Below are 144179 nucleotides of genomic sequence, written 5' to 3'. Positions count from 1 at the left end.
TAGAAAACCAATGTAACTTTCAAAAGTCAATGTAACTTTTAAAAATAATCGCTCAAACTGATAAAACCCTCAAAAGAATTATCCATAAAGAAATAAGAGAAAAAGTACAAATTATAAATTTTGAGAATGAAAGAGGGAATATCACACATATCCCAAATACTTTAAAAACATAATTAAGGAATATTATGGTTAACTCTATTTCAATAAATTTGACATTTTTTGAAAAATACAACTTGCCTGACAAAAGCAGAAATGATATATTTAAATAGATATATTTCTTAAGACATATATAAGCTATATTCATGCACATGGACATATGTAGACAGATATGACATATTTATATACAGACATATAACATTTATTAAAATATAAATAGACATATATATTAGGAAATTAAATTCATAATCAAAATGTCCAGGCCCAGATTATTTCTTCGGTGATCGAACATTTAAGGAAGAAAGAATAGATATTTTGCACAGACACTTTCAGAAAGCAAAGGAGGAAGGAGCACTTCCCAGATCTCTGAGGGCAGCAGAAACCCGCGGCACCTGACACAGGTTACACCACCAGCAGCAGGGATAAAAAATGATGACCAATGACCTTCATATAGGTGAACAGAAAAATCTTTAATAAAATACTAGCAAAGAAAATCCAACAATACACAAGAAGGATAGTGCGATATGATTAATTTAGGGTTATTCTGGAAGGGAAGGTTGATTTAACATTCTAAAATTAATCAATGCTTTTCCTTACATTAACAGAATAAACAAAAATACATAATTATTTTAATAAATGGAAAAAATTATTTGATAAAATTCAACAGTTTTTCATGATAAAATCTATCAGCAAAGTAAAAATGGAAGGGAACTTTCTTAATCTGATAAAGGACATCAATGCAAAACCTACAGCCAACATTACACTTGATGGTAAAACACCAAATAATGTCTCTAGACATTCAGGAACAAGAATATCTATTCTCATCCCTTCTATTCAACATCGTACTGGCGGTCCTACCTGGTGAAATACGACAAAATAAATAAATGAGGGCATTCTTATTAAAAAGAAGTGAAACTTTCCTTATTAACAGACAAGATGGTTATGTTTATAAAAGCCCAAAGAATAAACAAAAACTGAGAATTCAAATAAGTCAATTTACAAAGTCACAGGATAAAGGATCAACATAAAAACCTAAATAGTATTTCTACCTACTAGCAGCAAACGATATGTGTTGGCTTTGTAATATGTCAAATTAGCTAAGCTGATTAGAGTGACCATAAGAGAATTTTATACGATATTTTGAAGATGGAATGAAAGAGTATTACTTTTCACCCGGAACGATAACGTCAGGCAGGGGCTGTTACAGCTCACACACATTGCTGCTTACCTACTGGCCTACCTCCTCGGAGGGAGCAGCAGGTAGACCTACAACTTCCCCAGCTGTTGCCCAATATCTTCATTAAGCTTCTACAAATCCTGGGCCCATTGGATGAGCAATTGCATGACGAAGGACATCAGTTTATCCTGCAAGCCACTTGCATCGTAAAGATTGGAGGATGTCCTGGTCTGCTTGGGATCCCATAAGAGAATACCAAAGACTGGTGATTTACCTAACAGAAATTTATTTTTCACAGTTCCAGAGGCTAGAAAGCCCAGGATTTGGGTGCCAGCATGGTCTGTTCTTGAGGAGAAGCTCTCTTCCTGGTTTGCAGGTGGACACCTTCTCATTGCATCCTCACGTGGCAGAAAGAGAGATCTCTCTGTCTTCCGCTTTTTATAAGGCCACTATCCTGTCAGATTAGGAGCCCACATTTATGACCTCATTATCCTTAATTATCCTGAAAAGCGCTATCTACAAATATAGTCACATTGAAGGTTAAGGTTTCAACTTAGGCATTTTGAGGAGACACAATTCAGTCCATAGCAGACGTGGTGAGACACAGATGGTTCCATTTTGTTATTACAGGTTCGGGTTTGTCCTCAGTCTCTCCAACTCCATGCGCATCTTCCTTTCTCAACCACCAGCCCCGTGTACCCAATGCCCTGCACCAGACACAGAGGTAACAGCTCTACAGACGGCTTAACGACTTCCTGTGACTGCAGAAGCGCCAAGAACTGTAATTAACCCCTCATTCCGCATCACTTTCTATATGGTGACTCTGCTCCTCTGACTGAATCCCAGCTGTTACAAACTGTTACGTGATGAAAAGTGAAATTTTAATATATACCATTTATACTTGCATCAAAAACACAAGATATTTAGGAATAAATTTAGTAAAAGAAGTACAAGAGATCTCCCCTGCAAAACACACAATGTTGATGAGGGATATTAAAGAAGACCTAAATAAATGGAGAGGTGTGACATGGCCATGGATTAGAACATTGAAATGTCAATTCCCCACAAATTGATATAGATTTTATGTAATCCCAATTGAAATCCGTATAGGCTATTCCATAGAAATTGAAAAGCTGACTCCAAAATCTATAAGGAAAGCTAAAATGCCTATAAAAGACGAAAGAGTCTTGAAAAAAGGACAAAGTGGGAGAACATACACGACTTGCATTCAAGACTTCCTTTAAAGATGTAATAATATGACAGTGTGGTATTGATACAAGGGTAGCCAATATCATCAATGGAATAGAAGAGAGTACGGGAATAAAACCACACCTATGATTAATCAATTTCCAACAAAGGTTTCAAGATACTAGAACAACTTTATATAAAGAAAATTAATCTTGACCCCTATCTCATGCTATACACAAAAATTTATTCAAGAAGGATCATAGACCTGAATGCAAATGTTAAAAGTCTGGGGGGCCTGGGCCCGTGGCCGAGTGGTTAAGTTCACATGCTCTGCTTCAGCGGCCCAGGGTTTCACTGGTTTGGATCCTAGGTGCAGACATGGCACTGCTCATCAGGCCATGCTGAGGCAGCGTCCCACCTGGCAGAGCCAGAAAGACCTACAACTAGAATATACAACTATGTACTGGGGGGCTTGGGGAGAGGAAGAAGAGAAAGAAGGAAAAAAAAAAGATTAGCAACAGATGTTAACTCAGGTGCCAATCTTTAAAAAAAAAAAGAAATAGTCTGAAGCTTCTGAAAAACATATATAGGAGAACATCTAATGACCTTGGAGTAAACAAGGAATTTTTAGAGGACACAAAAACAAAAGTCATAAAAGAAAAAATTCAGATATATTCAACTTCGTCAAAGCCAAAAATTCTATTATGCAAATGACGTAATAAATAAAATGAAAAGGCAAGTCACAAATTGGGAGAAAGTATAAGTAAAACACATAATTGACAACAGCCTTGTATGTAGAATACGTAAAGACTCTTAACACTCAATAACAGAAAGAGAAACAGCCCTATAAAAACGAGCAAAGATTGAACAGATGCTTAAGAAAATAAGATATCTCAATATCCAATAAGCACATATCATTAGTCATCAAGGAAATGCAAATTAAAAGCACAAGGAGACACCAAGAAAAATAGCAAAAATTAAAGGTTGGCAACACTAAATTCTTATCAATACTTTCAGAAGCTTCAGACTTTTAACAAGATTATTGTAAACATTAAAAGAGAGTGACTTTGTACAGAGCTCCGGGCAGTGACATGCAGTCAGTAAGTGCCCAAGAAATGCACAAGCGCTTCCTCCTGCCGTTCCTTCCTGGAGCGGCTGAGAGCTTCTCCGGCCAACCTGTCACCCCAGGAGGGGGAGGGGCTGGTGAGCTCCCGTTCTATATGAGAGCACAGAGTCCAAGAAGAGCATGACATTAGAAACTGAAAACAAACAAACTGGAGATGTATTAGCTTCCCAAGTCCTCTCAGCCTCTGGAGGAAGAAATCTCCCTTTGGGGTTCATCTCTCATTCCACAAAATAATAAACCAACAACATGGAGATGGACACCTCACTTCCTTCCCTTCCCTGAGACTGTCACTAAGTCAGAGCGTGGTTATTGCAAACAGCTTAGCACAAACTCCTTAACGTGCACACTCGCAGCTAAAGACACCGGTTCCTTGTGAACTCTGTCCCATGAGCGTGCAGTAGCCCAGTCCTGAGACTTTTTCAGCTCCCGAACAACACATTCATAAATCAGAAGAGTCTCCAGATAAAAAAGGCCAAGGACAGTGATTAGTTCTCTGTTAATATAATTCACTTTCAGTCATGCTTTTCACTCTCCCTCTCGCCTCTCCTCCAAGGACCATGCTCTGAAAGTTAAACAACCATTTTCAATGTTTGCCCACATAACTTGAAGAAAACTGCACCTGGAAAACGAGAGGAAAGGGCAATTTTTTAATAGTTGAGGGCAGTTCTCCCACATTAAAACAAAATTGACTCGATCATGCTTCATCACAAGCAAGCCAGTGTGTCTAACAGTTTTTCAACCCTGATTTTGGTCTGCAGTTCCCATGGGAGGCAGGGTGGGGAAGGGGACAGAGGAAGAGTTTGGGGTCAGAGAGGTCCCATCTAGACGTGCTGGGCATGCAAAGTCCCGCCAGTTCTCAGACCCCTTGTCTGTCCAATGGATAACAGAAGCAGCCACCCCCAGGGTGGTGGGACAGATTAAATGGAACAGGTGGCGCTCAGGGAACGTGTGCTCCCTTTCTCTCCTCTGCTTTAGAAACACCTTCTTCTCGCAGACGGTGATCCGGTCTGTCATTCCCGTTGGGATTAAGGGAAGCCTCTCTGTGAATGTTTAACTTCAAAATAATCTTACACAAAGTTTGCAAAGTGGAGGAAAAACTTTACCTGAAACCCAGTTTCCTAAAATGAGTCCCATATCTAGCCTTGTGACATCTTCCAGAGACAAGCAATTGTGTGCTGTTTTACCTTTCAGGAAACCATCCACACAACAGTTCCCAGAATCCCCCTACCCGGGACCCCCCTCCAAATGTGGACCGTCCTTTCCTCTAATTAGCTGCCCAAGAAGAGCAGGGGTGTGAGGTAGAGGGAGGCGTGGGGGTGGAGGGCTGGGCCCCATGCAGGCCCCCAGCCTGAGCCCCGGGAGGTGAGCACTCACTGCTGATGGGCGCTGGGAGGTGCAGGTCCCTAAAAGGGCAATTTCATCCCGTCCAGTGGGGAATGGGCACTTGTGTTCACCAGCCATTAGTCCTGTCTTGTCTTCAAGGACAGACACTGCTCTCACATGGGTCTGACAGGCCTCGCCTGAGGGACTGACTCAACCCTTTTTGCCCCACTGTTTCTAGTTCCTCATCTTCTCATTCAGGAGGAGCCAACGCAAAGCAGTGCGTGTGAACAATTACGCAGATTATTTCTGGAACCGTATTTAAGACATCCTCTTTAGACCAAGTACTTTTTGGTGTGTTCAATGAGTAAGAATAGTCTGCACTTGGGTAAGGAGACATTCTCTCCCCCTTTTCTTGAAACACTTGGCTCTCTGTATGTCTTTCATCTTCACACTTTATATAGAGATGTGCAAATAAGAAATATTTTGCAATTCCAAATTTATTATAAGAACAAGAGCACGGAAATGCCTGGAAACTAACAAGTGCTCAATAATAAGGACTGGGGAGACTGGAGGAACACCTGCCCCGGTCAAGGGGGTGCTGCTCCACCAGCCCGGCACTGCCACAAACTGCACACCTGGGTCCAACAACTCACGAGAAGACAGCATCTGGATTTTTAATGTGAAAGCTGCTGATTATTAAATGAACAAGTAATCAAACATTTTAAGCAGTCTGTGGTCCAAAACTTGCAGGATGCCTGCGAGGTCTGTTTGACTCCTGGGCCACTGGAGCGTGCTGGCAGCTCTGGTCCATCCTTCGTGCGGCTTTCCCACTCCAGAACTCCTTCCTGCAGCCTGCAAGACAGACCCAGGACTCTTCAGCCTGGACATCAGCTGTACCCACGAGCCCACTCTGGACTTACATCCAGGCTTATGTTCATCAGCAACTACATTCAGCATCTGCTGCTGAACAAACCGCTACCAGGGCCAGGCTGTCCCATGAATTTTCTCTCCTAATGCCTTCCATATTGTCTTTGCCCGAACAAGGAATATTCTCTCTCTTCTTGACATTCTGCCTCTAGAGATACTTCTCATGCTCCAAGCTCATTTCCTCCAGTTTAGTCTCTAAAGGATCCTCCTGTCTCTCCTCCAAACCCTCATAGTGCTCACATTCACTGTGCAGACCTCGGAAACTAATTTCAACGTGTCTCATGCTGTTCGTCAACTGCTTCAGGTATGTTTCCTATTGCTTATCAGCTAGACTGCACGCTCGCTGAGGTCCAGTATCAGATGCACTCAGCGGGATTTCTATAGCGTCTTGCACATAGTAAGTGCTCAACTAAGACCTACCTGAAGACTTGCATTTCAGGCACTGTGACAGAGTAGAAGCACTGACCACCCCTCCAAATGGAGAGGGAAAAAGCCAGTAAAATGCTGGACAAGATATCGAATGTTCATTTTTTAATATGTTCGCGATCTGACACAGAAGTAAGAATACTTCAAATGCAAAACGCCAAATAAAATGTGGCACCTAGAGAGTTAAGTCAAACACAGAAGCATCTTTTCTCCTTGAGGACACTGAGCATCCATTTATGACACTGCAGGTCTCAGGGATACGAGGCAAAGCCAGGGGCTGGTAGGGTGAGAAGGCGGACTCCACAGAGCAGGACCCCGCAGCGCTCCAGCTGCAGTGCAGGGTGAACAAGAGGAAGACGGACAAACACATGGGCGAGGAGAACAGCTTAGTGGTTTCCAGAGGGCAAGGGGGATGAGGGATGGGTATAAAGGGTAAAGGGGCACATATGTAAGGTGACTGGCAAATAATAATTACACCGGAAATTTCACAATGTTTTAAATTATTATGACCTCAATAAAATAATTTTTTAAAGAAAGAGTAGACAAGAAATAAACGTACATTCCACACTTACTCCCACTTACACACACCCACACCCACTGGGGGAGAACAATGGAAGACACCTGACGTGAATCGTGACCCTGAGGGAAGGGAAAAAACCCAGGCAGGGAATTGGTAAGAAAATCCTGTCCTCACTCAAGCCGCAGCATGAGGCCACATTCCTGGGAGGTCTGGAAAAACCCAAGCTGAAAGCTCAATTTAAAATATCAGTCTCAGATAACCAGAGGAAGCAAATATTCAACACAGGTTCCACGGAATCTCCACAGATGAACTTCCGAAGATTCTGATTTCACAGTGAAAAATCAAAAAACTACACAAGGAAAACAGGCATCCTGAGTGAGAATTAGCAGTAACACAGGAGGCAATACATTCACACCAACTCCATATTCAGAATTACCAGCCAGAATAGAAAATATGTATATTTAATGGGTTTAAAGAAAAAACAGGGTATTGATAGGATGAACAAATAATGAGAGGCTACTAAAACGTACAAACCCTTTGAAAAAAAAGTGCCAAAAAAAGTAAAACAATTTTTATAAAAAGCCCAATAGATGGTTTTAACAGAAAAATTTTTAAAGCTGAAGAGATATTTGATAAAACAAAAGCTAAATCCAGAGATATTTTCTACAATGAAGTATAGAATCTGTTGATCTAAACAAATAAATCAGCCAGCTGTTTTATCAGCAAAATGCGCTTGTTCAGTAATAGCAGAGGAATTACAATTTGAGACAAGCAATTTATAGCAAAAGCCATAGGCAAGTCCAACAAACAAAGGGGAGGAACATTGTAGAGAAAAAGGAAGAAGTTGGTAGGGGTTGTTTTGAATGAACATCCTTTGGTGGAAGTGAGAGCTCAGAAGGTGATGATTTCTCAAAGGCTGAGTTGCTGGGCAAGAAGAAAATCTTCCTTCCTCCTAATGAGTAGTAATTAATAATTCTTCCTATTTGGGATCTGAACCTGACATGAGTAGTAGTGTGTGAGGGCTCCCTCTTCTGGCCTCCTGATCTCATTTTCAAAGGGATTTCCTTTATTCTGTTGCACAAATCACAAGTCAGGAAATAACAAAGGAAGGTTAGGAAGACATGGAGGAAAGAATAAAGTCTAATATTTGTCTAATTGGAGGCCCAGAAAGAGTGAAGTGAGAGATAATATTTGAAGAAATAATGAATGAAAAACTAGGGAACTGATAAAAGACATTACTACTTATAAAAGCAAGTGAATCTCAAGCAGGATAAAAACAAAATAAAATCCACACTTAGATACATCAATGTGAAAATGAACAATACTGAAGGGAAAAAGACTGAAAAATCTTCAGAGAGAAAAGACAGATAATCAATAAAGGAATGACAAATAGCAAACGAAAGTCAGAAGACAGTGGAATAATATCTTGAATGTGCTCAGAGAAAATAACTGTTTCCCCGGCGAAAATATTTTTCTGAAAGGAGATGAAATAAAAAAAGAGGAAACAAAAAAGAAAAACATACTGACTAACAAAAAGTGAACACTGTACCCAAAAGAGTTTCACTTAATGATGTTGTAAAGGCAAGATCATTATCCTGTAGGCAAATTGAAAGCAGTCAGATGGAGGGTCCGAGATGTAAGAATAAATCACAAGAAAGAAAATGGTAAATATGAAAGTAAATCCATTCAAATATTGACTATATAAGACAATAATAATATTGTTCACAAAGACTTGGGGAGGAAACAAAATAGATCTAAAACACCTACCCACAATATATATCAGAAGGAAGGAGTGAGATTACAGTTATTTATTAAGCAATTCTTGTATTGTTCAGGAGAAAGATAAAGATAGTAAGCATCTTAAATTTTCTAAGGTAACCATTAACAGAACAAAAACTAGAATTAATCAGTTACAAAATAGGAGAGAGGAAAGGTGCAATGAGAAAATATGTGGGATCAAAAAGAAGAGGAAATAGGAGAGAAGGATAGAAAATGTACAATACACAAAAAACACAAATATACAAAAAGAAGATAGAAAGAAATGTAATTATAATAATAATTAGAATAAATGTAAAAGAACTAAATTTAAGAATTAAAAGACAAAAATTGTCAGACTAGACAAATAAACAAAAGCTAACCTTACACTATTTGGAAGAAACATTTCTAAGTCATAAGTATCAGAAACAGTAATAAAATAAGAATGTAGAAAATTATACCCAGCAAGTCCTAATCGAAACAAATATGTAGCTATGTTAATAATGGATAAAACAGACTTCAAGGCTTAAAGCATTAACAGAGAATCACTATTAAACAACTGAAGGTTTAATTCTCGAGGAAGATACAATAATTGTAGTTGTATGCACACAACAACATAGCCTAAAACACAGTAAGCAGAAATTGAAAGGACTAGAAGGAAAAAATCACCATCATGATCATCATCAACAACAGCATAGTGGGAGATTTTAACACAATTTTCACAGTATGTGGTAGGTATATCAGGAAAAATGGTCAATATTCATATACAAAATTTGAGCAATGCAACTTGCAAACTTAAACACATATAGCTAGCACATTAACCCAACCAGTAAAGAATACACATCTTTATTAGGCACATATGTAACATTTGATAAAAACTGATCAACAAGGCCAAAATTTAAACATCAAAATTAATGCAATTAGTTAGATCTCAGTAACAAAAAGATAAATTTAAAAACTCTTGATATTCTTAGAAATTAGAATTTCCCATATATTCTTTTTTTATTTTGTGAGGAAGATTGGCCCTGAGATAACATCTGCTGCCAATCTTCCTCTATTTTATACGTGGGACGCTGCCACAGCATGGCTTGATGAGCAGTGTGTAAGTCCATGCCTGGGATCCAAACCCACGAACCCCAGGCTTCGAAAGCAGAGTGCACGAACTTAACCACTACACCACTGGCTGGCCCCTCTGATATATTCTTATCTTCCTATAAATTCGAAATCAATAACAAAAAGATAAGAATTACTATTAAAATATAGTTTAAATGATTTATGGATCAAATAAGTAATTATGCTAAAAATACTTAGAGTTGAGCACTAATGAAACTGTAGCTTAACAAATTGCAGAATTGAGCTAACGCAGTAGAGAGAAATGTATAACCTAATAATTTATGTTACAAAGCTAAACAGATAGTGTTTAATGAACAAAGAATCCAATTTGAGAGGTCACAACATAAATGGAAGGAAGGAAATAGAGAGCAGAGAGTAATCCAATAAAAACTGACAAATCCTTTGTAAGACTAATGGAAGAAAATAATCAGTATTAGGAATAATAAATGTATATAACTGCAGATGCTGCATAAAGTAAAAACATTTAATGAATAACTTTATACCAATAAATTTGAAAATTTATATCAAATGGACAAATTGCTTAAAACAAGCAATCAACACTAGAAAAAAATAGAAAATGTAAAGAATCCTATAAATATTCAATAAATTAAATCAGAAGTTAGAAATCTTTCTACAAAGAAAATATAATTCTCAGATGGTTTTCCTTATGAGTTCTAGCTATCAAGGGACAAATAAGTCTAATCTTAAACAAATATTACAGCAGATAAAATAGTGGAAATGCTCTACAACTCATTTCATGAGAAAACAAATGTATAGACCCATCCCACTCACGAACTTAAATCCAAAAAATTCACATAAATCTTAGCAAACCTAATCCAAAATGTATGGGAAAGATAATACACCATGTCAATAGGGATAATTTAATATTAGAAGTCAGTTTATATAAGTCCTATATTAACAGTTTAAAAGAGAACAAAGAATTTTTGTTTGATGAAAAGAGAATTCCATTCATATTTTAAAAATTAATTCTTAGTAAACTAAAAGTAGAGACAAATTTTCTTAAACTTCTAAAATGTATCTACAAATACCTTAAAGCAAACATCATACTAAGTAGAAAAATGTTGAGAGCATTTCCTTTCTGGACAGGAGGAGGAAGGGTGCCTGTTATCACCCTTTCTAGTCAACATTTACAATGATTTACTATGCAATAAGACAAGATAAGAAATAAGAAGTGTAACAACAAGAAAGGAAGGGAGGAAGGATGGGAGGGAAGGATGGAAGGAAGGAGAGGAGGAAGGAAAAAATGGAGGGAGGAACGGAGGAAACTCGTATAGATAAAGTGATTACTAAAGTATACAGATAAATTATTGGAATTAAAAAATATATTTAGCAAAGTATTTGATTTAAAAATCATTTATATACAACAGCAGCAAACATTTTAAAGCTATGATTGAAAAAAGATACTATTTAAGTACCTTGAAGTTATAAAGTATCTAGGAATAAATTAGCAGCATAAGATAAACTTTTTTAAAGAAAATTATAAAACTATGCTAAAAGATATAAAGGAAGATCCCAGTAAATGAAGGAATATATCCTTTTCACGGATCAGGGACTAAACGGCTTAGAGATGTCACTTATTTCCAAAATGATATACAGTTCAGTGCAAATCCAACCCGAATCCTCAAAGCTATTTTGTGGCACTTGACAAGCAGTTTCTAAAATGCAAATGGAAGACCTAAGGAGCAAGATTTTCAAAGACCCCCCTGAAGAAGACACCGGGTAGGGAGTCCTACGTCACCTGACTTAGTGAAAAACCATAGTCACTAAGAAAGCGTGCACCAGTGCAGGGATGTGCTAGTCGACCGACTGAGAGGAAAAGAGTCCACACACACAGCTTTGCATATGAGAAGCATGAGGGGTAACAAAGGGAAAGCAGGAGCTGTTCAGTAATCCATCCTGAGATGACCAGTTATCCACCTGAGGAGGAAAAACAGAAAGAAAGAAACGGGAGTGTTACCTCACACCATACATGCAAAGTTCCAGATGCTTTAAAGATTTAAATATGTAACATAAAATATAGACATTTTAGAATACCATATGGAAAAAGATCTTTATGACTGCATGATAGGAATGGATTTCTTGAGATCCAAAAAAGGCAAATCATTAAAAAAATTAATGTAAGTATATTCAAACTAAGAACATCTCTTTGTCATAAGAAACCATTGTAAAAATGAGCATATGCCACAAATTGGGGAAACATATTTGCAACATGCATAACTGACAAAGAATGAAAATACAAAATACTCAAAGAACTACTGTAAGCCAGTTTCGTAATCAGTTTTCCGAAAGATTATGCAAAAGAGAAACGCACAAAAGACTTGAAGGAATGTGCCACGAAGAAATGCCAACGGCTGATCAAAATATGAAAGATGTTCAACTCATTGTTGAAAATTCAAATTAAAACCAAAATTAGATGCCATTTTCCACCCATCAGATTGGCAGAATTTTTGAAGTCTGACAAAATCAAGTTTTGGCAAGAATGTTGAGAAAACCCCGTCTATTGCTGTGAGTAACAACCTGGCATTAGCTGGTAAAAATGAGGTTGTGTGTCCCCAAGGCACAGGCATTCCTTTGCTAGGGCTGCATGGAGACACTTGCACACTGTGCTCCAGGGAATATCTGCAAAATGTTCATAGCAGCACATGCTATAATAGCAAAGCCTCAGAACAAGCCAAACACGCAAAGACAGGGAGGGGAATGCACACTGACTGGGACGTGGGACCATGCAATACTGAACAGTGTGAAAATAAATGAACCGCAGCCGGGAGCATATAGTGACTCATCCTCAGGAGAGGATGCTGAGCAGCATAAAGCAAGTTGCAGAGGAGTACATATGGTACGATTCAGTTTAAACAAAGTTTACAATTTGCAACCGAAGCACTGTACTCTTTTTGGGGCTGCAAGGCAGAGCTGTGCTGGCCCGGTGCTGCCCTACATCAGCAGGTGAGCCTGCAAGTGTACAGCACGTATCGTCTGAAGCTTATATTCTGACCCTGTTCTAGATGCACCCATAGTCATTAAAACTAGGAAGAAACACAAGAAAACGATAAACGCAGATTCAGCATAGTGGTTACCTCTGGGGAAGGGAAGAAAATGGGATTCAGGAGAGGTACCCCCTGGGCTTCAAAGATTGTGGTAATGTTCTGTTTCTGAAACTGTGGGGGGATATTGGCGTTTATTGCATTAATACTTTATACTTCTCATACATATTTCATAAATATTATTTTGTATCTAACATTTAATAAAAGAAAAAGAACCCGCTTGTCTAGGTGTGGCCTTACTTGTAGCCCACGATGTTACCCTTCCAGTCCTACCGTGTTTTCTGCAGGATCTCTGCCGACGTCTCATTCCATCACAAACGAACCATTAACGTCCACAGGTCATGGAAACGGATGGACCAGGAGAGAAGCCATGTGGCACGGACAGTGAAACAAACACAAACTGACCTTGGCCTAATCCCCGTTGGATAATTTAATACCTGTGTGACGTTGGGAAACTTACTTAACCTCTCTGACTCTCGCTCCTCGTCTTTAAAATGGACATAGCAATGTATAATTTGCAATGCTGTGGGGAGCTGAACTCTACGGACAGAGGAAGTGTAAACTAGACACAGCATTTTTGGTGGACAACTTGTCGAAACTATTAAAATTTTAAAGGTTCCTGTCATTTAACCAGCAATTCAATTACTTTGACTCTATTCCAGGAAAATGCTCTCCGAACTTTACATAGATTTATAGGCAAGCTAGTTCCTTGCAGCATCGTTTTGGATGAAAAAAAAAATGAGAAACAACCATCACTATGAGATTGTTAAATAAATTGCAGTACATCAATACTTGGAAATGCGTTACCTAGTCATTAAAATGAATAAGGTGAAGAATGTACTGACGTAGGAAAATCCCTGATACGCGGCTAAGTGAGAAACGTCCTTGGTGGAGCGTGAACCCAGAAACGTTCGAAGACGCCCTGTTTTCCCAGCTGGCAGGAGGCAGAACCCAGACGGCCGCCGGTGCAACCTCATCCTCCGATAAGAATGAGTCCCGCCTCAGCGCACAGCCGTCCTTAAGAAACCTGCTGACCGCTCATTTTCTTTCTCTCTCTCCTGAAAGCTGTTTTTTAAGTTATTCATAGTGACAACGCAGCCATGAGCACCTGAAATCTGAAAAAGCCTCCTGTAGAAGACCAGCATGTGAGACCGGGCACCCGCCGCCTGGGCCTTGAGGACACAGAGCTGCTGTATGCGGGGCATACGGTCTATCCTCGTTCACACGGTCCCTGCCTGTCGGCGGTACTATTTTTTGCCTGAAAAACTGGGTCGGAATGTCACCCAAAGGCATGTGCAAGGTGCTCAAATGAATGTTTTAGTAATTCTCCAGTTATTTCAGTGCTGCTGGGCCTGAAGTGTGATCACAGGAGGGAGCGTAGAGGTTCCACTGACCCCGTGCCACTTTCTGTCACAGCTCCTATCACACTTGTCTGTCCCGTTCTGGACACCATAAAACCCCGGAAGGCATCTTCAAGGAACGATGAGAGTCTGTAAAAAACGGACAGTCACTAACGGGGTTCCTGCACTCGGAAGAGAGCGGGTGAGGGTGAGGAATCGTCCCTCCCGGGCCCCGAAGGCAAAGGTGCCCTCGAAATCAGGAAGGTGATGAGGCTTTTATGTTTGGGCTTGTAGTTTTCTTCTTGTTTCTTGCAGTGGAATGGTCTACCCATTCTCAGCACAGCTGCAATGTTACCTGGACATTCCCCGTCACTCACAAATAGCTTCCACTACATAGCCCAGCAAAACCTGGGGCGTTGGCTTGTGTTTGCACCCTCCTGGACAGCAGGAGCTGGCGGGAAGGAGCTGGAGTCGACACGTGCTCCGGGCTGTCCACACATCTACGAACACAGGCGTCAATGTGGGCAGAGCTGTTCAGAGCCATCGTGAAATAAAGCTCATGTGCAGCATTTTCTGTAAATTCCAGAGAGGTTAAGAGTTCGCGGAATTGCAGACTCCCCTTATATCCCCAAAGCCAGAAAGCCCGATGGGGATTAACTGCACCTGGCCCCACAAGCAGGATGTCACCCCATCAGAAGACAGAAGCTGCTCTTCCGCCTCCGCTGTGCTGAGCGCCCACAGTGACAGTGACATCCTACAGGGCAGCTGCAGGCCATGCTCTTCCCATTAGTCCAGGACAATAAGAACGGCACCAGACTTGCTCTTTCTTGCAAGGAAAACAGAAGCATTGCTTCAGCAACGCAGTCAGGAAACACAGAGTTGGCGCACAATAACTAACAGAATGCCTGCTGCTGTTAACTGGTCACCCTTGCTGCAGAGCTGTGTGGAATAGCACACGAAATGCGGAGCTGCTTTATGCCAAGGACTATTCTAGGGACTGCACACAGTTTAAATTCCTAATGACCCTTCAACGTAAGCATGGTCATCTCCATGTCACCTACGATGAGACCGAAGCTCTAACTCCTGTTCCACCTGATGATGCACAGTCAATCGATCCATCAGTCCATCTGGGGCACTGATGAAAACCTAAACTGCGCTCCTCAAGGCCCGGCAGGCATGCCAAGGAGAGAAGCCACACTTCAAGGCAATGAGCCGTTCATGTCACCCCAGGCTAGAACCCTCTCCTGGTCAGGCAGAACCTCTTCCAGGAAGCCTTCCTTCATTGCCACAGATAACCACTCTTGTGAGCATTTCTGCCTCCTGGTTCTAGGCACATTTTTGTCTTTGAACATGGCTTCTGTTTGAGAGATAATTTGCTTACTTGCCTGTTTCCCCAAGAGACTGAACTCACTGAGAGCAGGCACTGTGACATATGCTTCCTGTGTTCTCCTAAGATCCAGCAAAAAGCTGGTGCCAGAAGACAAAGCGCGTGGTGGCGTGGGACTTGGATCGTGCGAGCGGGTTTCCGATCTGGCTCAGGCTGGGAGTTCCTCGCAGAGGGAGGGGATGGGACCCAGTGAGATGGTTAAACCCTCCTCTTGGAGCCCCGGTCTCTCTCGGTCTCACTCCTGTCACCTAGCCTTGTTTGTTTTTAAATGCTAATTCACAGTGGTGTGTGGATACAATTTTTTTTTTATTAAAAAGTGTTCCAAAATGACAGCAAAAGTGGCACTACACTATGAGCCGAGGGGTCTGAGGGTGAGTTTTGGCTCTGTCACTCACACATTCTGTGGCAGCGAGGAGGCCCCGACACCTCCTGGGACCTCAGCTGCCGCTTCCGTGAGTGAGGGCTGCACCAGCTGAACCTGAGAGCCTTCTGATGTTCCCTATTCTGTTAACCTGAAGAACAGTGTGGACAGGCTGTGGGCCATCCCAAAGCCGGTGAAGGACGGTGTTTAAGCCTGGACAGCAGGGGACAGGAGCTTTGGAATAATGGCTTTGCAGACAGGTATTGGGGAATCATAAACCTCCCTTCCATTCTCCGAGCTATAATTCCACCTCATTGTCACTAACACCCTCGTTTCCACAGTAATTTCATTTAATTTTATGGCCTGGCTCCTCCAGCCTTCCCGGTCAGATAAGCAGGTTTGACAGCTCTGAGGACAAGGCCGGGCAATGATTTGCAAGGTTGGGAGCAGCGTATAAAGCAGCCCGATCAACAGCGTGGGTTGGGGAGGGAATCGATTTACTTCTGGAGACGAGGCTTTCCGAGCAAGACGACCAGGCGCTGTGGTGGGAGCCGTGGGGTGGGGGCCAGCGGCGTGCTCCTGCGGACAGGCATATGGGCAGCTCACAGGTCATCACCGGGCACAGAGAAGGACAGGCGGGATCTGGAAGGGACCACGGACCACTTCCTCCCTGGGAGGGCCTCGTGATGTGCAAGCACGAGAGCAGGAAAGGGTGGGGCCGTGAGATGAGCGTGACATTACTGCCAAGCGTGGAAAGCGGCAGGCACCCCTGGGCCCCACTCCCTCAGGCAACTGACGTAACTTCCTGAGCCTTAGCTTCCCGAGCCTTAGCTTCCCAGGCCAGAGGGAGGGCAGGGACCGTCAGCAGGGTCCTTGTGTAATATTCGTGTAGCAGGTCGCTGGTGAGCAGTGAATGTGAGCTTGCATACTCTTGTCCAGCCAGACCTGCAGCCCCAGAATCTCAGGCCCAGATTCTAGCAGCTTGATCAGCTGAGGTGTCCCCCGTTGTGAGCATTGATCCCTGTCCCGTGTGTCCAGCTTGTCCAAGTTTCCTGCGGGCAAACGTTGAGTATGTCTTATTTTGCCTCATGTCTCCAGGATAAAGCGAATCCCTGAGCAGCAAGGCCTCAGGCCACCTGGAGTCACAGGACACCTGCCTCCATGCAGGCCTGGAGTGGGAAGGAAGACCTGAACGGGAAAGGCCCTTCTCTTTTATCTTCCCCTAAATAACCCAGCCCCACTGAGGCTCTGACGTGGTCAAGGACTGACCTGTGGGCACGCTTCCTGAAAGGGAGCTAGCAAGAGGGTCAAGGTGGAACCCACAGACGGCTAGCTCCGACTGGCTGGGGGATGGCAATGCAAACGTAGCCAGAGGAAATAGGATCCTCGCACTGGAGCAGAGCCCAAGCCAGCGACCAGGGGGCCTGCTGCCTGCGGTGTGGTCAGAGGGCCCGTGGCTCCCTACAGTTCCTACACTCCACCCGGGAACCGTGCTGGGGGTTCAGCGAACAGTAACGGAGCCCCTGCCTACAGGTAGGTTGTAGGCACATTGCACTTATTAACTCATTTCGTCCTCTCGGCAGCTGCACAGCAAATGCTCTCAGGGAACCCATGTTACAGACGAAGACACCAGCCACAGAGAAGGTGAGAAACGTGCTGGCTGCACAGCCAATAAACAGAGAGGAGGGATGTGATCTCAGAGCCTGTCCACTGTGGCACTACTGACACTGGGCCGGACCATCCTTTGCCCTGGGGCTTTCCTGTGCGTTATAGGACGTTTAGCAGCATTCCCAGCCTTTACCTATGGGATGCCAGCAGCACCCCTCTCCCAGCTATGATAACCAAAAATGTCTCCAGACATTGTCACATGGCCGTTGGGGGGCAGGATCACCCCCACTGGAGAACCAGGGTCCTAGAATGAAACAGAGACAGACAAGACTACAGATGATTTCAACGTCCAGTTTATCACCTGCTCAGACGGAACCAGTGAGGTGGAGCCATGAACACTGGCCTGAGGATGAGGAGGAGTCAGCTGGGGTCAGGGGGCGGCAGGAGGTGGCCCAGACAGAGGGCAAAGGACACGAGTGGGAGCTGGCAGCTTAGCGGAACCAACCTTCTGGGAGCTTTTCATAGGTACAGTTGTCTGGAGTGCCCTGTCCGCGTGCCCACTGTCAGAAGCCCCAAGGCAGGGTCCTGTACTCTGCTTCACAGGCCCTGGGGAACGTGTGTGCAGCCAGCCATGCCTGAGCTTTGGGCATCACAGGAATTTGGCATGGCTGATGCTGAAAGTGTGAGCAGAGGCCTTGGGGAGCCTCCAAGTGGACTCACAGACTCAGGAGGCAGAGGCACTGGGGGTGTGGGCGTGACTGTGTCCCACTTCTGTTACCCTCAGGGAACAGGCTGCTCCTGCCGTGAAATCTAATATACCCAGACTTCCTCACTTAACCAGACAGGCTTATCACAGCCTTTGCATCCCAGAGGGAAAAAAGCATAGATTTTGGAGTCAAACAGAAGTAAGTTTGAATCCACTATCTGTAGTTTATCACCATTGGCCTTTCTGAGACTCAGTTCTCTTATCTGTAATATTAGTACAAGAATATCTACTTCCTAGGCATGTTACGGCTGGAATTGCATATTTGAAGCCTGATGATGTAGTTGCCATCAAAAGTGTCTGCTGGCTGAATCCAGCACCAAGTATCTGTTCAATACACCAGCCTCCCAAGCTAATGATGCTTCCCAGATTCACATGGAGCTAGAAGGAGCCCCCATCAGTCTCTGGGGCAGTTTATTATTATTATTATTATTATTATTATTATTATTACTACATGACAGATGCCCACACTAGAGCCAGGCCCCTACTGCATGGAGCTCTTCCTCCCACACAGCTTCTAGTTTTAACATCATCACTGTGATTTCTACCCCTGCCTGGGTGGCAGGTAGTGGATGAGCCCTGACCATACCTCTGCTCAGATGGCCAGAGCCAGAGGCACCCCCTGGCCCTGAACTCATTCTCCAGGCAGGCTGGCCTGGCTTTTCCAAGCCCTGGGAGCCTCCCTCTGAACCACGGTAGCTCTGGCCACACACCATTCATTTCCCAGGCGCCTTCCACTCCGTCCCTCCTGAGCGTGGGTGTTTCCTGCACCACCACTATTCAAACCCACGACCAGTGCCTGCACATAGACATTTATCTTTCACTTTCCCTGCTTCATGGGGGTTGCATTTTAATCGGGAGCTCTGAAATTCTTCTGCACTGGGCTCTTTTTTCCACACCCAGCAATCAGTGACTCCATATGGGCTCAATTTTCTCTGCAATATATCCCAAATCTGCTGGTTGCACCCCAAACCGACGTTTTAAACATACATTTTCTTGTGGGCTACAAAAAAACTTCTACACCTTCCCCCACAAACAAAATGACAGCTATCAAGCATAATACATGTTATTTTTTAGCTGATGCAATTTGGGAATGAGTCCACTGAAAATGTGAAGGGGAATGGAGTGTTTGAGGCAGCTTTGAAAATGATGCCATCAGGTTTGCTTTCCAATTTAAACCCATCTGGGTGACTAAGACGCAGACCTGATCCATCATTTGTTCCAAATCCAGCAAATCTCTCCTCCTACAGACATAAGCACAGAGGATCTCCTCAAAATGAAGGAGGGACGGTAGATGGAAGTGGTCCCGGGGTGAAGGGTGTGGGGTTGGAGAGAGGTAGCAACACTGACACCGTTGAACGTTGACTGCACCAGGCGCTTCGTGAAGGCTCTGAACACGTAAGTTAACGTTCACTACAGTGCTTCTCAGCTGGGGCGATTTTACGTCCCAGGGACATTTGACAAGGACCAGAGACATTGTTGGTGGTCACAGTTTTAGGAGGGAAGGTGCTACTGGCATCTAATGGGTAGAGACCAGGGATGCTGCTAAACATTCTACACTGGATGTGTAGTACGGGGCAGCCCCCCTCCCACAACAAAGAGTTATCCAGTCCAAAATGTCAACACTGTCAAGATTGAGAAAACCCGGCTGATGAAGTATCCTCATTGTCCAGATGGGGAAACCGAGGCTCACAGAGACTAAATCCCTCCCCAGACATCGGTAAGTGAAGGAAGCAGCTTTCAACTTGAGGTCGATCTGACCTCGCAGCTCCATAGCCAACTTTATGTGGTCGCTGTTTTAGCCACGGGGAATTCTCTGCATCCAACATAAAGATGTTTGCATGGCCTGCTCTTAGCACTTTCTCACGCTGTGAAATTAACCACACACCTTAAGGAAAACACAAATGAACCAATACACACATACACATGCAGTATTTAAAGTTCAGAAGCGCTGATTGCACAGCTCTGTTACCAAATTGCCAAGTGGCATTAGTCAAATCACTTAACTTCTCTAAACCTTACTTTTCTCATTTAAAGAAAATGAATCACACTGAGGTTATAATTACTGAGAATTACCTAATATTGCCATGCTTTTCTGCAATTCCTCCAGTGAATTAATCAATGTGAAGAGTTGCTAGTCCAATCAAAATTTTGATTTGCACATTAGGAGGAAGCCATGCCTTGACCCAAACGAATGAAAGGTAAATGGTGGCATTTCAGGAAACACAGCAAAATGGCAAAAGAGAGATCATCTCAGGACCAATACCTTGGTCAGTAGCCAAGCTCTCTGCTGCCTTGAGACATCTCTGCACCTGCTCCTGGGAAAACAATGTCACATAGCGTCTAGCTCTGTGGATTCTCCTCCTTCCAATATGGAGACCACAGATACAAGGCAAAGAGTTTGGGCTAGCTTAAATAGGCAATAGAAGCCTCGAGGTCTTGTGAGTGGTGGACTGACATCATCACTTATCTTAGAGTGAAACTAGTTAGAACCTATTTCATATAAATCACATAAGCCCTCTTCTGCCTGTGGAGTAAAATTCAGAAGAATTGGGGGAGGCCATAAGCAGATAGACTTTGGCTACCTAAAGGGCCGACTTTATTTTCAGAATTTTGTAAGGAAGAAGTTGGCTGTTTTAGTCATTAGTAAGTGTCCCATCACTGGAGAGTTTCAAACAGAAATTCGATGGGTTCTTGGCTCTTGTCTAGGAGAATCTGCTCTCCCTTCTTGTATACTGATTGAGTTGTAGCTGGGCATATGGCCATCTAGCAAGGGACCACTTTTCCCAGGCCTCCTTACAGCTGGGTGTGGGCATATGATTAAGGGTTCACCAATACAAAGTGGATGTTTGCCATTTCGTTGCAAGCACCCTCCCCTGCATTGATTCCCCTTCTTGTGAGCAGGAACCTGGAGGCACCTGAGACAGATTGCCATGAGGATGAGAATGGTGGAATAAAGGGGGGAAATCCATTTGACTGTTTCAATAGATGAAAGAAAAGAATTGATCAAACTCTCTTCCATTGCTGAGAAAACTCAAAAAAACTATGAATAGAAAAGAACTTCTGAACCTAATTAAAGCCCTCTAAAAACCCACAGCTAACATCTTACTCATTAGTGAAAGACTCAAGGCTTTCTGTCTAACATCAGGAACAAAGCAAAGATGTTAGTCCTCATCACATCATTTAACATTTCACTGGAGATCCTAGCCAGTGCACTAAGGCAATAAAAAGAAATAAAAGTCACATAATTAGAAAGGAAAAAGTAAAACTGTCCTTATTCACAGACAAAGTGGTCATTTATGTAGAAATCCCTAATGATATCACAAAATAAAAACCATAGTGAATTCACATACCTAATAAATGAATTTGGCAAGGCTGTGGGATAAAAGGCCATACACAAAAATAATTTGATTTTCCAAAAATAACAATAAAAAATTAGAAATGTTTAAAGTAATACTGGCAGAGAGTTTTCCAAAATTAATGACAGATCCAGGAAGCTCAGAGAACACCAAGCAGAATAGATTCCAAAAACAAACAAACAAAAAAAACCATACCTAGGTCATCATATTACAATTGCAGCAAACCAAGACAAAGAGAAAATCTTGAAAGAAGCCAGAGGTGGGAGAGGTGGGGGCAAACACATTACGTTTACAGAACCAAGAATAAGAATTACATCAGACTTCTTTTCAGAAACCATACAAGCAAGAAGAGAATGAAGCGAAATATTTAAAGTATTGGAGGAAAAGACTTACCAGCCTGGAATTCTGAATCCACTGAAACCATCCCTCAGAAGTGAAGAAGAAATAAACATTCCTTCAAAAAAACAAAAACTGAGAAGATATGTCGCTGGTAGTCCTGCCTTGCAAGAAATGTTAAAAGAAGTTCTTCAGAGAGAAGGAAAATGAAATAGGTCAGAAATGTGGATCTATATATAGAGAAAAGAATGTTAGAAAAGGAATAAAAGAGGTTAGATAAAAATAAAATCTTTTTTTTCTTATTCTTAATTGATCTAATAGATAACTGCTTGTTAAAAATAATATATTGGGCGATTACAGCTTATGGATAAGTGAAATGAATAACAGCACTGTTATAAGGGAAGAGAGGGAGAAATTGAGAATATTCTGTTACATGGTACCTGTACTACCCATGAAGCTAATAATGTTATTTAAAGGTAGCCTTAGATTACTAGTAAATCTAACTACAAACCTTAGGGAAATGACAAAAAAAATTTTAAGTATAATTGCTATACCAAGAAAAGAAAGAAATGGAATCATATAAAATGTTCAATTAAAATCAGGCAGGTGAAAAAATAGTGGAAGACAAAAAAGGAAACAAAAAACAAGGGCAAGAAATGGAAAACAGTTACAAACATGATAGATATTAATCCAACAATATCAATAAATATGAATGGCATAAATACACAAATTAAAAGACATACTTCTAGAGAGAACTTTTTCAAACTCAACTATATGTTGTCTACAAAAACCACATTTTTAATATAAAGACATAGATAGATTAAAAGTGAAGGGATGGAGACTAACATACGAATCTTACACTAATCAAAAGAATACTAGAGTAGTTATATTAATGTCAGACAAAGCAGCCTTTATCTCAGATAAAGAGAAGCATCAGATAATGATAAAAAGGTTAATTCACCAGAATACGTAGCAGTCACTAACAGGTATACACCTGACAACAGAGAATCAAAATATAAGAGACAAAAACTGATAGAACTGTAAAGAGAAAAAGAAAAATCCAATATTATAGTTAAAGACCTCAACATACCTCCATCATTAATTGAAAGATCCAGCAGGCAGAAAATTAGTAAGAACTCAGTCAACTGAACAACACCATCCATCTGCTGAATCTAATCAACATTTATGCAAGAATTTATCCAACAACAGCAGGATATACATTCTTCTAAAGCTCAAATAAAACATTCACCAAGACAGATCACATTTGTGGGTATAAAATACATCTTAAATTTAAAAAAACAGAAATTGTGCAGTGTCTGCTCTCATACCATAATGGAATCCAAATAGAAACAAATAACAGAATAGGTAGCTTGAAAATCTCAAAATACTTACAGATTAAACACACCTCTAAATAACACATGCCTTAAATAAGTCTCAAAAGAAATAAAAATACATTTTGAACTAAATGAAAAGAGAGCTTATCAAAATTTATGGAAAGCAGTGCTTAGATGGAAGTTTATACCATTTAATTCGTATATTAGAAAAGGAGAAATACTTAAAATCAATAATCTAATCTTCCACATTAGGAAACTAGAGGAAAAATAACAATATAAACCTAAAGGAAGCAGAAGAAAATAAATAATAAAATTAGAGTAGAAATCAATGAAATTGAAAACAAGAAATAATAGACAATAACAAAGACATAAAAAATCTGATTTTTCAATAAAATTGATAAACCCCTAACCAGGCTAAAAAAAGGAGAGAAAACAGACAAATTACTAATATGAAAAAGGGTCTATCACTACTCAGCCCATGGACATTAAAGAGTAATAAAGGAATATTATGAACAACTCTATGCCCACAAATTTGATAACTTGAATGAAATTCTTCAAAAGATGCAACCTACCCCTACTCAATTAAGAAAAAATATATAATCTAAATAAGCCTATGTCTATTAAAGAAATTGAATCAATGATTAATAAACTTCCAAAAAAGAAAGTAGTAGACTCAGATGGCTTCACTGGTGAATTCTACCAAACATTTAAGAAAGAAGTGATACAAATTCTCTACAATATCTCCAGAAAATAGAACTATGAGGCCATCTTACCCTAATGCTGAAACCAGATAGCGACTTTATAAGAAAGGAAAACTACAGGCTATATCTCTCATGAACATAGCTGCAAAAAAAATCCTCAACAAAATATTAGTAAATCAAATTTAACAATGTATAAACAAAATTATACACCACAACCAAGCGGGATTTCTTCTATGTATGGAAGGATGGCTTAACATTCAAAAAAATCAATTAGTGTAATCTATCATATCAATAGGTTAAAGAAATATAATATGATCCTATCAAAAGGGACAGAGAAGTCATTTTTGAAAACCCAACACCCTTTCAGGATTAAAAAAAACCTCAGCATACTAAGAATAGAGGGAACTTCTCTGACCTGATAAGGAAATCTACAAATAACCCACTTATACCATCATACTTCATGTAGAAAAACTAGATGCTTTCCTCCTAAGACTGGGAACAAGACAAGGATATCCCCATCACCACTCCTATTAAATATTGTACTGGAAGCTAATGCAATAAGACCAGAAAACAAAATAAAAGGTATACAGATTGAGAAGGAAGAAATAAAACTGTTTTCATTTTCAGGTGGCATGATCATCTATGTAGAAATCAAGCCCAAATTGTTGAAACTAATAAATAAGTATAGCAAGTTTGCAGGATCCATGGTTAATATACAAAACTCAATTGCTTTCCAATATATCAGCATTGAACAACCGGAATTTGAAATTAAAAACACAATACCACTTATATTAGCCCACAAAAATGAAATATTTAGGTATAAACATTTTAAAAATTACATAGTCTATGTGAGGAAACCTATGAAACTTTGACGAAAGAAATCAAATAAAATTTACATAAATGGAGAGATAGTCCACATTCATGGATAAGAAGACTTAGTACTATTAGGATGCTAATTATTCCCAACTTGATCTACAAATTCAATGCATACCCAATAAAAATCCAGCCCGACAAGTGATTCTAAAGTTTATACGGAGAGACAAAAGATCCAAAATAGCAAACAAAATACTGAAAGAGAAGAACAAAGTTGGAGATATGACACCACCCAGCTTCAAGACTTACTATAAAACTATGGTAAGCAAGACAGTGTGGAACGGTAAAAAATTTACAAAAAGATCAACAACAGAATGAGGAGCCCAGTAATAGAGGCACACAAATATAGTCAACTGATTTTTGACAAAGGAACAAAGACAATTCAATAGAGAAAGGATAGTCCATTCAATAAATGGTGCTGGAAAAATCGTACATCCATTTGCAAAAAAAAATAAATCTAGATTCAGACTTTATACCTTTCACAAAAATTAATTCAAAATGGGTCATATGCTTAATTTAAAATGAAAAACCAGAAAACTTGTAGAATTTAATGTAGGAGAAATTCAAAGTGCCCTTGGTTGGGTGAGGAGTTTTTAGACACAGCACCAAAGTCATGACTCATGAAAGAAAACATTGTTCAGTTGGAGCCTATTAAAATTAAAAACTTCTGTTCTGTGAAAGACACTGTTAAAAGAATGAAAAGATAACCCAGAGACTGGGAGAAAATGTTTGCAAAACGTGTCTGATAAAGGACTTCTATGCAAAATACAAAGAACTCTTAAAATTCAAAAATAATAAACAAACAACCCAGTTAAAACTGGGCAATCTGGACAGACATCTCACCAAAGAAGATATACCGATAGTAAATATGAATATGAAAAGATGCCCAACATCATATATCATTAGTGAATTTTAAGTTAAAGCAACAGAGAAATACCGCTATATACCTATTAGGATTGTTAAAGTCCAAAAAACTGACAGTACCAACTACTGGCAAAAATATGGAGCATAGGAGCTCTCATTCATTGCTGCTGGGAATGCAAAATTGTACAGCCAGTTTGGGAGACAGTTTGACAGTTTCTTATGAAACTAAACCTAGTCTTACCATGTAATCCAGCTCTCCTAGGTATTTACCATTTGAGTTGAATAACTCATATCCACACAAAACATGTCCACAAACGTTTATAGCAGCTTTATTCATAATTGCCAAAAACTAGAAGTAACTAAGATATTCTTCAGTAGGTGAATGGATAAACAAACTCTGGTACATCCATACAATGGCATATTATTCAGAAATAAGAAGGAATGAGCTATCAAGCCACAAAAAGGCATTGGAAGCTTAAATGCACATTGTTAAGTGAAAGAAGCCCACCTGAAAAGGCTACATGTATGATTCCAACTATATGATGTTCTGGAAAAGGCAAAACCACAGAGACAAAAAAGATCAGTGGTTGTTACACGTTCAGGGATGATGAATAGGTGGACCACAAGGGGATTTTCAGGACAGTGAAACTATTCTGTATGATAATTAGTGGTGGATACATAACATTATTCATTTGTCAAAACCGGTGGAACTGTACAACACAAAGAGTGAATGTTTATGTAAACTCTGCACTTTAGTTAGTAATAATGTATCAATATCAGTTCATCGCTTGAGACAAATGTACCACGCTAAACCAAGACGTTAATATTAGGGGAAACTGTGTGTAGGGGAAAGTGTATTTAGAACTCTGCACTATCAGCTCAATTTTTCTGTAAATCTATAACTGCTCAAAAAAATAAAGTTTATTAGTTTTTTAAGAATCGCTTTTCTCATCTCGCATCTTATAATATATATGTCCAAGTAAGTCTTTTTTTTTTTCCTTCAAAATAGTTGCCTTTGAAGCTTGACACTTCCCATTTTATTTATGCTCACACAACCAGTCATGTGAGCTCACGTTCTAGCTCGGCTCACAGGAGCCGCTGTGGGACCCACAGGGCGTCCTTTTGCGCCTCCCGGCACTGGCACATCTCCTGGGAGGCGCTGACTTTAGAGAAGAGCTGCCAGTTTTTCTGAACCAAAGCGGACAAACTGCATGGCTGATGAGGTAGATTTGGTTTTGTAAAAAGAGAAAGAGGCGTGCGATGCTTAAGCAGCGTACAAACTAAACCTACAGACAATTCGTAACGTTGAGACGAGATGGAAAATCATTTCAAAGAAGGGCCACTTCACTGGAATATGCGTGTAGCCTCTACATCTGGATCTTTCCCTAAATGGAAATAGCTTTATATCATTTCCCTGCTTATTGTTTAAAATGTATACAGATAAAAAGAAAATCAAGTTTATTCTCACTATGAAAAGAAAGAAAGTCAAATTTGAGTCTAATCGTTGCTTCTTTCTCTAGCCGCCTTTAGGATCCTCTCTGCCTTTTGTTCTTACCAGTTTTCCTGTGATGTGTTTAGATGTAGGTTTATTTCTAGCATTTACTTTGCTTAAGATTTATAGCACTTCTTGAAACTGAGACTTGAGATCTTTTGTCATTTGGGGAAAATTATCAGCCTTGATTTTTTCAAATATATCTTCAACCTCATTTAATTCTCTTCTTCTTCTGGAACTCCAATTATAACTCACATATTTTCACTGTGCTTCATATGTCTCACACTCTTTTTCTGTATTTTGCATCGTTTGTCTTTCATGCTTCAGTCTATTCATTTTATTTCTTCTCTCTCTTTTTTTAAATAATCTTTTGGGATTAGCTTTTTTCACTCCACACGATTCTCTGGAGATTCATCCAGGCTGTTCTGTGTATCAATAGGTCTTTCCTTGTTACTGCTGAGAGGATTCCAGGGTACAGATGTACCATAGATTGTTTAACCATTCACCCACTGAAGGACATCTGGGTTTTGTTTTGTTTTGTTTTCAATTTTTGGCTCTAATGAATAAGGCTATATCATGGATAGGTTTCTGTGTGAAAATAAATGTTCATTTCTCTGGAATAAAAGCCCCAAGAGTACAATTTTCTGGGTCATATAGTAGCATTTTTTTTAAGAAGATGCCAAACTGTTTTCCAGAGTGGCTGTGCCATTTTGCATTCCCATCAGCAGTATATTGAGTGATTGAGTTTCTCCAAATTCTCACCAGTGTTGGATGTTGTCATGATTTTTTATTTTAGCCATTCTGATAGGTGTGTAATAAAATCTCCTGTTGAGCTTAATTTGCATTTCCCTTATGACTAATGATGTTGAGTGTTTTTTTGACAATGCTTCCCATGAAATTCATCACTCAATCCATAATCAAATAATCTAATCAAATAAACCTAATTATTTTGAGCACCTTTATACAAGATGAAAGAACAAATCCTTTGTGATTTTCTAGGAGCCCATAGGAAGATAATGGTGTGTGTAAAAGACATCAATTAAGATTCATTTTGGGGAATCAAAAGTTGTCGGGAGATTTGAACACTTGATTAAGGTAGGATTGTGGGTTACTCAGAAAAAATACTTGAGTATCTATTTAAACCAAAGTGACAATAAAATATTTTTTAAAGTAAATATAGGAAGTAAAAAACCTTAGCTGTTTCTTAAGTGAGAAATCTTTGTTTTGTTAAATAATCAAGGATTTAATAAAGCACAGACCATAAAAGGTTATTCTGCATTCCCCATTACTTTTTCTTAATTCATTTTTTTAATTTTTACCTTTTGACCTCCTTCACTAATTTCTCCCAGCCCTAAACCCCCTGCCTCTGGCAACCACCAAGCTGTTCTCTGTATCCATGGGCTTGTTTTTTGTTTGTTTGTTTTCAGATTCCACATATAAGTGAGATCATATGGTATTTGTCTTTCTCTGTCTGACTTATTTCACCTAGCATAATGCACACAAGGTCCATCCCTGTTGTCGCAAATGGCAAGATTTCATTCTTTTTACGGTTGAATAGTACTCCATTGTACATCTATATGCTGTATCTTCTTTATCCATTCATCCACCAGTGAACACTCAGGTTGTTTCCACATCTTGGCTATTGTAAATAATGCTGCAATGAATATAGGGTGCATATATCTTTTCTAGTTAGTGTTTTGTTTTCTCAGATAAATACCCAGAAGTGGAATTGCTGGGTCATGTGGTAGTTCTATTTTTGATTTTTTGAGGAGCCTCCACACTGTTTTCTGTAGTGGCTGCACCAACTTACATTCCCACCAATAGCACACAAAGGTTCCCATTCTTCCACAGCCTCACTAACACTTGTTATTTCTTGTCTTTTTGAGGACATTCATTCTAACAGGTGTGAGGTGATAGCTCATTGCGGATTGGATTTGTGTTTCCCTGATGATAATGATGTTGAGCATCTTTTCAAGTACCTGTTGGCCATTTGTACGTCTTTAGAAGAAGGCCTATTCAGATCTTCTGCCCACTTTTTAATCAGATTGTTTTTTTGCTATTGAGTTGTACAAGTTCTTTATATATTTTGGATATTAGCCCCTTATCAGACATATGATTTGCAAATATTTTCTCCCATTCAGTAGGTTCCCTTTTCATTTTGTCAATGGTTCCCTTTGCCATGCAGAGCCTTTTTAGTTTAACGTAGTCACTTATTTATTTTTGCTTTTGTTGCTTTTGCTTTTGGAGTCAGATTCAAAAAGTCACCGCCAAGACCTCTGTCAAGGAGTTTACCACCTGTTTTCTTCTAGGAGTTTTGTGGTTTCAGGTCTTCCATACAAGTTTTTAATCCATTTGAAGTTAATTTTTGTGTATGGTGTAAGATAGTGGTCCAGTTTCATTCTTTTGCGTGTGGCTGTCCAGTTTTCCCAACACCATTTATTGAAGAGACTGTCGTTTCCCCATTGTATTTTCTTGGCTTCTTTGTTGTAAATTGATTGACTGTATATCTGTGGGTTTATTTCTGGGCTGTGCATTCTGTTTCATTGATCTATATGTCTGGTCCTTGCCAATACCATACTGTTTTAATTACTATAGCTTTGTAATATAATTTGAAATCAGGGAGCATCATGTGTGGATTTTTTTCTGTTGACCCAATTTCCAGCTTGCTAATTCTGCTGTAAGTTTGTCCAATCTACTGTGAAACTCAGCTATTCAGTTCTCAATATAGGTTATTATATTATTGTTTCTAGAATTTTCATATAATCTTTTTATAGTTTCCTGATAAAACTCTCCATTTTGTTAGCTAATTCCTCAGATAAATTATTATAGAGTACACATATAATAAATCCAATACCTGGATTTTCTCTAGGTCTGTTTCTATTGTCTTTCTATTTAAAAAATGTTTAACCGGATTATAACTTTCAGTAAAGTGCACAAATCTTAATTGTACAACTGTATGTGTGTTTACATATGTATACATTCATATAACTCCCATCAGATCAAGATATAATAGTTATTAACAATACATAAAGTTCTAAAACATCAATAAGAATTGAGGGAATCAATACAAAGGAAAAATGGAGAAAGAATCTAAACAGGCAATTCACAAAGAGAACATCTGATAGATGTTTAGGCTCACTCTTCATAAAGAAAATGAAAATTAAAATAGCAAAATAAGATGCTATTTTTCATACACTGCATTAAAAGTTACAAATGTATACAATGCATCATTGATGTACGGTGGTGAAAGTGGGACTTTCATGTACTATGGACGTAGGAATGGAAACCATTACTTGACGGGTATGTCTTCTGTTTCAAATTTACCTACATTTGATTCAGGGACCCATTGTTAAGACTCTGTCATTCAGAAATTTTCATAAAAGCACACAAAGATATATTAGCTGTTAATAATATCAACATTTGCTTAGAGCTCACTATTTGCCAGATAGTGTTCTTAGTTCTTTATGTGTATTAACTCATATAATTTCCAAAATGACACAGAAGCAATAGATATATCTCAGTCTGAATGATAAGTGAAGTAGGAAACTAAAGCGAAAATAGTATCTGCCTTTGCCTCAAACACTAGGTAGACAAGGCAAAAATCTTTTGTTAAATGGCTGAATGGAGGAGACCAGGCATAGATCAGGAAGTGTTGCCCAGGTGTGTCAAGGGGCTGTGACATGGAACCAAATGGATAAAGTCACAGGGCTGGGCTAGGCAGGTCCCCAAAATCTGATAACCATGGGAGAAGATTTCGCTACCCCAACACCAAGTATTTTCCATTACCTGCTATCCGTGCCTGCTCCACTGTGCCAACCACTATGGGCTTAGGGGAGAACTACAAGACAGTCTCTGTCTCTGAGGGTCTAGACATCACCGTGGGGACACTGTGTGCTCTGCTCCAGCCTCCCAGAGAAGGAGCCCTGCCCAGACATCTAGGCAGCATCTACAGCACTATGCAGGGATTTTCTCTCAAGCGTTTATCTCCACTGCCTGTCTCTGTTCTTTTTGATGGCAACTCTATGTCTGATTAATCTCTGTATCTTCCATACCTAGTCCAGTGTCTAACACGCAATGGACAATTAGTGAATAACTGTTGAATAAATGAACAGTTGGATCCATGGATGGATAGATGAACAGACAAGTAGGTGGGTGGATGGGAGGGCAAGTGAATACCTCACATCTAGTATTAATGCTCTCCTTATTATATGTGGATGAGAGGGTTGCACTAGATGTTGTCTAGGGTTTACCGTTCTGCAAACATTCCTATATTCTGATCTAGCTTATGCCTAACCTTCAAGATTCCAGTTTTGTGGAGTTATTTCCACCCTTGAAGCTTCACCAGTAGAGAGAAAACTATAATTAAAATGGTACTGTGTCCTTTAGCTGCTTTTTCTCTTTCAAAGCAGACAGATCTTTTGTAGTTATTGTTTCATGCTTCTGAGAAAACAGACATTAACAGCTTCAGGGATGAATATCAGAGCATCTGTCCACTGTCATATTAATTCTTATCTGCAAAGGAAATCTATTTCATGTTTATTATCTTTTATTGTTGCCACACACAATGAAATGCTAATATGTTTCAGACTGTCATCACTGCCGGCAATTCTTAACGGTCATACACAGCTGAATCAAGGCATCGTGGTGGAATAATAAGAGCCAGAGGCTTCAAGAAGCATGCTCCGGCTGGAGAAGCAGCGGCTACCCGGGGCAGGCTCTTCCCATGGTGTAGGGCTGGAGGACACCAGGCCAAGCGGCCAAGGCAAACCATGCAAGCACATTCCAAGCCTCTGCTGGGATGTGGCTTAGGTCATGTCCACGAACATTCCATGGCCAGTTCCAATACCATGGAGCAGAGCAGTACACTGGGCTCATGCTGGGGAAGGGAAGAGTAAATATTTGTTGGATAATAATACAAGCTAGCACAAGGGTCACTCAAAAGCAAACTCCCAAGACTCCTGCTGCTTCCTTGCGGTCCCCTGGAGCTCTACCTGCTTCTTATGCTTTGGTGGCTTCTACCACCCAAGGAGTAAAGATATAAGGAAAAGAGTGACCGTTTACTGAGTTTACCTACCTTGCCCCAGCCACTTTATATATATTATTTTTAACTCTCACCACGAATCTATAAGGTAAGAGTTGTCATGCCCACATTACATATGAGAAAGCTACAGATCAAAGAGAAAGTATGTAGTCCAGGGTCACTAAGTCCATGCCACAGACACTTGCCAAGCCCAGTTCTGGCAGCCACCTAATTCCCATGACCTCCCTCCGGTTTCTTGGGTGCTCTGCCTCACTGGTCATCTTATCTGATTGATTGATTGATTGATTGATTGATGCAAATTAAGACACAATGACACACTCCTACACGCCAAACAGAATAACTAAATTTAAAAGACTCAGAAATACCAAGTGTTTGGAAGATGTAGAATATTTCTATATCCTGCTGGTGGCAGTGGAAATTGGCGCTTTGGAAAACAATTTGACATTATCTAACAGAGTCAAATGCATACTCTATTATAACCCAGCAAGTTCACTCCTCCTCAGTATATAGATACGGATGCTGATGTCAATGTCGACGTAGATTATAGATACAGACATAGACACAGATATAGAAAACAAACAACAATTTAAAAAAAGAAACAATCTCTGCTTGAGAGGACCAAAGAGGAAGAAATGTCTTTAGGGAAAACCAGGCTCCGGAAAGAGTGAAAACATGAAGGTAACATTTAACAAAAAGTTACAGAACACAGAGAAATTCACTTGTCGGACTGTGAGTTTCGGAGCCCCAGTGGGAAGGGTTTGGGGAACAGGAAGGAACCGGAGATAGACTCCCATTAAGGATTTAAGAGCTGAGTGAGACGAAGAGACTGCAAAGCTTGAACTTTGGGTGGTGACTCAAGTAACCAGGAATGCACCACGGTATTAACCTGGACGGGAAATTGGGAGACGGCGGGTTATCATTTCCACTTAAGGCCTCAGCTGGGATTGGTTGGGGGTGGGGAGCTCAGGGCCAGTCGTTCAGGGAGATCACAGAGACTGAGATGCCTCCCTCGGCCACACCTTAAGTCACGCTGCGGGCAGAGTTGAGGCTGGGAAACTGAGCCAAGTTATGTCTCCTTGGTACTGTCCATGTACGTTTTTTTGAAACAAGGTCAGAGACTTTAATTAATTGCTGCTGAGTTTCATCTTGCTAAGTCAAGCCCATTTTCTCAGCCAACTGAGGATTTTTTGTTAGTTTAGGTTTTCCCTGTGGTTTACAAGTGTCTTTCAAAAATTAATAAAAAACAATTCACATAGTACAGAGGGCTTTTGTTTTAAGAGCAGCTCTCTCCCACCACATACTCCCCCACCCACAGGCCCGCGCTCCCAAGGCTCTTTTCACCATCTCCAATAGCAGGTCTCCAGGTGGTTGCTTCATTTTTCTACCTAATATGTTCATTATTCTCGTTTTTGACTCGCGAACTTCAGACAATGTGTATTGAGTTCTCCTGCCAGTTGCTCTTCCTTATCCCATCCCAAATCCGTTCTCCCCCTACTGGCACCCAGGGGACAGAGACTGATGTAAGGGCTGCTTCAGCAGAGCATCCAATTAGGTCAGGCCAAAGAAGGCCCAGCCTGAGGCAGGTGGAGAGAGAAGCGGGCCATCATCACTCCACCGCCCGCCCTGCGGCCTCCCTGTCTCCGTGGCTCTGCAGGGCTCTGCTCCTCTGAAGCAACAGCTGCGGGGAGCCCCCCACACAAGGCCTCTGCCCCACCCAGCTCTCATGACACTGTTCCTCCCCTGCCCTTTGAGACCTGGGTCTGGTGCTCATCCTCAGATGTGAGGCCTTTAACCGGGCCCACTCCTCAAAACCCTGTGCCTCATCCCCCTTGAGTGTGTCCTCATTGTCACTCCTGGATGCTGACTGATCCACCCTGCGTGAGAATGATGGTCTGATGGTCGTCACCACTCTGGCACACTCCCTTCTTCCTTTCCTCTCTCTCCAAATGTCAAGTAGTTGTCTTACTAGATTTGGTGCTTCTCTGGGCTGACTGTCTTTGGAGCTTGAACAAGATGCTGAGGGCACACAAGCTGGTTGCCGTCCACATCTCCACGCCCTCTGTGTGAAATGGGAACATCAGCCTTCTCCCCCTTCCCACCACATTTCAGCTCCTTCCCTTCCACCTCTGTCACCAAAGTTACCTGGAATTACAAATGTCAGTGTCATCAAAAACTGCATGCTCTGGTTCTTGTATATGACTTGGTTGTCATATATAGTTGTTTCTCACGTTTAAAAACGAAAGACCAGACTGATTATTCTAAAAGCTGTGAAGGGCTTCCTCTTCCATTGTCCGAATCCATCCGTTTCCTGCCCAGCCCTTCTTCTGGGGGAAAAAGTCTGGCTGGGAGATCTGTTTCCGGATTATATGGTCTGTGCTTTAGGGTGTGTGAAAGAGGAGCTTCCTGACAGGCTGCCGGCCCCCAGGTTCCAGAAAGGGGAGGTATGCTGAAAGAGGCTCCTTCCCACGCTAGCAGCCTTGGTTCACTTATAGTTTCTTGATTTCTCAGAGATATCCGGACATTTTCTCCATAAGGGCAAACTTCTGCAGCCAGCCTGACATTTTGTAGGCAAAGGTGAGGAAGTGAGGAGGAGTTGCCTCACCCCAGGTTGATCTTCAGCCAATCCTCTTGCCTTCGTCCCCACTTCCAACCTCACCCTCCAACCTGCCATCTCTGAGCCCAGACCCCTGTGGCTCTGACCGGCTCAGTCCCCCCCACCCCCACCCCCATCACAGCCACCCTGCAGCTCCTCCGTGGTCTTCTCTGGATGGAAACCTCCATCTCTCCATTTCCTCCCCTCAACATGCTCTACATCCCACCCATCTTCCCGGAATTCTTGAAATCGCACACATGCTGAAGGATCCCCACAGAGCCTCTTCACTTTGTGAGCTTATTTCTTTTATTTTTCTTTTAATATAATTGTAATGGGCTGTCGAAAGGGAGAAAGTACAAAGTATCCTAAGTCTGTTGTCTCGAGCCATACACTTGAAGGAGTATATAAATGAGAGAAATAGATAAATAGTCAGCATGTCCCTGTGGCCTTGGCAAGATCGCTCCCATCTGTAGGTGGACACAGTTATATCCAGCTGTGGTCATGACACACTTATCTCTGTGTGTGTGCGTATTTCACACGATATTTTCAATTTTTTCCACAGCGCTATGTCTTTATCATTTGATGAACGTGCAAGTCCCCAGGGATCCCTGCACCGACCCCTTCAGAGCACCTCGGATGGAGGCAGCAGTAACCCCATGCTGCACAGGAGAAAATTTGGAGGCAAAGTCACTTAGCAAAGTGGTGAGTGGTGAACTAGGAATGAGAAGCCACGTCTGCCACGATCCAAATGCCACTCTTTCCTTGCTCATGAGATTGTTCTGAGGATTAAACGAGACAAAATATGGAAAACACATAGGAAAAGTTTGACAAATGTAAGTACCATTCCTGCTCCTCCTTCTCAGTCATGGGGCCACATACCCCGAATTCCTCCCTCCTCTTGCCCAAGAGAATAAAAGCCACAACAAAGGTCTAAGGGGAGAGCTGCTCCTTCCCTTAGCGGCGTGGCCCGAGGGCTCAGCTGGGGCAGCTGGAGATGCAAGTTTTCAGTTCAGTTTCACACCAACAACTTACGCCCAAAGGAAAGGGCTATGACCCAAACAAGGCTCCCTGAAAGTTAATAATTTTCTCTGTAATTGCTAGGTTTCCATTTCCAAATGTTCTGATAGGAACCATGGGAAACTCCTTCAGCAGCTCCCTGCTTGCTGTCCTTGTGTCTCAGGGCCTCCAGCATGAAAAGCCCCATCAAGCTGAGCAGTAATACCAGGAGGTCCCCCAGGGACACTGGGTGGGCAGGAGGGGTGCCAAGGAGAGTGAGCTGGGAGCACTTCCTCCACAGCAGAGCGTCAGGGTTGGACAGACCTGGTTCAGATTCCAGCTGTCACTGAGGAGCTGTGTGAGCACGAGCAGTTACTTCACCTCTCTAGTCCTCAGTTTCCTTTTCTGTAAAATGAGGAAGAGAGAAAAAGAAAAACAAATAACCACAAGGCACCTCCTCTGTAAAGACGCTGTGATGTGAGCAATAACCGCATGAAGGAGGGCCTGGCATAGCCCCAGGTCCGGCATTCTGGTGCTCAAGACATGGCCACCATCTGTTGAATCCTATGCCTGCTGGGATGTTTCATGGAAGATCACAAACCTGCTGACGTGTGGGACCCACCCAGGCTGACCTGTGCGCTGTGTCCTTTTCACTGACTCCTCTTCTCTGCCCGAGATGCAAGCCAACCCATCCCTAACGTTTCTCTGTGCTCTTTTTTCCCCATTCTGAAGTCTCCTCGTCCCTTTTCTCAACCCCAGTCCACTACAAGTTGGCTTCAGAGCTGTCACCAGTGCATGAGATTTTGCCTATGGTCACTTCAAACCATCCTGGACCACCTGGTGCTCCTGCTGGGTTTCTATGCTGTTCCTCATCTCTTAGAGATATGGTTTGGAAGCTTCCAGAAGCAGGCTGTTCTGGAGGCTTGAAGATCTACCCTCGATGAGGCGCCACTGTCAGCTAGGGGCGCAGGCTGGAGCTCTGGGCACCTCCTCTCTGCCTGGCCTGCCCAGAGCCGGCCTTAGCAAAGTCTAGACCAAGAGGGCCTTGCGACACAGTCAACATGAGGCCTCCTCCCTCTCGGCAGCAAACCTTCTCACCTGGGGACTCTCCTCACAAAGTCCTATGTGCTGCCTGGAAGGGGAGAGGCTCCTGGCCTGGGCTGCAGAGCCGCCACCACTGACCTCTCTGTGCTCTGGGTTCACCCTCCCCACTCCCCACTCCCCCCTCATGCTTCTCATTACTCGCAGCTTGTGACAGCGTTAACGAACCAAACGCCTGTTTCTTCTCTCCACTCCTCTTAAAATATGCATAGCCACAGTCTGGTTTTCTTAAAAGCTGCCAAGTTGCCAATCAAATAAGTCAAATTATCTTTCCGTGCTAATGGGAAAGAACCAGAAAAAGCCCCAAGGAGAAAATATTTTCAATACACATGAAAAGGTGTGATTGTCTTTTCTGTATAAAGAGTTCAAATAAAACAATAAGAAAAGCATTAACCACTTTTCTGAATGAGGAAACAGCATGAACAAAATATTCACGTAAAAGAACATGCAATTTGTAAATGAGCATATAACAATATATTCAACCTCATTAGTAATCAAGAAAATGCAAACTCAGATAACTACGTATGTTTCTCACCTACAGAATTATCAATGATTTAAAATCTAACCCTTAAGTCTGACAGGGGGCTCTGAGACGATAGCTGGTCATCTTGATTTGGGAGAATACAAATTGTTACAGCCACAACTCAGGAATGTATGAAAACTTTAAGCACATTCCTAACCTTCGATCCAGTAGTTCCATTTGTTAGAATACAAACTAAACAAAAAAACGTGAATTGCATGTATTTATGTTCATATGGTTTATCAGAGCACTACTTAACTGCAAGGAAATCAAACAACCTAGTAATTAAAAGGAATTAAAGAGCTTTTATACTTTTATATGGGAAAGTGGCTGTGACATAATGTTTGGTGGTGAAAACTCAGCACTCAAAATCACATATTCAGTAGTATCTCAGTAGTATAAAGCAAATGTCCACAAATGCATAAAAACGACTAGAAATAAATAGATTTTAATGTGCTAGAGATGATGAGCAGTAGTTAGGGTTTCGGGGTTTTTTTCTCTTCATTTAATTTTTTTACACAAAAAGCATCTATTACTTTGATGAAGGGCAAAACTCTTAATTAGAAATTTTAAAGGACGCATGGAGAATCTGCCCATCTCCGCCTGTAAGAACCCACCCCCAGAGGACAGCGACTGCAGCAGGGTCTCCCAGCCCCTTCTGGAAGGGGCCAGCACTGAGTGTGTGTTACTTTGGGGTGGGCATAAGGCGAGCAGAGGTTCCCCTCCCATGAGCAGCTCCTGTCCTGTACAGTGCAAGGACGGAAGAGAAAATTCCCCTCTGGGACACCATCCACCCCCACACCCTTCAGAGGGCTCTGCGGGTTATACTAGCCAAGTCGGACACGCATCACAGAGCTGCGAGGGTCAAGTCCCCTCCTGCCCACTGCCCTGGACAAGCTCTTGTCACTGCTGCCAACCTCGGCTCTCTCACCTTTGAGACGGGCCATGGGCAATCCTGTCTTCGAGAGCATTTATGGGAATTAAATGAAATAAGAACTGCTTTATTGTTACACGACATAACTGAGTTCTTTCTACTCCATTAACAAAGATCCAACACATGAAGACACATTAGTAATGCATTTCTGTGACTTAGCGGCAGACTCTGACCATGCACTCTAATTTTTCGTATAATTATTTACCTTCCTAAAATAGCACTCATTTCTTTAAAATCAGACACGTCCATGCTTAAATTTTCAAAAATATACCCAATGTTTCCCTGCTAGCCAAACTACTACTCAGTATTAAATTCTCTTTACCTTCTTTTCAGAATGCTCCGGGGTCCTTATTATAAAGCAGGAGTGCCCGCGATGGGGAGGGGACCGTTATCTTTAACTCCTATGTGCTAAGTAAGACATTGCAATTATGCCATTAATTCTCTAATGTAGTGCTCACAGCAGCCTAACTTTACAGTTTGCTCCAATTTCACAGACAAAAATTTCAGGCTCCGAGAAGCTAAATAAAATGCTGAAGCTTACCCAGCTAGAAGGCAGTAAGGACTCAAACCCAGATGGAGTCCCAAAGCGTCGGCTCCTGATAGCCCACGGCGGGCCCCCTGCTGCTGACGGCTGGAGCCCAGATGCTCTAGGTGTGTGACGAGTGCTACCTTGTTCTCGTTTCTGACCTCTGCAGTGTGTTGGGCTTTCCACCTTCGTCGTTTAGTTGTTCAGTTAGCTGGTTTTTTGGCTTTCTTTCTGTAAGGAGTTCTTGTCACGTTTTGAAGCTCTTATTCTGTCCTACCCTGAGAAACTAAATAAGCAAGGCTCTTATGATGATGTCTAAGGCCAGTCAGCTGGAAGTGAGCCTCCAGGCAGCCTCCCTGAAGTGAGGCGCAGTGACCTGGGGACCCGTTCTTGGTTACCTGGCAGGTCCCTCGGCTTCCTTCCAGCTCTCCAGCTGCATTTCACATCACGGAAGTTGTTTTATTCACGAACTCTGAACACAGGGGCTATTACCTGCCAACGGTATTGCAACACCAAATGTTACGGTATCATTGCCAGCTTCTAGTAAGGCCTTTTCGGTCCCACTGTTATTTTACAAACATTGCCTCAGTGGAACTCAGGAATGTAAGCGTTCTTGTCTCCATTTTCTAGCTGAGGAAACTGAGACTCGAAAGTCTCCACACCTGGCTAAAGGCCTTCTGTGAACAGTTCATTTCAAGGCAACACGTGCATGTTGGGCACGGAGGTTTGACTAAGGATCTACAGGCAATGTGGACTTCTTCATTACCTAACTAAAGAGAATTATGAACAGCGTCCCACTGTGTCAAACAGGCAGCCCTAACCATCACTCCTGAAGTGGGTCCCTCCCACAGAGAACTGAGCAGGCGCCTGCACCGCACACCTCCAGGGGGCAGCCTCAAGTCTGTTCAGCGCGGGTGGTACTCCTAAGGGCTCACATGTGCAGACAGCTGGAAAATGGTGTCCGGGACTGCAGCAGAGTGACCGGAGCAGGAGAAGGTGGGGAGGGGGCCACAGCAGGCACCGAGGGCTGTCAAGTAAACAACAACGCAGAGCCCCCACAGGAGGAGCAGACATCAGACATGAGAAGAACAGCGTGACTCCTGGGGCCGGGATTTCAAATAAGGGTGACATGGTCTCAAGCTCTCTGCCTTTCTTGGGGGGAGGGGGCCACATCTATAACAACATTCTTTGTGGGTGGTGGGGGTAGGCTCTATTTAACTAACCAGAGTGTCTAAGTCCCTGTCAGTTTTTAATTGTCTAAGTAAAGCGAAGTCGCCACAAACTCCACCATGTCTGGAATCCTCAGACAAAGGGGATCCAAATAAATCACACGTCCAGCAATCCTTTTTTCTGAGAATCTTTCCCAAACTTAGCCCATGGGTTGGGACAGCACCCCTGAAGGGCCATCAAGGCGGGAGCTCTTCCCAGGCCACAAATGCCTCGCGGCTCTGAGAGGCACACAGCTCTGAGCCGCAGAGCCGATCTGCCAGCCAAGATTCAAAGGCAGGTCTGTCCCTATTTGGTCACCGTCTCCGACAGTGCTGGGGCAGGCCACTGTGTCACATCTGGGAGTTTTCAGTCCACAGAGGTGGGGTTTCTCAACCACAACCTCTGTGTCTGGTAGTTGCAGACAGAAACAGAAACAGAGTTAGAAAAATGTGATTCTTGCGCAGGAAAGTTGGAACAGACGAGTTCACAAGTGGGCGGGTGTGTGCTTAAAAAAAAAAAAGAGAAACAGAAAGGGTGGAAACCCCACCAGCCAAGTCTGCAGAAAAAAATACACGCAGCCTGCCTATCTGGGGCCGGGGCCCCTCCCCTCGGGCCGCGCGGGAGCAGTGTGACACAGGTGCCGCTTCCTCCCGCCGCCCAGGCTCGGAGCGGCCGAGCGCGACCCTCGCCACCCTCCGCGCGCCCCTCGGCCGCCCGGGCCGCGCCCAGCACCCCCGGCGATGAACAGCCTCAACGACACGTCGCCGCCCGGCCGCGGTGAGTACCCGCGTGGGGGGTCGGCCGGCGCGGGCCCCGGGGCGCAGGGCCTGGCGGCGACCAGCCGGCCTCGGGTGGCCCCTGGCGCGCGGGCTCTGCGCCCCGGCCGCCCCTGCCCGTCTCTTTGTGTGCTGGTCGGGACGCGTCGGTGGCTAAAACTTTTCCCTCCCGAAGAGAGTAAGAAAAGGACCTGCTGGGAGGGAGAGGCCGAGCTGGAAGCAGGCTGGCGAGCACATCGCCACCAGTTGTTTCCCGGCTGGCCGGCAGGCAGGGAACTTGGAGGCGACGCTGAGCAAACTCGGGGACTCTCCCAGCCCCGCTGGCTGGCCTCGTCCGGGCCGGCCGAGAGACACACAGATGTTGGAGGCATCTGCTCTCCTGACCGTTTGGGGTTTGTAACTGCTCACGGCCCGTTTTTTTTTCTTTTTACAACAGCACGTTTTCTTGCTGACAGGAAATCGTATACCCTGAGATTCTTTGTGAGATTTTCGGAAACATTGCTGGGCCTCCCCCGACTTCCTCTGCCATTGGGCTTTTGCAATGAAAAACTAAAATTTTCTTTTAACAGAAAGGAATGTTTATCCTTCTTAGGCGCACTCTGGCTAGGTCTGATCATTAGAAACTGTCAGAGAGGAGACATTCTGAGCCTATAATGTAATCCTGTTAAGTAATTAATATGATAATGATCTGGGTATTGGAGACACCCAGTGGTTTATACGTCTTTAAAATCCAGGTGGCTGTGGGGCTTTACTCAGCGAACTTGAGCAGGAATAAGTGTGGCGAGGGCTGTATTTGTGCACGATGTGCCTCTGTGTGTACACAGCCACATGTGTGCACGTGAGGGTGCTCACCTCCGTCTGGGTGTGCACAGCCTGGAGTCCTGGGAGTGAGGGACTAGCTGCCTGCATTGGGATCAAGTGTGCCAGTTATTAGCCAAGGACCTGAGGTGAGCCAGCTCCTTTTAGCTCCGGTTTCATCATCCACAAAACGGGAATGATAAGATATTGCTCTTTGGGTTGTGAAATCAAGTGCGTATAAACGGCTCAGCACAGAAACTGACTCATACTAAGCGCTCGATAAATGTCAGGCGTCTTTATTTTCATTTCACGTGAGACTGCGGATCCTTGGGCTTGTGGACATCAGTGTTTATGTGTGTGTGTCTGTAAGTGAGCATGTGTGAATCAGACACTAGTGAGCTCCTGCGTGTGTGTGTGTGTGTATCGTGCCAGAGTCGAGGGGCCGAAGCTGCTGTAATCCTTCCACTTCAGGCACTGAGAAAGTGCAGGCCTGCAGCCATTCCCCTGTTTGGAGAGGATGGACTTGCTGGCCCCCAGCCTTGTCCCTGCCTCCCAACACCCCCACCCAGTGGTTCTCTAGGATTCGAGTTTCAAACCCTGACCAATGACTGTGGGCACTTCCCCTCCGGAACTGATGGGACGCAGCCCGAACGCGCATACCATTCCACATTCCCCCTAGGACTTGATTTATGGCAGGATCTCTGCTGTGGGAGAACCGTGGGGCCCTATTCCTTGCTGCTAACTCAGGCAGGATGTGTCTATATCCTGTCTCAGTTTACATCATTGCTCCTCTGAGCCAGAGGTTAGAATGGAGAGGACTTGCTGCTCCCGCCCGCCCTGCCAGGCCTGCCCTACCCAGCTGGGCTCAGCCAAGTCCCATAGCCCGAATGCCACAGTTATTGCGAATGAGTCATCTGCAGACGTCCATTGCCTCGCCCTTGGATGGAAGGGGTCAACGCTCAGTGAGCTGGCCAGGTCTGGCAGCTTTCTATAGAATTCACCACCTCTAGCAGAAACAGAAGGGATTGCATTAAATGCCAATGAAATTTCATCTCAGCCATTGCTCAACCCCTCCAGATATCAGTGGTGTCAGGAGTCACGTGGCATTGGCACAGTCGGCGGCTGGACCTTTCCAAGGGTGCCCATGGGTGGGCACTTATTTCTGGGGACTTGCAGTGTGCCTTGGGAAACAGAGGAGTGTGGGGCGGGGGGATTCTGCATCTGCGGTGGGAGCACATGAGCCCACTACAGTGAGCAGGAAGAGGACCCTCAGCAGCGGCGGGAGTTGGCAAGTCAAGTCAGTGTGCCTCTTTGGGTGGCAGATAGATATACCAAAGCCCTTCTGAGGCCCCAGCCAAACACCCTCCAGAGATTGAGCCAGCACAACAGGCCCAACATGCCAAGAACCAAGCAAAGGAATCTGAACAATGAACGAAGAGTTAATAATAGTTAATTATACCTTAACACCATGTATAGACTGACTCATGCTTCTTGGGACTGCATAGCATGAACTGTGTTAATATATGAATGAATTGGTTATTTTATTTAATCAATTCCTCCACAAATGGACATTTAGGTTGTGTAGTCTTTATTTGATTTTTTTTTTAACCAGATACAGTGCCGACATGACAACCTTTGTAAGTAGGGTTTTACAAGTGTATATTTGCATACCTTTAGGATAAATTGCCCCCTAGAATTTAATTTCTGGGGCAGAGAGTGAGTACACTTAAAATGTTAGTAGATACTGAAAATTGTCCTCCAAAAAATCACATGAATTTCTAACTTCACCAGTAGCCAATGAAAGTGGCTGTTTCCCCACATCCTCTCTCACACGGCGTAGTTCTTATCTTGGCCAATCTGATGAGTGAAACACGTTGTCACTTTTGGCTGTGAGGCTGCGCAGGGTTTCCTACCTCCGTACGACATTGTATTTCTTTTCCTGGGAACCACCTGTTTTGCCCTTTGTCAGTTTCCTGTCAGGTTCCCCGGCCCCCATGAGGACCCCTGCCCCAGGAGTTCCTGACGGGTCCTCCTTCCCCAGTGGCTGGAGGCAGAGCAGGGACCGCAGCGCCACTGCTGTGCAGTCAGAGCTGAGTTTGATCTCGTCTCCAACACTTATTGGCTACGAGGAGGTACAAAATACCTCAGAGCCTCGGTTTTCTTGTCTGTAAGTGGGAGTAATAACAGCTACTTCACAGGAATCGTTCGATAAATGAGAGAAGAAGGGCTTGGCCCGTGCCCAGCGATGATAGCGGTATCTGTGCTGTTGTTAACAGAAGTTATCAAAGCAAACCTGGCCTGCGGCAGCTGGTAATCTCCTGAGTCTCCTGGCAGACAGCTGCTGTTTTTGCTTTTGATAATGTAACAACAACGATGACGTCGGTACCTATGTGCTGAGCCGTGTCCTGCCCTGCTTGGGTCACCTCTCTGCAGCTTGCTCTCAGAGGCACTTTCTTACCTGTTTCCAAATGAAACACTGGAGGCTCCTGGGGACATTGTCTGAGGACACACTGACTGAGGACACAGCCAGGCTGTGGGCACAGGCTGTCCAACCCCAGAGCCAGCAGAGGCCAACCGAGGGGGCCATTAGGGTGCATGTGGTCTGCTGCCTGGGGCCAGGCGGGGAGTTCCGCCGCCCACCCACCTTGGGAGCTGGGCCTGGGACATCACCGCTCTAACTTTGCACACAGCAGCACTGCGTGCGGCGGACGCTCAGAACCTGCCCACCATCCCACAGCTCTTCAGCCGGCCTGTGGGCCAACCTCAGCGCACCGACGCACATCGTTTCTCCCTTTTCTGTGGTCATGCCTGACTCACGCTGGGCCTGCTGCTGACCTCTGCCCTGCCTTCCCCACCAGCTCAGGCTGTTCCCTGGAGCCCTCTCTCAGGGCCATCCTGCTGCCCGGGCCGCCCTGATTCTGCAGCTTCACTCTCACAAGTGCCCGCTTCAGGCCCCTGGGCTCTCTGGGTGCCCTCCCCCCACCACACACACGCACACGCGCACACACATGCACACACACTGTCGGCCTGGCAGCCACCTGCTTGACAGTTAAGGCCGGGTTTATTCACTCCCGCCTCCCTGGGCCCTCCCTGAACACTAGAAAACCACCCGCCGTGGCCCTGGGGACATTTTGAAGCCCTGACAGATTCCTGAGTCCATCCCTTTCCAGGAGTTCAGACCTCCCAAGGGACTCCACGACCCCAACTGCCCCCACTGGGGGTCTGGCGCAGAGAGGTGCTCAGCAAGTGACTGGGACATGAATCCATGACTGCACAGGTGACCCAAACGTCCGCGCTCCCAGGCCTGTGTCCACTCTGAACGCCCTTTACAAATTATGCGCTCAGTAGCTCCAAGATAAGAACTTGGTGTATGCATGGAGGCAGCAAATAATAACTGAAATGGACAGAAAGTCCAAACAGAACAAATTCTAAGAACACCACTGACGGGCCCCAGCAATCACCACCTAGCTCTCCTTCCCCGTCCAGCGCTGATTCGAGTTTCCTCCCTCTGCCCTCCTCTCTCCCACCCCCTCCCCCCATCTTTGCCGAGAGTTTTCTTAAGATCAGTATGCAATCTGAACTTCTGAGGGAATGCTGGCTCCTGCCCTTAGTTGTTATAAATTTTAATTTTTGTACATTCTTCCATAACGAATGTGAGTGTGCAAAATCTTAGCCAGTGGCACATGTTGGTGAGCACTGGTCTCCTCTCATGCCAGCCAGAGCCCCAGCCCGAGACCCTGGATTCCATCCTAGGCGGGCGGGGCTCAGCAGCAGCCTTGCACGACTCCCCCTCGCCCACCCTCGCAGCCACTGGAGAGCCTGTGTGGTTATCACCATGGCGCAGACGAGCCGCTGGGCTGCGTAGACGGCCTGCCTTGCCCGTGGACGGCAGCAGAGCACGACTTGCTGCCCACCCACCTGGCTCCCAGGCCCTGCCCTTCCTCCTGGCCCGATGACTTCACCTCCTCTTATTAATGACTCTTTACAGTTGACTAATTACTGGAGGCTCAGTGTGGACAACTCTGAAAGTTGAAAACTCCAGGGGGACCCAGCCATAGAGGGGTCACAATATTGTGCGATTTACCTCCCGGAGCTTCCAGCAGGTGTATTTTGAAATACACTACAGCACCTGTCCTTACCAGGTCTGTCGTCAGGGGAAACTAGTTAACCAGAGACCGACCTGCTGGCATACTATCAGAGTCTGAGTGACTGGGAGCCAGCCTTGGTGGCCCAGTGGTTAAGGTTCAGCACTCTCGCCAGAGCCCGGGTTCCTTTCCCAGTCAGGGAATGACACCACCTGTCTGTCGGTTGTCAGACTGTGGTGTCTGCCTGTTGCTGTGATGCTGAAAGCTGTGCTACCTGTATTTCTAATACCAGCAGGGTCAGCCATGGTGAACAGGTTTCAGCAGAACTGACAGACTAGGACAGACTAGGAAGAAGGACCTGACCACTCACTTCTGAAAAAAAATTGGCCACACAAACCCTGTGAACAGCAGCGGAGCCTTGTCTGATAGAGCACCGGAAGGTGAGAGCATGGCGCAGACGACCAGTCAGGGATCTGCTCTGCTGTCCACAGGGCCACTAGGAGTCGGGATCCACTCAGCATCACCACCACCACCAACTGAGCTGACCTGGGGCAAGGGGAACCACTTCAGCCCCCTCTAGCCATCCTGTCCCACTTACTTAGGGAGAGGACAAAAGCTGAGAAACACTGTGAAGTTCCCGCCCAGAGGCGCAGGCTCGCTGAAAGGTAGAGACCTAACCCGGAGACTGTAGGGTGACTCCCCTCCCCAACCCCCTCATCACAGTTGTTCCCTCTACCCAGGACGTCAGTCCATCATGTCTGGCATGATGTGCAAGGCCTAGTAAAAGGCAAAAGAGAAGACCCAGAACAAGCATTGGAACCAGCCACGGCAGGGATGTTGGAATTATCAGACTGGGAATTTGAAACAACGATGACTGATAACTCTGGCGACACTTTATTGTACTCACTCTGTCTCTGCTTCTCTAGCAAACTCCTTCTATACGTTAAAGGCACACCTCCCTTCTCTTGTGGCCTAAACTTTGCGGCCAGCATACTATGGGGGCTCTGTGGACGCGCCCAGGCCCCGTCAGGGTCCCTGAGGGCAGGAGGCTTTCATTTGGGCAGTTGTGAGGCAAGACCCGGGGGAGGCTGCCGGGTCATCTCCCGGCTCCCGTTACACCCTGACGGAGACGTTTTATCTCCATTCAGATGTGATGCTGCCAGCTGGCACATCACACGCAGAGGGCACAGCCAGAAGCCCTTGCTCCCACTTCTCCTGCACACAGTGCACGTTTTTGTGAGGGGTTCGGGTAGGTGGCTGCCAGCTGACCCCGGGCCTCAGCACTACCATTTTCCCCTTGGACCCTGGAAGGGAGAATCCTCACATTTTATCAGTAGCTGTGGGCACGTGTATTCTCAGCAGAGTCTTAACGTGAGGGAAATTATGGTTTTCCAGACCAAAACCAGACAAAGTAATCATGCCTGCCCGCCTCTTGTGTGGGGCCTCCGTCTGTGACGCCCGTATTCCCCGGCGGCAAAGTCCCCTGGCTGTGAAATGCCGCTTTCTCTTGAGAGGCTCACTAAACACCCTTGCTGGAACTTTGCACACAGCCTTGAGCAAGCAGAGCCTTCAAGTTCAGGTTCCCCTTCTGTACTTTTTCAAAACTATTTAGCCCGCACTCACTTTGCACCAATTTGCTAGTGACAAAGTTAGAACACCAGCTTTAGAGTTCAAGGATTTGGGTGTGAATGTGCCCCCCTCTGACCTGGCTTTTACCTTGAACACATTGAGGGCCTCTTGGCAGCTCAGTCCATCATCCAGGGCAGGGCTGGCCCCCTGGGCCTGCACCCTGTGTGGTCAGGCAGGGCCCCGCCCTCAGACGGCCCCACACACGTGTGGTTTAATATTCTGCTATTGCCGTCTTCAAAGTCTTAATTTTTGAACAATGGTCCCCACATTTTCATTTTGCACAGGGCTCCCCCACAAATTCTATAGGTAGTCGTGATTGGGTAGATGGGGATAATAATCTTTTCTGCCTTAGGGGTTTGTCTGAGGATTGGCTGTATTACCACAGATACTATTCCTAGTATCCTGCCTGGTACCTGGTGATCACTGGCACTTGCCAAGTGTTTGAGTGTGTCCTCAGTGCATGCCGGCTCGCTCCTCACTGCCCAGCTCCCTCCTCATTCCAGTCTTGTCTCTGTATGCCCACTTGCCATTGAAAATAGTACCCCAGGACGAGATGGCACAGCTGCCCAGAGCCAGGGCGAGGCCCTCAGACCCGACAGGGAGCCGCCCCTGCAAGAGCTCTGGGAAGCTGCTCCCTGCTGACCTGGGAGGGCTGCCTCCAACAAGGGGGAGGTACAGTGGACAGCAGCCCGGAGCACAGGTGCGGGCCTGGCCCGTGGCCTCACACACTAGCTGTGTGACTAGCCATGTGACCTTGAGCAAACTGTTCACCCTCTGCAGCTCAGTTTCCTTACGTGGCACCCTAAGAGGACCAACCTTGCTCCCCCGACCTCCCCTAAACACCAGCCTCTTAATAATGGGGGTCTCAGCTGTCTTGTTCTCCATAGGGAACAGTAGGCTCTTGACAAACACTCATGAATGAGGGAATGGGTGAATGGATGGATGGATGGATGGATGTGTAGGTCCAACCAGTGCACACAAAGCCTGATCTGCACAGAGGGTGCTGAGTGTCCTGATAGTCACTCGCATGCTCTGCCAGTCCTGTGTGAGGCCGCATGCCTCGGTGGCCCGAAGTGGCCTCTGAGCTCCCCTTGGCTCAGCCCCCGACCTCTCGGCCTCTGGCGTTCCTGTGCACTCTAACCCGTGGCTGTGTGGAGCCCCTCCCTCTCCCCTGGCCCTCCTGCTCTCCACTATCCCTGTCTTCTCTCACCAGCCATTTCTCTCTTTGCCTTGGTGCTGCCCTGGCCCAGGGTCACAGCTGGGACTCTCCAGTGCTCTCAAGCTTGGGCTCCCTCTCTCCCTGGATGACTGCCTCCCCCTGCCAGCTGCACCCCAGGCCTGAGCCCCCGCAGGGAAGCTGGGCCTTCCTTGCTCCCTCTGGTCATGCTCTAGAGGGGCTGCCTTTGGGTCACCCTCCTTCAGCTTCTGCCAAAGTTCTCCTTTTAGTGAAATTAATTTCAGCTATGGCTGGAAATCCTGAGTCGTCCCTTGTTTTTTAAATTTCACATCTCGTTTTTTTTCCCTTTTCCACAAATTCCTTAAATTATCTTGACTCACTCTTCTCTTGGTGACTTCCTTCCTGACTCAGAGCATAGAAACTGCGCACAAGTTATCTCATCGCGGCCTCTGGCAGCCCCAGGGGGGGTATTTTTATCTCCTTTTTGCATGTGATGATACTGAAACTTGCAGGCGTGTGACTTACTGGGAGCCACAGCCACCGACCCTCAGGCTCACCCTCACACTCCTATGGCAGGCTTTTCTAGGAGGGCTCGTGTTAGGCACAGTGCTTAGGGCCCACAGTGCTCTTAGAGATCCACAAAAATGTTTATTTTAAAATCAGAAGGGAAAAATGAACTTTTAAGACTAAACATCACGTTTGTCTTTATAACAATGTCACTATGTAAAACAACTTTTAATATTTTGGGGAAGAAGGGACCCATGGAGGCCCACGGATGTCCCACTGCGGCCCTGGCTCAGCCCATCCGAGGCCGAGGGGCTGGGTGACCACTCGTCCCCGCATTGCCGTTCTCCCTCCCCACCTCTGCCCTGCTCCCAGCGCTCTGACCCTCCTCTGTGTGGCTGTCCACTTCAAATCCTCACACTGCCCCTGGCCACCCTGCCCAACACTGCAGCAACCCGGGGCTGGGCAGCTGCAGTGGCTGTGTCCGTGCCTGCCCTGTACCCGCCTCGGGAGGTTCACAGTGCCAAAAGGAAACGCGTGAGGATACACAGCACTCACTCTGTGTCTAGCTCTGTCTTTATCTCTATCTCTGTCTCTGTCTCATTTCTCTTACTCTCTTGGCTTTTTAAACCATGAAATTAGGCTGCTCTTCACTTAAAAGTTTAAAAATGTTTCCTTTCCTGTGTTTTATTATTATGGAAGCAATTCACGTTCGTTGTTGAAGTACGTATACAAGACCAAGAGGAGGGATGTCAGGAGATTCTAGAGCAGAGGTAACTCTCAGACCCGCACAGGACAGCCAGATGACAGCTGGAAGGCAGTTCAGAGGGAGATCTGGGCAGAGATAAAGAAGGGACCTCAGAGTAAAGAGGCCACCAGGGAAGGGCCCCGAGGGGAGCCTTGAAGAGCCTGCTGGGGTTGCCTTGATGGCTCTAGATCAGATCAGGGCCAGAGGGCATGTGGTGGATCCCAGCAGAAGCGCAGAGGGCGGGGCAGGGAAGTCGCGTTCCCACTTGGCGCGCCCGCTCTGTTCTCCTCCACCCCTGGCCAGGTTTACGTGGTACCTCGTTTTATCCTGAAGACATTACGTGGGTGTAGATGTTACTAATTCCAGTTTAGAAATATGGAGACTGAGGTTCAAAGAGGTAATTTCCCCCGAGCCTCACTGTGCTCACTGACGCTCTCCAGCCTTGAGCCACATGAGTCCCTCCGCCTCTGGGACGTGGCAGCCGCCATGCTGGGGGGCCGGGTTGCCCATGACCCCTCGCTCAGCTCCCTGCAGCCCTGAGGTCACTCTCCCGCCTCAGAAGAAAAGGCCATTCTTTATCCTCCCCGCCCCGGGCCACTTGTGCTGGCTCTGCCCTCCTCCACCACCCCCACCTGGCCACCTAGCAGCTGCTAATGAAATGCTCATAGTGGTGCACAAGGGCCGGGTTGTGACCATGTGAGCTCTGCCAGCTGAGGCCAGCCCACACGCAGGTCGCACTTCCCCCGGGGAAGAGTGGGCAGCTGTCTCAGGGTCACTGCAAGGGCACCCGGAGAGAATAATGCCCCCACCAATTCCCAGCCAATTCCTGGAAGGCCGCCCCCGCAGAACCACCGCTGGGCCGGCAGCTTTGTCTTTGGTTGAAATATCACAAGCCGTGGGGCCGTCGCCGCGTTGCGTGTCATACTTTGCTGGGTGCTGTCAGATCTGTTTCCTTTCTTCATTCAAGAGAGACGTTGTCTCTCTTTGACAGGACCCTGCAGTCCCAGCAGCAGCCCCTTGACGTCACTCCATCCTGTCCCTGACTTAAGAACCTGACGAATGGGTTTCTGGGGCGCAAACAGGGCACTCGCAAAGTCATCAGACACCTGCAGCCCAGTCTTGCCCCATCTACTATATCTGGCTGTGTGGAATCTTACAAGTTACTTAACTTCTCTGGGCTTCACTTTATTTACCTGTCAAAGCAGGCAAGCTGGCCCTAAATTAGCCTGTATCTTTCGCCCTTTCCTCCATGCCCTACACACACACACACACACACACACACGTATACTCCTTACCACTTCCTCGCATCCCTCAGTGACAGGTATCACTCCCAGGCTCGAGGCAGAGGGGAGCTCTCTTGGGGATCTCTTTGGCCTGGGTTGGCCTGGGGCAGGGCAGACAGGCACTGAGTCCATGGGTCGTACTCCCTCCCAGAGAGAACTGGAAACAAATGTGAGAACTGCTGCCCACAGCATCTTTGGCCTTGGATGTGCTTTTGAAACTGTTTTCTGTACCACCATTTTTCAGACACGTTCCCACCTCTTTGCCTCAGTCTAGCATGTCTGCAGTATACTCAACTATGGCCAGTGTATCCCGCTTCTCAAAGCCTTTTCTGTCTGTGATCTCACCACGGTCAGCGTGATGTTCAGTCCAGATCCCTTTAACCCCACGTGGCAGACAGGGGCCCTCAGGTTTGGAGAATTCAGCAGGGTTGTTTGGGTTATTTGGGTTTGGGTTCAGCACTGCCTTTCCCGTGCCGTCCCTCATTGAATCTACCCCAAGTCTATTAACAAAGACAACAATCTATTACTAGTCTATTAATAAAGGCAGCCTTCCCGCTGGCAGGTTACCTGTGCAGCACAACCATGTGCCTGTAGGTAAAGTGGGGGCCAGTTTCCAGTTTTGACCCTTATACACACCCCTCTTCATTCCCAGCCTATTACGTGACCTGGGGTCCTTTTGAAAGTCCCATGCTTTCGGGGACCCCTTGGGTAGCACGTGACATGAGCCATGAGCCTTCAGCTTTCTGTCCACTTCTAGTGAATTCGGTCCAGAGCTCCACCTTTGGATCGTCACAATTGAATCGGGTGCACTTTGCTTTTAATCCAGTGAGCACATCCTGTGTGCAAACTTCTGCACGGGAGACACAGGGGACACAGACTCTGTGACCCAAGAAGAACACGATAGGGCAAAGCTAGTCAAAACACCGTCCAGTGCCAACTGGCCCACCAGGCTGCCAGCCACGCCTGGCCTGGGTGCAGGTCATGGTGCTGGTCCCCTCCGGAAGGAAGGCCATGTATCCTCGAACCTCCAAAGGAAGTGGCTTCCCACTGGGGTCCCCAGTCTGGAAAGCATACACGAAAAACGATGTCCCAGCTACAAATCTCCATTGCAATTATTTTCAGCAGAAATAACATTTCTACAAAATAAATTCTTAGATGAAATCTGGAAATATAAAAGAGATAAAAGCCCACCTGAGGCAGCCGAGCTGGGGTGAGAGGCCTGGCGACCACACTCCAGGGCCCTTGTGGTGGTTCACTCAAGTGATCGCTGGACACAGGCTTCGCGTAGCGCGTTTGCAGACTCCTGCCCGGTACCTCCTGGAACGGTTGGCTATGCACAGTCACTGTTTCTTGTCAGTGATGATACTTCGGGGCTTAGATCTCAGAGGATCCTTCCATATTAGATGTTTCCGTCACATGAAGCCATAAAATACTCTCACTGTGGGTAGACGTTAGCCTCTGGCCAGACTGCGATGTACGCTCACCTGCCGATCACTTTACCAAGCAATTCCATGAGACAAGTTCTTATCAAGCTTTGTGACCACTCAGAGTCCATGAAGAAAATCTGGAAAGTTGGAAAGGAAATTGAACGGGAAATTCTATTATGAAAGCAATTCATCCACAAATGATCACTAACCACCATCTACATTCCTAGTTCATCAATAGAAAAACATAGGGTTGTGGTGTGTCCATCATGTCATCTGTCCTGGGCTTAAGGAGGAGACGAAGAAGTATAAGACAAGATCTGTGCCCTCAAATCATTCTTGGATTTCTTGGGGCAGCAAGATATACATCACGACAATATCCAGTCCTCCTAGTGAGAAATTCTTATCACACGAATTCAGGTTTCAGATCGAATTGCCTATGTGTTGTTGTGATTATTCACTGAAATAACCTAAATAGATATCCAGATATTTAAAGAATAACTTCAAGTAGTATAAGCCCCCCAAATGTAAATTGATACCGAATATTAGCTGATATGGATAGGTAATATTAAATTATGGTGAATTTCTGCTTAACCAGATTTAGTTCTATTTTGTTGAACTCAGATTTTTGCTTGAAGGAAGTAGCAGTGATCAGTGTTGATTGTTGAGAATGTTCTAACTCTGAGGAATGACTTAAGTACAGGCACGTTGTAAGGATGTGAAAAAGGGGAAAAATGGTGCAAATGTGCGTGGTACCTGCTCTCTGCAGAGACGTCTGGCGTGTCACATGTGCTCAGCACATGTTAACCTGTAGTCTTTGTCCATCGTTAGTCACCATCCCTCACTGTGAGGTGGGTCTGTGGGTGCCACCCCACCTTCAGGACACAGGACAGGACAGTGAGATGCAGGGCTGTGATTTGAACCCGGGTGCCATCTTTTAGTCCCTGCAAGCCGCCGCCATTCGTGTGTAGGACGTGGGGAGTTTCAAAGGAGAACAAGATTTTCTTGCACAGGAGGAGTGAAAGAAAGTTGGTTGAAATGGGCTTATGAACTACATTTATTTATATCGTCAGGCTTTGGTAATTGCCCCTAGGTCGTTTTCTATTTAAGAATCATGGAGCTTCTGAAAAGTCTTTCTGGAACATGCTATTTTAAACGACTCATTTGAGTGAAATGGTCTTTGTCACTCCCTGAGAACTAACAATGCTAGAGAAAGTCAAAATCGTCTCTGAGGACCCTGCAGTAGAGGCCGATGAAATCCCTGGCCTTCCGTCCCAGTGAGCCGCCTGTGCGGCCGTGTCTCCCACCCGTGGGCGCTGCTGGGCCGTCTGCTTCCTGGGGCTTTGGTCTCTGCCTGACTCTCCTCACTGTCCTTTTCTCCCTGTTTCCAGGGTGGTGCTTTTGGGACAAGCCGGCTCAGAGGTTGCACCGCCCTGGAGGCACAATTATCTGAGTTCCTGGCCATATCTTGCCCCCTTGTCCCTGAGCTGTGAGAACAGAAGTGTGACTGTCTGGGCAGATAAAAGGCTGACCTCTCACTGCCCTGCCTGCTGCCTGCAAGGTCACGATGGTTCTCCTCTGAGCTCCCCTGAGGGGGCCGTCCCCAAAGAGAGAGGAGCAGAGGGCAGCCGTTCTCCTCTGCTTCAGTTCATGAGTTCTCCTTCTGAGCCAACAGCTTCCTGTCGGGGACCCTTGTACTGCAGCAGAACACTGCCCAGACTCCTCCAGCCTCCCTGGACCAAGCCCCGGCCGTGGCCCGTTGGATAGGCCATTTGTCCTGTTCTGGGCTCGGGATTCCCTGGAGAGTCCCCCTGTGACAGGGCCTTGCCAATCAGGGCAATCGGCCAGAGAAGGTCCCCAGAGCCGAGTCAGAGAGGCCCAGGCCGCAGCCCCCGCCTGGAGGGATGGCCTCGACCCCATACGAGGTTTAAATCGGAGACCCCACCCCGCCCTTGCGACTGACAGCTACGGTCCATCAGTGAAGATGACCTTGGGAGAGAGAGTCTCTCCATGCAGCCTCCCTACCGCCTGAGTCCTCACAGCCTGGTGGGCATTCAGGACGCCGTGTGCCCCAGCTGCGGCCAGACTCTGTAGTCTGTGGAAGGTGGCCACGGCCATGGACGGTGTGCCTGCCTTTAAGAGCTGGGCATCACGTGGGCTGAAGTACGGGCTTCAGGTGTGACAGACCTGGGCTCAACGTGCAGCTCGGCCTCTCTGTGGCTCCATCCCATGGTCTCCACCTGGGGGGAGAGGACAGGTGAAGGCCCAGGCCTAGCAAGGGCACCCACCGGGTAACCGTCAGCCTGAGAGGAAGAGAGAGACCGTGTGACACAGACTCAAACAGGGTCCACACACTAGGGCTCTCGGCCAAATCCAGCTTGGCCGGCCGCCTGTGTAGATAAGGTTTTATTGGAAGGCAGTTGTGCCCATTCATTTACGAGCGTCCATGGCTGCTTTCGTGCGACAATGGCAGAGTTATAAGAGAGACCATATGGCCCACAAAGCCTAAACTATTTACTGTGTGACCCTTTATCGAGAAAGTTTGCCCACTCCTGACTTAAACCCACAGGAGCATCTCTAATGGCACAACTTCTAGGCCTAGAGCCAAGCTGGCCCCCATTGTACCTCTCTCTGGGGACACCACAGCCTCATGGAAGGACAAGAAGCCAGAGAAGAGAGACCTACAGCTGAGGTCAGGGACCAGGCAGCAGCCAAGGAGGCCCGATCAGGCCAGGCCCAGCTGACCTGGGCACGCACAAAGCCCTCAGTTCCCTTTACCTGGTCTGCCCAGGCTGCCATGGGGAGGGTCCCTCTTGTAGTCCTCAGTCTCTCTTGCCCTCTTGTCACCCCCTCTGTAACTACAGGCACTTGGGGCTCTGCCACCACCCTGCAGAATATCCTGACCTCAAGCAGGCAGGTGCAGGAGAAAGGGCAACACATCCCGCAGGCCCTCCCTGGCACCCACAGCTGGAGGGCCAGCCAGCTCACCCCCCTTCAGAAAACAGTGCTTCTCAGCTAGGGCCGAGGCGAGGGGAGAGACCCTCCAGGGGCCAGCGTCAGGCCAAGTGCCTTGCACTTGACCTTACTGAGACTTCTCCCCATCTCGGGGGCGATTAGCCCTCTTTGCAGAGTTGGAGGTGGAGACGTGGGGGAGGAAGCGTGTCCACACGTGGCCAGTTATAAAGTGGTGGTGCCCAAGTTCAGCTGCCGTCTCCCTGAGTCTATGGCCTGTTCTTTGCCTCTGCCACCTGCCCCAGGAAGCTCGTGGCCCAGGAGTCACATTTCATGAATGTGTATTGAGCACCGACTATGTGTCAGGCCAAGGGGATGTGACAGTGAATAAACCAGCAGTAATTCCAAAAGGGAGCTTGCATTCTAGTGGGGATAGACGATGGACACAAGACACAGGGGCGGAATGCTCAGTGTGTCAATGGTAGTAAGCACTAGGAAGGACAGTCAAGCCAGGAAGGGAGATGGGGAAGGCCGAGGGGTGAGTAGGGGTGCCATTTTAAAGAGTGTGGCCAAAAGATCTTCACTGGGGGAGGTAATGTTTAAGAAAGAACTAAGGAAGCCAGGGAGCCAAACAGGAATATCTAAGAAGACATAACAGCAGAGAGCATGGCAAGTGCAAAGGCCCTGAGGTAGCAGCAGGCCTGGCCTGACCAAGGAACAGCCAGGAGGCCAGTGTGGCTGGGTATGAGCTAACACTCTAGCAAGGGACTGAGAGCGGGGCGCTGGGTTAGCCATGACATGTGGTGGGAGCCAGGAGGGAGGGAAGAGGATAGCAGAGAATGCCTAAGGAGTGCCTGAAATGCAGGGAGGCAGGGCGACAGGAGAGACTTCTCCAAGGGCCCAGTTTGTTCCCCGCTGTCCTGAGAGATGCCTTAGCTGCGTGCACACACCCACACACATAGACACAGAGGCCAGCTTTCAGAAGCCTCTCTGAAATTGCTAGGTGCATCTTCCAGGTGAAGCTTTTCTGCAGGGCGGTGCCAGGCTCTGCAGGGACGAGTGGGAATGCGGTCCCCCGGCCCCGCACCTGCAGTCCACAGGGCACACAGGACCCTCAGGGAGCAGCCAGGAGCGTGACTGAACACACACAAGAGAGCCCCACACAGGGCCAGAGGCTGTGCCTCGGCCCCTCGGCGGCAGCTCCGGTTGGTGTAAGCCCTGGGGCACCAGCCCAGCAAAGAGCACAGGGCAGCGACCCTCTCCCTGGGGTGGAGGGTCTGGCCCAGGAGGGGCTGGTGAACTGTGAACGGTGTGGACAAGGGTGGTCTCGGGCCCACTGCTCTTGGGGCCCAAGCTGCCAGCTGCCTGGGGAAGGAAGTCGCCCACTTGCTCAGCCTCACCCAGTCTTCCCTGGCAGAATGAAAGCACAGCCCAGAAACATCGGCTCCTTCTTCTCCCCAAAATCAGAGAGGTGAAGAGACCAGCTCAGGCTCCCACAGCGCAGGTCAGAACCCAGGATTCCACCCCCTCAGTCTTGCCCTGACCCACCCCTGTCAGAGCTGCAAATTACACACCTCGCCCCTGGAGGCAGGTCCCATCAGTGTTGGGTTCATGAGTCCCGGAATGATGTGAAGAAGGTGTTCCGTCTGCTTTCTACTGTCGTACATTCTGTTTAGTCTGCCGAGCAGCCAGGGAGCAGGCTGGTCAAGGACCAAAGCTGCTGGGACTCGGGCACAGGAGCTGCTCCATGGCCTCCTGCCCTCAGGTGACAGGATCCCAGTGCGAGCATCCAGCTGCTTTTTAAGGGACTGACTTCACGTCTCTGCCTAACAGCCCTGCGGAAAGTCCAGTCCCCAGGGCGTCCTGGAGTCCTCGTGCACACCAAGCACGTCCACCCCTCTGGTCTCGCTGTCCCACGCAGCCCGCACAGTGGCGGGGAGGGGGAGCGAGGTCAGCATTTCCTGAGCTCTTCCTATGCAGCATGCTAGTGTGGCTGTCCCTGTGCCACCGGGGAGGAGAAGAGGGCCTGGGATCCTCCACATCTCGGCATCCTGAGTGTTCTGGAAAATGTATAAAGTAACTGTCCCCAGGCTGCCCCAGGAGCAAATGGCAGAACCAGCCCTGGAATTAGGGTGTTACTCAATTCCACAGGCTCACTGCAGGCAGACAGCATCCTCCTCTCCATGACGTCGTGTGTACTCTGTGCTACGGTGTTAATAGACACCTGGCTTCATGCTCCAGCCCTGGCTCCCACCCCAACACACACACACACGGAGGAGACCCAAACAGCAGCACTCTCAAAGAACCAGCCTCTGGTTTCAGCCCAGGTCTCTGCGAGCTGCAGACCCCATGTGTGAGGGTCCCCACTGGCTCCTGACCGGGGACACGTGGCGCTTCCATCCGCACCAGCTGCGCAGATCCTGGCCTCCCAGGCGGCGGGCGGGGCGGAGTCTGAGCGCAGGAGCATTTAGCGTCTTCTGGGGGCCTTTTTCCCTCCCATCATTGACTCCAGTAGAAATGGCTCCCTGGGCCGCTGCCTCTGATAAGGCTGCAGCAGGAGAGACAGCAGGGCTGAGCCTCTTATCAGGCAGCCGCAGGGGCGCTGGTGCCCGCTGGGCGGGCCTGGTGCTGATAAAACAGCCTGGGCCCAGCCGCTCACCGACTGCTCTCTCAGACCCGCCGCTTAGACGTGGGGCAGTGTGACCGGGAAGCTTCTTTACTTTCCTAGACGCCAGCTCAGGCTTCTAGTGGCCACAGACAGCAGGGCCTGACGGGGATCTTTGGGGACAAAGGCTTGGCAAGGAGGAGTGGTGGAGAAGAGGACTCCAGGAGGCCCTCGGCCTCGGAGCATGGCAGTGGGAGCACATGAGAGTACATGTGTGTGGTTTGAGTCCGCTCAGAATTCCCTGTGAGGCCAGCGCTGTCATTCCCATTTTATGGATGGGACCCCGAGACTGGGAAAGGGAAGCTGTCAAGGTGTTTCGTCTGATGTGGTTTGAACAGGTTTGAAGCCAGGTTTGCTCCCTCCTGGGAGAGCTGATCTGAGGGCCATCAGAGCTCACCGCCCCCCACATACACACGCCCCCTGTTTGAAGACAGAAACTCCGCCTTCAGAAGTTCACTCCTTTTCCTTTAAGCTTGGGCCACTGTTACCCTTTCTGTCTTTAGGGTAGGACAGGCTGGGGTAGTAGGCTGTGTCTTTGAGCAGGTGACTTGGCCTCTCTGACCTTAGTTGCTCCGTCTGTAAAATGGGCTGGCCATCGCTGCCTTACAGAGCTGCTGTGTCCAGTGCCCTGCCAGGAGCACACAGGACTCCACAGATGGAGGGCAGATCACGGCCATCAGCTGCCAGGGTCCCGTCACTACCCTGGGAGGCAGGGCCAGGGGCCGGCGGAGGGCGGGACCAGCCATAGGCCCTAGGGCTCAGGTCTGGGTTTGAATCCTCCTCTGTCCTTGGCACCTGATGAGCTCCCTCTGAGCCTCCGTCTTTTCACGAGAAGGCGCAGATGGAAATGCCTCTGACAGGGCTTTTTGGGGGATTTCAGCTGACAGCTTGTGATTTGTGGCTGTCCTGTGAGAGCGGGTTTTGAATGGGAAGCATCACAAGCTGAGTTGAAGCAAGTGAAGCCCCAGCACAGAGCAGACGCAGCCACAGAGCCGCGGGGTCTGCCACCTCTTCCCCAGCCTCTTGTGCACATGGATGCAGGTGGAAGCCGGAGAGCCCTCCACGACAGCCAGAGACAGCAGCCGTCCATGCAGGCAGGGCAGGCAGGGCCGCCTGGACCCTGGCCCAGGACTGGAGCCTTCCCTGGAAGGTGCTGCTACTCAGAGCGGCCCCTCAGGATGGACACCGAGGAGTGAGGCCTGCCTCCAGATGACCCGGGGAGCACCAAGGCGGCCCCCCGTATCCCTTCCCTGGATATAGTCAAAGCTCACTGGTAATCGTTAGAGCCCAGGGACTGGTGTCTGTAAAAGTCCCTGTAGCGTGGGGAGGTAAATGCAGAGGTGGTTTGTACCACCAGGCTCCTTGTAGGCGCTCAGTTGGGTCGGCTTAGCGCTCAGTTGGGTCGGTTTAGCGATCACTGCAAACTCGTGCTTTCCTAATTACTTGTCCAGGTCGTTTTCACGCTGCATTTCACCGGACTGCTGAGAGGAGCTGCTCAGTAAGCTTTTGATGATCACCTACTAAGTGCCGACCACTTTGCAAAATGCCGAGACACCAAGAGGAAGATGCCACAGCCTTCCCGGCCCCCGCCCCCTCAGAGTCGTTTTGACACGTCTGATGAGTCTGTCCACAGTAACAGGAGGTCACTTGTTCCTGGGTGGTCAGAACAGACGTCCCCCGTGGGTGGAGTTAGACCAGTGTTTACTGATGTGTGGACGTCCACTAGGGGTAGGCCAGATGGAGTGATCGTTTCGGGCAGAGGGAACAGCACGAGCCAGAACCCGAGGGTGTGAAATAGAATTGGAGTCCATGTGCTACAGGGGGCCACATGGAACAGGCAGGATGTGAAGGCGTGAGCTGAGAAAATGGGAATTCAGGCTGGGTGTGCTTATGGTTCTGGCTCAGGCAGGGAGATCCCAGTGCTTTCCCCTGTGTGTGTCCCAACTAGGAAACTCCCAGTGTATCTGGTGATTTGACAAAGAACTGAACAGTCTGTGCAGCTGGCATACAAGATTTGGGACATACTTATACTAAGAAATGTGTTGTTTATCTAAAATTCCAATTTAACTGGCATCCTGCGTTGTATCTGGCAACCGTAGGAGGATGGGAGCTGAGCGTGGGTGTTTTTAAAGGGTCTTATGTGATTCTGGTGGACAGCTAGAGTTGAGAACCATGAGCAACAGGCTCCCGCTGCTGCGAACAAGCCCTCCCGCCCGCATCCTGGGCCAGGTCCCCAGTGGCAACACTTCTGAGTAGATGGAACATTACTGCTCTTAAAAAGCATCCTCAGGGAAGCTTTTGAGATTCCTTTCTTACTCATCCTTTCCATCCATCTCATGCGTGCCTCCCACAAAGGTTAAAAACCTATTTTTCATGTAAATTTGAAAATCGGAAACATCTTAATTTTTAATATCTTAAATAATCTAACTTTGGAAGTGGTTCAATAAATGGATACATTTAAGTACAAAATAATAAATCTTTATTCCTAACCCTCCTTCCACTCCCATCTCACTGGTGTCTCCCTCATTAACTTCTCATCACACTCCTGCCAGAACCTCAAACTCTCTAACCCTCGAGACCCCCAGCCTTGTCAGGTGTGCCTTCCTGGAGCCCCCCCCCCTTCACCCCTTGGCTGTCCCTGCAGGTCTGCTGCTCTCAGCCCTGTTAGTCTCTCGTCGCATCATGCAGATCCTTGCTTGGTAGCTCCCGAGGGATCTCAGGGGTAAAGTTGGAAGAGTTTTCCCTTCCCTGTACTACTTCAGGGTGACTAGAGCATCCTCTTTCTGTAAAGTCTCACCTGCTCGTTGCCTATAAGAGAAGACCCAGTTTCCCTAACCTGATCTTTAAGACTCTTCATTGCCCATCACTCACCAAGCCGATGAATGATAAAGTTTATTAACGATGTTGAATGTGGTAGTGATGGTGGAAGAAGGAATAAGACAAGGAGAGGGAAGAGAGGAAAATCAACTCAACATACGTACTGGATTTAGTCATTCATGTTTTTTCCTTCCTTCTCCTAAAACCATAGCTTTTATATTTTCCAAAACAAAATTCAAAATAGTTTCTTGAAAGGTGTAAAGTAAAAAAAATTGCATGTTTCAATATAAAATCATCCATACTAAAAATGATAAAATTATTTGAAATCTGTCTTGTCTTGGACCACCTGGCTTGTCTGGGCGTGCCTAATCCTGATGGCACAGACAGCTCCCACTCTACAGCTGGCTAGTGTCTTTTCTGGTAACTGGTTTCACTCTATTACTTGATTTACTTAAGAAATTAGTAGACCAGTCTGACAGAATAGTAAATTGTGTTTGCACTTATCTTTCTCCCCTAAGATTGTGTGTTAGATTCCAAACCCACTTTGAAGTGCTGAGATCCCTGACGAGGACAGGTGGACAAAGCATCCTGCTGACGCTGGCTGCACTGAGGAGTGGCCAGCTCACCATTGCTGTTGTCACTGGTCACTAACCAGCTGTTGGATTTAACCACACCACCTACGACATTCCGAAGGGAGACAAAGTCTAAGTGTGTTGGCTTTCTTTGATTAGTCTCCACGGTGTTCATCACTTTCTGTGAAAGAAACATTTAATTTAGATGACAGTTGATTTGTGTCATGGGATTTCAACTGACAAGAGGCAGAGTTATGGATGTGTTTATGACTTCTTTGCTTTTAAAAGATTAATGGTGAGGAAACATAAATCACAAGACCTGACGGGGGGGCTAGGAGGACAGAGCAGGAGGGTTCCAGGGTGACGGATTGAGGCATTTTATAGAGTATTTTCATCAGCCCGGAAAGCAGTGGGAGGATGGGGCGCAGGGGCGGCGGGGCACGAGCGGTGAGGAGAAATGGCTTTTCCTCCCCACGCACAAAGGCAGCACTGGGGCTGGAACCAGGGGCACCAACTTCCTGGCTCTGTGGCCCAATGCAAAATTAGGAGGTGAATTAGTGACTTCCTGAAGCCCCTTTCCTGCTCTGATACCCAGAGGACAAAGGAGGGCCACCAGCACACAGGGAAGTGCTCAGGAAGCCCAACCATTCCCAAGGATAAGCACTCACTGCCCCCCAAGTCACAGGAACTCACCCCGGCACCTCCCCCCAGGGACCCTGCATCCAGAGCCGTGTGTATGTGTGTGTGTGTGTGTGTGCACTATTCTCAAATAAACGAGGATAAGAAGAGCTTTCATGTGCTGGACATCAGCCCCCTGGGAGCCATGCAGGTGCATCCTTCTTTACAGCTGCAGGTTAGAGAGGGCCTCAGGCACCCGGGATGCGGGGAAGCCAGCACTCATGCTGTCTCTTTCTGGGGCATCACAACCCACGCTCCCTATGCCCCATGCTGTGCGCCAGGATGCCCCCTTGAAGCATGTAAGACGATTTTAGTAAAGAGCAGTTTGTTGATGCACATCTGCCCTTCTCTCCAGCACTGCCCCACGCAATGCACTCCAAGTACTTAGATCAAAATGCACCCTCTCTTTCCAGCACCTCAAACACTACTCCCGCAGAAGAAACAAGTCACAGTGGCGTCACTCCCAGTATCAGCTGACATACATCGCTTATGAACTCATACAGCACTGTCCACATGCATCCTCTCACGTCATCCTCACAGCCGCCGGTGCGGGGGGGGGGCTGTCTCGTGGTCCCAGGGCATGCGTGAGCATAGCGAGGCTCAGCACCCTTCCGCCCAGAGCAGGGAGAAGGCCGCCCCGTTGGTGCAGGCCCCTCACCAGCTTGGGAGCAGGGGTAGCATTTCCAGGGGACGGAGGGGGACGAGCATGCTTCCTGCTCCTGGGGCTCTCCTTCCTTGGAGACTCGTTCACCGCGTCTTCATCTTTTTGGTCCGTAAACTGGCGGTCTGCCGTCTCTGGGTCTCTGGCCTGCCCTTAGCTCCTCCTGTGGGAAGGGCTACCATCTGTCTTTAGAAGGCAGCATGCAGCGCCCTCCGTGGACAGGCTCTCCCTGAGGCCTTGACCCGCTCTCCTGAGGCTGCACCAGCCCCTGCCTCCCGGGCCCTCCCATCTGCCTGCCTTCCCACGACCGCAGATGGCCACTGCGGGGCTCTGCCCAGCCCGCGGGTCAACCCGCCGAGGGAGGGAGGAAACATTTTCCGCCTCTTGTTCGCCAACTGATGAGCCTTCTGGAAACCCAGTAACAAAGCGTAGCTAACTAAATCATCATTATTTACACATGCAGCCTGATTGAGGACATTTAGTCATGTAATTAGGTACCTAATTATGCTGAAAATGCAATTATATGATTTTTTAAGTGAATTAAGTCCTGCAGAGAAGTGGTAGGATTAGTGCATGTGACATAGCTGGTGAGCTGGGACCACAGAGGGCACAGTGTGACCCTGGGCTGCACAGAGGCTCAGTGGGCTGTAGTTGAACCACACGCGTGAGCACATAAGTGCACGTCATTCAGGCATGCATGCACGCACACACATATGCACACACATGCGCACACACAGGATGTCAGCTTCACGTCTGGACCCCAGGACTCGACAATGGCCTGCAGCATACGAGGAACTTAGTAAATGACAGCCACTAATGCCCCTGGAAGCTTAGTGTCCCTCTGCAGAGTGACTGTTTAATGGCTGGGGACTCGGGGAGGTCATTCGCTTAACATCTGAGAGACAGGTGTGCAGAAAAATAAGGATGGAAGAGCCACTAGGGATGTGTCAGACGATATTCCACGCAACATCACTCGCGCGTTCGCCCAGCATTGTGTCCGACGTTGAGATAGAATTTACAGTCCTTGCCCTCTAGTAGCTCAAAAATTAGTGCAGAGACAGACAACCGAAAAGCTTTTTAATGGTGATTTGAATAAATTGCTCAGCAAACTACAGTCTGTGGCTAAGTCCAGCCTGTGGCCTGTTTCGGTACAGTCAACCAGCTAAGAACGATTTTACATCTTACATTTTTAATGGATTGTAGAAAACAAACACACAAACCAATAAAATAAACAGAGAAGAATATGTGACAGAGACCACATGTGGCCTGCAAAGCCTCAAATATGTGCGAGAAAGCTTGCTGCCCCTGCAGGAATAGAGGAAAGAGCACACGAGCCCTGTGCAGAAGTCAAGGAAGCCTTCTCGGAGGAGGGGACATGACCTGAACTCGATGACCGAGTGGGAGTTTGCAAAGGCCCAGAGTCTCTGTCGCATGGCGCAGCACATCCGCCTCTCAGGAGCTCCCTTCCAGCCAGCCACCCACACACGAAAAACAACAATAGAAGACAAATTTAGAACATTTGTACCTGAAATAAGGGCTGTGAATGTCCAGAGAGCCTGAAATGTCAGGCAGTGGAACTTGGACTAGATCTTTGGCAGAAGGACCAACAGCTATGGGGCCAGACGTGGGTGCCCCCAACCCTGAGGCAGTGGGCAGGGCAGATAACTCAGCTTCTCAGGACCTCTTTGGCCTGGACACCGATGACTCCAGCCCTGAGGACACTGCTGACGTCTCGGGTGGTGGCCGTTTCTCTCCGGACGCAGAGGGAGACAGCGGCCTCTTCCAAGACACTGTGCCTCCTGCCTCCCTAAATGCCCCTCCTTCCAAAAAGCGCTCATGGCGCTCTCCTCCCCGAGGTGGCCGTCCGTGCCGTCTCTCTCAGCATCATCACCTCTGTCATCGCTGTCTGTGCCATCAGCACACAAAGGTGACTTATCTCAACTCCGTTCTTTGGATCAGTCCGTGGCTCCTGCAGTTGTCCACTAGCGTGTCTAGCTCACACCCTGTTGATTCCCCTCCACCCTGGCAACTCCTCAGCCCATGGGCACCTCCCATCCAGTGACCTGACCACTGCCACCGTCCACCACCTTTGCTTCCTCACTTCTGCCCTGTGCACCTTAGATTCCACCGCCCACCACTGTAGTCCCTCATATGTCCTCAACTCCTGTCAGCAATCCCTTGAAAATACATTCAAAATCCACCACTTCTCGCCACTTTCACTGAAGTCCAAGCTGCCGTCATTTCCCTGGACTTTACCATGGCCGGCCAGCTGGTCGCCTTCCTCTGCACAGCAGCCAGAGCCATGCTGTCAACATGTCAGTCAGTTCATGGCACTCCTCTGCTCAGAATCCCCCCATGGCTCCCTTCTACCTCACAGGGAGAGCTGAGGCTCGTACAGCACTCTCCAGGCCCCCCGTGGTCTAGCCTCTTAATTCTCAGACTGTGTCTTCTACATCTTCTCCCATGCTCTTCACTCTGGCCACACTGGCCTTCTGAGTGTTCCTTAACTACGCTGGGGCTGCCCCTACCTCAGGGCATTTGAACTTGCTGCTCCTTCTGTCTGGAACGCTCCTTCCCAGATAGCCACATCACCCCCCACCTTCTGCAGGTCTTAGTCGAGTGGTACCTCCTTCCAGACTCCTTCCCTGGCCGCGCTATTAAGCTGTGCACCTCACGTTCACAGTCCCCGCCCTCCTTTCCGCTCTGCTTTTGTCTGGGCACTCTCTGGCCTACTGCACAGCGTCTTCATTTCTCCTTTTCACTGTCTGCACCCTTCCCTAGTGTGTGCACTCCAGGGCACAGGAGCCTTCGGCCGGCTCCTTTCCTGCTGTGTCCCAGGTGCTTTCTGTTGAATGAATAAATGAGCTCTCTTAACCTTTCCACCTGCTCCCCACAGGCCAGTCTTGGCTGAATCCAGCTCTTCCCCGCCTGCCTGCATGAACCGAGACAGCCCACCGCGGCCAGAAACACACCCACTCACACCCTCACACTCGCACACGCTCACACCCTCGCACATTCACACACAGTCGCCCTGACGAGACCCCCAATGCACTGTCTGGCGAACCACCGCCTTTCTCTGGTCCGTTCCTTCTCTCCGAGCACCAACATTCTGAGGAAGGCTTCATTCCAGCCTAGTTCAATGAAAAAGAAGCATTTGCAACGTCAGAAGCAGATGTGGAAGGCCCGTGGAGGAGCTTTGCTGTGAGGTGGAGCAGAGAAAGGAGCCAGGGGTTGGAGGGAGACAGGGTGGCAGGGCGGCGGTTTTGTAGGTTTGGAGAACAGTGTGTGGCAGCGGTGGTCTGCTGGAGGGACCATCTGACGATGCAGGGGAGAGCTCAGCGTGCAGGGTCTGAGTGTGTGAGAAGAGACGGGGTCTAGTCCACACGCAGAGGTGCAGGGAGCACAGGGTGGCTGTGGATGGCAGCAGAGGGATGCTGTGACAGGCGCTGTCCGCTGCGGGGGTGCAGGGCACGCTTCCCAGACACGCTGTCTCTGGTTTCCTCCTAGCTCACCACCTGCCTCTTCCCGGTCTCCCCCGGGCCCTGCTCTCCCAGGCCTCACGTGTAGAAGGCCCAGAGCTCTTGCTCCTCCTCTCCATTCACACCCTCTGGGGTCTTGTCCCTGCCCATGGCCCTGAGGGCCATTGAGATGCTGGAGTCCCACCAGCTAGGTCTCCAGCCCTCACCTCTCCTCTGAGCTCTGGACCCCTGTGTCCGATGACCTCACTGCACCTGTCCCTCACATCTCACAGGCTCCAAGCATAACATGTCCTGCACCCAGCACTGACCCGCACCCCCAGACCTCCTCCGCAGGCGCCCCTCTTAGCATACAGCAACCCCGTCCTTCTTGCTCCAGCCAAAACCTTGCCTTGTCTCTCTCTCTTTTTTTCTTCTCTGCACACTCCACATCTAACCCATCAGCAAACCCTGTTGGCTCCACATTCCAGATAGATCCAAAATCTTACCGTTCCTCATCACCTGTCCCACCACGGTCCTAGTCCAAGCACCTGCCTGGCCCACAGCCGTGGGCTCTCCCATCCTGACCCCGAGTCTGTTCTCAGCCTGGCAGCCAGAATGATGCTGCTCAGATGGACACATGTGCGTACTCCCGGCCTCCTTCCCACCCAGAGTGACAGCCTACTCCTTCCTCCGGCCCGAGGCCACCCCGTCCAGCCTCTGTGCTCTCACTGCACCTGCCAGCACTTTGCCCCTCACTCACTCAGCTCCAGCTGCACGGTCTCCTGGCTCACGCTGGAGCACGCCTGTGCTGCCCTGTCCTGGGCCTTCACCAGGACTGCCTGGACCACCCCACTTTCAGATGTCCGCGGGCTCATGATCTCCCTCATTTCAACCAGTGGTAGTCCGTTTGGGCTGCTCTAACAGAATACTGCAGACGAGCGGCTTAAACAACAAACCTTTCTTCCTCAAAGTTCTAGAACCTGAGAAGTCCGCGATCAAGGCCCCAGCAGGCGTGGTGTCTGGTGGGGCCCCACTTCCTGGTTCACAGATGGCCATCTCCCTGTCGTTTCCTCACGTGACAGAAAGGGTTAGGGATCTCTCTGGGGTCTCTCTTATGAGGGCGCTGCCCTCAGGACCTAATCCCCTCCCCAGGGCCCCATCTCCCTTTACCATCACTGTGGGGATTAGGCTTCAACATGTCAGTTTTGGGGAGACACAAAATATCCAGTTGGTAGCACAGCCCAAAAGGTACCTCCTCCGCGAGGTCTCCTGGATCGCCCTCTCTCAGAAAGCACACCCTCGCTCCCCATCTCCTTTCTTTATGCTTCATGGCATTTGTCACCCCCTGGCCTTATGTTGTGATCCACGTCTTAAACTAGCTGTTGCTTGCTCCCTCTAGAATGGAAGCCCCCTCCCACAGAGGGCAGGGCTGTGTGCTGCTCACTGCTAGACCTTCAGGCTCTGGAACAGGGAACACAATAGGCCCTCCATGAGCACTTGTTGAATAGATGATTCTAGAATGAGCTTTGGAAACAGACAGACCCAGTTCTAATCCAACTGGCAACTGTTGTGTGACCTCGGGCAATACCCAACCTCTCTGGGCCTATTTCCTCCACCGTAAAGTAAGAGGCATTGTAACATCCACCTCAATGATTCTTGTGAGAAACCGGAACAATGCCTGCATTTATAAAACGAGCCCCCATTTTATAAATTATATATGTAGGCATCTTATATAGGCATTTCAACGAAAGACTCAAACCAGAGGAAAATGAGCAATAAGTACCCTCACATTCAAGACAGACACTAGACACTGCCTAAGTACACTCCACACTGGTCCGAGCGTGGTTGCCACAAGACATCGTCCCAGAGGAGGCGGGACAGCTGCCAAGCGCTTCCCTGGGGGCAGCTGTGGGAGAAGATAGCTCCACCTGGTTCCCGCCTCGCCATGCTGCTTGGGCCTCTCTCCACCTCAAGCCAAGTGAGAAAGGCCCCAGGGAGTCCCCAAAGCAAGCAGGGCTGGGACCAGAGGGGAGCCCGGCTCCCGCTGGTGCGTGCGTGCTTGTCCATGCGTGCTGCCGCCAGAGAGAGCCACGTGGGAACTCTTGGGAGGAGGTGTGGTGTCTCCTCAGGCACATCAAGATGCGGCAGCTCACCCAAAACAGTCCCTGCTCTGCAGGGCCGGGCCCAGAGGGGCTGGGCGTGAACCATCTTCAGAGCATCCCCCAGCCCCTCCAGGCAGCCCCATCCAGGCTGGGCAGGGGGCCAGGCAGGGTCAGTCCGCTCCAGGACCACCTGGGTCAAGGAGCAGGCAGGGTGGGCCTCCCTGCCCCTGTTCTTCACAGAGCCCATCACTGTGCCCTCAGAAAGAGCCGGCACAGACGAGGCCATCCCCGCCCGGACAAAACAACATGTCACCAGTTAGGCAGAAGGCGTGTCTCCCTCACCTCGCACCCCCTTCCCACAGCAGCTCTGGAGAGGGCCGAGCTCAGGGCCGGAGGAGGGGAGGAAGGGGAGAAAGCAGGTGGGCCCTCTTTTCCCTGCTGAGCGGGCCGAGCACTTGGGACGAGTTGCTTTTTGTTTTTTGGGTTTCGGTTTTTGTTTTTTATTGTGGCAAGAACACTAAACATGAGCTCTACCCTCTTGACAAATGTCTGAGTGATCGGTTATTGTTGATGGTAGGTGCACTGGGCTACAGCAGCTCTCCAGAGCCTGCTGCCCGGGCTTCACGGGAACTCCATGCCCCTCGCCAGCAACGCCCCTGCTCGCCGTCCCCCGGCCCCTGGTGCCCACTGTTCCTCCCTGGGAATCTGTGAATTCCACTATTTCAGATTCCCCACGTCAGTGGAACCCCGCAGCGTTTGTCTTTCTATCACTAGCTTATTTCACTTAGGAGCTTTACAATGGATGTGAGCCCACAGCTTTTGTTTTGACTGGACTTTTCCTGGAAGGGACCGGAAAGTTATAGAGGCTGCCCAGAATGCAGTCCCCGCCAAGGGCAGCACGCAGAGCGTGTTCTGTCAGCACAGAGGGGAGGGGAGAGGCTGCCCCCAGTGTAAGGCCCTGCTTCTTCCTCACCTGCAGCCCGCCTCAGCGCCTCCCTGCTCAGGTATACCAGTGGGAGCCCAGAGTGAGAATTAAATTGTGAATGAGTAGCTGCTTTGAATATCCATGTGCTCAACTTGGTGAGGGAATGTGTAACATAAACTTGCTGACAAAGCCTTGCTATAGTCCATTTGGGTCTTTTTCCCCCAAACAACGTGAAATGTAATGGTGGCAGCCCGAGGCCAGCTCCTGGAACTCTCTAGACAGATAAAGTAACTAAGATAAGGGCCAGATGGAGGGCTGGGTCCCAGGGGCATGGAGCCACCTCGCACAGGTGGAAAGAGGAGGAATCATCAGGGGCTGGGCTGCTGAGTCCAGGGCAGCTGTGGATGCAGTGTAGGGTTGCCGTCAGGAGGTGGTGAAACAACGGAAGAAGCAGGCAAGGCGGGCCGGATGAGCGTCCCAGGCCGTTTCCAACCCAAAGCTGCTATGATCCCAGCAACTGATAAACACATGCTCACTACAGTGTCTGCAACAGATGATCTTAACTCCTCCATCCCTCTCCCCCGCACATTTTGAAAGAGGTGACATTCTGTGACCTTGGGGTGCAACTATCCGGAGGCTACAAGAATCGGCTTTCAGGGAGTAGAAGATTTTCCCAGACTGAGCTCTCTGACACCTGCACGGCTTAGTGCACCTTCTGCAGGCAAACCCAGAGATCTTTGGTTTGAGAGGTCAAATCCCACAACTTCTGTAGGAATATGGAAATAGACACAGACTCCAAAAGTATGGGGACAAAATCGTTGATGGACGATCACTGTTCCTTGAAAAGAGAAGCAAGACATATGGATAAGGATGAAGAGGTTGAAGCTGGCCACAGGGATAAAGAAAAAAGAAGATGACGGCAGAGATGGAGAAACAGGAGGCTGAGAGGAGAAACTGAGTCTGTGCTCTAAGGGTCCTTCCTCTGAGACCAAAATCAGAGGGACAACCAAGGCCTCCCCTCAGAGACTCCTGGCCAGAGGATGCTTAACTAGCCCAGGAAGTAAGAGAGACCTTTCCAGTGTCTGTAGGAAGATACTCCATCCGGGGGCCCTGGAGAAGCCAGCCAAGCAGGACACCCATGATGACCTTGGGGAGCTCAAAGAAGCAAAACCTGTCACCTAGCAGCCCTGTGACTTCTGCTATCCAGCCTCGGACCACTATCCAGCCTCGGACCCATTCCCTGAGGGGCTGGAGTTTCCCTTTGTTTCCACCTGCAGAAAACAGGGTCGAGGTGAAGACTTCTGGAGGCAAGCCACAGCTCAAATTCCTCAGTGCACAAGGGCAGCCCGGGGAAAGCGGGCGAGGAGCTGTGGTCACTGAACAACCGGCTCTTTGTCCCGTCGTGCGTTTCTTTATTGGAAGTGAATATGTCTGCCCGAATCCTCTCCTTACCTGGTCAGGCAAAGGGTGTGTGACCACAAGACAGACCATTCAGAGTGCAGCATGGCCCCCCTGCCCAGTGACGGCCCAAGGTGGCTTGTGGGAGCCACTGCGGAGGGGGTGCAGACACCCCATGGGGCATGGGGCAGGGCAGGCAGGGGGAGCAACCTTCATGGACCGTCTAATCTGAGGTCAGTTCCGATAGCCAGTTCTGAAGATCCACACCCATTCCTTGTCCTTAAAAGTAGCATGTTTATCGTAGAGGGTTTGGAAAGTACATAAAACTGTATATTAGAAGAAAACAATGCCACCCATAACCCCTATCCACCACCCAAAAGCCACTGCCTCAACATTTCAAGGGGATTTCCTTTCATTCTTTTCTCTAAGACATTTTTTAATACCTAACGTAATTTATATTTACAGGATCCTGTTCCTTTCCTTACTTCACACCGTAAGCATTTCTTCCTGTCACTAAGAATTCCCAGGCGTCACTTCTGCCACTGTGTGCTATTCTGTCATATGAGGTATCATAATCTACACACCCAGCTCTCTAATGGAAACATTTACATTGTTCTCTCTCTTTTATTTTCCATTTGAAACCAAGTTGCAATACACTTTCCTGAGCATTAATTTTTGTTTCCATTTCAGATTATTTCTCTAGGATAAATTACTAGAAATGGAGTTTTTGATTCTCAAGTTATACATTTGCTGAACGGTACCGGAAAGCATCCAAGCTGCTCGTTTCTGAGAATCCCACTCTGACCGAGGCCATGTCAACGTTGTTGACGATGACAATAAGTAATATTCAGATAGCCGCTGTGCGCTGGCCACTGTACTGCCTCTCAACACACACTAGCGCACAGGAGCCTACACGACACGCCGTCACATTTGACAGCTGAGGAAGCGGCAGCTGGAGAGGCCTCAGCACTCTCCAGGATGGTCCGGGTGGTGTGGGAGCTCCGCCGCCCTGATTGGCCCTCACCTGGCCACTCTGGGCCTGGCCTGCACAGCCAGTGTGCTCCCTCACAGGTGTCACAGGTGTGCAGGCGGGGCCTCCTGTGCACCCTCACTCTCCCCCATGTCTGGATGGAGTCGGGGCTGTAAACAGGCTTAGCCAGGGCCTCTGTGTGCCAGCCAGTTCTGGTGGAGCTTGGAGCTGGGAAACCAAGCAAAGGCTGGTTGGGGTACACAGCTCCCCCTCACTCGGTTCCTCAAAATACCCCGAGCATCCACCTCCTTCACCATTTTGGTGCTGCAGTTGCCTTCCCCAGGAGATGCGCTTCCTGCAGCCTCCCTAGAGCCCGGCATACTTCCATAAAGCACAGTGGGCGCTCTTCCTTCCACGGCCTCGCTGCCGGCACTCAGCACACAAAGGACATCCGGGACAGCCGAGAACCCTTTCAGAATTCGCAGAGAACAGGCTGGGGAGCCGGCAGCCCAGTGATCAGTCACGGTCAGAGGATGTGGGCACCTCAGGCCCTGGCCCAGGGCCCGGACCCTCGCCCAGCTCCAGTCCTGGGGCCAGGAAGGGGAGCCGCAAGAGGTGATAGATTCTTGGTTTACCACTGTGCCGGGTCTCCAACTGTGTCAGCTGGCTCCTAAAAGAAGGACACTAAGCTCGGGGCTGTGGCCGGGGCAGCTGTGACCGTGACTTCTGATCTACGTTGCTGAGAGGGTCCCAGCCCCCGGTTCTGTTGACTGACACCTAGTATCACCCCTTGAAAGGGTTGGTGTGTAACAGCATTCGAACTGAGCACGTGGTCCACACACTCACAGTGCGAGCTCATTGGTTCTCAAAGGGACCCTCCCAGACCAGCAGCACCTGGAACCCGTTAGAAATGCACATTCCTAGACCCCTCCCAGACCGGCTGACTCTGGATCTCGGGGGTGGGGGCACAGTGATCTGCGGTGTAAAATCTGCTGGCTGTTCTGAGGCTCACTCAAACTTGAGAGCCAGTGCCTTGGCTGTCAGCCCCACAGTAACCCCATCAGGCTGTCACCCTGTTACGGGTGAGGAAAGAGGCCCCGAGAAGTGAGGTGACTTGCCTGAGAATGTTGCCCTACACTACAGGTGCAGCCGCTCCTCGTACCTGGAGATGGGAAGGTGGGAGAAGGGCCATTCGAGGGGACTGATGACACCCCTAAGGGTGGTTCACTCCTTCCGTCCTGAGGGCCTTGCTTTGTGCTTAGGGGATGGTGAGCCCGTTAACCCATTCCCTCTTTACCCATAATCAGCAAATTCCCACCAGTGCTGCCGTGCCCCCAGTCTCCCCTTAGCCCCAAAGAGAAACAGAGGCACGTGGGGTATGCTCTTTCCCTGGAGGACGCCATGCACTGACACTGCTTCTGTGTCCCGTGGCCATGTGTCCACCTCGGAGGTGGGCATCTCTTTACTCTGGGGATCAGGGGTCGGGGTCAGAGGTCAGAGAGTGGTCCCTGTGGTGAGCTGTGAGAGGAGAGTTCCAGGGGGAGGCAGAGGAGTGAGTGTCTGAGCACGGAGTCTGACGAGTGAGGGCAGAGCTCTGCAGGGAGGCCCAAGACAGGGGGCCTCGGGGGTGGATCATGTCCAGGGACTTCTGAGCTCCACAGAGCCCGGAGACTGTGGGGCCTAGAAATGGGCTGGATCCTGGTAGGGGTCTGGGATGGAGCTGCAGAACTGGCAACGAGGACGAACCCACATCCAAGTTGCTGCTTGTCCCAGCTGGATAGAGGAAGGACGAGGAGAGAGACATCAGCTCGGACACTGGGCCAGAGCAGGAAGGGCCTTGCAGCCAGCACCATCCACAGATCCGGGCATCACACAGGCCACAGACATGCGCACGTGGATAGAAGGGGTCCAGTCTGTCCCTCCCCCGGGGTGGGGCGTGAGGGTCTCCTGAGCCTGGATCCTGACGTGGTCAAAGCAGGGACGCTGCCTCACTGTCAGGCCGCGTCTGCTGCCTCTCCTCCTCACCTTCAGTTCCCTCTGAACTTTGTCTCCGCTCAAGGTGCAGATCAGCGGCTTGACAAAGAGACAGGTGCAAATTAGAAGTCAAAGAGCTGGGTCTCCTCTCGAGGTGTGCTAAAGCCACACCAACTGTTTCAAGTGTAGACTTTCCTTCTGGGAAGAACAAATTTACTAAGCTCCCTTTTGGTCATCTCAGCATTGTCTTAAGCTGGAGCTTCTTCGGTTGATGCTGATACTGGACACCCCCTCCTGCCCCCTGCCCCAGCCCAGCAGCCAGACCTCATCAAGCCCCAGGCTGCTTCCCAATCAGCCGCGCTCCTCCCGGGAGCCAGACACAGCAGCCTGATGGAATCGTCTCTCCCCCTTCCCGTCTCTTTTAAATTTAATTTCTGAGAAATCCTCAGCAGGTGTGTCTGCTGGTGGTTGGGGGAGGGAGCAGTGGTTCACCCTTCCCCACTCTACACCTGAATAAAGGGAGCAGACAGCTGCCTCCTTCAGAAGCCCCAAACCACACACCCAAAGTCGACAAGGTCCCTGTCTGACAGGAGAATCCCCCTGTGGACAGGGGACTCCCTCTTGCTCAGCTGACCCTCGTCTCCCGGGACTCACCTTCCCCTGAGGGCTTCTTGCTGACTCCCACTGCTGTCGCCCTCCTGGGCTGAGGAGACGGCGGCTCCGTTGTTTTAAACTCCGGCCCAGGAATGAAGACAAGGATTCTTTCCTTTTACTTAGACCATAGAGCTCAACTGAGGCAGACTGATCACGGTGTTCAAAGAAGCTCTGTGAAAAAATAAGAATAAAACAAGCTCAGGGACATGCAGGTGGAGAAAACCCGGGGAGGAGACAGTCTGCGGTGAGAGTTAGGGCACCCTCCCCTGTCTTTCCTGTTACCCTCCCGTGAGCACATCCCCACACAAAGGCCGAGACGTGAGGAATCCCTGAGCGAGGCTCCAGGTGTCTCCCTGGAAGAGGGTCCCCTTCCTGCCTCTGCCCGCGGTCCACCTCTGATTGCTGAGGTCCTGCGGCTTCCCCAGTTCGCTGACGCCGGGCATGGCTGTCTTCTCCAGAGCAGAGAGGCCTCAGCCCCTGGCCGCCCAGCCCCGCAGGCCTCCACGCTCGGCCGCCACGCAGTGTGTTGACGTGGTGGGTGTGCTGCAGCCTGCAAGGCTCCCATACCCGCCTGACAGCCGGCCCCGATTTTACAGAGTGCGACAGGCGCGGGGGCAACAGGGGAGACCAGATCCTGGCGACTAGGAGGAGAGCGTGATCTGATCATTTTATAGGGTGTCAGAGCAGTGTAATTACATCACACAGCCTTTTGACAGCCCTTGGATTGAGGAGATTGTTGATAAGGTGACACATAGGGACCATGACGGCAACAATTTTGACCTTGAGACTGGGAGGCGCATTCTGGCCAACATGGTCTCATTCACCTCAGCCTCGCCTTGCCCTGGGAATTCCATCCACCAGCTGAGGTCAGTGGATGTGTGCTTTCCACGCCGCCAGGAAGGGGGTTGTGTTGAAGGTGCAGGCAGGGTGAGCCCCCAGCATAGAGCCATCAGCTCACCGGAGCCGCACCCCTGACACACGAGGACCAGGCACCACAGCATCTGGGCCCTCACTGAGGCCCTCTGGCCCCGCCAGGAGCCCTGCTGACCCTGCCCCTGAGATCTTTCCCCCACCCTTCTGCCCAGTCTCCCTGCTGGCACTGCCCACCTCGCCATCTCAGCAGGCCAGCCTTGGGGACCTCCTCCTCCAGGAAGCCTTTCCTGAGAACGTCAGAGAACTACCCTTTCCTAACTTAGCCTCAGATACATTTGTCTGTCTGCTACACAGCAAGCTCCTGAAAGGCAGGGACCTTGCCTTGACTAGGGAGCACGTTGCTAGAACGTAGAAGATGCTAGAAAATGTTTGCTGAAGGACAGGATAAACAAACAAAAGATGCTAGAAAAAGTTTGCTGAAGGACAGGATAAACAAACAAAACCCTGAGCTTCCTGACTGTCATGGAATCCTGGAGACCTGGGCCTGAGTCCAATGGTTGAGTCCCCTCTCCAGCACCCCTGGGCACAGCATTGTGTGTTCATGGTGACACTTTATCACACAGAGTGTTGGCAGTCTAATTTTCACATAAATAGGTTGCATCTCCCTAACCAAGTCACAAGCTTCCTGGGGACAGACCCCATCCTCTCCACATCACTCTACGCCTGGGGCTGGGTAAATGCTAACTGCTTAGTCAACGCTGGCTGGCTTGCAAGAGAGATGGACAGGTGGATAATAAGCTATTCGATTATTTCTTTGGGGCACTTATCTTCTGAAACCAGTGCTTGAATGCTGCATCCTTTCAGGGAGCAATAACAGCAAACCATCAAAGAAAGTTCTTTCTTTGTATATGACCATTTTCCTACCAAAAAGAAGACGGTTAATAATTGTCAACTGATTTCTACTTCACTTGCGCAAGCACTTTGAGGCCAGAATCTAGAGCAGGAAGGAGACGCTGCAGTGCGAGCCAAGGAGAACTTTCTGTGACCACAAATGTTCCTGTCCCTCCCTTGTTAGCTGTCCTGCTCCTGAACCCGTCAGACTCACGCAAAGCCATCGCTGCCTGAGCGCACGTGGTAGAGTGACTTTTCTGACTAGATCTGTAGGGTCCTTGAAATAGAACGCTTCCAATAAGGAGCCCAGAGCTTGGCAACTCATCAGACAATCGATGTGGCCGCCCCCCGCCATTGCGGTCATGAGCTCGGGTGTCATGGTGGGACCTCCAAGGCATCCATGACAAACCTGCGTTTCCCTTCGTGATTTCAAGGCTAAAAGCATCTTCCTCTTCGGAGAACACCTAGGCCTCCTAGTCTGAAGCATCGTCACTCTCAACTCGAAGGAACTAACTCTCTCTGTGCCTGAATTCTCCCCTTTTGCTGGACCAAGCGGACCATGGGAAACAGGAAGTGAGGCTCTTCCCCCGCGGTCCCTGAGGCAGAAGGAGAAACCATTAGAGATGGACCAGGGGATGTGAAGACAAAGCTTGCAGGAGAGAAGAGAACTTCCTAGCACAGCTTCATCTGAAAACACAGAGACGGGGGTTCTTGGTGGCGACAGAGGAAGGTCAGCTTGCATCTGAAGGGCCCCCGCCTGACCACTGCTCTCCATCAACATCTGAGAAACACCGCCAGCATCTCCCCTCCCCTAAGGATCCAGCTGCCGCTAAAGTCCTATCTTGTTAGCTGTGCCCAAGCTGCCAGCTGGAGCTGAGAATGTCACCCACATGGAGAAGGGCAGCACCGGTGTGCCCTGCGGCCTCCCAGGGACTGCCGCCTTTGACCGCAGAACAGGCAGCTGGCCACTCTGTGGACCTGGAGACTCAGCAGGGATTTGGCGGCAGCCGAATTGCCGATTGCGCAGGAGAAAAGCTGTTCCCAAGCGCGGCTGTGGGAACGCACACAGGTTGGGGCCGGGGCGTCCCAGGTCAGAGCACAGGCTGTGCCCTTTTGTGGCTGTGAGATTCAGACAAGTTAGTTACTTGTGCTCTTTGGGCAAGCATTTCATTATCAGTAACTTAAAGAAAGGAAACCCTTCCCTCTGGCAGGCTGCTGTAGGATTAAACGAGGGAGCCCTGCAGCAGCTTCAGCCAGTGCCCATGCCTGGTAACTGCACAGGGGCAGCCCCCACCTCCTCTGCCTCATAAGGACAAGTGAACCCCCAGGACACATGGCATCACTTCCATCGCTGGGGAGCATTCTTCCACACCTGAAATTTCCAGAGGTCTCTGTGAGTGGTTGGCCTGCCTCCTGCACCCCTCTGCCCCCGGCCACCCCGGGAGGCGTCACTTCCCTGAACATGAGTTTGGGAGCAGGACCGCCCTTCCCTTTCCTCTCCCTCTCCAGATCCATAAGGTCACAGGAAGCATCTGTTGTCCCCACACTTGGCCACATAGCCCCGGCCTTGGCCTTGAGGTGAGACCTGCAGCTGGATGGCCACATGTAGGGGGAAGGGCTTCAGAAGCCCAGAGCTGTCCACAACTTTACCGCCATCACCCACATCAGCTTTCCTGGGCACAAAGCTGTGTTTTGCTCTCTATCTGCCTGACTCTTTCTTTCTTTTTTTTTTACAACTGTTGCCAATCTTTTTTTTTTTTTCTGCTTTATCTCCCCAAACCCCCCTGTACACAGTTTTGTATAACTTAGTTGCAGGTCCTTCTAGTTGTGAGATGTGGGACGCCGCCTCAACGTGGTCTGACGAGCGGTGCCATGTCCACGCCCAGGATCCAAACCCTGTGGCGCTGCAGTGGAGCGCGTGAACTTAACCGCTCGGCCACAGAGCCGGCCCCTGCCTGACCCTTTCTTGATGTCGTAGTTGGATGCCCCTTGAACCTGACACTATGGGACTAAGGATTTGGTTTATCCCCTCTTGTAGTGTTGTTGTCTAAATCATGGTTTCCAAAGATCGTGGTGAGTGAGCCTTGCTAAGAACTGCCCTTTACGTTGTGACTCAGATGCGTGTGCTTGTGGTGTGTGCGCAGATGGAATCAGAGCTCCACAACCTGGACTACAGGCAATGCCGGATGCTTCCGGAGCTCTCGGCTCTGTCTCCTCTCTCTCTCTTTGTCTCTCTCTCTTTCTTTCTTCTCTCTCTCCCCATCTCTCTCTCCTTCCTCCCACCCTCCTCCCCTCTCCCTCTCTCCCTCCCTCTGTCTCCCTCTCTCTGGTTGGGCCCACTAGTGGGCAGGGACTTGCTGTTTGACAAACACTGCCCTAAATCAGTCTTCAGTCACAGTCATGCCTCCCAGGGAAACCGTAAGCCCCCTGAAGTCAGAGAGTCACTCTCCATTTCTGGGAAGCTCCCCGGGTCCCTGCAGTAATGCTGGGAACACACAGACTCAGCACAAGGGCTTGTGTCAGTGTCCGCCAGGATAACACCAGGCCAGGATAACTCCACGGCCAGCGTCCATCCTCTGCATGGACTCCTCACACCTGTCAGCTGGTCACTTAGGGGGCTGGCATTGAATTATGTGCGAATGAGAGTGTTAATAAGAATCAGAATCAAAATAGTGGCTCCAACTGAGTAAATACCTATTCTGAGCCACGTACCATGGAGTTGTTGTCTACGTAATATATATATAATATTTATCTCGTGTGCATATCATTTCTAATCCCGTCCACAGCTGGGTATGGTTCTCTTTGTTTAACATATGCAGAAACTAAAGCCAATCAAAGTTAACATTTTGCTGAATACACTGCTGTTAAATTGGTCAAGCCAGGATTTAAACCAAAAGCTGTCACCACAATGGTGTGGACAGTGCAGGGTGCAGTTGGAGTCTCGGTTCCCCAGAAGGGACGAGCCTTTCAAATGTCCAGCAGCTGTGCCAGGTGCCAGGCCCACAGGCTGGCCAGTGTGGAGCCGTGAGCTGGCGGACACAGTGCTGGGATTGCAGATCCTCCTTTCGGGTGGGGGCTGCAACCTTGAGGAGAGCTGGGAGGGAAAGATGGGGGGCGCTCTGGGTCTCCACAGAAGGGCTGGGGCCTCTCACACCCATCCCATCTCGGGGCCGGACACTTTGTTTCTGATGTCTGACCCACGCCTTGCTCTGCCATAAACGCATCCCTAAGGCTGCCCATAGGCCCTCTCCGCCAATTCCTGAGCTCAGAATGATCCTAATCCCAGCCACATGCCTACCCTTCAACCCCAGCAACGGGTGGACCTCCATTCCAGGTTCCTAATCCTGTCGCAGCTAAACCATCAACAGCCCAGGCAGGATCTGAGCTCACTCCAGCCAGCCTTTCCCGAATATCCTGTATCATTGCTGCTGGCTGAATGGACACAGCACAAGGTCATGTGGCTGATGAGGGCTCTCACCCCACCACCTCTAGAGGCAAGAGATCAAAATCCAGGCTTCAGGCGCCTCAGTGCCCTGGGTGGCAAGCAGACATTCAGGGAGAAAGCCGAGAACCAGGGAGAGTGGGCACTGGTGGGGTGCCGAGCTCTCTGCCATCTGTGCAGCGAACTCCATTCATCCTTCGAGGGCCAATCCTGAAACAGCGCCCTTTGGGAGGCCATCTCTTCCACCAGCAGTTCTCAACCCCACGCGTACATCAGAGCCACCCAGAGGCCCGCCACCACAGGCGGCTGGCCCCCGGCTCAGTGTTTCCCATACAGCAGGTCTGAGGTGGGTCCCGAGAATCTGCATTTCTAACAGCCGCCAGGAAATGCTGCTCGTCCAGGGAGCGCCCTTTGAGAGCCACCACCTTACACCATCCCCACCTTCCCAGAGGGTCCGAGCCCCCTCCTCTGGGCCAGCTCTGACCTGTGTGGCGGTTATGGCCACGCTGAAGCTGCACTACTCTGCAGTCAGTCACGTTGTGCACCCTGAGCAAATTCAGCCCCGCACACCAGGAGGGGCATTGGGGGAGAGCAGGCGTTCCTGTCCCCACCCCCACCCCACCCCGGCGGGGCAGCGTGTGCGCAAAGAGCACGGGGCCTGGGAGCCTCCACAGTGCTTCCTCCAAGGTCCGGGGCCCACCTGCCCCAGCCCACCTGGCCTGTGCACATGCTTCTCGCACTCTAATGGACAGATTTGGGTACAGGGTCTCTAAACACAACCCAAGAAATTCACCCCAAGCGATTCAAGCCAAATACCTCATCCGGTGCTCACCCAGCCTTGCAGGGCCAAGAGCGCTGACTCCACGCTGCAGTCAGCTCACGCCTGCCTCTGGTGTTAGCCGTGTGACCTGGGGGAAACAGGAAATCTTTTCTGGGACTCGGCTTCCAGATCTGTCAAAGGGGAGTAATACTGACTGCTGCCCAATGGGACTGTCAGGGGGACTAAATGAGTTAAAGCCTGCCGGATGCAGAGAGCAGTGCCTGTGCCTGGCCAGCAATCGCTAACGGTTTTTAAAGGAAGAGGAAGTCGCAGTCCCTTCTAACCCTGGCTGCGCTGGACAAACTGGCATAAGAAATGCTGTCGCCACCTGGCACATTCCTCAGGGCAGTTCTGGGTATTGAGCTTCTGTGACCATCCTCACCGACGAAGTCAGGCGCTCCTGGTCCTTACTGAATGTGACGTGCTCACTGACTGAGGCAGCTCTGGAACGCCTGCCAGGGTCTGAATCCATCCATCTGCACATGCACGCATTTATTCCTGCACTCATGCATTCAGAAATGTTTAATGAGGACCTACTGTGTGCTAGAAACACAGGCTGCACTTGTGCCCCCTGGGTCTCAGGGTCGGCCATCCACTTGAACCCCCCACCCCCACTCCTGAGGTCTCGGTGCTGTGAAGCCATTTGAAGGCTGAGCTGTCCTGCCTGTCCCCCCCTCGCCCACCCCAACTCCTCCTGTGTGCCTGCTCTGTTTCTGTGCGAACTCGAGGCCTTGTGTCATGGTCTCCCCCACCTCCGGGCTCAGTGCTGGCCCCGGAGCCCTGGCCTCCCTGCTCCTCCAGGCCTCCAGCCTGGAGCCTCTGCTTCGCTCCCACCTCTGTCCCACCAGCAGCCGATTTCCTATCAGAAAGTTGCATCTGGCAGCTGCACTGGGGAGAATGACCTCATTGCGCTATAATTAAAGTGATTATCTGAGCGGAAATGACTATTATGAAGCAGCCTCTCTGTTCTAATATGCATCGCCGTTGTAATGGGAACATGGGATTTCCATGTTAACACCAATACTTCCGTGGTCTAATGAGTCCTTCCTCTCACTCCTCTCCCGAAGGAGACGGAGACCTTCTGTGTAGCAGCTCGAGGCGATGTGCAGGTTCCTGCTCTGCCTGAGGTCCTGGCGCTCCAGCCAGACCACTGAGCTTCGGAAAAGCACTCAGTGACCCAGATAGCACCACGGGCAGGGCCTCCACATAGGAGAGTCCACGCAGAAGCCTGGAGAGGGATCTCAGGCAGGAACCTCCTGACAGGAGCCCTGCTGGGAGGGACTTCTTCCAGAGAGAAAAGAGGCCATGCAGGCCTGGGGCGAGAGCGCAGGCTGAGTTCCGGCCACCAGCGGACGAGCTGCTGACCGCAGACACATCCCTCTGAGCCTCAGTGTCCTCCCTGTGAAATGGGCTGATAATATCCTGCGCCTTACTGTGAAGACCACGTGGCACGACAGATGGAAGGCAACTTAACCAACACCCAGCATGTGCAGACACTGCACTAATGGTCTGTTTTAACCATTATCATGAGAAAAGCTGATGCCTGGGAGGCAGGTGATGCTGGCCCTAAACACAGCGACAGTGCCTGCCATCCTGCCCAGCACTGGGCTCTCCTGGGCATCTGCAGGTGCAGGCACAGCTCTCAGCCAGGGATACCGTGGGGAGCCCAGCCCTCATGCTGCCTGCACGCTCCCAGAGATGCCCGAATGGGGTCTGACACCCTTGGTGGTTCATGCGGGGCTCTCCTGGGCCCAGCTCTGCGCACCCTCAGCCAGAGGCCCGTTGCTGCCCTGCGCTGCTTCCTGTCCACCCTGGGCCGGTTCACAGAGCCGCTCCCGTGGGGCAGAGGCTGCGGCTCTGCTGAGAGGCACCCAGGTGTGGGGAGCCTTCCTGTCTCACCTCGAGCTCTTCTATTCTGTCCACAGAGCCCAACTCCCCCTGGATTTCCTTGACGCAGAGCCAGACAGACATCGCCATCATTTCAGGTGAGCCGTTCTGGGGCCCGTCAAGCGGCCAGGAGGGTCAGAGAAGACGCCCAGGGAGAACCCACCTGAGGACGGGGGCAGGGGTGGTTGTGGCCAGTGCTTTCCCTCCCTGAAGGTGGTCCCGAATGTAGATTGGATAGTCTGACCCTGTAAGAAAATGTCCAACGTGGTGTCCCAGGGGGTGAGGGTGACACAAGAGAGGTCCCCATGTCAGGACCCCCTTGGGTCCCAAGGTCCACAGGGATTGGGGGCTGGAGAGAGAGCAGCTCTGGCAAGGGAGGTGTGGGTGGCTGGTGGGAGGACGGCCAGGGCTCCCTGGACTTCTCCTCTGTCTCACTCGTCCCACACTATTCCCTGCCCTGGGTCTCACACCCATCCCTCCACCCTGAAGGGAGTCTGACCCCGCCCTGGCCTTGCTTCAGACCTGTACCGAACCCTGCTGGACACAGCTGTGACCCCAAACTGTGTTTCAGGATCCACCACGTTTAGGAGGGGTAGCTTGCTGTCTCCTTCTGGGGCTCACACTTCTCACTAACTCACTCAGAGCCCCAGGAACGGCTGCACTCAGACGTCAATCAATAAAAGCAGGCGATCCCAGACTCCCGTTCCAGGCCACCAAACCCGCGCTCTGCGCCTCGCTGGACCACTGACCCTTCTTTTTCTCAGACAATAGTGTTAACATCATGCAGACAGAAGGGCCCCTGAAGGCAGTAGGAAGTTTAGGACATTGTTCCTCAAAGGTGGGACTCAAGAACAGTTTTAGCCTCCCATGCTCTCTAACAGCCACTCCCCAAGGCCCCCAAATAAAATAAACCCTCCCAAGTCAAGACAGAGGGCTCGTTCTGTAGCTTCAAAGCAAAGACCTGAACTCAAAACCCCCATGAGGCTGCCACACTCAAACCCCTTCGAAAACTCGCCAGTCTTCCCCCCCAGCCCACCAGCACACGGCACTGCACCACCCGGCCCTGCTGCCCTGCCCGGCCCTCAGGCCTCACCTCCTGACCCTCCTGAGTCCAAACAGAAAGGAAGGCCTGGCGGCTCCCCACACCCTGCCTCTGCACAGCGGCCTCCAGGATCCCCTCCCTCTTCAGTCCTTTGCTGGGTCAAGCCCTGTTCCCCTGCCAGGCTCATCACAGATGCCCGCACCCAGGAGCTCAGCGGAGCAGGAGAGGGGTGAGCAGTGAAACCACACTGCAGCCAACCCATCCCCAGGCCAGCTGTTGTCCCCTGTCGTTTCCCGCTCTGTGGCCCGCTTAAGGCAGCCAGCTGGGCCAGTTTGAGTACCCTGCCCCAGGAAACTCCTCAGTTGAGCTTGTCCTGGTTTTAAAACTGGAAGTTCTGAGTCCTGTGAAACTCTCAGTTTTAGGCAAATCCACATAGTTGCATTACGCAAATTATGCACATAGTTCTGTTCTCCACAGACTGTGAGTGCCTCTGAGCAAGGACGGTTCTGGGATGCTGTTCCAGCCTCAGTCTGCAGGGTGCTGAGTGAAGGGCAGGAGGGAGAGAGGACAGGAGGGAGGGGCAAGGTTAGATGGGCACAGATGAAAGCGCACACCAGCAGGGGAAGAGGGGCCAGAACGGGCGGCCTGTCTGAGGTTGACATTGGGTGTAGTGGCCTGTGTGCACACTACACACAGCACAACCCCTGTGGGTCGGGACGCCCTGCCCCAGGTCCCAGATGCCTGCCCCAGACAGAGCCGTGTGCTTCTTCCCTCCTGCAGGTGTGATCACCACTGTGGCGGTCGTCCTCATCTGCCTCCTTGTCATCATGCTACGCTACGTGTACCGGCAAAGGGGCACGTACCACACCAACGAGGCCAAGGGCACAGAGTTTGCTGAGAGCGCAGACATGGCCCTGCAGGACGACCCGTCCCTCCAGGATGCCGGTGACAGCAGCAGAAAGGAATACTTTATCTGAGGGGCACCAGACCTCACCTCCCCCAGTGCCTCCTCCACCTCCATGGGAGAAAATGCACCCCGCCACCCCACCCCGCCACCTGCACCCCCAGGCAGGCCGCGACAGCACCCACCTCCTCCCGAGATTTGCGCCTGGCCTGGGAACACAATGTGCCGACCCAGGAAGGAGGGACAAAAGGAGGAGGAGGAATTGAGCCAGGAGAGGCCTCTCCCAGGGACCCAGGGACGCAGTGGCCACCCAGGATGCTGGCATTTTCCTTGCCAGAGAAAGTCTGGGTCCTCCTGGGCAGCATAGTTTGCCATCTGAGTGGTATGAAAGTCCTCGCTGGGTGTGAGCCGGGTGGGTGGGCCTGGGGCCGGGAAGCGAGGCCGTGAGTCATCAGGACGCTTACGGGGGAAATGGCATCAAATGTCAGGGCTTGACATTTGGGGGAGCAGCAGGTGCTGGAGCTCAAAGGCACCTCTGCCTCCCATCGATCCAGCTCTAAACGATTGGAAATAAATTGGAGACGTATGTGGGCATTCAGAGTGAAGCAGCATTACTGTAATGTCTGGGGAAAGGTGAACCGCCCGGGCGTGCCCTCTGCCTAGGCATGTCTGCGTGCTCCTGTGTGCATGGGGCTGCACGCCCCACTTTTGGCTCCACTAGCCAGTTCTCAGGGAGCACGGTACAGAGTGCCCCTGGGCACACTGAGGGAGGGAGGGACCAGTGACCAGCATTCCTCTTCCTCACACAGGCACCAGCTTCTGGAAACAAATGTAAGGATGGAACATTCCTCTAGAAATAGGCTGCCCCAGCCGCCAGGGCACTGGCCGAAGCGTTGATTCTCTAATGCACGGTATTAGGAAAAATAGCCCTGTTAGGAAAATACACGTGAACCATCCTTCCTGGAATAACAGTAGCTGGAGCGCAGGCTGCAGAGCCCACTCCCTAGGTTTGGGCCCTGGCTCCTCCGTTCCTGGACCTGGGACCTTGGGCAACTTGCGTGACCTCTCTGGCCACCGTGTCCCTCATCCCTCAAGTGGACAGGACACTATGGTCTGACTCTCAGGGTTGATGGCAGGAACAAATATGTCCAGTAACTGGTGCTGGATACATAGGATGTATGTACTGGTTACTGACATTACCTCACCACACCACTTCCAAACGCTTCCCGAGGAATCACCGTAATGTAAAATGAACGTCCTAACCTTCACCTTTCAGGATTCTTTCTGAGACTCTCAGCAGTTCAGCAATCAGTCAGAGATCAGCAGCCCAGAGATTAAAGACTGCAGCCCGGCTGCAGGGAGCTCCCTAGGGCTCCGATTTCTTGAGGCTGCACCATTTACACCTGGGCATCAGCAAAGAAGTCCCGCATCGCTCTCCCTAGGGAGATAACGGAATCTGAGTCAGTCCGGAATGGCCACCAACCACAGGAGCTGCAAGTTATAGGGCTGTCATGGGAGAGAGAAGCAGAGAGAACAAAAGAAGGTGGTGACGGTAGAAACTTGGTCCAAAGGCGAGACGTCTCCCTGGGTGACCAAGCTCACTGGCCCTGCACTTCCTCATTTCTCGAATAAAGGGTCTGGCCCCATCCACATGTTCCAAACTCTGATCCATGGAGCACCAGCTTGGCAAAATGTTGGTAAACAGCCCAAACAAAAGAAGTGCTCCATGTGCAGATAAATTGGAAAGTTATATACTAAGCAAAGTTAAACCAGTGCAAGGCTTCCCAGCATCTTTATGTTCCAGCGTGTGCTGACTCCTGGGCGTGGGGGGTGGGGAAAGTAATGCAGCATTTCCCAAATGGATTTAGCCAGAGATCCCATTTCTTCCTAGAATACCTGTTACAAACTTGTGGGCCAAGGGTTCCTGGGCACACTTTTGGGAAACACTAAACTAAACGACTTCTAAAATCCCTTCCTGTTGTGATATCACTTCAGGTTTTTGAGACTGTGCGGGCATATGGCCTCGTCGGCAAAGATTTTCAGCACAGATCATGGCCCAGTGGGCACAGAGAAGGCACCCAGAACTCACAGCAGACATGCCTTGCTTACCAAAGATTCCAGGGAGAGGCTGAGCCAGAGCCCCCGAGCCTCCCTGAGGGCTGGAGCCTGTGTGGGGAAGAGGAATGCTGGTCACTCCTCCCTCCCTCCCTCTGCTGGCCCAGGGGAGCCATCTGCCCTGACTGTGCTCTCTGAGACTGGCCCCTGGAGCTGGACTCCCTGGCCCCTCCCCACCCCTCCCTCACCCTCCCCTTGTCCTCACCCTCCTTGCCTACCCAGTGTCCTGGAAAACTGTATGGAAGCACAGCCCACTCCCCAGCACACTGGGTCCTCAGCCCAGCCAGAACCAGATGCAGTGGTGACATGGAAGCTGCAGAGCTGGGTCATCCACGGTGGCCCAGTCCAGATGCCACTCAGGAGGGAGCTGTCACAGGCTAACTGCAGAGGCAAGAGCACCACACCGAGTAGAGCAACTCAGTGAGATGATGTGCACGTGTGTGCGCATACATGCATCCAGTACACACTGGCATGCAAATAAACGCTGCTCCCTCAGGCCAGGGAGCCACTTTGGTCCCTCCGCACCAATGTAGAAAGGCATTATGCAGCATACCTGCAACAAATGCTGATGGGCAAACACGCACACACCAAGTCTTGGGAGGTAGAGAGGAGAGGAAGAGAGTGGAAGGTGGGGGAAGGGGGGCTGGAAGAGGAGGGAGAAGAGCACTCTGGGAAATCCCAGCTTCTCTGCACGCGGTTCTGCCTTCCAGCCTCTCAATAACCCTGGCAGGTGGATGGCCTCATTCTCCCTTTAGACCCGTAGAAACTGAGATTCAGGAAGATCGAAGGGCTTGCCGGAGGTCACACAGCTCCTAACGGCCAGGGGGGCATTTGAACGCAAGTGTGTCTGACCAGCAGGCTGGAGTGAGGTGAATCAGCAGGAGCTCCTTGTGGGAGCTGAGCAGGCCCACCAGGACTCAGGGATGCTGAAATGCTCCCAGTGCTGGCTCAGTGCTGGGATCTCCGCCATCTCGTGGCCCTGGCCAGCGGTGACCTGGCGTCCTGGGCCAACAACCCCATTCCTGGTGTGGGCTGGCCTGGTCAGCTCTGGGTGGTGAGAGTTGGTGACAAGGTGGAGTCCTGGGCTCTGGGCCCTTGGCGGAATGATTAGCAAGATGAAGATGGTTTTCAGGGTAACCACACATCATCCACACCTTAAGCCCCAAGAATCTCTCCACCCGGGTCACTCTCATCAGAGAGGAAATGATCAGCTAGATTACAGCACAGCAAAACATCCAGACTAATCCTTCTTGAATGATTCGTGCTTTTAAAAAGTTTTAAACCCCAAAATAAGAGTATTTAATGATGAAATTTCAAACTCAGAGACAAATCGATCAATGCACATTGTGTTTGTGTGTCTGAGTCCACAACTGCAATCCACGAACATGCATTAGGTGCCTCTGTAAGTGTGGGGATGACGGCTGAATATAACAGGCCCCGCTTCAAGGGGTTCATGGCTCGGTGGAGAAGATAAACATGCAAATGTAGGCAGCCCTAAGGTGTTCTGGATGCCGTGAGGGAAGTGATCCAGATAAATGTGAACACCAAGGAGAAGTGGAGGGGCAGGTTCCACCTGGGGAACAAGCGGAGTTGGAAAAGACTGCAGAGGAGAGGGCGGTTTGGGTTGGGGCACCGTAAACTGAGGCTGGACCACGGAGGGCCTTGGGCCCAGGCTAAGAAATAGGACTTCGCCCCATGGGCAATAGGGAACCGCTGAAGGAACAGGTCGGTCTTTGTCATAAGGACATGGGAATGATCAAATTCAACAGAACACAAGATCAAATGCACTGTGGAAATGTACAAGGGGGCTTCTAAAGGCTGATCCAGGTTTGGACCCTGCCCAGGGGCTGGAGACACGCCTCATGCACGCCCACTGCTCCAGCGGCCCAGTTGTCGAGTCTGGATGTCCCCTGACCCGACCCCTCCTGCCTGGTGGAAGACACATCCCCTCTGTCCACCAGAAGAAAGGGCAGCAGGTCAGGGCTCCAAGCCAACCGCTCTGTAAATATGAGAGAGAACGGCCTTCCGTGGGAGGGACTCCCAGTGGTTTTGTCCTGTGTGTGTCCTCGGGGAGAGACATTGCTCAATCGTTTTCCGTTCTCTGCCTGAGCACTTTTATCATCACAGCAATGGAATGATTTAGGGCCCACAGGATTTGAACGGGCCCGGCCCATGGACAGAACTGCAGGCACTGCAGTGTTTGCACTTTAACACGTCAACATATCATGGAAAGAGTGTGGTTCTGGAGTGAGATGGGGGGGGAACAAAAATCTCCCCTCTGGCACTAACGAGCTCTGTGACGTGGGAAGAGTTACTTAACTTCTCTGCTTCAGTTCTAATCAACAAAGTGAAGATAAAAATATTTGCATTTTAGGGTGTTTTGAATATAAAATCCAATAAGGATATGAGCGTGTGAGGACCTGTGAAGGCTACGCAACGTGACCTGCTTGCCTGTAACACTTCGTGGCTGCTGACAGAAGCCGCAAGGCTCCTGGGTCCAAGACGGAGAGCTTTGTTACCCTCAGCACAACAAGGGCATGAGCATCAGCATGTTGCCTCAGTTCTCCTTGTCCCCCAGTCCCACGTGGCAGTGTGGACAGTCCCAGACGGATGCTTGCCCACATGGCAGGTTGAGTTCCAGAAGAGGAGCCCTGAGCTAGCGAAGCAGAGACTCTCAATGGGGAGTGAGCAGGCCTGCCCTCTGCTCTGGGGGAGGCCCTTCCTCCATCTTCCAAGGCTGCTTGCTACACAAACATCCCTGAAAAGGTAGTCCAGAGCAAAGGGCAGGTCGTGCCTCACTCGCAAGATATGAGAAGTGTGAGAAGCCCATGGAGAGCAGAGCGTCTGGCCTGCGAGCGCTCAGGAGACACTTGTTGAATAAACGTGCACATGCGTGTACCCCTGGCAACACGCGAAGTAACTGGGCTCAGAACCCTTTAAAGCACCCTGCCTTCTCACCAGCAAGCCAGAAAGCATCTTCCACTTCTTGAGACCTATGAGGGAGTTTCAAGCAGAAAGCTTTTCTCCATCCCTTTGCGTGAGAGAGAGGGCTGCAGGCTTGGGTGTTTTTATTGGTTTGCTATCACATAACAAATCAGGGCACACACTGCGGGAATGTCGCAGTCTGTGGATGAATTCAGACCCCCGGAGCCCTGGCATTGAGGCTGCACGGAATTCGCCAGCCTCTATTTCTAAGGTCCTCCTGTGATCCAAAAATCTCTTCCGGCCAACATTAAAGATCTTTAAAGATGCTTAAGATAAGCAGTCCTTCTGGTCTTTAACGTCAAACCAAACACTCTGGCCACCTCTTAGTTTTCAGATAGCTAAAATTATTATTCTTTTTCTCTCCAAGTCAAAAAGTACTTAGCAAGCAGTTCTATATTCAGCGCTCTCAACATGAGCACTCTGTGGACCTCGGAGATACCCCAGGGGCAGGCCGTGCCTTCCTCCAGCGAAGGAGCATTGAATTCACAGCTGTTGTCCATTAGACATTGTCCTCTATGGGTTACAAGTGGAGACATCAGGACAGAATGATGGTGAGCATCCGGACCTCAGCATCCGGGCAGTGATGCACCTTCGTGCATTCCATCATTCTTTCCACACATGTTCTCTGGGTTTATGCTACACTGCAGGCACAGTGCCAGAGATTTAGAGGCGAGCCAGGCCCAGCCACTGCCCTGGAGGACACTCACCACAACAGAAAACGTGTTCAATCTGCTCAGGCTGTGAAAGTCCACAGTGGAAGGAGATCTTAAGGCCTGAGTGAGGTCAGGGAAGGATCCTTGGAGGAGAAATTCTGAGCCTGGTTCTGAAGGAGTGAGCAGGATGAAGGAGTGAGAAATGCAGAGAAACAGAGGTGCGTGTAGAAACTTCCGGTGTGCTGTTATACCTGGAACGTGAGTCCTGTGCAGAAGTGAACAGGATGAGGCTGGATCCAGAGACCACAAAGAACCAGGTAATGGGGGGTCTGGCTGCCATTCTTTGGGGCCTGGATGTTGCCTTGTGGGTGGGAGAGAGACCTTGGAAGGACTTACAGGAGTGAACAGGGTGCAGATATGGTCAGATTTGCAAAACATGTTAGCAGTTAACATTGAAGATGAGTGAGAGGTGTACTCTGGAAGAAAGATGGTCTAGAAATTGCTGAGGCCTGAATAGGAAAAAGCACCCTATAACAGATCCCTTAGGACAGAAGCAAAGCCCACTTTTGACACAACTGTGAATCCACCTGACTCTGCCTTGGTTATGGGAGGCCGTGTGTACAGAAGACCATAGCCGCTGCAACCGAAGTGCAGAATAGATCTGTTGGGTTCATGGATGAAGACTGCCCATCCGCCTTTGTCACTGAACTCTGCACAAGGTCTTCTGACCTCTGAAGCAAGGTCTTCAGCATTCTGTGGACACATTTTCTGCTCCTCTGGGACAAAAGATACCTGGCTAGAATCCAAGAGGGGAAACACAAACGGGTTGAGAAGGGCTGCCTCTTACAGCCTGCCGACAGGGCATTTGAGACGCCCAGGGAAGGCATTCCACCTAAATTTTCAACCTCAAGTAAACCAGAAATTCCACAATTCAAGTTTTATTCTTTAGGATGAAGTATTGCAAAGCCCTCGGCCACACACATCCTTCCAGGCACGGGGGAAGCAGAGGGAAGAGCGAGGCTCTGCACAACCCTCTTCTCTGTGCAGAGGACTCAGGGCACCGGAGTCTTGGGGTGGGACAGCTGGGCATGTTTGCAGAGGGCAGGATGGAGGCAGGAGGCCGGAAAAGGTAGATGTTTCTTAATTCATTGATTTACAAAGGCTCAGCTCTGACACCCCTCTCAGGTCGGAACTCCACCCTGGCCCACATAGGACTATGATACAGAAAGGAGGCAAAACAACCAACTCCACACAAGGCCACAGAAACCAATATGGGTGCTGATGTCCAACCTTCTAATTTCCCTAGGAGAAGACATGGGGTCTTGGAGACTCCGGAGGGGGCAGGCTCACATTTGTTGTAGATACCTGCACCCGGGCGATGCTGGCACCTGCTCACCACTGGGCGCCTGTGGACGCCCTCCCACCGCCTGTGTGCCTGGCAGGCATCGCCAGTTGATTATAACGCTCTCCCACTCTGCCAGGCTGAGCGGCACCATCCTCCCCACACCCCACTCCAGGCGGCCTCTGCCAGACCCAGCTGCGGCCTGACCTTTGAAGTGAACCTGTTGCTGGCTTCTTGCAGTTGCTGTCGCTAGCTGAAGGAGACAGTTGCTTCCTGGGAGAGGACGTGGGGCAAGGGCAGGAGGCTGTCCTCTTTGAGCCTGGACTTCCTCATCAATAAAAAGGGAGGAAAAGCCCGCCCTCTCTTCCTTATGAAACTGCAGAACGGGCCAAGGCCGTGAGACACGGAGCTGCCCAGGAGGGACAAGGAGCCTTCTGCCACAGGTCTTCTTCCACTCCTTTCAATGCCCTCTTGAAATGTACCGCCAGAAAGATATTTTTCCTTGTTTATATGAAGGGTTTTCTCACCCACTCACAGAGATTTTTGAGTCTCAAAAAGAAAACAAGGCTGGAGTGTTTGAACAGCCGAGCTGAGCTGGAATTCTTGGCAGCCACCAGCAGCTGCCCCCCAGGGAGGTGGAAGAAGTTCTCTGACTCGCTCATTCCACCCACTATTAATCACCTGCCATTGAAAGGTGACTCCAAGAGGAAAAAATGTGCCCCGGCATTACTACTCAAAGAAACACAAAAATAAAATGCATGCGTACCTCACGCTTGAGCCTGCTAATGACTGCAGAGCCCGTCTAACAGAGTCTTACTGAGGCCACCAGGGGCCCCGGGGCACCCGCCGGGGAGGGTGGGCATGAGCGTACCTTCGAGGGCAGTGCACTTGGCAGTGTGCTGAGAATCTTGTAAATGTCCACTTTCTTTGATCCAGAAATTCCACCTCTGGAAGTCTATCCTGAGAAAATATCCTGAAATACACACCAAGACTTGAGTTTAAGAAAAGGTCCATAATAGCTCTATTTACGGTAAGGAGAACGTGGAACTGTTTAAGTGTTTATCATTAAGTGAATGTTAAGAGAATTAGGATGCAGACTCGCAATTAGATATTCTGCAGCAATCAAATGATGTTATGGGGAATTTTTAACAGGTTAGGGAAATGCTTGAGATATAATGTTAAGTGAAAAACATTAAAATACACAATATACCAGTTCCAAACTCAGGCAAGCTAAAAAGGCTCAGAAAAGCTCGGGAAGCCCACCCCCGTACTAATGTAACTACTCAGGCTGCTAAGACCATCGAGAGGCGTTTCCACCGGAATCGAGGAAGCTTTTCTGAGACTCCGGCCCTTTGGAGCTTCAGTGCAGCCTCCGCCCTCCTTGCCCTCAGGATGAGGTGCCTTCATGGGCTCCCTCACCCTGCCCTCCACCTCCTGTCAAAGTGTCCATAGGTGGCACTGCAAGGCCCCCAAGTCCCCTGAGAGTCTGCAGACCAGGCCTCTCCCTCTCTGCATAATCCTTAATCCAGAGGGCCTTAGCTCCTAAGCAGAGGTTCTTCAGTGACAGTAATAGCCACGGGTCATTGTTTTCTGATATTTTCCTCCTATCAAGTACTTTTCCAAATATTCTGCCAAAAATATACAATCAGAGAAAAAGCAGTATAAATTAAATGCACCTCACCCAAGAATTGGCACTGTTGTAAATGCAGAGTATTCTATAGCCCATCCTCCCCGCTGAGCCCTGGGGCTGTGAACCCCTCTGCAAATTCCCCTCGTGAGGGCTGTCTACCCAGGAGGGGTGGTCTCTGGAACCGAACAGAGAAACAGTACAGGAGTGTTGCCCAAACTACAAAGGCACACGGAAAGTGCTCGAGACACAGGCCCGGCCACACTGCTCGGTAGACATGTCATCCATATTGGGAAGCTGACTGGGTGTGGGGCTGGTGAGATGGGAGACGACCAGGAGGCGCAGCTGCTGGAAGGCACAGTGGGGGTTCTACAGGCCAGCTCTCTCACTGAACAGACGGGAGACTAAAGGAAGACGGAGTGAGGGCTTGTCTGATGCAACACCATGCAGTGGAGGTGAGCCATGACTAACATTTCTAAGTTTACTGAGCACCTATCATGTACTCAGTACGCACTATTAACCCATTTAATCCTCACAACAATCCTTTGAGGTGGGTGTTGTTATTTTCTCTCCATTTCACAGATGAGGAAATTGAGACACAAAGACATTAGGAAGCTCATCCAGATTGTGTAGCACGACGTGGCTGAGGCAGGATTTGAATGTAGGTTTCATCCTGTGCACTTAATCATTACACGATTTTTTGGAAACTGCTGATTCAGAAGAGCTACGCTGCATTTCTAGAAGCCTGCAGTTGGTGGGCCTGCAGAACTGCTCTAAGGGTGCCCAGAGGGCCATCCCGTCCAGCATGAGGTGAGGGTGTGCATCTGCAGCCCTGACCAGCCAAGCCAGCATCCCTGTCTGCTGAGAGCTGGTATTTATTCCAACTGATATAGTGCTTTCCCAAGCAAACTCCCAGAGGCCAGGCAAACACATTCTCAGAGATACCCAGCAAGTTATCCGTTCTTTAGGATTTCCCCGCTTCATCAGGGATGTCTGCATGGGATGGGGTAATGGAAGAGGGAAGATACTGCCTTCCAGAAAGATCCTACCTGGATGAAGACACTCAATTCTCAGGATAACAGGAAACCCGAGGGATGGTGTTGTCCAGGAGCCAAGTCAGGGAGCTTTTTCATGGCCATGGTAGAGCAGAACTTTGTGGGGCCCTGCGGGGGCAGAACACCACCTTACACCAGGGCAGGAGAATGCGCCCTCACTCCAAGCCCCAGAGCACGTGGAGAGAATGTCCCGTGTGCCTGCTCCTGTGTGCACACTGTGTCTGCAGGGATGATGGTCAGCTCTCAAGGAGGCCATAGATACAGAGACAGTGATAGAGAGGAACCTCGAAATGCAACACAGCTTGCTAAGTAAAGGGACAGAGGGGATGACAGGATGTTTCCACACATGACCCAGATGAGAATGGGATGGGGAAGAGAAACAAAGGAAAAGGGAAAGGATGGAAGGGAAAAGAAGGGTTGGCCGAGCAAAGCTTCTTAGAGGAAGAACTCTGCTTGTCAGTCTGGAAAGATAAGTAGAAATTACTGAGTTATCAATTATTTGCATTAACAAAGGGGAATTTCAGACAGAGGTGGGTGACGGGCAGAGGTGGATGTGGCATACCCAGGGTCCTAGGAGAATGCTCACGAACAGCCTTGAGAGTCAAGCGAGGAAGTGTGCATTTGGTCTGTAATCAATGGGCCCCTCTGGAAGATTCTGAGCAGGGGGTGGCCCAATCAGATTTATGACTTACAAACATTACTTTTAGTGTCATGAGAGATGGACTAGATGGAATCTTCCCCCTCCACAGGCCAAAGTGATGGAAAGTCTCACCACTTTTTAAATCTCTAACTGGGAAAAATACATTCTCTCTAGAAAAGAAGTTAACAGCATGTGAACACCTTCCCTGGGTGTCTCTCCTTGTCTCCCTGGGTAACTCCTTAACCCTCACCTACTATACGTTAGCACCCACCAACACAAAAATGCCCACAGCACGTGAGCCTCAGTCCCCTTCTCAGATTAGGTGACAAAGAAAATCTAGGCCCCAAGATCATGCAGCACACAAAGGTCATTTAATTTATTATTAACATCATTTTTATATGCTTTTAGAAGTAATGGCTCCAGTCAAGACGGAACGAGTAAATGCCCTCCTTAGATGCATCACCTCTATTCTAAACATCTGGTAATAAGAGATAAAGCAGAAAAGAGAGAAGGCAGCCTCAAAAGCGAGAAAGACATTTCTGTGGAGTCAGAAAAGGAATAGAGATGCAGAGAGGCTCTGGCTTGCTGGCTCAGAAACAGCTCTGGCTGGGGACCAGGAAGTAAAGGCCTGAGAAGGGAGACCCAGAGTTCAGAGATCAGGAATTTTAGACAAAACTCACCTCCTGAGCACGAAGACGGATGAGCAAAATTAAGTTCACACCTTGACACACCCTACTGAAACCACAGAAGAGTGGGGAAAAGAGACATTGTCTCCAAAGGAATAACCGCCAGGCTAACAGTTGACTTCTCAACAGCAGCAAAGGAAGTCAGCGGGCAATGGATTATCTGAATGTGTGAGTGAAAATCATCCAGAAGTGACAGATGGAAAAAAAAGAAGTCAGGTGCTGAAAGGTATACAGAGGATTGAGTAAGGAAATCTAACATACATCTAGTCAGATTTCTAGAAGAAGAGAGAAATGGAAAGGGGCAACAGCTAGCTGGGAATTTCCCAGGATTAACAGAAGACACCAATCTTCAGAATACAGAAATCTCATAGATTCCCAAGATGAAAGCAAAGAGCTCACACTAGGCCCATTGTAGTAAAATTGCGAAACAGTGAACACAATGAGTATATATTAGAGGTAATGAGAGAGAAAATATAGATTGAATTTAAAAATATCAACAATTATTTTGACAGATAACTTCTCAAAACAAAAAAGGAAACCATAAAAAATGAAATAATACTTTCAAAGAGAAAGTAGAGAAAACTTCAACCTGGAATTGTATACTTATCAAAACTATCTTTTAAGAACAAGAAAAAAGAAAGACATTTTCAGACAAATAAACTCTCACCAAAGGAAATTCTAAAATAATTCAAAAAGAGGAAAGAATCTCAGATGGAAAGTATAAGATGCAAGATAAAATAATAAACAAAAATGTGGTAAATATATAAGGAAATCTAAACAAAAGCTAACTTTATAAAACAATAATAATAATGTCTCATGAGCTTAGAAAAGTGAAACAACTAAAATATTGGATGTCCACACCATATTTAGAAAGGGTAGTTAAAATTAAAATATTCTTGGGTCTTGTTTGGGAAAATGACAACAATATTAATTAAATTTTGGCTTTGATAAGTTAAATATACATATTAAATAAAATAACAGAAAAAAGTATAAATTCTAAACTAGAGGCAAAAATGGAGTGAGAAAAAATATTCAATCAATTCAAAATAAAGCAAGAAAAATAAACATAGAAAAGGTCAGACAGACAAAAAGTATAAAGTAGGTTATTGGAAATCAATCCAATTACATCAGAAATATAATAAAAGTAAATTTATTACACTCCATTTAAAATAAGAGATTGTCAAAATAGAAAAGTAAAACAGAGGCTATTTATAAGAAACAAAACTAAAACATATTGACACAGAAAGAATAAAACTAAAACAGTAAAAAAAAAAAAATCCTGCAAATATTGATTCCCCCAAAAGCTAGGATAACACCTATAAACTTAGATGCGTCTAAAAATATGGTCTCGAAATACATAAAGCAAAAACTGACACAGCTGCAAGGAGAAATAAACCAATCCAGAATTATTTTAGGAGTTATTGACACAACTGTTTGGGGAAAAGCTAAATTAAATAAGCAAAAAAAAAAAAAAAATACCCAAAAAACCGGAGACATGAAAGATTTGAAAAACAAATCAATCTTGATATGACAGAGATTAGATGGATAGATAGATAGATAGATAGGTAGATAGATAGGTAGATAGATAGATAACCAGTTAATATTCATGGCATTCAACGTTGAAAAATGCACATTCTGTTCAAGTGCACATGGAATAGTCACTAAAAAAAGTACACGTGGGATATTTACAAAAATATTTACTTTTAAAGGATTGGTATCCAGGTATCTTACAAAGTACATTCTCTGACCACAATGTAATTAAGTTAGAAATCAATAACAAAGATAATTACTATACGTATGTAAATTCAACAACATACTTCTGAATAACACCCGAGTCAAAAAAGAAATCATAATGGATATTAGAAAACACTCAAAACTGGAAGATAGTAAAAGATTGTATATCAAAATGTAATCGGATGCTAATTTTATATGTAGATGCAATTTTATAGCCTTAAATATTAATATTAGGAACAAGAGAGACTGTACGTAATGACCTAAGCATCTGACTTGTGAAGAACAGAACACACCTAAAGAAAATGGGAAGAAGAGTGTACTAAAGACGAAGGCAAACATGAGTGAAAAATAAGCTCATACAATCGAGAGAAAAATAACGCCAAAGACTGGTTATTTGAAAAGACCAATTTTAAAACCTGAGGCAGAAGTAATCAAGAAAGACATGAGAGAAGCCATAAATAAATAGGAGTAAAACAGAAAACATAACTTTCTTGCAGATATTAAAAAAGCAATACAAGGATATTATGAGGAACATTATAACAATAAAGTTGAAAACTTAGATGAAATGTACAAATTCATAAAAAATATAACTTACCAATATACTGAGGAAAAGTGAAAAACAGAAATTCTGAGTGGTCCTATAATCATTAAAGAAAGCTCACCAAGAGTTAAGACTGTCCCACAGAGAGATCACCAGGTCCACGGGATTCCTCAGAGAGCTATACCAAACATCCACAAGATACACGATTCTGCTTCACTCAGACTCTTTCAGAGAAAAGGCACTAGCTCACTTATGAGGTGGGCATAAACGATACTAGAACCAACCACGACGGTGTAAGGAAATAAAATTACAGACACTCTGTGTTTCATGAATATAGATGTAAGAAATCCTTAAAAATATACTAGCAAACTGAATCCAGCAATAGATATGAAAGCTTAGATATCATGACCACATTGAGTTTATTCTAGTAACGCACAGTTGATTTAACACTTAAAAAAATCAATAAATGAAAGTCATGATTAACAAAGGAAAAATGTCATAGGCTTATTTATCAGATTCAGAAAAAGCATTTGATAAAATGTAGCATATATTCATTATAAAAATCCTTAGCAAGCTAGAAATAGAAGGAAATTTGCTCAACCTTATAACGAAAACATCTTATATAAGAGTGACAAGCGGAAAATGTTTCCTTAAGACTAGGAATAGGTAAAGGACCCACTCTCATCACTTACCTTGAACATCACACGGGAGGTCCCAGCTGGCCTAGTAAGGCAAGGAAAAAAAATGTCATTGGTCAAGAAGAACCCAAACAGTCATTATTTGCAAATAATATAACTGTCCTTATAGAAAACCCAGAGAATTTACAGATGAATTATTGTATTAATAAGAGAGTTTATAAGATTACTGGATACAAGATTAGTTTTTTTAAACTGAATTTCTATATACTAACAATAAATGTTTAAAAAAAATGTTGCTTTTATAAGTATCATTTAAGATTGTCGCGAATATGAAGTCCACAAAAAAAATCTAACAGAAGACATAGATGACCTCTATGGACAAAATTAGAAATTCAATTAAAAGACATCCAAGACTCTCAGTTATTTCCGTCTTCACTGCATTCCAATCAAAACACAGTAGTGGTTGAGACTCCCGTTGGTTTTGCTGTGTTGTATCTATGGTTGTGCAACCGGATGTGCTGTTTCTAATATTTGCTTGGAAGAGCAAAGAATAGGAATGGCCAAGATAGACCTGAAGAAGAAAACCAGGCGAGGAGACTTGCCCCGTCCCATCCTAAGGGTTCGTACAGATCTCAGGTGAGTAGGGAATGAGACAGTGGGGCAGGAGGGGAGAAAAAGGCAGATGGAGATGAACAGAGAATCAAGAAACAGACCCGTACAGGAAACCTAGTTTACGACAGAGCTAGCATTGCACTTGCATGAGAAAAATTGGACCTTTGAGGAAATAAAGAATACACAGATTCCATCTATCTTTCCCTTTATTTGGACTTGTTACTCCCCGTCATTGGTGTGGTATCTCTGAGACCACAGGAGAGGCATGGCTCTGGGGTGCTGGTGAGTCTGAGCGGATGACAAGGATGGTTCTGCAACCAGTGGAAAACCACAAACAGGATGTGGCTGCTGCCACGGGAGGGGACTGTCATTGCTGTGGCAAAGAGGCACTGCTGGGGGACGCTCCCAGGGACAGGGAGTCCACAAGAAACAAGGAGCGAGCCTCTTCTGTCCCCTGCAGCCCCGCAGTCGCCCCACAGCGCCCCTGATTGGTGGATCCTAACAAGGAGCAGCTGGCAACGCAGACGGTTTGCAGAGTCCTGACCTCAGCATCACAAGCTGAAGTATAGACAGGATGGTTTGGGGCTGAGAAACAGGCGCTTGATATTAAACTGGTACGATCACAAGATTAAGAGTCCCAGAGACACGGGGCCTTGGTTTCCTCTGGTTTATTCCCTGTTTGTCTGTGCCTCTGTCCACATTTTGCTCCAAGTTGTTCTTCATGTCAGGCCTTTCCTCAGACTCCCCACCACGACCCTGCTCATTCTTCAAGGCACAAGCCAAATGGTCACCCCATCCAGAGTGCTTCCCCGGACACCGTGGGAGCTCGGCTCCAGGCACTCACCCTCTCCTTCAGCCTTCGCCTTCTCAAGGCAGGTGGAGGGCCCTGGGACATCAGCAGGCTGGGGGCACGTCACCAGGACTCAGGCTTGGGTCAGGGGCTTCAGTCCTGACGCGTGATGGGGAAACACGGTCTCTTCCCGCCTGATGTTAAGATAGGCCCGAGCCCAGCGAGGCTGAATGGAAAGAAGCCTGTACTTTGCTCTAGCAGTGCGTGGGCAAGACTCCTCCTGAGACGGGTCAACCAAAGCACCCATCACTGCGAAATATGGCTCCACCACGTCCTGCCTACCTGGAAGCCCCCGCTGTCCATCTTCCCAAAACACCGGGGGACCATTAGCATGAGGACCAATACCACATTTGCTGCAAAGCCGCACTGAGTCAGCGAATGAAGCGAAGCAAGCGAAAGCAGTGCGTTACAGCAGTCAGTGCTGCCGGTTACGGAACCCAACCCCAGCTCTCCCCGCCACTCCCAGGGCAGGAGGAGCGCAGAGGACATGTCAACAAAAGCCATGGCAGCAGTGACAATGACAGGAACAAGAGCAAGCTATTATTTAATGTGCTGAGGACTACGCTTGATAAGCATTATCTCATTTCATTCTCACAACAGCATCAGGAGATAAACATAATCAGCCTCACCGGAGAAATTAAAGCTCTGAGACTCAGGGAGTAAATCATAAAACAAACAAAAAACGCCTGCCCAGGGTGACAAAGCTGGTAAGTGGCATTGGGGGACACTGTCCTCAGCAATCAGTTCAAGCTCAAGGCAACGACGGGACTGGTTCTCCTAACAAATCCAGCTGGCCCGCAGTGCTATGTGAGGCAGCCTGGGCCGCTGGAACACAATATCGTAGACTGGGGGCTTAAACAGCGTTTATTCCTCACAGCTCTGGAGAAGGGCCTTCCGAGACCAGGGAGCCGGCACGGTCAGGTTCTGCGGAGGGCCCGCTGCCTGGCCTGCATCTTCACACAGTGGAGGGACAAAGGGCCAGTGAGAGCCAAGCTCTCTGGTCTCTTAGAAGGGCTCTCATCCCATCAAGCGGGCCTCACTCTCGTGACCTCGACAGAGTGTTCAGGGTTTGTCACCCTCACACATGCCACTTTGGTGTATCGATTAAAATAATCGAGCCAAAGGCACTTGAAAAACAGCAAATGCAGGGAGAGGCTTTCTCTGAATTCCTTTGTCTATCTAAAGCCAGACCCTCCTCCAAAAGGAACTCGGTGGCCTCAGATGCCCTCCCTGGGAGTTTCATCAACCAGGAACAACCAACTCGTCACAGGAGAGGACACTAGAGGTCACCATCACACCAGACCAACTTTGTCACAAACTAAGACACTTCCCGTCTGTCCTTTTCAGGGCCCAGTCACCTTTCCTGAAAATCCGCCACCCTCCTCTCAGTGGCGTCCGTCCTCCGCCCCTTCCCACGGAGATGGCACACGAGCTCTCGAATCGCACTGCTGCTTTTGAGCATTCACTTCTTTTCCTGAGATGCTCCTGTGCACATAATATTAAAAATTAATACATTTGTATACCTTTCTCTTATTAATTTGCCTGGTGTAAGATGATTTTATAGACCCAGCTACTGAACCAAGGAGGAAAGAGGGAAAATCCTTCTTCCCCTGCAACCTCGTCTAGCCCAGCTTACATCCCAAAGGCACGATCTCCAACACCATCACACTGGGAGTTACGGCTTCAACACGTGAATTTGGGGGGAACGCAAACATTTAGATCACACAGGTGAGTTCCTCTGTCTCTCCCTATCAGAAATGTCCCAGAGCCTGCCCCACACCCAGCCCTTCTTCAGGAACATGCCCTCTCCCGCCCTCCTCTGAGATTTACCGAGGAGCCATCGTGTTCACGGAGACTCACTCTGTGGCTACAGTTGATTGGTCCAGGGGACCCAAATCAAATCAATCAAGGAACACACAGAATTTAGAGGTAGGAAACCTACTTTCCGGAGAGTGAGGTGCGGGCAAATCAGCAGCATTACAGATGCAGGTGCCAACGCCTGGGCTCCCTCAACCCCACCTCCCCTCCAGCTCCCTTCTGCCACGCAGAGTCTAGAGAAGTCAGCCAAGGGATTAAACTGCTTACTGTGCATTGTTCCAAGGCAACTCACCAACAAAATATAAATAGCTCAGCTAACACTGGCAACAGCCGACCGGAAAGGCAGGCAGAGGCCATTGATAAGCTGGCTGCAGAATCTCAGGCCTGAGAATGTCACCCCAAGTACCCTAAGAGCAGAAAATGCCCAGATATATAATGGGGCCACCTGCTGAGCAACAGGTGGGGGTGAACGTGGTGAAGCAGGGGCTGCAAGAGGCTATCCGAGCTGGCTAGATTCAGTCAGTAAGTATTGAGCAGGTCAAATCAAATCAAATCAAATGAAGTCACCCCCAATCTCAACCTCTTTATGAAGAGAGAAGAGGCTTGGGAAGGGAGACGAGAGTGAGTGACCACGTTTCAGCTGTTCTCAGGGGGAGCAGGAGAGTCTGCAATCATTTATTCAAAAATAAAATAAATAAATAAGCACTGCCCTCAAGGAACAGAGAAAACCTAAAAAGGAAACACACAGGTGGAGAATGTCCCAGGGACTGTCCTGGTGGTCATGGCCCTTGACTCTCAGACCCATAACAGACTGTGCAGCACCAGCCCCTCGAGGCCTGCCCGCCGCGCTGCCCCCACCCCAGCTGAGCCGGCTTTCCTACAGAGCCGCAGCCTCTCCCCGGGAGCTGCCAGGGCAAGAAGCCTCATAAGTGCCCAGTCATGGTTATGCTTTGGGGACACAAAGGAGGCCCTTGCTCCATGCTCAGGGAGTAGAAGGAGGGGAGGGTCAGGGCAGTGGCCAAGGCAGGCAGAGGACAACAAACGTGACCAGCAGACAAGGCCGTGGCTCCAGAGATTGGGAAAGAGGCAACCAGGGCAGATCTGCAGGACGCTGGTGGTCTCTGGGGTTCTCAGCAGCACCAGGCAGCACTGGGCAGAGTGACCATGGAGACCCTGGGGTGCTCCACAGTCTTGCCTTCCATCCTTCCTCACAGTGACCCCATACGGAGCAATTTTCCACGAGAGCTGGGCCATCTGCTGAAGACCACCCAAAAGCTCGCAGGGCGTACCAACAACGTGAGATCACAAACATGAGAAGACCACAAACGACACTCCTCGTGTGGCCCAGGCTGAGCTGCCAGACCAGGGAGAGCCTGGACTAAGCACCTCCCTTCTGAGAACTCAGGCCCTTGTGCCAATTCAGAGTCACACAAGGAGACTGAGCATGGGGGCTAGAGAGAGAAACGGGAGAAGCTGTTGGCCAGCACGAGATGGCTCGAAACCTCTGGCCCTTCTCAGCAAATCAGGTGTAAAACCCACATGGCAAGTCGGGATGAGGGGCAATGTGTGCAAAGAACCCCCACACGGCCTGGCACATAGTGGCTCTCACATTTTGGTGGCTATTAGTTCTTCCTGTGGCTCAGCACTGCCGCTCGGAACATCACCTGGGGACTAATCAAGCCCCTGATTGCCCCAGGGTCCCAGGAGAGCACCCCCAGATGCCTGTCTTCCTCCCACAGGATCAGCCTGCCTTTGCCTCAGTGGACTCAGTGGCCCAGTGCTCCTTGGGACTCCCAAGCCTGGCCATGAAGCAGGATGCCGACCCCCCAGCATCCCCATTTCTATAAAAACATGTTCTCCAGTTGTTGTAAGAATTCCATTGTGAACCCCAACAGGGAGATGACAGAAATGAACCCTGAGGGGGTTGCATGGTGTGTGGGCCTGTCCAGCTGCCCCTCACCCTAGTCTTGGCAGGCAAAGCCCACTTTGCTCCAGAGGCAGAAAATGGCACAGAGTCCTGGGCGTGGGAGCCAGTCTTGGCCACCGACACGTGAAGGGACTTCTGCAGGAGACTCCAGGGGAAGGAGGGTTCCCTACTCCTAAGGAGTGGCTGAGAAGGAGTGCTCTTTCCTGTGGCCTGGAGCAGCGGTGGGCTCCCCTCATCCACCTGTGGGACATCACGGCCGGGAGGTGGTGGCTGAGGGCAAGGGTGGGAAGCACCTGGGTCCCCGAGGACCTTTCTGGAGCCAGTGGACTCTGGGATCAGCTCACTGTGCTTCTGCCGCGGCACATGGTGCATGCATGTCCTTCCTCTTAGCGCCACTTTTAGGTGGGGCTTCTTTGCTTTCAGCCCAAAGCAGCCTGAATGATGTTCGTTTGATGCTTGTCTTCAGATCCATCCTCCTGGCCCTTGTTCCCTGATCCCTGCTCAAGGGAACCAGTAGAATGGCCTTCTCCTCTGCTTCTCCCTCCCTGAGGGTGAGGCCAGGCCCCCACTTGTCCCCCTCTTGCCTGTCACAATGGCTTGGTACCCAGAAGAGTTAGATCAGGCAGGAGGTAAGAACCGGCCCCGGGCCCCAAGCTGCAGGTGGTAATGTGCCCCTCAAGAAAGAGAACACTGTGAAATAAAATCCGACCCGCCCCTTTCCCACTCAACTTCCTTCGACAGCCCCCTATTTCCAAAAGGAAAAGCCCAAACTCGAGCTCCTTAATCAAGCCCCTCATGATCTGGCCCCACAAGGCACCCTACAACGTGTTGAAATGCGTCCTGGGCAGACCGGGAACTCAGACGCCAACAGAACATGGTCAAGGCTCTGGGGAGCTGCAGCTTTGCTCCACCAGGGCCTCCCGTGGGCACAGCACCCCAGGGCCTCCCCAGGGCCTCCCCAGGGCCTCCAGGAAAAGCACCACAACCTCAGGACAAGGCAGCCTTGAGAGGAGCAGTGAAGGATCAGTGGTTTTCCAGGTCAACCATAAAACGCCTGACACCACAGACAGGAGCCCCGGGGCCACACTCCCTCAGTCTGCCTTCAAGTGGCTGTGTCCCTGCCAGGAATCACCCTTCTCCAGGCCCGTGCACCCAATGCCTGCTCATCCTCCGACACCCACACCCACTCCTGCCCTCCCAAGCTTTACCCCCTCACTCCCTTCTGTGTGCCGCGGAAGACTGAGGGTCGGCTCTTGCTATGGGCTTTCTGTGTTGTCATTCAGAGGCTTTATTCAGATAGCTGTCTGTCTCCCACACCTGAAGGACAGGGACGTATTTTTTATTCACTTTTAAATCCCCAGAGAGCAACACAGGGGCTGCTGTAGACTTGGCATGTTATATGGGTTTGAGAAGAAAACTAGGAAGGCAGAGAGGAAGGGAGGGAGGGAAGGAGAAAGGAAGGAGGAAAGAAGGAAGAAGGAGGGAAGGCAAGCCAGCCCACACTGCGGCTCCAATAGACTGGTCTCCTAACCCTTCCAGAAATTTGAGACATTTCCAACCAGGCATTAACACGTCAATACCTTCACACCTTAGTGAAAATGAGTGTTGCAGTTTCTCTTCCTTGAGGTCAAGGGGCAGTCAATCGCCTGGTTGCTCAGAGGAAGCCTGGTGAGGAAGCAAAGGCAGCTCCCGTGGGCTCTGAGGGTCAGGAAGGACCCCGTCCCCAGCTCAGGGTTGGGGCAGCGCCTGCCCCGCCACTGAACGTGAGGAGCCACAACTCCGCGGAGCTCCGGTAGGGAAAGAGCAGCCAAGGCAGTAAAAGTCCTGACCGAAGAGCCAGCAGCAAGCTCCCCCAACTCCATCCTCACCCACGAGTCTTCGACAAACGCCTCTAGGTGTCACCATGTCCCGGAAAGGGCGACCCAGGCTGAAGACTGGACACAAGGGAGAGGCGCGATCAGGGCAGGGGCGCAGGGTCCCTGGTCAGCGCTGATCACCAGCTTTCACTCTGGTTTTCCAGTTACCTGTTCAGAGAAACAGGGGGGCACCTCCAGGCAGGGTAATAACAATGTTGACAGGGCTCGTCGTGGGCCAGCCCTGGGCTACACGCTCTGATGTGTTAATTACAATAATCCTGGGGCCACACCTGCCTCTGAGCTCCACCATAGCTCAGCCTGAGCAGACCCAGCCTGGAGCAGACTCTGGTCCCCACCAGGACCTGAAATCCCAAAGAGAAGGGCAGAAAGACTGCCACCTCCCACTGGAGGAGCGTGGATGCTCTCTGTCCTCATTCACTTGCTAGGCCCCTCTGTGGTTCAGACCTCTCATCCATCAGCTGGAGTTCACTGATGTAAGTACTGATGTAAGTACTCCCCAAGTACTTGTGTCAAGGATGCACTGGGGAGAAACCAATGCAGACCTGGATGTGGAGGTGCATTGGGAGGCCTAGGCTGTTCAAGCTCTTTTCAGGCCGGGACGTTTCTTAGACCTTTACCTCCTAAGTCTCTTTCCCCCTGGACCACTTGCCTCCTGGACTGCACAGAATAAGAGTGCCAGACCTAGCAAATAAAAATATATGATGCTCAATTAAATTTGAATTTCAGACAAATAGCAAAAATTTTCATATAAGTATGTCCTGTGCAATATTTCGAACATATTTTAAAATGAAAAATTATTTGTGTGCATCTGAAATCCTAATGTCACTGAGGGTCCTGTGTTGTGTCTGATAACCCCACTCCCGGCCACTCTCCTCCTGGATATGACTGTCTAGGCGCGGCAGCCAGGAAATCTGCCGCTGTACAATCCCCTGCAAGGCTTCCAAAGAGTGGAGGCTCACCCTGTGAATGGAAGGCCTGTCCTATATAAAACAGAGATGCACCTTGTCATGCAAGTGTTTGCCACTGACCTCAGGGGACACCATCCACACCAGGCCTCTGAGTGTGGAATGCCTGCTGCCCATCTCCCTCCAGGGTCCTGACTGGTGAGCAGAGCCGTGCCCATAGCTGGCCTCCCCGGAGTTCAGGCTCCACTCCTGGACTGACTGACCACCGGGCAAGAGCAAAGGAACTCCCTGGGCACAGCCCTGGGATGGGTCTGTTTACGTTTACAACTTCTCCTGGCTCTGAAGACCAAGGTTCTGTGGATGCAGTAGCCTCAGTGATCAGAGCCAGAGCAAAGAAGGAACAAAAACCATGTCACCCAGGGAGGAAAAAAGGGCTCCCTGCAGCAGGACCTGCCGGCCTGGACAGGAGCAGGGGAGGGGCAGGGCTGCAGTAAGTGGAGGAGGGGCTGGGCTGCAGTGAGAGAGGGGCGGGGCTGCAGTGAAGGAGGGGCGGGGCTGCAGTGCGGGGGCGCGGCCTCTCGCTGTTCTCAGTAGGCTCCTCCCTGCCGGCCCTCCCTTCCTCCTCTCCCCCCTCTTGTTTGTCTCCCCTTTCTCACTTCCTGTGCAGCACTGTTAGCCTCTCACTTCCTCCTTGGTTTCCTCTCTTCCCACTTTGCTCTCTCCCTTTGGATGGCTCTGTCTTCTCACCGCGTGACTGAGAAGTCCTGAGACTCCTGTCCCCAGTGTGCCCTTAGGCTGCCGCAGCCCGTCCAGCTGGAGACGGTGTGGTATCATCCTCTCATGGAGCCCCAATGCAGTGTGCAGCCATGCGCGCGTGCTCAGAAATAGTGTGCGCGCGCAGGAGGTTATCTGGGCAGTTTGAGTTGCCAAGACATAAAAAACAGCATCCAAGCGATGGTGAGACGGATGCCACTCGGCAGCTTGTCAGAGGAGATCTCTGAGAACCATGACTGGGTCGTGGAGCCCCTCACCCACTTGTTGGGAACAGTTGGAAGGAAAGGGGGATATGAGGAAACTCTTTAAAGAGAGCACGGGGAGCGCCCGCCGGGAGTCAGAGGAGGGCTTAGCTCTCATTGTGAAGCCTCGTGTCCTGTGTTGGACTAGACGCTTTTTAATTACAGGTTAGAGACTTTGTGACTTGAGTGACCATAGGATTTTCTATTGCCTATAAGTGACCAGAAAGGGAATGAGCTCGGCAGGGAAGGCCGATCTTGTCTGCGCAGGAATAAAGGGCAACGGGAGACACAACTAGAGGGGCTTTCTATCGCCCCCCGCCCCCCAGCCCAGGTCTGCGCCTTTGGTGTAAACACCACGTGGAGACTGCCTTGTGCTCAGAAAACTGCCCCTAGCTCCAGCTCTGGCTGGCAGGGAGTGGGGAGTGGGGACTACCCCCGCTCCTGACTGGGGCCCACTCAGGGTACACTCCCTCCTCCCCCCTCCCCGCTCCGCCCCCTTCTCCTCCCTCCGTCCGTCCCTCCCTCCAAGGAGGGGTTCCTGTGGTGGGGGGCTGGGCGATGTCCACCACACAGCCCCGCCAGGCTTAGCGGCTGTGATGAGGGGGCTCTGGGATGGGGGAGGAAGCCACTGCTGAGCAGCCTGATCGGGGAAAGGTCAGTTTATGAAAGTAGTAGGGGAACAGAGAGAGCCTTTCAATAAAAGAAATGCACCAATAAAAAGCTAGAGGAGGAGATGGAGATAAGTTTTGTTTTAATTTCAAAAGGCATAAAGTACAGGATGTGCAAGCCTCATCTTAGCTGGTGCATTGGGCTCTTGGCCGCAGCCCCGGAATTTCACAGCTGGAAAGGTCACTCTCTGGGTAGGAACCACCGTACGTACGTTCTCATCTCATCTTCATCGCCGCCCAGGACTCAAGGCGTGTCACCGCAGCCTTGGAGATGAGCAACTGCCCCCAAAGGTTAAGTGATTGGCCCAAGGTCCCTGGTGGGTGAGGCCATGAGGACCCTGTACCCACTCTGCAACCCGGCCTGTCAGGCCTCCTGGGGGCTCTGGGAGGCACATCCACACTGTCTGCCCTGCCTGGTTGAAGAGCTCCCTACGCACCCCTCCCTCCCCACGGCTCAGAGTCCATCCTTTACTGAGGAATGAGCAGCTGTGAACGAATCGCATCCAGGGGCTGGGGCCACGCACCTGAATGGTGGAGCTTCAGGCAAGATGACCATTTGCTCTGCAATCTGAGCTTGGCTCTACTGAGTGGATCTGCTGCTAAATATTTGGCCGGTGTCATTCGTGTGGCTCCATTCAGGTGGGAACCCAGATGGGCTGGAACATTCTGGAAGACTTCATTCACAAGCCTGGTGCTTCTGCTGGGGTGGCTGAGGCCCCTGGACTGTCTGGGGCTGTCTTTCCCTGGGGTCTCAGCATTCATGCTCTAGCCCAACGTTCCCCACATGGCAGCCGGGTCCCAAGAAGGAAAAAGCAGGAGCTACAAGGCCTGTTAAAGCCTGGGTTTGGAAGTTGTGTGGTGTCGCTTCCACCTCATTCTACACCGCAAATCGCGAGGCCAGTGGAGATTCAAGGGATGGGAAACAGACTCCGGGCTCCTGAGGAGGCGGCTCCTGCGTGTGGAGAGGGGGGAACCGGCAGGGGCTGCTTTGGAGTCCAGCTTCCCCGGGCACATGGAGGCGAGGGTATGGTCGTTATGTTTAAAAAGAAAATGTCCTCATTAGTGAGAGGTGCATAGTCACATGTTGACAAATGAAGTGATGTAATGCCCCAGTCTGCCTGACGACGACCCCGGAAAAAAGCGAAAGGAGGTAGATGAAACAAGATCGGCAAGTTCCAGAATCATGAAAAGATCGTTGATGGGCTTGTGGGGAATCATCGCACTTTCTCTACTTTTGCAAGTGTTTAAAAGTTTGCATACTATAACGTGAAAACAACCCAGTAAATAAGTAAAGCTGAGGAATTTGGGAGGGCATGGGGGCGGGTGTCTCTAAAATGGAGCTGGACTGGAGACGCTGAACTGGCTGACCTCTGAGGCTTCTCCGCCTCTAATGGGGGGATCTTGTTCCACCATAAATCTAAGAGCTCAGGAGAAAGAGGAGGGGGTTCCAAGCATTGGGTACATTCGGCCAGGGTGGGGACAGGAGGGAGCCGGGGGAGGCAGCAGGAGGGCCCTGCCTCACACCGGGCTCCATTCCCTCCGTCCTCCCCAGCACCAACCTGCCCAGCCTGATGCCCGCCATTCTGTCCTGCCTGTCCCTGCGCTTCGGGGCTCCAGGCAGCCTCTCTGACTGCAGCTCAGCCCTCTGCCAGCCCTTCTCAGGAGAGCCCTGTGGCCAGGCCACCTGGTTCCCAGACCTGACTCTCCCACATGGTGCCTGCAGGAAGCCCTGGTCATTTGAAAAACATTTGTTTTTTTAAAAAAAAATGCCAGGTGGCTGCAACAGTGAACGGCAGTCTCTTCTTTCCTGGAGCCCACGTTCTAAGGACCCAGGAGGAGAGCTGTGGGAGCAGCGGAGTCTGGTGTGATCCAGCATCCGGGCTTCTCTCCACCGAGCTTTCTGGCTCCCCCAGTACCTCCTCTTCTGTTGCTGGAACACCAGATCCTCCACATCCAGCCAGGAGCGTGCTGTGTGTCTGGTGGTGGTGTTGCTTCTTTCCTCAGCAGCTCCCAAAGCAGTCATGAGGCCGAGGAGCAGGAAGAAGTGGCAGAAATGGAGATGGTAGTTCATTCATTCCTTCATCCTTTTTTCACCGAAAGTCGCCAAGCATCTCCTAGGTCCTGGGACCGTGGAGGGGAAATCTTGGCCAGTGTCCCATCAGAACTCACAGCTATTGGCAGCTGACTCCGAGCGGGGTTTTCTGCCTTTTCCAAAGGAAACACCCTCTGTCTTCGCCCCTCTCTTCATTCTTTGAATTCACATCCAGCCGAGGCGTTTGGGTCTGCAATCCTAGTGGGATGAAAAGGGAGACTGTCCAGGGAGAGAAACTAGACCGCCCACCTGGAGACAGCCTATGTGTGAGGCCTGGGCACCTGCCCTGGGGTCAGAAAGACTCTGCCCCTCCCTGGCTGGGCCACCTGGGAAAAGCTGCCAGACCTCTCTGAGGCGCATTGCCCTCACTTCCAGAATGGGGAGCTGTCAGGACTCAGTGAGCCCAGTGCTGAGCAGCCCTGGCTCTCCTCAGCTCCTCCAGCCTGGCCTGCCCCTTCCCACCTGCTCTGCGCACCTGACCTTCTCTTCTCCGAAAGAGCAGAGGTTTCCACTCCAGCATTCAGCCCGGGCTGGGGGAGCACCCGGCTTGGGTTGGGTCAGACCACACCTGCGGGGCCCTCAGTGAATGCGGTGCAGACGGGTTCCAGAAGCCCAGAGTACACTGCCTTTTGGAGGGGATCCTTCTCTGGAAAATGCAGTGTGTTGTTGAAAACCAGTGCGTTATTCTAAACAGGCCCCACTGAGCTGATGGCTAAGAAGAACCATTTGCCCCAGCTGCTGGCGCTCCTTCCCTGTTTCATTAGGGCGGAGAGTCTTTTCTCTGCAAAGGGTCCAAAGGGAATTTCTCCAGTAAAGGGTTTCCTTCCGTGAGAGCCACAGGAGTCGACAGGAAGCCAGGGGAGGGGCGGCAGCTGACATGGGATTCGAGGGCTCCTGAAGAAGTAAGGAGACTGTTGCTCAGGTGCCCCTGGGACTGTGGCAGTGTCTTCACAATCAGGCCTGCGTCCTCACCCTCCACCCTCAGCCAGCCAGGGAGGCAGACGCACACACAAACCGAGCATGGAGCAGAGAGCAGAGGGCAGAGGGGCTGGGGAGGAGGCTGGGGCCAGAGCAGAGGAGGACAAGCCTTCTCCCAGGAAAAAGGGGAGACTTATGGGCAGGTCAGCAGGAATGAGCACGCACGAGGTAGACAGATGCTGGTTAAGACTGTGCTCTTCCAAGCCAGATTCTTAGCGCTGCCTCTGACTAGCTGTGTGACCTTGTGCAAGTTCTTCAGCATCTCTGTGCCTGGGTTTCTTTAATTGTAAAATAACAGATTTAGCTGTAGGAATACAAGCACAGTGTCTCGTTAGCTGTTGTCCCTATTTCAGACTCAGTGAGGAGGAGAAGTTATAATCTAGGAGTTCCTGTGAACTGCCTCATGCTATGCCTATGAGCCCTCCATTAAGGGTTCCAGAAAAGGCTGGGTCCTGAAGAAGGCCAGGCTGACCTCTCCTGGGAGGCGTTTGTAGAAGAAAAGTGAAAGGAGTCTGGAAATGCCACCAAGTGAGGATCCCAGGGAACTCTGGTTGGATGGAATTTAAAACTGAGCTCCCTGGGGGGAAGTGTCAGTTCAGAGGCAATGGAACAAGCAAGATGTCTGAGGTCACAGGAAAGGGGTGAGCAGGGGCAGAGGAGAGGGCCATGTCCTCCGGGAGGACCAGCTGGGGAGGAGGGGGAGGGGACGGCACCATGAGCACAGCCAGGAGCCCCAGCTGGAGGCAATACAGGGCATGTGCCCCCCCCCCCCCCCAACAAGCCCCGAACAAGGCTGTCTGCCCGCCTGTCCTGGCTCCACATGAGCCGTCATGAGCCCTTGGCCTCCGCGCTGCACCCAGGCAACTGGGGAGACAAGTATGCAGCCGTCCCAGGGTGTGAGGGTCAGTGGATGAACATAACAGACAGCACCGCCCCATCGGGTGGGGTGGCTCCTTAGCCACCGTTGACGTGCTTGGCCCGGTTTAGGTTTGGTGACCGACTTTATCACAAGGAAAGTCAGGCTGTGGGTAGAAGGGCTCCCTTATCCTCAGTTCTCCTTTCTTCGCCCTTTTCCTGGAGAGGGCGTGGCTGTGTGAGGAGGGCTGAGACATCCACGCCTGCCCTGGGGATGGGGTGCCTTGGGGACCTGAGGACCTGGACACAGAGGGCACACCTGCCTGGGACCAAAGAGGAGTCCCCGTCACCACTGCATTCTCTGTCCTTCTAGAAACGATGACGTGAGACAGGTGTGGACATCCCCACATTAGAAAGGAGGAGCGTGAGCCCAGAGAGCTTCTGGCTCCCAAGGTCACATAGCTAGAGAGCAGCAGGGCCAAAACCCACCCAGCGAGGCCCTGCTTCTCCCCACCCTGATAATTCTCCCACTGCCCCCTCCACCACTCTCCCCGCCGCCAGCAGCAGCACCTGAGAACTTGCTAGAAAGACACAGCATAGTGACCCTCCCCAGAGCTTCTGAATCAGAACCACTGGGTAACTGAGGCAGCTCCATCTGGAGAACCACTGCCTGTAGCCCGCTAGCACCATAAAGATGGGCTCACAGCCAGAGCAGGAAAACCAGCGAGGCTTGGCAGCCGCCCTGGGGGTGCCCAGGAGCCCAACGTGCAGGCTCAGGCCTGGGCGGGTGGGAAGAGATGGCAGGACTGAGCCATGCCAGGGCAGGTGGCACACCCACTCCAGCTCAGCACCCCTTCCCGGTGGCTGGACTAGAGAAGAAAGGCTGAGCAAGGTGTATCCGGCTGAACCCAGAGCAGGCTTGAGGGGTGGTTTCTGGGGTCCAGCCCTGACAATCCCTCTTGCCTTTGGGCAGATCACTTCTCTGCAAGAGGGAGGGCAGCAGAGGGTTACTGGAGATAATGTCATAAAACACGTAAAGCACAGACATCATCAGCCGCCGGATTTGGAAGAAGGCATGACTGAGTTCTCAAATGAGCCTCACACTGGCAGTGGCATGCTGGGGTCCAGGGCTTAAACCATGAGCACTCCATCCCACCCTAGCAGGTGTCAGGGGGCTGCAAGCCACCCCCAGAGGCAGCCACAGGAACTGCCACGTGGAATGACAGGCAAACCATCAGCAAATGCTTGGCCAGAAAAGCTGCAGCTCAGTCTGCTCCTTAATCCGGGGGAACTGCAGCTGCTCCAGCCTCCCCAAGTACAGCTCCCACCTGCCGGTTGACTGCCCCATGGCTCATGGGGTTCAATCTTTCTTTCCCCAGAAGAGCTGTGGAGACGTAATAGGAGCAGTTGATTGGGTGCCAGGCCTGTGCCATGGGGTGAGTATGACTCAGTCCTTGCCTCAAAGAGCTGCCGGCCTCGAAATGGAGACGCACAAGTGAATCAGCCATCTCAGTATGGTCTTGTCAACCTAAAGACAGCTATAAGCATGTGGCAGGCCCAGTACCGGGGGCCCAGGACACAAGGTCATCCTGCCATGGACTTGCAGACACATCACGGCAGGTGTATGTGACATGCTCTGCACTTCTTCTGCACGAGCTACAGAGATGGGGCGGGGTTCCCCAATGGCAGAGACATGGGGCCTGGGCGCCCCTCTCTGCCCGCTTCTGGGCCCCATTTTCCCATCTGTGGAAATGGGGTAGACTCGGGTTGTTGGCTCTGAAGGCCTAGTGGCCGTTGTCCCCCATCGTCCCGGCTCGCCTCCCCTCTGTGTCCTAGGCCCTCCCAGCAGGTGCCGTTCAAGTACCCAAAGCCTGCAGCTAGCTGTCCACTTGGAGCAGAAGCTCGAACGATGAGCCACTGAGGTCCAGTGAATGCTTAATTACACGCTCTTCCCACCACTGAATAAATAACCAAAATCAGGTGGTCACTACATTGCAGGCTAGTCTCTTTTTTGCCCCCTGTTCAAGGCTTTCTCTCTGCCAGTTGTCATTTCATAATGTGGTCTTCATAGTTCAATAAAAGCACATGGCAGGGGCGGTCAGGGCAGGTGGGAGCACGGTGGTCCCCTGTGCAGTCCCAGGCCCAGCGGTGGCCAGCTGCTGCTGCCCAGTGGGGTCTGAGTGGGGTGGCCGCCAGGGGAGCCGTCACTGTGCATCTCAGCAGTTGGGTGGAGCCTGGCGTGGAGGGGGCCGTTTTGGGAGGGAGGAGTCACAGAGCTGGTTTGGGAGGAACAGGATGGGAAGGTCACAGGGTGACATCGGGTCAGCATGGTGAAGGGTTGCGTGAGGGTGGGAACCTGGGAGGCTTCTGCAGGTGTGTGGGAGGAGCGGCCTCTGCCCAGGGCGAGGAGCAAAGGGCACTCTCACCCTGAGGGGCAGCATGCCAGCGGGCCAGAGAAGAGCCAGAAGGGAGGGTGGTGGCAGTAGTGGGCAGAAGGGGGGTTGGTGGGGGAGCCAGGCCAGCTTCAGGCAGGCCCTGTCTAGAATCCTGGGCCCCACAGCCAACCCCAGGCTGCTCTCAGGCCATGGAAACCCTGGTCCCCACCCCTCACCCCTGCCCTGAGGCCTCTGCCTTTCCCCAGCCCCACCACTCAGAGAAAGACAAGTCACCTGCTCTCTGCACGGCCGCCCTCTCACCCCAGCCCTGCACTGCTTGCAGGAGGAGGAAGAGTGGCTGGTCCCACGCTGTATGTGTGTGTGTCTGTGTGTGTGTGTGTTTGGGCAGATGCCTTTGGACCAGGCACCAAGGTCCATTTTCACATGGGTGGAGGCAGGATGGGGTGCTGAGCACTGGGGAGGCATGACTAGTGCTGGGAACCACCTTCCTTGTGCGTCTTCTCTGAGCCAAGCCCTGTGCCAGGCACTTCCATGTCCCGTAGCTCATGTATTCCCAGCAGTGGCTTCACTGAGTGACAGGAATTGAAGACGAGGACTCACGGGTTCAAAGAGGTGAAGCCATTCGCCCAAAGTCCCAAGAACTCACTCTGTCCAACTCCACAGACATTCTCTTTTTCATCATTTCGTGCTCAGCCAGACTGCAAGGGCTCAGGTGGGAAGGGGGGGGTTGGGGGGGGGGATTGCCTTGAACAAGAGGCTGCTTCTTCTGAGAAAGAGGGACGAGGAGAGGACAGGGAGCACTCACCGACATTCAGGGTTCCGAGAGAGAGATGGAGGGGAGGGATGGCATCTGCTTTCTGTCTTCCCAGCGAGGAAGTGTGGGGCAGGGGCAGCGGGTGCGGACAGTTGCTGAGGATGTCAGAAGGTCTACATGCCAGTGAGAGAAGCCAGCTGGAAAAAGGTGTCCTGGTAAAGCAGGAAACCAATTATTGGCCACCACACGGCAGTCGTCTGGGATCATGGTGAGGTGCCTGGGGGTTCTGGGAGCAGGGGGAGGATCCCCCAAGATGACTCAGCCGCTGGGGCCTCCATAACGCCCCAAGGAGGTGGGAGCACGCAGTGTGGACAGACAGCCTTGAGCAGCTGTGTGGGCCTGCATGGGACTCCTGAGGCTGAGGTGGCTGCACAGGTCAGCAGCGACAAACACCTGGTATCTTAAGTGACAGAGGCTGCCCTGGGGCCCAGGGGAGGGGCCTGGGAGAGGTGGGTGCGATTGCTCAGCACACAGAGCCGAGGCCTGCCTGTCAGCTGGGAGGGCAGGAGGAGAGGAGAGGCTGTGTAAGGGGAGAGTCGGGCTGCTGGGAAGCAGTGGATGGAGTCCTCAGCTTCCCCCTGCAAGCCCCTCTTTCACTGGTTCTTCAGGCACTTCACACTCACTGCGTGCCGGGCTCTGTGCTGGGCACTGGCTGCAGAGAGGAGCAGGGCGTCAGGAGGGGAAGACAGGCTGATCGTGCAGCCCAAGACATGCACGGTAAGGTCATGGCACAGACCTGGCTGAGGCCCTGGGCCAGGCTGCTGGGATGGCTCACCAGGAAGACCACACAGCCCCACCCTCAGGGGCCTAGAGTCCATCACCGTCTAAAGGGGTTCGGGGAGTCTGGAGGAGGGAGAGTACGTGCAGCCGGGCCTCCGAGGCCAGGCAGCCTTTATGTGCTATGTTATGAAGTCCTTTTAACCAATCTATGTGGAAAGGATTATTATTTTCATTTTTTGTCAATAAAACTGAGCTTAGTATAATGGTTAATGCCATGTGTCAGCTTGGCTGGGCCATGTTGCCTGATATTTGGTCAAACATCATTATAGGTGTTTCCATGAAGGTGTTTTTGGTCGTGATTAGCATTTAAACTGGTGGACTTTGAGTAGAGCAGATTGCCCTTCATATGGTGGGCGAGCCTCATCTAATCAGTTAAAGCCTTAACAGAACCAAGACTGAGGTCCTCTGAGCAAGAAAGAATTCTGCAGCAGCTGCCTTTGGAATACATGTACACACACACGCACACGCGTGCACACACACGCACCCCGTTAGTTGTGTTTCTCTGGAGGATCCTGACTAGTACATTCCCTGGGGTTAAGCACTGTGCCCAAGGACAGGTAACTTCTCTGAGGCCAGGAGGTCTGAGTCCCGGGATAGCCTGAAATCCTCTTAGCTGTCCCAGACCATGTGAGCTTTCCTCTAGTCCTTAGAGAAATGAGAAAACAGAAAGGAAATATCAGAAACTTGGTCTATTTAAGCAACATAAAAGATTGTCCTTTATTCTAAGATATTGTCTTCTTTGTCTCAGTGTCCAAACGCCCTTTCTTGGGAGAAATGATTAACTGTAGTTAGTAATAGCCGATTATTTTAAATGGCCTTACTTGGCAAAATTGAGTTGGAAATCCTTTCAATCTATCCATTTTTCACTGGCCTCTCAAAAATCACAAAGTCTGGGAGCCCACCTGCCACCCGAGCACCCCCTCATGTGTGTGTGCCAGCTCCAGGTGTGGGTGTCTCAGCCGTGGAGATGGGCTGGCGCAGGTACACGTGCAAACAGCAGTCACAGCGGTGGAGCAGCACGACTGTGCCCGGGAGGCTGCAGGCAGCAAGGGCTCGGGGCTTCCTAAGAGTGGGAGCTGGGCCGCCTGGGAGGCTCACCCACGTTCCTGGCTCTCCCCTCTCCCCCAGGACCCCCGGTCATCAGCTATCTCACACACGCGGGTGCGCACACACACACTCAGAATCTGATCCGGGTTACCTTCTGGGAGGTCAAGTACGGCTGGGTAGAAGCCAAATAATACAAAATTATTTCTTTATGATTCAAAACTTCTTTTCTCTTTTCCTTTTATCAGTGGAAGTATTTCCACACTGCCTGCCTTCTAGCGTCCTGGACACACTGCGTGCCTCGCTGTGACTGGGGGTGTCTTTCTGGGTTGCACCGTGTGCTGTGCTGCTCCTGTGTTTCTGCGGTAGAGGGCACCCTCCCTCCCGTGAAGACCTTAGACTGACCGGTTCCTTTGCCGGCAGTCTGTCTGCTGACCTGGCCCTGTCTGGGGACCTGGGGAAGCCTGGACGGGGATGCCCCAGGAGGGTCTTCCTTGTGGAGAGTGGGCTTCAAGTGTTGAGCGGAAGGAATGTGAGCACAGAGCTCGGTACAGACACAGGATATTCGGGGCGATGCAGGTGGGGCATGCCGTGGAGTCCGACAGGCAAAAACACAGGAGAGCCACCAAGATGGGCACTGGGCAGCCTGGGGACATGCTGAGGCCAAGGGCTGCAGCAGCTTCCTCACATGCCGGCTCCAGCGTGTTCACGGGAGCAGAGGCATAGATGCGGCTGCTCTCTTTTCTTTTCTTTTCTTTTTGCCCTTTTCCTTTTTGCCCACTATCATCTGAATGTCAGTGGGTGGCAAACCACAATGATCACCGCCATCATCACCATGCCTTCTACGAATCTGCTGTGAACTGGGGAGAAGAGAAATAGAAACTTCTCAGGACTCGGTGTAAAATAGGAAGGACTGGGCGTTAAAGGAGAACTTCGGGCCTTTGCAAACTCAATGCCGGGGTTTGGCGGGTGGCCTTTTGGCAGCAGCTGTGATGGCTGCAAGTCTGTGATGGTAACCTGAAGCCCCCCTCACCTCCTCTGTTGCCACCTGCAAAAACCATTACAACACGATTAACAGACGCCATTTATTGCACACTCGCCCTGTGCCAGGCACCCTGCGGGATCTTTGTTTACCTAACTTCATTTAGCTCCTCCAACAGCATGATAAGGTCGGGCAACATTTACCCCAACCTCATCACCAGGAAGCAGCCTCGGGGCAGTTATGTGACTTGTTCAGGGCCCCATGGCCAGGCGGTGACAGAGGCAGGATTCAATTCCGGGCCTTTCTGGCTCCAAAGCCCTTTCACGTCCCTTCCCATACATCGTGTGGCCTGCGCCGCCTGCAGGGCTGATTTTGGAGCTGGTAAAAAGCTTCACCAAGACCAGTGGAGGATCGAGGCCCTGGCCACAACTCCAGTTAAGGTATGGTTCACCTGAGGAAATTGGATTGATTCACCATAGAATAAATAAATACATGAAACCTTGTTTGGGAAGACTGTTTGGCAGTATCTACTAAAGCCGAACATACATAGTCCACTCCCAGGTGTATTCCCAGCAGAAATGTGTATATACATGCACCGTAGTGTAGTCAAACGTGTTCATCCCAGCACTATTTGTAGAATATCCAAGTTGGAACAACCGAATGTTCATCCGCAGGAGCATGGATGCATAACCAGATGTGCTGTGCATGGTCCCACAGTGGGACAGTGCCGGCAGTGGGTCGACAGACCAGTCTTATGCAGGAGCATGGGCAGAGTCTGCTGCAGAGGACCTGGGCCACGGGCTGCGATCAGGACCCCAGTCTTCCCCTGTTGTCCCCTGTTTGCACTGTGCGTCTTCCCCCACCAGCCCGGGACCTCCCTGTGGATGGGGAGCTGCCCCTCTTTTTCCCTTTTCTTTCTGGACTCGCCAGGTGCCATCGCCTTTAGGAATGTTTCCTGACTCCCTGCTCCCTGGCTTCGTTAGCTACTCCTTTTCGATGTCTCCAATATACTCCCCTCATCTTCCTACTCTGCTTGTTAGACAACATTAATGTCACCTTACTCCTTGTCTGCTCCTTGGGGCTGAAGTTAAGTCTTTTATCTCTGTAATGCTTGGCTCACAGGGACTGACTCTCGAGAGGAATTCAATAGCTGTTTGATGAATGAATAAAAGATGAGTAGAGGAATCATTCCAACACCTAGAAGGGGAATATGGGAGCTACGAAGGAATCTAGGAAGGAAGAGGACATCATCAATGGAAAAGGTCTTAGGACATTAATGGGTTGACTCTCTGAGGAAAGAAGCTGAATGAATGGCCTCCAGACAGTCTCACCTGTGCTGGATTCTCTCCCTCTGGTCCCAGTGACCCTCCCACACTGACCCCAGGGGACTCTCTTTGACACACTGGTCCCAGAAATTTCACAAGCTGGTATTTAGGTAGTTGGACCCAGTTGGTATAGGCAGGAACTCTGTAGACTTGACTAAATCAGAAGGGAAAACAACAAGATAATGAAACGAATTTTCCTTTGAGCAAAAATACAGCTCAGCTCACATAGCAGGCCAAGGGGGCATATCCGAGGGAACCCATCCTCCAAGGTTCCCAAAACCTGTCCTGTGCCCTGTGGGATGCAAAGGATAAGGAGCTTTTCTCCGATTCCCCATATTTCATTTATCTTTTGCTGCATAACAAAACACCCCAAGACTTAGTGCCTTATACAAAAGCTATTTTATTTGCTCACAATTCTATAGGTCGGCCATGTGGTCCTAGCTCAGCTGGGAAGTTCTTCTGTTTGTCTTGCCTGGAGTCACATATATGACTGCAGTTGTAAGTGACTCAGCTGGGGCTGGATGGTCAAAGATGCCTTGAATCGCATGTCCGGCAGGTGGTTGATTTAGGGGCTCTCACTGGGCAGGCTCATCTCTGCTCCATGTGTCATCCTCCATGAACCAGACCAGGCTTTGTCACATGGTGCTCCAAGGGAAATATTCCAAGAGAATGAGAACAGAAGATGTGAGGCCTCTTGAGGCTTACGCTCAGAAGTTATACAACATCACCTTTTCCATATTGTGTTGGCCAAAGTAAGTCACACGTCTAAGACAGGAGTCGGTATAAGAGGAAATCCCTCCAGAGCATGTAGAAAGGAAAGGGAATAATGGCAGCCATATGGTTAATAATCGAAGCAACCACAGGAGGCATTTCTTCCTTCCCCTACATACCAGTCCCAAGACTGTTTCCATTAAATGGCTACCACCTTTAATTTCCACCACCCAGGAAATTGCTGACCCCTTGGCAATTGCCCATAACTGAAATGAGAAGACGCCAGGAGGTGCAGGCTTGGGGGTGGAAATGAAGAATTTGTATCAAGGTTCACTTAATTCCCAGCAATCACTGTGGAAATTTGACCATAAGTCTGTAATTAAGAGAAGAGGTCCTTGGGGCTGGCCCCGTGGCCGAGTGGTTAAGTTTGCGCGCTCCACTGCAGGCGGCCCAGTGTTTCGTCAGTTCGAATCCTGGGCGCGGACATGGCACTGCTCATCAAACCACGCTGAGGCAGCGTCCCACATGCCACAATTGGAAGGACCCACAATGAAGAATATACAACTGTGTACCGGGGGGCTTTGGGGAGAAAAAGGAAAAAAATAAAAAAATCTTTAAAAAAAAAAAAGAGAAGAGGTCCTAGAAGGATCTAATCGTTCATGAGTTAATATTACATCAGTGGTGTTTAAATACAGAGGACTGGATAGAGTCACCAGGAGTGGGACTGTATATAGAAAAGTGAAACGGTCATAGAACGGAGCCCTGGAGCACTGCTACACTGTGTGATCAAAGAACTAAGGAGAAATCATTAAGGGAGACTGAGAGAGAGTGGTTAATGATGCAGGAGAAAAAAAAGTGTGGTGTTCTGGAAATCAAGTATAGAAAATATATCCAGAAGAAGTAATCTACCTTGTCAAACACTGCTTGTAAATCAAATAAAATAAAGATCAAAAATTTAATTTTTCTTATGGCAAAACTCTGCCCTCAAATCTTGGTGACCTTGGGTTTGGTGAGGAGTTTTCAGATACACCACCAACAGCACGATACGTGAAACAAAAAAGTGACGATTTGAACTCTATCAAAATAAAAACCTTCCACTCAGTGAAAGACACTGTTAAGAGAATCAAAAGACGAGTCACAGTCTGGGAGAAAATACTTGCAGAACACGTAGTAGATAAAAGACTTGCATCCAAAATATACAAAGAATGCTTAAAACTCAACCCAATTGAAACAAAAAACCCAATCAAAAAATACACAAAATGTCTGAACAGACATTTCACCAAAGATATATGGATGGAAAATAAGCATATGATATCATTTTATCTTTACAGAATTGTGAATTAAAACAACAATAAGATACCACTTCACACCTGTTAGAATGGCTAAAATCTAAAAAACTGACAATTCTCCTTCATTGCTGGCAGAAACGAGGAATAGTAGAGCCACTTTGGAAGACAGTATGGCAGTTTCTTGGAAAGATAAACATAGTCTTACCACACGATACGGAACTTGCACGCCTAGGTATTTACCAATTGAACTGAAAACTTATTATGACATAAAAGCCTGCAGGTGAACATTTATAGCAGCTTTATTTATAATGACCAAAAACTGGAAGGAACCTGGACGATCGTTAATAGGTGAATCGATAAACGAACTGTGGCACATCTATACAATGGAATACTACTCAGTGATGAAAAGGAATGAGCTGTCAAGCCATGAAAGACACAGATGAATTTTAAATACTATTGATAAGTGAAAGAAGCCAGTCTGAAAAAGCTACACGCTATATGATTTCAATTGTGTGACATTGTGAGAAAGGCAAAACTATAGTGATAGCAAAAAGATTAGTAGTTGCCAGGGTTTAGGGAGGAGACAGAGTGGACTAGTGAAGCACAAATGACTTTTCAGGGTGGTAAAATATTCTGTATGACACTGAAATGGTGGATACATAATATCATGCATTTGTCAAAACCCAAGCACAAAAAGCGAATCTTAACGTATGCAAATATTTGTAAATAATCATTTAAGGAGGTTGGGGGATCCCAGGATATAATACAAACTGCAACAAAAGAATCTAACTATATTGCAAATGTAGAAAACAATCTCATTGAATGAGCAGGGGATAAAAGGTACTGATCTAAGTGACTTTGGAAATGAGTGGAGTCTGTAAGGCTAAAGGCAAAAGAAACTGTAGAGAAACTCTAGCTGATCGAGTTTGTTTTTTTACCACAGGGGTACTGGTTAACGATTCTGGCATTGCTATACACACACTGGAATCAAACAATTACGTAAAAGAACGAAAGATGGTGGGAGCAAGGTTTCTCCCTGTCGGGGTAGAAGGTAAAAGATGCAAGGAAAGGAGAATGGAATGATCCATATGGTAATGAATTAGAGCTGGAGAATCAGTGCAGGCTCACGTTTAGCTTAGATAGACACAGACGGATTACACATAGAAATATGCCAGGTGTGCACATACATGAGTTAGTATACACACATGTATTCCTTGCTCTGTTAGCTGAGAAGGCCTAGAAGCAAGGATATCCGAGTAGCAATGATCATATCCAGTGCCCACATCATGGTGTCTAATACTATTCTCCAATAAGAGGAACCAAGTCTCCTTAGATAAATGGCTGATTCTAGGGTCAGAACAGGAACATTCTGTAGTGCCTAGAATGTCCTGTAGTGCCAGAAAGTGAGGATGTGCTTAAAAAACCCACAATAATGATGGTCGTCAAAAGGTCACGAGAGCCAACTGAAAGAGCTCCCAATGGACAAAGCTAAAACAGTTTAAACAACAAAATTAAGTCATATCAGATTATAACCCAAAGTATAAAGTAAACATCCATATTAACATAGATAAATGATTGAATATATTAATAAGTCAATGGTGGAGGAAAGAGATATCTCCCATGAAGATTTGCAGATCACTTAGGTGGATACTCAGCTCTCAAGGAGGTGGGGCATAATTCTCCAATCCTTTAGTGTAGGCTGTTCATAGGGACTTCTTTCCAAAAGGAACATAATATAAAGGAGGAGAGGGGTGGGAAAGAATAGTTTTTACAGTGGAAAAATGACAAACACTACCTCAGCTCTGATGCAGATGAATATTAACATCAACAGTGGTAAGCCACAGTGATAATTATGCATCCTTGATATGTCGTGTGAACATTGCACTTTACCTCTATGCCTTTCCTCCAGGAAAACCACAACCTAAACTACTAGGTTAACCCATAGTCTAATCGTGAGAAAAACATCAGACAAATCCAAATTGAGAGACATTCCACAAAGTACATAAATAGTTTGCCTCAAAATTATCAAGAGACTCTAAAACGAGTGAAGGCAGAGAAACTGTAATAGACAAGAGGAGGCTAAAGAGGCAGATGTCTAGATGTAATGTGCAATCCTGGGTGTGATCCTGGAACACAAGAAGAACACTGGGTAAAAACTAAGGAAATTTGAATAGCCAAGCAAACACTGAATCAATAAAGAGGCAACTTAAAAATCATGGGAAGGGGCAAGCCTGGTGGTGCAGCATGTTCCTCTTGGGTGGCCCAGGGTTCGCCAATTCAGATCCCAGGTGTGGACCTATGCACCACTCGTCAAGCCATGCTGTGGCAGGCATCCCACATATAAAATAGAGGAAGATGGGCATGGATGTTAGCTCAGGGCCAGTCTTCCTCAGCAAAAAGAGGAGGATTCGCAGCAGATGTTAGCCCAGGACTAATCTTCCTCAAAAATAAAAAAGATAGGAAAACTTTGTGGCATTTTTACTTGCCCATGTCCCACTCTCTCCCCAACTTGGTGGTGGTCTTAAAGACAGCAACCCTCATTCCCAGTGTGGGACCCAGGTCCCTGGTTCAGAAAGAGCAGAGTAGACTTTATGTTGTGTTTGTTCTGGTGGGTCTGGAGGATACCTGAAGGACTAACAAAAGTCCAAGCAGGAAGTGAAGGCTCAGGGAGAGTAGTAAATAGCCTGGCTAAGTGATAAAGGAGTGCCACACCACAGAGCCAATCTGAAAAGATGAGAGAGGTAGTTCTTATTGTTGTTGTTAATATGGCTTTTTGTTTGTTTTGGTTTTGGTTTTCTTGGAGTGGGTTGTTTGCATTTTAAATTTTTTTAACTCCTGGCATTTGAGGAAACAGCTTTCAAAACCCTAGCTGAACATAAGCTAAAGGGACAGAGTCCTCAGTGACCACACTTAACAAGGAATACACTCTTTGCAAAAAAAAAAAAAAAAAAGGAATTGATAAGGTCACTGAGCAAATGGACAAATGGTCTTCAATTATCCAAAACAGCAAACCTTAGAGAAGGGGTGAATATGATTTTCAAAGTTACCAGAGTGTAATATTCAAATATTTAATTTTCAACAAAAAAATCGTAAGAAATAGGATCGTGTGGTTCATTCATGGAACCGAAATAAATTAATAGACACCATCCCTGAGAAAACCCTGATGTTGGGTTTACTACACAAATACTTTAAATCAAATGTCTTAAATATGCTCAAATAGCTAAAGGAAAAATGGACAAAGAACTAAAGGAAACCAAACCAGGATGTCACTGAAGATAGGAATTATAAGTAAGAACCATATGAAAGTTCTGGAGATGAAAAGTACACTAACTGAAATGAAAAATTCACTACAGGGGATAATAGCAGGTTTGATTATAGTAGATTAATAGCAGATTTGAGCAAGCAGAAGAAAAATCAGAAAACTTGAAGATACGACAATTCGTATTATCTAATTTGAGGAGCAGAGACAAAAAAGAGTAAAGAAAAGTTAACAAAGCCTGAGGGACCTGTGGGGCACAATCAAGCAGAACAACACGTGTTTATGGGAGACCTAGACAGGGAAGAGAGAGAAAAGAGCATAAAAAATATTTGAAGAAATGATAGATGAAAACTTTTCAAATTTGATGAAAAACATGAATATACATATCCAAGAAGCTCAACAAATTCCAAGTCTGATAAACTCAGAGTTCCACAATGAAATGTATTCTACTCGAACTGTTGAAAGACATAGACAAAGGGAGAATCCAAGGACCAGCAAGAGAGCAGTGACTCAACACGTACAAGAGATCTTCAATACGATTTACAGCCAATTTCTCATCAGAAACCATGGAGGCCAGACACAGCTGGATGACAATTTAAAGTGCTGAAAGAGAACACAATGAACCAAGAATTCTATATCCAGCACAGCTATCCTTCAAAAGATGAAGGAGAAATGGAGACATTCCCAGATAAACAAAATCTGAGGAATTTAATTACCAGTAGACCTACCCTGCAAGAAATAATAAAAGGAGTTCTTCAGGTTGAATGAAAAGGGCACTAGACAGTAACTGAAAGCTGTACAAAGTAATAAAGATCTCCAATAAAGGTAACTATACAGATAAACACAAAGGCCAATGTTACTGTATTTGGGGTTTTATAAATCCACTTTTTATTTCCTACGTGATTTAAAAGATGTCTTAAAAGTTTTTGTGTAAAATATAATTACAAATTCATTTTATGGATACACTATATATAAAGATATGATTCACAACAACAACCACATAAAGGGAGGATGAAGCCGTATAGGAGCAAAATTCTTGTACGCTATTAAAGCCAAGTTGATATCAATTCAAGTTACATTGTCATAAATAAGAACAAAAAATTGTAGTAAATTGTTATAAGTTTATGTTGTTACCTGTAATTCCCCTAGTGACCACTAAGAAAATATCTAAAAAATTACACAAAAGGAAATGAGAAGGAAATCAAAAAGCACACTACAAAAAAAAAATCAATTTAACACAAAAGAAGTCAGTAAGGGGGGAAATAAGGGACAAGAAATGTCTATAACCCACAGAAAACCAATAGCAAAAGGGCAGAAGTAAGTCCTTCCCTATCAGTAATTACCTAAAATATAAACAGATCAAACTCTTCAATAAAAAGGCAGGTATTGGCAGAATGGATTTTAAAAAACATGATCTAACTACATACTGTCTACAAGAGACACACTTTAGATCCAAAGATGAAATACATTACAAGTGAAAGAATAAAAAATCCATTCTGTGCAAATAGTAACCCAAAGAGAGCTGGGGTAGTTATATTAATAGAGTAACAGACTTTATGTCAAATACTGTTACAAGAGACAAAGCAGGTCATTATATACTGATAAAAGGGATACTTCATCAAGAAAATACAACAATTATAAACACATTCACACCAACAACAGAGCCCAAAAATACATGAAGTGAACATTAACAGAACTGAAGAGAGAAATAGACAGTTTTAGAATAATAGTTGAAGACTTTGTACTCCACTTTTGACAATAGATATGGCATCTAGACAGAAGATCAATAAAGAAATAGCTACTGAACAGGACTATAAATGAACTAAACCTGACAGTCATACAGATAAAAAAGAGAGAAGACACAAATAACTAAAATCAGAAATGAAAGCAGGGACATTATTTCCAACCTTTTGAAAATTAAAAGAATTATAAGAAAATACTACAAACAATTACACACCAAGTTAGATAACTTGAACGAAAACGGACAAATTCCTTGAAATACACAAATTACCAAAAGTTACTCAACAAGAAATAGAAAATCTACATAGATCTATGTTATGGACTGAATCATGTCCCCCCAAATTCATGTGTTGAAGCCCTAACCATCAACATTTCTAAATTTGGAGATGAGGCTTTAAAGAAGTAATTACGGTTAAATGAGCTTGTAAGGGTGGGGCCCTGATCCGACATGATTGGTGTTCTTGTAAGAAGAGGACACGCAGGGATGAGCACACACATAAAGGCCATGTGAGGACGTACCAAGAAGGTCACTGTCTGCTAGCCAAGGAGAGAGGCCTCAGGAGAAACCAAAACTGCTACCACTTTGATCATGGACTTTCAGCTTGCAGAACTGTTGGAAAAATTAGTTTCTGTTGATTAAGCTTCCCATTCTGTATTCTGTTATGGCGGCCCTGGTAGATTAATATGGATTCCAGTGCCAAGAGTGGGGTGCTGCAGTGACAAATACCTGAAAATATGGAAGCGACTTTGTAACTGGGTGATGGGTAGAATTTTGAGGTTCATGTTTAAAAAAAGTCTAGATTTCCTTGAAGAGACTCTTGGTAGGAATACAGACATTAAAGATGCTTCTGGAAAGATCTCAGATGGAAATGAGGGATATGTTTTTGTAAACTTGAGGAAAGGCAGTCCTTCTTATAAAGTGCTGAAAAACTTGGCTGAATTGTGTTCTAGTGTTATGAGAAAAGTAGAAGTTAAAAGTAACCAACTTGGATATTTGGCAAGGAGCTTTCTAAGCTAAGTGTGGAAGGTACACCCTGGTTTCTTCCTACTGTCTATAGTAAAATGCAAGAGGAGAGAGAGAAATTAAAGGAACCATTAAGCAAAAAGGAACCAGAATTCGAAGATTTGAAATACTCTCAGCCTATCCATATTGCAAAAAAGGAGAAAGCATATTCTGGGGAAAACACCAAGGATGTGGCTGGAAAATCACTCGATAAGGAGATCGTGGGTGTGGTTCCTGGATTTAATCAGTCACCTCAGCAGAAGTCAGCAATGGAAATGGGATTACACCAGCAGAGACACTGCCAGTTTGTACTAAAGGGGACAGACGGGACAAAAGGAAGGAAAACTTTTGCACTTCTGGGATTCTGCAGGACGAGACAACAGGGCTATTTGGCTGAAAACATATGTTATCTTTCAAGTAAAGGGAACAGTGACCCCAAAGGTGATTCAGAGATTGGCATGGCTGCCACTGCCACCACAGGCCTGGGGGGCAAGTCTATCTCCTCCCATTTTCAGGAGGCCAGGTCATAGCCACCCAGTGCCTCAGGGGAGGGGCTGCCGGCCAGATTTGCAGGGGCAGTGCCATCACCCAGAGTCGAGGGGTGGGGCCTCTACCCAGGACTGAGAGGGCAACACTGCCACCCCGGGGGGCCTGGAAGGCAGAGCATCAAATCCAAGAGGATTCTTCTTAAGTCTCACAATCTAATGGTATTTGCCTTGCCAGGTTTTGGACTTGTTTGGGATCCATCACCCCTTTCTTCCTTCCGATTCCTCTCTTTAGGAGTGAGAATAGCTATCCTGTGCCTAGCCTGCCTTTATATTTTGGAAGCACATGACTTACACGCTGTCACAGGTTCACAGCTGGAGAGGAACCTTGCCTCTTGATGAATCCTGCCTCCCGTCTCACTCAACCTGATTTAGATGAGATTTAGATGAGAGTATGGACTTAGAGTCCATGCTAGAATGGGTTATGGCTTTGGGGGCTGTTGGGCTGGCAGTGAACCTATTTTGCAAGTGAGAAGGACATGAGTTTTGGGGCTCCAGAGGGTGGAGTATTATGGACTGAATGGTACCCCCTCCAAAATTCGTATGTTGAAGCCCTAACCACCGATGCGACTGTATGTGGAGACAGGGCCTTTAAAGGGGTAATTAAGGTTAAATGAGCTCGTAATAGTGGGGCCTAAACCAGTTCAACTGGTGTCCTTACAAGAAGCAGAAGAGAAATCAGGAATCATACTCAAAGAGAAAAAGCCATGTGAGGACACAGTGAGGCGGCGTCTGCAGCCGACGAGAGAAGCCTCAGGAGGAGCCAACCCTGCCACCATCTTGATCTTAGACTTCCAGCCTCCAGAGCACTGAGAAAATAAATTTCTGTTGTTTTAGCCTCTCAATTTGTAGTATTTTGTTACAGCGCCCTAGCAGACTAATACAACCTGTCACAGGTAAGGAGATTGTCTCAGTAATGCAAACAGTCTCCCAAAATATTGCCAAGGATGGGGAAAAATCGGAACCCTCATACATGGCTGGCGGAAGATAAAATGGTTTAGCCATTGTTGCAAATGGGTTTTTCCTTTTCTGAAAAAGTTAAACATTAACTTACCATATGAGCCCACAATTCCATTCTTAAGCAAATACCTCAAAGAATTGAAAACAGATACTCAAAGCAGTGCATATATAAGCATGTTCATAGCAGTACTATTCACATGGCTGAAAGATGGATACAGCCCAAATGTCCATCAACAGATGAATGGGTAAGTAGTGGTCCACACATACTATGAAATACTATTCAATGATAGAAATGAATGGAGTATCGATACATGCTACGACGTTGACGAATGTTGAAAACATTACGGTAAGTGAAACAAGCCAGACACAAAAGGTCACATGTTGTGTGATTCCATTTATATAAAATAGACAGAGTAGATAAATCCGTAGAGAGAAAAAGCATATTGATACTTAGCAGATTCTAAGGAGAAGGCATAATTTAGGAGAAACTGCTTAATGAGCAAACAATTTTACTTTGGAGGGGTGAAATTGTTTGGGGAGAATATAGAGATGGTAGTTTCACAACACCATGAATGTGTTAAATGCCACCAAATTGTCCACTTAAAAATGGTTAATTTTATTTTATGTGAATTTCAGCTCAATAACAATTTTTTTAAAGGACAACATGAGAGATTCTTGTGCTGATGGAAGCTGCTTTATGTGGCGGTGGCCACATGAACCTACACATGAAATAACATTGTATAGAACTAAATGCTCATGTACACACACTCACACTCATACACACACACACATAGGTACAAGTAAAGTGGGGAAATCCAAATAAGCCCTGTGGAGTGTATCAATGTCAGTGTCCTGGTTATCACACTGTACTATGGTTTTCCAAGATGGTACCTTGGAATAAACAGGGTAAAGGGCACATGGGGTCTCTCTGTATTATTTCTTAAGCTACATGTTGATCTACAATTATCTTAAAATTAAAAGTTTCATTTGAAAAAATTCCCTCTTCCAAGCTTTCAGGACCCATGTCCTTGGCGGCAGGTGAGCAACTCAGAGAGATGGCCTGGCCACCGCCTCTCTCACCACAAAAGGCCAGATGGATCTCCTGCTGAGAGGGTCTCCAGGAACTTTAAAAGATCTGTGATTTACCACCCAGTTGGTGCCTGCTCATTTGATGCTGCCACAATTTTTCACAAATTGCCCGACTTTGCATTTTTGCGTATGGCCTTGGGATTTGCACAGCCTTAAGACACGATTTCCTCTTTCAAAATCAAGTATTTTAACACGGTTCCATATAACAGCTTAATGCAGCCAACTCAGCTTGAGTGACAACCCATCTAGCACAGTCACACTTCGAGTTTGGAGAGGGAAAAGAGGACTATCATTTTCTGATATTGTCTCAATTCCCCACCTACGGAAAAATAATGAGGGACATCCGTTTTGAGGAATAAATCTTTTTTATACAAGACCAGCACCGGAAGGATGGTTATTCAGTGGCCGGGGCAGCCTGACCAGCTTCCGGTCTGATCTGGAAAGGCCACTCATCTGGGGTCTGGAGGTCAGCAAATTAACTTGCAGCGAGCCCCTGGGAAGCTGCTTCCTCTCTCCTGACCTTGCTTTTCTCATTTCTACTCTGTGGAAGTTAAATTAGCTCCTTGAAAATGTCCCTTCTGGTTCTCAAATTCCTTGACTCTGCTTGTCTGCTGTTATAAATCCTAGCTCTGTCACTCTCTACTTTAGTAATTTAACCCCCATGAGCCCCAGACAATAGTATGTTCATTTCTACAAAATAATACAAAACAAGTAAATGAAGAAATGGATGAATAAGCTGCTGGGATTTTGATAGAGATTTATTGAATCTATAGACCGGTTTGAAGAGAATCAACATAGTATTATTGTCTTCTAACCCATGCACAACATTTATCACTCCATTTATTTAGATTTTCTTTAATTTCCCTTAGCAATGTCTTCTAGTTTCAGGGTACAGGTCTAGCAAGGTTTTTTGGTCAAATTTATGCCAGAGTATTTAGTTTTTTGTTATTCAAAGATATTTTTATTTCAACTTCTGATTGTTCATTGCCAGTGTGTAAAAAGACAATTTTTGTATATTGAGCTTGTCTCCTGCAAACTTGCTAAACTCATTTATCATTATTCTAGTGTTCCCTCACAGTTTCTATAGGATTTTCTAAAGATGGATGATGTTATCTTCAAATAAAGTAGTTTTACTTCTTCCTTTTCAATCTAGATGCCATTTATTTCATTTTCTTGCCTTATTGCACTAGATCAAACTAACCAGATCCAACAAGCTTTCCCCTGTGGCCTCTGGTAGGAATTGTCTTCCTAAGAGGAGATTTTAGGATATCTCCCCTAAGAGGAGGAGTTAAAGAGGATCCTTCAAGTCAAGCAGATGCTCGTTAAGAGCTTCCTGCACGGGTGAAGTGGTGACTCGAGCAATTCCTTCTCTCTTGGACCGTCTTTCAGAGCACTGATGATAACAGAAAAGATAGCGTCTAAGGCACAGGCACCCAGACCAACTCTTGTCTTGTGAAGTCTTATGAAGACAGTTACTGGGACTCTAGAGTTTAATTCAAGGAGCCAGGTAGGGTCCAAGCAACCCAGGTTATCAGTCTGTGACAGTAAGCAAATGGATTCTTTAACTCAAAATTGTATTAAGATAACAATAAGAATTAAGCCCACGCTTTAAAGGAAAACTATGTGGAATTTGCTCTGTGCAATTAGTTTATGCTGCTTTTCCCAGCTGAGGTTCAACTACTTGGCCTTCCGTAGAGCCACTGCATGCCCAGATTAGGAGGCAGCCCAGACGTACAGGGCTGTCCCCTCCACTCCCACCACCTCGAGATCCCCTCCTTTGACACCCAAAAGTACCAGGGCTGATCTGTCACATCCAAAAGTCAAAACTTGGCCATCCGAACCTGGCCTTGGAGCAGAACCCGGAAGTACATCCTGAGACTCTAGGATTCCCCTAAGGTTCCTTGAAGGCAGATGGACTCAGCCTGGGGTGCATACTCACTCGGATCCCAGAGGGGTTTCCTGGGGTGTGAGGGGATGTTCCATCATTCAGGACATCGCTCAGCCCCAGTGCTCCATGCCCAGTGGTCCTGGGATTCCAATGTGATGTGTTCGGGGCTCACCAATAGCCATTTTACAGGGCACAGCTGGGTCCTCCCCAACCCTTGTGCTGCGGCCCTGCTAACCAACCATGCACTGGGGAAAATGGGGGGCAGAAAACAGAGGAGGGGATGTCCAGCTAGTAATAAGAATGGTTGCTTTTCTATTTAGCCATGATTCTTCTGTGTCTAGCTCCCTTGGCTAGAAGAACCAGAAGAAGAGTAAGCAGAGAGAAACAAAACCACACCTAGTCCCCCAACAAAGATTTTTCTCCCTTTCCAGCAAAGAAGACCCTCTGCTCTGATAAACAGTGGCCTGATTCAGCTAGAATATCTTATCTCACACACACACACATGCATACACACTGGACAAGGAGCTTCAAAGGGTCGGGATATCAGCCTTCAGTTCCCTTTCACCAAAGACCTGATGAGAAACCTTAGACAGAGGTGTCAAAGAGAGAGTGCTGGTTCATAGCGGAGTGTTTGGGCCCCAGTGTGCTCTGGGGAACGACGCCTGGAGCACCGATTTCTCAATGCCCCATCCTCACTCTCCACGAATCACAGAACTTCCTCAACTTTTGCCTATGTCTTTGCCCAAAACACAGCCCTCTTAAGGGCTGATCCTTAATCAGTTGATGCCTCAAGGGTGTTCCCCTCCAGCAGGCTCTGTGCTGCACCCCCAGCTGCTCTGCTCGTTAGGAGGTTGGTTCCCTGAGACTCAGCTCCCTCTCCCTCTAAACCAAGGGTTCACTCTTTGACACCCAGTGGCACCATCCACTTTGTCCGCTCCGTGAGAACAGGAAGGACATTTTAAACCCCAAATGGTCACAAGAGTCACTTCTTGGTCATAATATGAAATTTAGACCTCTCTATGCTTCTTGTTGATCACCCTTGGTCATCTCCCGTGGCTACACACAACAGGGAATGACTCTGTAACTACTTCATGCTTAACACAGACTAATCTACACTAGATCCCCCATAGCCTATTGGGACGAAAACCTTACATCCACTGCCTTTGTTCCTCCTCTATTGAAAGTACATACACGTTATTTGCTTTTCATACATCAGAGAGGGGAGGAATTAAGAACTTCAGCAAGTTGCCTAACACCAGAGCCTCAGTGTGTCCGTCTTTAAAGTGGGAATAGCACCAACCTGAGGGGGCTGATGCGGGTTAACCTCATAGGGGGAGTGCTGCCATGGTGGCCGGCAGGCTGTGAGAGCCCAGCATCCTGCTAGCGCTGCTACTGACTGACATGGTTCCCTCACACCCACGGGCAGAGACCTGGACTCGGCACTGTTTCCTAGGGGCCACACTGACATCCAGCTCTCTCCATCAGTGGTTCCACACACGTAGGGGCGACGGCCCCTAGGGATGTTCTGGAATTTTGTGGAGGTTCTTGGGGTTATCATATGATGAGTTGCCCTTTGATGGCCGTGGAGGGGTCCCAACCCCACTTTTGAACGGGCTGCTGAACATGCGTAGAGCAATAGACCTGTTTGTTATTTGAATGTTCCATCATTTTGCACAGAAACACTAGGTGTATTTACCCAGTTTCATGCGCACTGAATTTTCAAATGCAACAATCATGTGAATCAAGGTAAGACTTGCTTCCTTTCTGAGAATTGCTCTTCTTTTAGGAAAATCCTGTCACGATGGCAAAATCCCTGAAGGTGTTCGAGTCTTCTCCAGCACAGAACACCTGGGCACATCTGCATCTGTGATCGCGTGAGCACAGTGATCCCAAGAGCAAGCACATCCTGTGGGCAAGCATCCCACTGTAGCCCTTCCTTCAAAATGCCTAACAAAGAACTATCTCGACAAAACCCCTGTCTTCTTGCTCTTCATCCACATTTACTCATCATAAGTCAGTACAAACATTTGAGACCATCACGTTTCTCACGGAGTCAGGCTTGACCATTTACACATTAAAATACACAGCGTTTTGATATGACTGCTTCCCTTGTGTCTCCCCTTTTTACCACAGTTGTTGTGGTCAGGGCTTTATCGACATTTTAAAAATCATGTGTCCAGGTAAGTCATTCCATCTTTGAATTTCATGTCAGTATTGTAAAGGGAGTGTTACGAAATGTTTTCTGCAAGGGGAGCCTGGGTCTGACAGCGTTGAGGAGCGTCGCTCAGTAGTTATCACTCAGTCCACCTGGGACCCAGCTCGGTGAGGAAGCCCCTTTAATAAAGGAAGGCTGGGATGAGAGTCATGGGAGAAACCAACTCGGGGCGGAGGAAATAAAGTGAACTAGACACACATGAAATATTTAGCTGGCTTGGAACATCCGAGTCAGCGCGAGCCTCGGCTTTAGCACAGGTAATGGATGAGCTCACATTTCCATCAGCCAGACGGCAGGTGTCAGCTCTCAAGCAGAAGGGAGGTGGTTTAGCAAGAATTTTGGTTTCTCATTGTGGCTGAATATCAAACCATGTTCAGAAAGGTTAAACTATCATTTTATTCTTACAGGGAAATAAGAATATTCACCCACATTAACATTACTTGTAAAGCAGTTGTCTCGATGAACACAATTCTTCCCTCTCGGCCGTATAATTGATGCTCAGGAAGGGTTGAAATAATGATGGCCAAACAAATGAATGAATGCATGATCGCACAAATCCTGAAGGCTGCCAGGACAAGAGAAGCCACCGAAGGGTGGGTGAACTCCTCTCCCAGGTGGGAGCTGCAGCTTCTTGCCCAGGAGAGTCTGCAGGGCACCTGCCAGGTCCTGGGTCTGAGCACCGTGACCTGTACCTCCACCCCCACCAGGGCGCAGATGCCTGCACTGAAGAGACGGGAGAGGCGTTTCCAAGGGAGCAGGTGGCCTGGTGGAGGGCTCGCCCATGCCGGGGCCTCTCTGCCCTCCCCGGCTGCCAGAAGCTGACCCCGACGCACCTGCCCAGCCTTCCGCAGGCTAGCCCTTCATCTCTCAGATCCTCTGTCCTGGGTCCCATTGCCTCAAGGATTTGCAGTTAATTTATGAAATAGGTGTGCCCGGGAATCTGCTGTTTTGCCAAGTGCTGGAGCTACATGGTGAGCTGGCAGACTCGGTGCCTGCTCTCAGGGAACTCGCTCCCTGGCAGACAGCAGTCACCGGAGGGAGGAATAATCACATAAACAGTGTGCAAATTCAGCAGAACATGAGCACTATTAAGGATGGAATTGCGGGGCCAGGGCAGGCAGGCATCCAAAGAGATTTCCACGGACCATGAAGCCTGAGTTAAGAGTTCAAGGTTGGGCAGGAGTTAACTAAGAGAAATGGAAGGCGAGCAGGTGGTGGAGAGTGATCAGGGGAAGGAGCAGCACGTGCAAAGGCCTGTATGGGACGGCCCCAGAATCAACTGTCCCACAGCCCAGCGTGGAGGAATGAGGAACATGGGAGGAGAGGCAGGTGAGGCTGGGCAGGGGTGACACCATATGGGCCTGTCGTCAGGGCAGGAGACTTTAAGAGTAACAAAAAGCCCTCCAAAGAGTCTGTACGGGGGCGGGCTGCGGGTGGGGGACATTCACTGCTTCACATTTTGAGTCAATCACAGTGGCAGTAGACCAGAAAAAGATGGATAAAGGGCCCAAAAGGACGGCAGATAATGAGGAAGCCACAGCCCGGGCGAGCCAGCACTCAGAGCACGTGATTTTGGAGACGAAGGGGACTGGACAGACTCAAGAGATGTTTAGCAGGGATAACCAGCAGGACGTCCAGTCTGCTAAGTGAATTCTCACTAGAATAGAGGACTGAGTGTCTAGCATGCCACCTCTCTGACCCACGGGCTCAAAGTCCAACCTGCAGTTAACGCCACTCCTTCTGCACCCCCTACACCTGACCAGCCAGCCTCCGGCCTGGGAATTCTGATTGGGAGAGGGGCAGTCACTGCTCCTGGGAAGTTCTAAATGTGGGAAACATCTTCCTCACGGCCAGCCGAACTCTCCCGCCCATCTCTTGGGCCTCCCGCTGTCTTCAGATGTTGAGGATACCCAGTGTGTGCCCGTCTCCCCACCCACTCCCACCCCCAACCCCAGGAAGTCTGCTGCTGCGGAAAGAGCAAAGGCTCTGGAATCCCCTTACTGAAGCGGCCTTGGGCAGACCACTCACCGTGCCCGGGCCCCAGCTTCCTCGTGTCAACTGGAGGAGCAGCCAGCCCCCAGAAGGACGGAGGATGGAAGGCGGTGACATTAAGGAAAGGGCCTGCACGTAACAGGTCTCCAGGAGCGCAAACGTCCCCCGTTCCCCGGAACATTGTCACCTGGCTCCACCGCTGGACCCTGGGTGCAAATCACCCTCGTCCTCAAGGAACATCTTCCAAGTCCTCCAGGAAAGGGGCAAATGCCCCACAGGGTCAGGAATGCTCCTTTCCTGCCCTGCCCCAGCGCGAGCCGCTCTTGGGAACAGCAGCGTGGACATAGGCAGCCACCGCATCCCGGAGAGTAGGGCGCAGTGAGGAGGGGCAGCCTGGCAGAGGGACCGGCAAGGGGAGCAGGCCAGGGAGCCGAGACCCAGACCCAGCAGCCGGGCCCAGGAAGGGGTCAGCCAGGCGGCACCAGTGGCCCTGGTTGGCGGGTGGGCAGACTTTGGGACACTCCCCTACCCCCAACAGATGCTGGGAGAAAGACGGCCCCGCAGGGAATGCCTGGCCCTGCTCCAGGTTGGACAGGGAGGTGGCAGCTTGGCTGTGCGGCGAGGGTCTGCAGTGGGCACAGATCGTGTGTGCAGAAGCGGAAGGCCAAGCTGCCTGCGAGTGTGCACTGTGGGCCGGGGTGGTCAAGTGCCCTGCACACCTGCGCTATCCGGCTCCCTGATCTCGGGGCTGCTCCCGGGGCGTGAGGGCGCCAGGGGCCGCTACACTGAGCCGCCGAGTCCCCCGAGTCCCCCCCAGGCGGGGGCAGCTGTTCAGCTCTGCTTAGGCTGCTTGTCTGGATTTGGGCATTGAGAACCAGGCTCCGTACTACCCTCCAGAGGGTCAGCAGGGCCGGGGCTGCCCTCTCTGCAGCCGCCCACCCGGCACTTCAGAGGAAGCCGCAGCTTGCTGCCGGACCTCTGTGGGCACGGGCCCCCTGGGCTGGGCCCAAAGCCTCCAGGCTGTCTGTCTCCAACCTGTCACCTACCGGGCAGAGTGAGGCCGCCTGAGATTGGCCACCAGGGAAACTGACTCAGGACACATGCTGGACCACCAGACAGATGTCCTGGCCAGGTCCGAAGACACCTTCCTGCCCCCTGCAGTGTTCACCAACTGGCCAAAGTAGAGACACAGCTGCTGAGCAACTTACAAGCTCTGTGACTTTAAAAGAGTAACTTAACCTCTCTGGGCACTTTTCCTCCTTTACAAAAAAAGAATAGTAAAAGCTGGGATAAAAATATTCAGAACTGAGGAAAGGGTTATTAGAAAGTAATGAAAAAGTGGTGAGAGCCTAGTAGTCACCACCACAGGCCTGGGTTGAATCCATGTCACCATTTACTAGCTGTGTGACCTTGAGCAATTTAATTAATTTCTCTGGGCCTCAATGGCCTACGACTAAAATGGAGATAATGACAGTACCTACCTCAGAGGTTTGTTTTGAGGATAAAATGATAATCTCCCCAAAATGCCTGGCACATTCCACATGCTCAGTAAATATTACTATTTATTGTTCGAGGCGGGTGTTTTAGTCCTTACCGTAGGTGGTGAGATGGAAGCCCAGAGGAGTCAGGTAACAGGCTGAGGGTCACCAGCCAGACGGTGGCAGACCCAGAGGCACTCCAGGTGGCCAGTAGTGCCTCAGGGACCTCCCAGGGCCAAGCACATGAGCGGCTTCTCAGGCCTGGCCCGGGGTCTGGCCAGGCGACACAGCACTCCACCAGCTGACTCGCTGCCTTCAGGGGCCTCCGAGAGACACAGGCTTGTCGAAAACAGGGAGTGGGACTGTGGGCCACCTTACCCCTGCACTGCACCGAGAGTGGTGCCAGGGCCTGGGCTGAGGGCCGTGAGCTGCCCTCCAGAGCACAGCTCCCCTCCTCACACGCGTCCTCGCTCTGAGAGCGCCTCCCTGGTCCCATGGGGTTATCTCTGAGACACAAACAACGGCAGCCACCACTGTCCAGTGTGTGCCCCAGGCCACATACTCCTTTAAGCACTTTACATCTATTAACTCTTTAATCTCCTTGAAGCCCTGAGAAGGGCACTGTCACTATGCTCATATTACAGAAGGAGAAGCTGAGACCCAGAGAGGTTAAGTAACTTGCCCACAAACACACAACTAATACATGGAGGTGCTTGAATTCAGGGCCCTGTAATCTGAAGCCAAAGGCTGGGATTCCTATTTTAATTTCAAATTTACAGAAAAGTTGAAAGAATATTACAAAGAACCTCTATATACAAATTATTAACATTTTGTTCTATTTTTGCTTTATTCTTTATCTTTCTCTCCCTCAGTTATTCAAATATTTGAGAGTACATTGCTGACGTGTCCCTTGACCCCTAAATACTTCATCAGGGAAATGGTAAGAATAATAAAATAAACTATGAGGCTCAGAATCAGGAAATTGCACACTGATACAGACATGTCTCCTATTCTGCAGACCTTATTAAAATTTCAGCAATTTTCCCATAATATTCCTCTGGGCTGCAGCTTTCTTCAGGCACAGAATTTTCCTGTCTCCTTAGCCTCCTTTAACACGACGGCTCCTTGGCCTCTTTGTCTTTTATTTATTTTTTTTATTTTTATTTTTATTTTTTTAGATTTGCACCTGCGCTAACATCTGTTGCCAATCTTTTTTTCTTTTTCCTTCTTCTCCCCAAAACCCCCCAGTACACAGTTGTATATTCTAGTTGTGAGTGCCTCTGGTTGTGTTACGTGGGACGCCGCCTCAGCATGGCCTGACGAGCGGCACCATGTCCGCGCCCAGGATCCAAACAGGTGAAATTAACCACTCGGCCCAGGGCTAGCCCCTGTCTTTTATTATATTGGCTTTTTCTAGCAGTGTAGAGCTTTCTTTTTTCCAGAATTTCCCTCATTTGGCTTTGTCCAATGTCTTTTCATAATTAAATTCAGGCTATGCGTTTTGGGCAGGACTGCCCGGAGGTGATGCTCAGTGCACGATTTGCCCCATTTCTGATGATGCTAACTTGGATCGTTTGGTTAAGGTGATATCTGCCAGGTTTCTCCGCTACGGAGTTACTATTTTTCCCTCTATAATTAGTAAGTAATTTGTGGGGAGATCTTTTGAAAGTATAGAAATGGACAGTTGTCATCAAACTTTCCCGCATCACTTTGCATCCATTGACGCCTCTTACGAATCGAGTGGTGCTCCAATGTGGTGAGGGCCAGCTTGCCAACTCCATCACTCCTTCTACATTTATGAGTTGATTTTCTACTGTATTGGTTTCCTCTTCTCCTCCATTTAATTAATCATTAATTATCAGCAGGGACTCACAGATTTTTATTTTTTTCATGTCCGATAATCCATTATTACCATCATTTTCTCTGATGCTCAAATTGTCCTAGATGTGACCAGTAGGCTCTCAAGCTGGCTCCTGATCCTCTGACGTGTCCCTATTGTTCTTTGCACACTCTCTCTAGCACAAGATGTTCCAGGTTCATCCTGATTTTCTCTGTCCCAGCCCTTGCATCCCCATTTCTCCACGGAGCCCTGGCTCCTTTGGTGGAGGGTGGTACTTAGAAACCAAGGTCTGGGCACAGGTGTGCTTGTTGATACTGGTGTGACATTGGTTTGATGTAGAAATCCCTCTGAAAATCAGTGTTTGTCCTAGAGGGACCTGTGTGTGTGTGTGTGTTTCAGTAGCTAGACACTTAGGAGAACATCTTACCTGGTGGGGAGCCCTCGACAGCACTGAGCCTTGGACCCTGGACCAGCACACCACATGGGGACCAGACCCCATGACTCCAGGGGTGCTCTCCAGACCTGCACTGTCCAATGCAGGAGCCACTAAGCTCTTGTGGCAATTTACATTTTATTAAACTTCACTTGGGTTAAAAATTTAAATCCTCAGTGGCACCAGCTACATTTCCACCACTCTGCTCAGATACAGGACCTCTCTTTCATCACAGAGCACCCGATTAGACAGTACTGTTCTGGACTGAGTAACTCAGACGGCTGGGAGAGCTATGTCCAGAGAACCACCTAGTGGCCCTGGGGGGACCTCAGGCTCTGTGGGTCAGAAGGGGTTTTCCTCATGAAACGTGGAACATCGTGGAGATTTGAAGAAGGTGGCTTCTGTAACGGCCACCAATCTGAGGCCAAGAGAGGCAGGAGCCTTCCCACACGACTGGAAGCTAGGAAAACTAGCCATGTGAAACCCCTTCACGGCCCCCTCTTTTAGTGTTTGTCACACACAGGAAAACTGGTTGCTAGCACTATTGGGAGGGTGTGTCTGCAATCCAGGTCTCAGGGCTTGGAGCCAACGTCATCTGCATGTCAAAGAGCAAGGGAGCCTGGGTGCATCCACCCCACAGCATCACCTCTTTCAGCTCTGACTCCAGTGTCACTCAGGGGACCTTCCCTGGCCACCTGCTTCAAAGCAGCAGCCCCAGCCCATCCCTCATGCCCTCCACCCTGAGTCTTTCTTCTCAGCACTTGTCACTCTCTGGCTTGTGCAGGTTGTACCAACTTGTACCATTTATAGTCTGTTTTCCTGTGAAGCGCAGGCCCACGCAGGCAGGGAGTCCCATGTATTTTGTCCACTTCAGCATCCCTGGCCCCAAGAGCAGCGCCCTCCACACGGAAGATGTGTGAATCGGGCGCCCCGGGACCGCCTGAACCCCAGCCCACACTTCCTTGCAAGCCCCCAGCAATCCGATCTGGAACCAGACGGGGACAAGTAAGTGAGGGGAAATACTATACGTACCGTATTCCAACAAAGCCCAATGACCCGAAGTCCTCACCTGAACCCACTTCTCTCCCCACATCCTCTGCATCACTGTGCACACGCATGCACGCACACAATCACACACGCACACCTGTACCTGCTGACTTACCCAGGGCTGTTCCCTCTTCCCAGGATGTCTTTCTCCAGCAAACGCTAACCTTCCCAGCAAACTCTGACTCCCCGTCAACTCTCAACTCAAATGCTGCCACCTCTGCCAAGCCGGCCCTGACTCCTGCTAGCTGACTTATGGCCCCGGGTAGCCCAGGAGAGTGCGCGTCCTGGCAGCTGTCCAGCTGCTTAGAACTCCCTGTTAACACTTCTGTCTCCCGCCCTGGGCTGACAGTCCCGGACCAGGGTTGGGTTTTATTCATGAAGTCTCTGTTGAATCTATTCTAATTCTGAATAAACGCTGTTCCTGTGGCCTTCCCAGGAGCGCCCCAACGCCTTACAGTGGACACAGCATCTGGGTCATGCTTAGGCCTTTGCACCTGTCCAACACCTGAGTGAGCGTGGCACCTGCCAGAAGCTCTTATCTGTCTGACCTCACAGGGGCCCCCAGTGCCCTGGACCAGTCTTGGGCAAAGCCAGACTGCTCATTTCCCACATCTCCACACAATGCTTCCTTCACTGTCAACTGGCCCTGTGAGAGCTCGTTTCATATCACAGCGACGTTGTTATTCCCAACAAAAGTAATAAATATGCCACTCTACCTCCTTATCCCTGAGCTCTTGTTAGGTTAAAAATAAATATGCAAAAGATAGTATCTTTTTTTTACAGAACATTAAGATTGGAGATTTCACTCATTCACTCACTCACTCATTAAACATATATAAGCCATCTATTTATTATTAGTAGTAATAATTGTATGAGTAACACAGAGACAACTCAGTCCGCATCCTGCAATCAGATAACTTGTAGTCAGTCTGGAGAGACAAAGTATGTAAACAAAACAAAAGAAATACAGTGAAGAATGAGATAAACAGTGTAAGGTGGAAATACGGTGTTTGAGAAAAGTTCTAACTGAGATGGTCTGCTAAACAGCTTTGAAGGTACAGCCAGCAGCACGAACAAGAATTCGATGTTAAAGGAAAAACTGAGACATTTATTTTCATCCAGAAGGAATTAGAGAAATTTAAGCCCTCCCAAGAGGTTCGTGGGTCCACTGCTCCTCCCCCGGGCGATGACGCAGTGGCTCTCCGCGCCTGCGCCCTGGCTGCACGGCTCACGTCCATCACAGCTCAGCGCCGACGCGCCTCCCAGTCTCGGAGGGATGGTGAACTGGGGCAAGAGAGAAGGTGGAGGGAGGAGGTGTGGTTTGAAAACAGACCCCGCTCTCAATATTCTAATATATCTCCTTACTGAAACGATCCCAGAAATAAATTCTCTGCCTTTTTATTTAAACCCTGAAATAAGAACATCAAATTGCTCCCCCCAAAAGCCTAAGATAAATGATTCCTGCAACCTTGACATAACTTTTAAATACTGAAAACTTCTTCATAAGATAAATGTATTTTGTAAGTTTAATCTCTGGGCAAACATAAATAAAACCACATGTGTTCTTGTGAAATGACTTTCAATATATAACCTGAAAAATAATAATAAATCACTAAATCCCTAAAAATAAATAAATAAATATGTATGCTACATTGCCAGCCCCTAAAGAGGACAGATAAATAAATAAATCAGTAGCCTAACAAAAGTAGTAGGAAAAACACGCACTGACTCTTTGCTTGTGTTGGATTTGGCTGGTTAAAAGTCATTTGCATTGTAAATATTCTTGCTTCCACGCTAAGTTTATGCTTCTCGCCACTGTGAGCTCTCTGCTCACCTCAGCAGACGGGGGCTGAGGTGCACGCTTCCACCTCCTTGTTTACTTGTCTTCTCCTGCTGAATAATTCACTGCTTGATGCAGGAGTTTCTAGGGCCCGCAGAGCATAGCTAGGAGCTGCGGGAAGTGGTAAAGCCCAGAAGTGCCAACTTTTTGCCTTTAATTTAAATTCCTGCCCAGTGCTGACCCCACACGCAGTCAGGAGAGCAGCCTTTCTCAAACATTCGACATGAATACAAGCAGCCCTACAAGCCACAGAGCTGGCTCCCCCGCCACCTCCTCCCCCCATGCTCCTGCCAGCTGCATGTACTTTGAAACGCCTTATAAATTAGAACAATTTATGGGGAATCATGTTGACAGACAGCAAAGGCTGTCAAAAGCAACAAAAAAAAATCATGCAGAGAGTGCCGAGTCTCCAGCATCGCTGAGTGGATGTGCAGAATGGAGAAAGTTTTAAGTGAAATTTGGGAAGACGGCTTTTACATCCCAGTTAAACCCATGAGAATGCACTGGAACGTCTGCATCTCTCACCTGGACAGGTCAGTCAGAGAAAGACCAAACGCATCCTTCAGATACTTTCAGCCCCAGAGTTTAAGCTTGCACTTCACCACATGCTGGCTAAGTGTCGAGGGCCGTGCTGAGGATGCATAGGTGTGTCACACGCAACCCTCTCCTCGAGAACGTCACAGCCCACTGGGGAAACGCCAAACACCTGGGAAAGTGTAGGGGCAGAGAAATGTAGGGAAGGGCTGGGGGTCACAGGTGCTCCTTTCCACTGAGTGGAATCATAAAGAGTGGTGGCCACCAGGGACAGCACCAGTGAGAGTCCGGATGAGAAATCTGCGGGAGATGGGGCGGGCACACACACTGACTGGGGCAGAGCATGGGCACACACACGGACCAGATGAGAGGGCGGGGGCACACACTGACCGAGGGAGAAGGTGGGCGCACACACTGACCGAGGGAGAGAGTGAGTACACACTTCAGTGTTGTTGGAGCATGGAGTTCAAGACGGGGAGAGAAGAGAGCTGAAGCTGAAAAGGCAGTGTGGGGGCCAGACCATGGACAACCTCTGACGCCAGGCTAAGGACCGAAAGGACAGCCAAGCCAAAGCAGCAAGCAGTAGGGCCTGACCCACAGAGACCTGCAGCATCAGCTAGTGGATCATGGTGCCCTAGGAAAGAAGTAGACTGCAGCCAACCAAATTCTGACTTGACCCTCATAAGCACGAGAACGCTAGGTGCAGTGGACAGAGTCTGACTTGAATGACCAAAGCAGAAAGTCCCCCCGATGAACCAATGCCCAGACAAGCCAAGTTACAGACCCAGAGCCCTTTGCATGACAGGGTGGCCAGGCCCTGGGAGAAGACTCCACTATCCTGCCAGAGTTCACACTGTTACTCTTTCTCCCAGCATTTCCCTAAGGAACCTATGACCATTTGCCAGAGTGGCTGTGAACTGGGGACAGTGAAACAAGCAGACTTTTGGAGGATTAGTGGACACTGGCTCTGCTCTAATACTAACGCTGGGAGACCCTGTGCTTACCAGTCAGAGTAGCACTTATGGGGTCAGGTGGTCCATGGGGTTTTAGCTCAGGCCCATCTTATAGTGTACCCAATTAGTCCCTGAACCCATCCTGCGGTTAATTCCTCAGTTCCAGAATGCATAATTGGGGTAGACAT

General features: G+C 48.9%; 1 protein-coding gene and 1 long non-coding RNA gene across 2 annotated transcripts; one reads left to right on the top strand and one right to left on the bottom strand.

Moving 5' to 3' along the window:
* Positions 1–40482: 40482 nt before the first annotated feature.
* GYPC (glycophorin C (Gerbich blood group)) lies at positions 40483–84820 on the top strand. The gene is made up of 3 exons (XM_046659550.1): positions 40483–40888; positions 82313–82372; positions 84097–84820. The coding sequence occupies exons 1-3, from the start codon at positions 40852–40854 to the stop codon at positions 84291–84293; spliced, it is 294 nt and encodes a 97-aa protein (XP_046515506.1). The 5' UTR covers positions 40483–40851; the 3' UTR covers positions 84294–84820.
* A 2187-nt stretch (positions 84821–87007) lies between these two features.
* On the bottom strand, positions 87008–101720 carry LOC124237892 (uncharacterized). Its single transcript, XR_006888174.1, has 5 exons — positions 101641–101720; positions 101057–101183; positions 98291–98321; positions 93992–94105; positions 87008–92288 (listed from the first exon to the last, which is right to left on the bottom strand). It is a non-coding gene; the product is annotated as an uncharacterized LOC124237892 (long non-coding RNA).
* Positions 101721–144179: the final 42459 nt, after the last annotated feature.

Source organism: Equus quagga, chromosome 4 (assembly GCF_021613505.1).
Source record: "Equus quagga isolate Etosha38 chromosome 4, UCLA_HA_Equagga_1.0, whole genome shotgun sequence".
NCBI lineage: Eukaryota > Metazoa > Chordata > Mammalia > Perissodactyla > Equidae > Equus > Equus quagga.
This window is presented reverse-complemented; position numbering and strand designations above follow the sequence as displayed.

What these genes read in the sequence shown, in the direction of transcription:
- GYPC (XM_046659550.1), top strand. Translation starts at nt 40,852, where the DNA reads ATGAACAGCCTCAACGACACGTCGCCGCCCGGCCGCG. An exon ending in CACGTCGCCGCCCGGCCGCG is followed by an intron (nt 40,889 to 82,312) that starts GTGAGTACCCGC and finishes TTCTGTCCACAG; the next exon opens with AGCCCAACTCCCCCTGGATT. An exon ending in AGACATCGCCATCATTTCAG is followed by an intron (nt 82,373 to 84,096) that starts GTGAGCCGTTCT and finishes TCCCTCCTGCAG; the next exon opens with GTGTGATCACCACTGTGGCG.